The sequence below is a fragment of the Bufo gargarizans genome, chromosome 4 (genome assembly GCF_014858855.1).
Source record: "Bufo gargarizans isolate SCDJY-AF-19 chromosome 4, ASM1485885v1, whole genome shotgun sequence".
NCBI lineage: Eukaryota > Metazoa > Chordata > Amphibia > Anura > Bufonidae > Bufo > Bufo gargarizans.
The window spans coordinates 481,073,377-481,217,555 of NC_058083.1; the positions used below are offsets into that span (position 1 = coordinate 481,073,377).

Sequence of the window (144,179 nt, forward strand, 5' to 3'; positions counted from 1 at the left end):
CTCCAAAGCACTTAAGTGGGTGTATCGTCCCATACTGACAAGTCCTTTTTCAAGGGGAAACAGGATCGCGCCCTAATCGGTGGGCGGATCCTGTTCTAAACACATGGGACGCCGTGCGTTCCACCGGCCAGTTGTAATAGTGTCATTTGTTTAATATATGCAACTAAATGAATATTTCTTTTTTACAGACTGGGAATCGCAGATGAACTGGTCTTCTGAGTGGTATAGTCAATCTCTTCACTGTTCCAATTGTGTTTTCTATTATTTGTATCTATGTAGCCATTTGAATGACGTGTGTCTAAGCACCTGACGTCACTCCATGTGCTTAATTGATTTGTTATAAGTATGTGTAAGAATGTATGATATACTGAGCTGATGAAGGCTATATGAGCCGCAACGTGTTCTTATACTATATCCTTTAAATTGATGAATTAAAGTAAGCATATCGAAATAAGAAGAGAACGTCCGCTGAGATTTATTACACACGGTCTGGATATATCTCTTTCTCGAGCGGACCAGTTTGAGTCGACTAATTTCCATTTTGATCTATCCTTAGAATAGGTCATCAATATTAAAAGCCCAGAGAACCACTTTAACTGAAGGTTCATAGCCTGTATCGCCTACTAATATCGCCTTCATACTTACCTGCTCCCTCCCACTTTAGTCATGCGCGCTTGCTCCTTTTCCTCTATCTTCCAGTCCCCGTCTTGTTTTCTTCTCTTATGGGTATGAACATGGTCTTGTGCGCCACTGCAGCAAATAATTGGCTTTAGCTTTGACCTGTTTTGGGGACATGTTAAGTTTTTTTTAAAGTCAAAACCAGGAGTGAAATGAAAAAAGTAGAGAAGTCGTATCTCCCCTTAAGGCTCTTTCACACGAGCGGATGCTGTGCGGGTAATCCGCTGTGTGAAAGAGAGCCAAGCCCCGCTCCGGACAGTAGAGACACGGAGCATTAACCTCATTGATAACGCTCCGTGCCTCTCTGTGACCTTTTTACTACATAATCAACAACTTTATCTCACTGTGATTTTGTAGTTAAAAGATCCGAGAGGCACGGAGCGTTATCAATCAGGTTAATGCTCCATGTCTCTGCTGTCCGGAGTGGGGCTTGGCTCTCTATCACGCAGCAGATTACCCGCACAGCATCCGCTCGTGTGAAAGAGCCCTAATACTTTCTCCTGTTATGACCCACACCTATTTTCGCTTTAAAAACTGCATCAAAAAGCCTGAAGGTGTGGCAGTCATACAGGGGAAGGTTGTTAGTCACGGATAGGACCACCTCCTGGACTTCAAAACCTTGAATGAGCAGGAATTTAAATGCATGAAATAAACACTTATACTAAATCTCTTCCTTTAAAACTACGCTGTATATGTTAATCTGCTCTGCTCTTCCTGCTCTATAACATGCTGCCTGCAGATTACATTGCATTTTTATGGTGATAGGTTCCCTTTTATATATTTACACTATGGACAATAGTGTAATGGTGTCCTTCAACCAACCATAGCATAGGAAAAAGAACGACCATCAGTTTTATCTCAAAATAATGGGTAGATGTGAGAAATAAACCCAGACTGACTTATTAGAGGAGCAGGTTTAGTTCTTTTTATCACATCGGTTTTTTTTTACGCGGTCAGACAACTATGAAGACAAGTATGAAGTGTGCCTCCGGTAAAAAATAAGAACTACACAAAACTCTTACAACCACATGTTCCAAATCTTTTGTGTAGTTTTTCACTTCAAACCTCAGTGGTTTGTGCGACAGGCCATCCCTTCCCGATTCCCTAATTATCAATATCTCTCACGTTACAGATCAGGGCTGTCTTTACCAAGGGGCAAAAGGGGCAGCTGCCCCGGGCCCAGTTGCTCCTAAGGCAGCTGCCTCTTGAGCCCTGCTAGCCACTGCCCCGGGTGTCAGGCTGTCAGCTACACAGGGGGTGCTGCCATGCCATGCCTGCCAGCACTCCAGCCAGCATACTGTGTCTGTGAGAGCTGTGATCTAGGACCTTAATGACATCATCACCATGTGACCAGTAACCTAGCAAAATTAATGGTCACATGGCTATGAGGTCATCACAGGTCCTAGCAGGAGTGTTGCTGCAGGAGAAGTTTACCTTATCTGTGGAGCTTTTTTTGTGTGAAGATTACATCAGAAAAAGGTGACAGGGGCTGTTATGCTAATATACTGTAAACTACTGTATACTGTGGGGGGCTGTATACTGTGTGGGGGCCTGTATACTGTGTGGGGGCCTGTATAGTGTGGGGGTCTGTATACTGTATACTGTGGGTGCTCTATAGTGTGGAGTGCTATACTGCTGTACTGGTATAGTGTGGGGGGCTGTATCTTGTATAGTTTGGGGTGCTGTATACGGTGAGGTGCTATACTGCTCTACTGTATACTGTGAGGTGTTGTATACTGTGGGGTGCTGTATACTGTGGGGTGCTGTATACTGTGGGGTGCTGTATACTATGGGGTGCTGTATACTATGGGGTGCTATACTGCTCTACTATATACTGTGGGGGTACTGTATAGTGTGTGGTGCTGTATACTATAGGGTGCTATACTGCATACTGTGGGGTGCTGGGGTGCACTGTAACACTAGGGTGAGCCGAGCCCTGGTCTCCTTCCTGCAGAGCGGTGCCCACTTCCAGCCTGAGCCCAGAGCACTGATCCTGAGCCGCTGGAGTCTTCAGAACTGGAAGTATTTACAGTCATTCACTGTACTCTACCAGGTGTGTGGATTTTTTTGTGTGTGTGTTGTGGTGGAGGGCGTGATTGCCTGCTAAGGTGTGGAAAGGTGGGATTCAGGGGGCCCAAGTAAATTTTTGCGCAGGGTCCAATCAATATTAAAGACGGCCCTGTTACAGATACAGTGGAGTGAACTTACTAGTTAACACTACACATGTTAAGGCAGATTGACATGGCCTGATGGAGCAGGTGATTGTCCGGAAGAAAGCGTTTCTTCCTGACAATGGTCTGCTCGTCAGATCCTCTCCCCTGTATGGAAATAAGCAATGGCTACTGCCATTACTTGCCTCTATACAGATTCATTGTTTCTGGGTAGCAGAGTGCTGTTTAGATGGCACAACCTGCTGTCCAGAAACAAAGATTTAAGTGTCGGCACAAACAATCATTTCACCCAATAACCGAGTGTTTCGCTCGTTCATCAGGTGATCTGTGGCACCTTTGCACAGGCTAATTATCTGGAACGAGCGTTCATATGAACATTTGTTCCAGATAATCTGCCTCAACACAACGCCTTTACTCTTCTGTAATCCACTGATGCACACTGCTTTGAACAGTGCAGAGGCTGCTGTAATCACAGAACCTTATTCGTTTCATTCACTTGTAGGCTGCAGATAATGGGGGTCATGTGTAAAAAACTGGTGTTTTACACCAGTATTTGTTATCCTCTGCACCGCCAGAAAATGTGCCTGATTTCACGATCAGCCATCTTTCTAGATGGAGTGCTCCAAAAATATGCAACAAACGCCTTGTCTTTCGTAAGAGATACCACCCACTTCTTGCTTAAGCTAAAATAACTGAAAGTCCAGCCAAGGGATATGCTATTTTCATTTGATGTGGTTAGCCTTTATACCAGCATTGACCATGACAAAGGTTTTGAGGCAGTTAGGTATGCCTTAAATGACTCGGAATACACACCGGAAATTGTTAATTTTATTCTGGCGTTACTAGAGGTTATACTGACCTGCAACTATTTAAAGTTCAAGGACCAATTTTTTTTGCAAACCTGGGGGGCCGCGATGGGGTCTAACGCCGCACCGGTTTATGCTAACATCTATATGTCCTATATAGAGAGTCTATTTGTGTATCCATCCAGCTTCTTTAACAGTGTGAGGGGCTGGATGAGATACATAGATGACATCTTTTTTATATGGACAGGCCCAGAACCAGAACTACAGGCATTTAATGAGTATCTTAATAATATCCATCCAGCCCTAAAATTCAATAGAGTCAGTTCTATGACCCAATTACAGTTCCTGGATACACTGGTGTGTGTACAGGGCGAAATTTTGGGCACAGATATTCATGTAAAAAATACTGATAAAAACAACATTCTACAGTATGATAGCTCACACCCACGAGGTATGATAAAATCACTCCCCTACAATCAATTCTTACGGGTTCGTAGAATTGTGAGTGATGAAGAGAAGGTGGAGACTAGACTGCAGGAAATGAACAAAAAGTTTGTCAATAGGGGCTATCCCCCACAACTGACCAATAAGCATCAAGATAGGGCTCGTAAGATAGAAAGGGACACATTACTTAAGAAGAATACAAATAAGTAAAATGCACAAAACTGAATTCCCTTTATTTCTAGATACACAATGCTAAGTAGTGGCCACGGTAATTAGAAAGAACTAGACACTTCTTACACAGGCATTTCCAGACACCCCAGAATTTTAAAACCCTCCCCTGTTTTCATATAGAAGAGGCCCTAATGTTAGAGACAGGCTGGTACATGCCGACAAACCTCCAAACACACAACAACATAAACAAACAGGATGTTATCCCTGCCTTTAGGATGTTGCCATTGCAACAACATGGTGAAAAGTAAAACCTTTACACACCCTCATACAGGAAAAAGGTATGAAATTAGGCAGTTTTATACCTGTAATTCATCTCATTTTATTTATTTCCTCCAGTACCCGTGTGGGCTCCTCTATGTGGGGGAAACCACACAAGAGATAAAAAAGAGGATCACACAGCATAAGTCCAAGATTCGGAAAAAGGCCCTAGATCTGCCAGTACCAGAACATTTCCATAAAATGGGACATAATTTGTCTCAACTACTGTTTCAGATTATAGCTGGGGTACTGCCCCTACGGAGGGGGGGGGGGGGGGGGGAGAGACAGAGAAACTCTCCTTAAACAACTAGAGTTAAAGTGGATATATAGGCTTGATACACGTGAACCTAGGGGACTCAATAGGGACTTCAATTTGGGGGTCTTTCTATAAGGGGTCCAAATAATGTCTCTTCCTCTTCAGTATAGATGAGTTATTTATTATTTTGTGTAACTAAGTACTGTGCCCAACAAAGCTATTGTTGTGATGATTTTAAGTTCATGGGTGTTCACCAAACACTAATTTTTATTATATTGAATTGTCTCTTTGTAGGGATGACTTCACAGGGGTTCTCCATGATCCACAACCTCTTCTTTGATGCTTCCATGATCATATAGCCTAGCGTCTAGTATCCGTGGTGTCCAGGTATGGCTAGTGGGGGGTGAGTCCCATTTTCTGGTCCTTTACCTCTAAAAAGAAATGTTAGTGTGTGAATAGACGGACGTGGTGTGTCACAGGGGCAGTTGTCATTATTTAATGATCGATCCGTGTGACGCCCTCAACGACCGTGAACCCCAATTTAGGATATCTGTCCCATCTGATGGCACAGAGCCACCATTTGAAGGGGTAGCATGCTTGAGTATGCGGTATCCTCATAGGGGTATATGGCTGAAGAAAAACAGTGATCGCCCTGGAGGAACCATATACGATATTTAGGGCACATGGGGATTTGAACCCGCAACTTATGGGAGGGTACTGAAAACAACCCCATTTGAAGTATCGGAGGTGTGATGACCTAGTCGATTGGACCGCCACCTACTAGGACCTATCCTGGAGCCACTGTAGAGTTGATGAAGTAGGGAGCCGTACAGCGCGGACGATCCAGGACTTTGTTTTGTGGACGTCCGCGTCTCCATGGCAACCCTTGCGTCATCGATAAGTGACATGATCTGTATGCTGCAGTGCTGTGGAGCATAGTCTGCCTCCATGGCATCGGCAACAACTGACGTCACTTGAGGAATTTTCCCCATTGGCTGATGACGGATGGGGACGCATGCGCACTGCAGCTTCCGGGACGCCGAGTTCGGCGCACTTTAGAAACTTTGCGGACATGGTATAATACCCCGGGGACGCCATCACAACATAAGGAATAATATTAACCTATAAGATTGTACAATTCACTGGAAACTTTGATTATATATTGAGTTGGATCGGAAGTGATCCATATGTATGAATGTATGAGATGACGTACAGTACTGACCAAAAGTTTGGACACACCTTCTCATTCAAAGAGTTTTCTTTATTTTCATGACTATGAAAATTGTAGATTCACACTGAAGGCATCAAAACTATGAATTAACACATGTGGAATTATATACATAACAAAAAAGTGTGAAACAACTGAAAATATGTCATATTCTAGGTTCTTCAAAGTAGCCACCTTTTGCTTTGATTACTGCTTTGCACACTCTTGGCATTCTCTTGATGAGCTTCAAGAGGTATTCACCTGAAATGGTCTTCCAACAGTCTTGAAGGAGTTCCCAGAGATGCTTAGCACTTGTTGGCCCTTTTGCCTTCACTCTGCGGTCCAGCTCACCCCAAACCATCTCGATTGGGTTCAGGTCCGGTGACTGTGGAGGCCAGGTCATCTGACACAGCACCCAATCACTCTCCTTCATGGTCAAATAGCCCTTACACAGCCTGGAGGTGTGTTTGGGGTCATTGTCCTGTTGAAAAATAAATGATAGTCCAACTAAACGCAAACCGGATGGAATAGCATGCCGCTGCAAGATGCTGTGGTAGCCATGCTGTTTCAGTATGCCTTCAATTTTGACTAAATCCCCAACAGTGTCACCAACAAAGCACCATCACACCTCCTCCTCCATGCTTCACGGTGGGAACCAGGCATGTAGAGTCCATCTGTTCACCTTTTCTGCGTCGCACAAAGACACGGTGGTTGGAACCAAAGATCTCAAATTTGGACTCAGCAGACCAAAGCACAGATTTCCACTGGTCTAATGTCTATTCCTTGTGTTCTTTAGCCCAAACAAGTCTCTTCTGCTTGTTGCTGTCCTTAGCAGTGGTTTCCTAGCAGATATTCTACCATGAAGGCCTGATTCACACAGTCTCCTCTTAACAGTTGTTCTAAAGATGTGTCTGCTGCTAGAACTCTGTGTGGCATTGACCTGGTCTCTAATCTGAGCTGCTGTTAACCTGCGATTTCTGAGGCTGGTGACTCGGATGAACTTATCCTCCGCAGCAGAGGTGACTCTTGGTCTTCCTTTCCTGGGGCGGTCCGCATGTGAGCCAGTTTCTTTGTAGCGCTTGATGGGTTTTGTGACTGCACTTGGGGACACTTTCAAAGTTTTCCCAATTTTTCGGACTGACTGACCTTCATTTCTTAAAGTAATGATGGCCACTCGTTTTTCTTTGCTTAGCTGCTTTTTTCTTGCCATAATACAAATTCTAACAGTCTATTCAGTAGGACTATCAGCTGTGTATCCACCTGACTTCTCCACAACGCAAATGATGGTCCCAACCCCATTTATAAGGCAAGAAATCCCACTTATTAAACCTGACAGGACACACCTGTGAAGTGAAAACCATTTCAGGTGACTACCTCTTGAAGCTCATCAAGGGAATGCCAAGAGTGTGCAAAGCAGTAATCAAAGCAAAAGGTGGCTACTTTGAAGAACCTAGAATATGACATATTTTCAGTTGTTTTACACTTTTTTGTTATGTATATAATTCCACATGTGTTAATTCGTAGTTTTGATGCCTTCAGTGTAAATCTACAATTTTCATAGTCATGAAAATAAAGAAAACTCTTTGAGAAGGTGTGTCCAAACTTTTGGTCTGTACTGTGTGTATATATATATATATATATATATATATGTATATATATGAATAAGGATGTATCACCTCAACTGGGGGACGGTTAATCCCACCCACTGGACATTATATAAGGCACATGTTTGTTAATTTATTGTATTGCTTGAAAAAGACCAAGGAAGGTCAAAACGTTGCATCACCTTGCTGTTTTTTTTAATAAAACCACTATTGGATTTTCTATATTGGCGAGTGATGCGGATCTCTTACATTGATTTGACGTTGGGACCATTAGCCAAGATCCTCATCTGCTTGCACCACCACTACATGTAAGGTATTTTTTTATGGCTTTCCCTATTTCTGGGCTCAGTAGTGCTGCCAAACCTCTGCATATGATTTATGACAAGGTGCATGCATCCTCTACCAGTTTGTGCAGCTAGATTGAAATCTAGAGTAGATTTCAATCAATCATTTACCCCAATCTCCTGGTGTAAATGTTAGTGAATTTGCCTGGGCTAATGGCCCCACCTTTACAATTTCCCAGTGGGGAGGATGGAGTAAAAATGTCACGTGTACCTAAATTTAGGTGCACAGATGGTCAAAAATCGGCCAAACGTACCTGTGTGACTTTTTCCCCAGTTTCTAGCCTACAATACAAAGCCCGTAACTCTAGCTGGTAGCAAACCAGAGATATGTGCAGCTAAAGCAGCCCCCCCCCCTCCCGTGTCAGTGTGGAGGAGAATGAGGGTGCAGCTGACTGCACAGGCTGCAGGAGGAGAGAAAAAACTGAAGAAATATATAGAAATGTGACATTATCATCATTGTAGTGACCCAGATAATAAAATGATGTTATTTTTACTACACAGTGAACGCCGTACAAAAATTCCACAAAATAATTTAAAAATTGCTGTCTTTTAATCTTTCCGCCTAAATTTTTTTTAAAGCTATTTAATACAAAATATATACTCCCAAATGGTTCCTAAAAAAACAACTAATCCCGCAATAAAAAAAAAATGAAAGAAATTTTTTTAAAGTTATGACTGCTAGAACACAAAGAGGGAAAATATTATTAGTTCTTAAGGCTAAAATGAATGAAGTCACTAAGGGGTCAAAAATGCAATAGTGTCCCCTCAATTGTCCGCCAACAAGATTTGTCAAAAATGGTTCTTTAAACGTGTTGCACACGGAACATGAGCATAAAAGTAAAGCCAGACGCAAGGTTAGATTTGTCCCTTTATTTTTAACAATTCAGGACAGTATTGCACATTACCAGGGTATATCTCTTTTATTACATTACTAAATATTTTATTTATTGCTTCCAAATATTAGCTGGGCTTTTAAATAAAGACTACAGTGAACACAGACAGCTACAATACTGACAGAAGAGCGGAGACTGCAGAGTTCAGATCAGAGTTATTAATATGTTCTGTACATCATGTGTAAAAAGGGGCTCAGTGATCCAGGATCCGAAGGTTTCCAGACACTATTTTGTTTTCTAATACTGCTCCAGGGGGGATGTCAATCCGGTCACCGTGGTTTGCAATGATTATTACTGTGCCCTATGAGAAAAGGAAAGAAAAAGTGAATTACTGGCTCAGTTTTGCAATGTATGAGGTTCAGGCCAGTACAGCTTATAGCATCATATCTCTCAGTGAACGGCCATGACAAAACTTTATTCCTTTTCTGAGGTCTTGGCACGTGGCCATTATAACAGAATGCACCACTAGCGCCGGGCATAGTTGCTGTGTTCAGACATGGTTAGGACAAGCCAAGACCGAGGTGGTCAGCAATGCCTGCTCTCCATTATGAACCATCATCCAGTCAGGGCTGCAAGCTCGGACACTGCCATGTCCCCTGATCTAACTTGATAGAGACACATTGATGACCCCCAGGACCCCCGCAGATCAGCTGTTTCAGAACGTACCGGCCTTCTCGCAGCTCTCCAAGCACAGCGCTGTACATTGTATAGTGGCTGTGCTTGGTATAGCAGCTCTGTCCAATTCACTTTAATCGGGCTGAGCTGCTCTTAAGCCATGTGACCAATGAAAGTGACATCACATGTCCTAGACCTAGATTAAGCTGCAAGAAGGTCACGGCACTCCTGCAAGCGCCGATGCCTTCTTAAACAGCTGATCGGCGGGGATCCTAGGTGTCGGACTCCCACTGATTAGATACTGATGATCTAGCCAGAGGATGGGTTATCAGTAGAAAAGTCTCAGAAAACCCCTTTAAATGCAGGGCATGGAGCATGACATGGTGTTAGGTTTGGGAAACGCATCCCTTTCATGGCTGCATTTCCCGGACCGAACCCTGCTCCTCTGATCGAACGCACAGCATCATAATGACTTATGTATGACGAATTCCTGCTTGACTGCGGGTCCGCTGTACTGTACGTGTTTTGCAAAACTACAACTCCCAACATGCCCTGATAGCTATAGGCTGTCCAGGCATGCTGGGAGTTGTAGTTTTGCAACAGCTGGAGGGCATTACTGATGTAGAACACAGGAGCAATTTTAACTGGAGTGTTCTGAAAGTTCAACCCCCCTAAAATATGTCTCTTATGGTATAAAAAGAACAACATATTCTAGTGTCAGCGTAAAAAATGTCTTTTCATACTGGGTCAACTGGTATCTTTTCAGGTTAAGCAGCTTTTCATGTACCCGCACTGGACATGAAAAATTTATGAGTTACATTCCACATAAAGTGTTACCCATCACCTGTACTAATAACATAAGAGGAGAATGTAGACGCATGAGAGCAGAGTACATAATGGAACGAGAAACTGCACCTGCACAAGAAACCAGCCAGTTTGTGACTTTTTAAACACCACTGCACCTAACGTTGCACTATCATTTACTCCAGTTTACTGGTGCAAGTGGCAACTGAAATCAACGCCAGCTACATGTTTCATTTTGGTAGATTCAGAATTATTTCAGATTCGCCTGGGTAGGATCAGACGGAGATGTGCATTTGTTTTTCCCAGACTCCTCACACCAGGTGCTACTTCGCTCTCTATAAGGAGAAATAGTACCTGCCAGATCCTGACCAAGGCCTCTCAGCAAGCTAATCCAGTTCTCTAGCTTATTCATGAGCTCCCGCTAAACCTGCCAAATAAGTCAGACTCTTCTCTGGCAATACATGACACTTCTATGAAATTTGCTGCAAGGGTTAAATAAGTTTAGCAGGCAACTGAAATCAACATGTGTGTGACAACTTTCTGCTGCCCTCTGAGAGGACAAAGATGTTGAGAAGTTCCCTCTAAATATGTCAATTCCTGCAACACAAGACAGCCACTAGAGGTCGCAATCTGAAGACAGATATATACAGTTCAATATTAGCTGCATAAATCAGTTCTCAGGTTGGGTTTGCTCTGTGCACTCATGTTGGAAGGATTTCTCTATGTATACCTGAGATGGATACCTCCAGTTTACGCCAATGTATAGACATAGTGATTCAACCGTCGCATACAGCCGAGTGTGGTTTACAGTTATAATAGGATTGTTCGGTGGTCGGGCATTTTTCGCCTAAGCAACCAGATAAGCCGTGAATCCGTAAAGATGTCTCCACTTGGTGCACTGCTGTCCCATTATACGGACGCAAACCAACCCCCCCCCCCCCCTAGCTATCTCTTCAAACAGCTCTTAGTGCAGCACGCCTACTTGTTCCCAAACATTGGCTTCAGACCTCATTGCCAACAATTGAACAATGGAAGCTTAAGGTGGACCAGCTCTATCGTTTTGAAGAGCTTTCTGCTTGGGAATCTCGCACACATCCAGCCTTTCTGAAGCGTTGGTCACTCTGGTCTACTTTTAGGTTTTCCAGCAGCACATAGCCACACTCCCTCCCCTAGTTATTGATACCTCCTATCTCTGGTGCTCTGTTGCCATAAATCACATGAAGTCCAAGCTTTCTAGGTCCCGGCTTGCCCATGCTTATATGAATGCCTTCGACATCATAGCTCAAATTACATCCAAGCTTCCTAGGATTAGACATGCCCATTCATAGTTATAGGCCTTCGAACCTGACTGGATAGCACTCTCTGTACACAAATTGTTGTGAATATGGTCAGCCTCACCGTACACTATACCCGACTGTCTCCTGTTGGTCACTGACATGCTTGCTTCCTCTATATATACTTGAATTTTATGCTACTGAATATTATGTACCTTTTCCATGTTACATTATTCCCTGTAACCTACTGTCGTGTTTTGCGGTTATGAAAATAAAATAAATAAGTTAAGAAATAAAATTAAAAAATAAATAAATAATAGGATTGTTCAATTCTCATTACTGCACTGCCCTTTATAATACAGCGGATCTGTGCCTCCTCGGGCACCAGTGCCAGGGTTTGACTATAGCCTCTTGGTTGCACCACCTCCTGCTATGATGTTCAAGTTACCTACAGATGCCTACAGAATAGGAGGATACAGTATTTAGTGTCACACTGTAATGAATTAGTCATGTTCTGCATGTAAAGCTTTCCTGGTGTGAAAAATAGTCTGATGATGTGTCATAAGAGAGCAGCTGTGACACTGCCCCAATTACAACAATGCCGATCCCTAAACAATCACGTTTTGTTTGCTTTTCAGATTCTCATTATGACTCCATTGTCCTGGAAGGACAAAGTGACAAATTCTGAAAGGCGCATGACGCAACAATAGCACCTGACACAGCGATGAAAGCCTAAGCGCAGACAGGCACACACCTTCAGTACCACGTTCTTTCCAAAGGTCACGTCTCCTGAGACGGTGAGATGATCCAGCTCCAGCATATCTGGTATGTTCTCAAACCTCGTCAAGTAGTCATGTACCTAAAAATACACAAAGAAGTGAAGTCACTCCATACAAATGTCACAAGACTGGTGTAAAGAATATGTTCATTTCACGGTAAAAAGCATGGTTACAATGGAAGGGAAAGATTAGCCCTCATGGGATACAAGTGACAACCTGACCTATTTAATGAAGGAAGGGCGTTGGCTGATATAGAATGAGACTGAGGGCTGAAAGCTGCCCACAGACATTGTTGTCCTGCTGATCTAATGTTTATGAAGCCAAACCGGCTCGGCAGGAGCAACAGAACCGGACAAGTAGGATTTTACCTTATTGTTTCACCTGAAGATATGAGGTGGCAGAATTGTCAGCTGCTGACCTCTCTTAACCCCTTAAGGACATAGCCCTATTTCACCTTAAGGACCAGGCCATTTTTGCAAATCTGACCAATGTCACTTTAAGTGCTGATAACTTTAAAACGCTTTGACCTACCCAGGTCGTTCTGAGATTGTTTTTTCGTCACATATTGTACTTTATGACACTGCTAAAATTGGGTCAAAAAAGTACATTTTTTTGCATAAAAAAAATACCATATTTACCAAAAATTTGGAAAAATTAGCAAATTTCAAAGTTTCAGTTTCTCTACTTCTGTTACATAGTAATACCCCCAAAAATTGTGATGACTTTACATTCCCCATATGTCTACTTCATGTTTGTTGCATTTTGGGAATTATATTTTATTTTTTGGGGAGGTTACAAGGCTTAGAAGCAAATTTTGAAATTTTTCAGAAATCTTCAAAATCCCACTTTGGACCAGTTCGGGTTTGAAGTCACTTTGTGAGGCTTAGATAATAGAAACCTCCCAAAAATGACCCCATTCTAGAAACTATACCCCCAAGTTATTCAAAACTGTTTTTACAAACTTTGTTAACCCTTCATGGCAAATGGACATAAATTTTAAGAATGTTGATTTTTTTGGAAAATTTTCTAATATAATCAATTTTTTCCTGGAAAAAAAACAAGGGTTAACTGCCAAACAAAACTTAATATGGGTTGCCCTGATTCTGTAGTTTGCAGAAACACCCCATATGTGGTCGTAAACTGCTGTTTGGCCAAACGGGAGGACATAGAAGGAGGGGAACACCATATGGGTTTTGGAAGGCAGATTTTGCAGGACTGGTTTTGTTTATACCATGTCCCATTTGAAGCCCCCTGTTGCACCCCTAGAATAGAAATTCCAAAAAAGTGACTCCATCTAAGAAAGTACACCCCTCAAGGTATTCAAAACTGGGTTTACAAACTTTGTTAACCCTTTAGGTGTTCCACAAGAGTTAATGGCAGATGTATTTATTACCGGAAAAAAAGGATTCAAAAGGAAATTTTGCCCAAAAATGGGTGTTTTGGCATCGTTTTTATTTTATATTTTTAACGCTGTTCATCCGAGGGGTTTGGTCAAATGCTATTTTTATAGGGCAGGTTCTTACGAACGCGACGATACCTAATATGTCTACATTTTCGAATTTTAGATTTTACACTACATTATCATTTTAGGAACACCCAAAAATTATTTTAGTATCTCCATAGCCTGGGAGCTAAATTAAAAAATTTTTTGTTGGGCGACTATCTAATGTAGCGCTCATATTTTGCGGGATAAGATGGCGGTTTTATTGGCACTAATTGGGGGTGCATATGACATTTTGTTCGCTCGCTATTACACTTTTTGTGATGTTAGGTGTCCAAAAATGGCTTTTTTTTTTTTTTTTAACGCTGTTCATCCGGGGGGGGGGGGGGGGGGGTTGTTGGGTTACATGTTACTTTTATGGAGACGATTTTTTACGTACGCGACGATGCCCAATATGTATGGCTCTCAGACTTTGGAAACAATAAGCAGGCATCCTAAAACTGCGGCCCTCCAGATGTTGTAAAACTACAATTCCCACCATGCCCTGCTGATAGCTGTAGGTTGTCTGGGCATGCTGGGAGTTATAGTTTTACAACATCTGGAGGGCCGCAGTTTGAGGATGCCTGCACTAAAACTAATATTTTAGGGGGGAAAAAAATTGTTTCTGTGTCTCCAAAGTCTGAGAGACATAGTTTTTTATGTTCTCTAGGGGACTGTTGGGGATTATAAAAATGTAGTACTCCATGGAAGTGTGATCCTCCCTGAAGCAATCGATAACGCAGAGGCCCGGATGATCGGGGCAAGTGTCACATTGAGTGGTTGTGTCCTTCCGTATCCCCCTCCTGTGACACACTCTGCATCTTTTTTGGGTTCGCCCCTTCTTTCCAGTATGGGGGACCACACCTGGAAAATGTTGGCCAGGGACGATCCGGGCGCCTCCAGTTCCCGAGGTACTCCGGCCTGCTCTTTCTCGGTCCGAAAAGATCAGGTCCTTGAGGACTGCCTCATAGAACTGGAGGAATGTCCCTGTGCTGCCAGCGCTTCAGGATAGTACAAAAGCGTTGTACATGGCAACCTGTACCAAGTAGACCGCAACTTTTTTGTACCATGCCCGGGTTTTGCGCATGGCGTTATATGGCTTCAGGACTTGATCAGAGAGATCAACTCCTCCCATATACCGATTGTAGTCGACGATACAATCGGGCTTGAGGACTGTTGCCGTGGTACCTCGCACAGAGACAGGGGTTGTGCCATTACCATGGATTGTGGACAGCATAAGGACATCCCTCTTGTCCTTATACCTGACCAGCAACAGGTTTCCACTGGTAAGTGCACGGGTCTCACCCCTGGGGATAGGTACCTGGAGGGGGTGGGCAGGGAGGCCGCGTAGATTTTTCCGCACGGTCCCACAAGCGAACGTGGATCTGGCGGCATGGGACCTGAACAAAGGAATGCTGGTATAAAAGTTATCCACGTACAAGTGGTAACCATTATCCAGCAGTGGGTACATAAGGTCCCACACGAGTTTCCCACTAACACCCAGAGTGGGGGGACATTCTGAGGGTTGAATACGGGAATCTCGCCCCTCGTACACACAAAATTTGTAAGTGTACCCTGAGGTACTCTCACAAATTTTGTATAGCTTCACGCCATACCTCGCCCACTTTGTGGGAATGTATTGGCGGAAAGGGAGTCTCCCCTTGAACGCAACGAGAGACTCATCAACCGCAACCTCCCTTCCAGGTACGTAGGCCTGCTAGAATTTGGCCCCAAAGTGATCGATGGCCGGCCGTATCTTATAGAGACTGTCATAGGCAGGATCACCTCGGGGGGGGACATGCTGCATTATCGGAATAATGCTGACATTTCCGGATGGCCTCAAACCGGGAGCGTGTCATGGCCATACTGTACAGTGGGGTCTGGCAGAGGACGTCCCCACTCCAGTATTGCCTGACACTGTGTTTTTGCACTAGACCCATATGCAGCACGAGCCCCCAAAATGTCCTCATCTCGGCTGCACAGACCGGCGTCCAGCCATCGGGTCTAGCCAAAAATGAGCCCGGGTTTTGAGCGACGAACTTTGGGCGTACAGGTTCGTCTGATCCACCATCAGATTCACCAGTGGGTTACTGAAAAAAAACCTAAAAAAGTCAATTTCAGTAAACCCCACTGTGGAGGATGCGGGGGGGGGGGGGGGCGCGGCAAGTGGCAGGGGAGGTCTAGGGTCTAAAAGCTGTAACAAAAAAGTTTAGAATAAAAGTGCTTTTTTTTATTTATTTATTTTCTAACTTTTCCCTTCTATCCCTGCCTAACGGTGCCTCTCCCTCACTGACCCTAACCTACCTGGAGGGTGATGGGTGCAGGAGGGTGATGGATGGCGATTAGGGGGACAGGAAGAGGAGGGGAGAGAGGAGCGCAGGAAGTTTGAATCTCGCGCCTCTCTCCCCTGCACCAATCAGCACCCTGGACAGCAGCATTCAGCACCAGGGCCAGCACCGCCTCTCCAAATCTTCGGACTGTGATTGGTGGTGTGTAATCACGCCACCGATCGCAGTCTTTTTCCGGTTCATTGGGTCACCGGAGACCCGAATGGACCGGAAACGCAGCAAACCGCAGGTCTGAATTGACCTGCGGTTTTCTGCGATCGCCAATTCGGGGGGGTCAAATGACCCCCCCCCCTGGCGTTGTTACAGGATGCCGGCTGAATGATTTCAGCTGGCATCCTGTTCCGATTAACCCTTGCGGCGCCGGAATCGCAATTTAAAGCCATGACGTACCGGTACGTCACGTGTCCTTAAGGGGTTAAAGACTATGGACACCTTAGTTTTTTTTTAGTTTTTATTTTTTATGGTATTTTACTCACGGCAGGCTACAAATCATTTTTTCAGTTGGTCTTTATTTAAAATGTTCAGCCATTTTTGAGATACAAGGTTTAAAAACAAACAAACAATTTGTTAGCAGAGTAGCACTTCTCAATCCCCTCAGCTGGTGGCTCATGTGGAGCCTTATTTCTGATCTTCTGACCTCATAAATACTCATTATAGCTAAACTCTTATTAAACTGATAAAAATGAGAGTTTATGAATTGACCTGAAGGTGTCCACAGCTTTTAAGGCCCCATACACATTAGTGTATAGTCGGCCAACCCTGCTGAGATTGACAGGTTCAGCTGACACTCTAATGTGTATGGGGAGCTCCCTACTCTACCCCGATTGGCCCAACAGCTATTGAATGTGTATGTCCCGCTTTACTTATTGAAATAAGCCTAAGGGTTCATGCACACAAAACGTATTTTTTGTCCACATCTGATCCGCACTTTTTGCGGGTGGTATGCGGACCCATTCACTTCAATGGGGCCAAAAAAGATTTGAACGCAATACCGCGCTGTCCATATTTGTTTGTCTGTTCTGTGGCACCCACAACGGGACTGTTCCATTATGGGCCGGATGTTCCGTTCCACAAAATCCAGAACGCACACGGCAGGTATCCATCTTTTGCGGATCTGCAATTTGTGGACTGCAAAAATGGCTACGGCCGTGTGCATGAGCCCTTATGCTGTTCTTCCAAACATATCAATGCGCACTGGGACAGCCAAGTCCCATATGCGTCATAGACAGCCGAAAGCAGATCTAAAACAGAATAAGGCTGGCACTCACACCTAGTATTTTTGCAGTTTTCTGCAGCAGACGCTGTAAGTCTGTGGGGATTGATCTAATGCAGTAGAAACATGCAGGGCTTTTTTAGTGCCGGTTTTCTTAACTTGCGGTGCATTTTTAGGGTCAATGGGCACATTTTTTTAACCCCACCATGTTCTGGAGTTTTTGCACCATAGACATCCAATGTTTGTTTGTTTTTTTTGTTTTATAGATATCTAAATTTAAAGTGACATCAGAAGGGGTACATGGCTTCCTGTTTAAAAATACAAGGTTTGCAAAACATTACCCCAAAAAACCTGCATGTACTAAAACATTACCCCCCCCCCCAAAAAAAAAGAACAAAAACACCCCAAACACAACCATAAAAACACAACATAAAAGACTTTAGACAAAAAAAAAAACAATACAATAATCTGGAATAAGTCACCTTAATTTACAGGTTTTGAGTGCCGGTTCAAATGTGTGTCAATAACCTAGGCTTCATAGTCATTCCTATGTGTGAACCTCATTTAGCATTTGCCTCAAAGAAGTAAAATGTATAAAACAAACGTCCCCCGCCATATACACTGATAACATGTAAACATTACGTAAACCATGTATTTCTACAGCCCTTCATCAAGAATTTGAAGTTTGGTGGCGTGATCTGGCCAACCCCCATCTGCACTTAGGCCACATTCACACGACCGTAGTCTCGGTCCACATCTTTTGCGGGTCAGATGTGGACCCATATATTTCAATGGGCCTGCAAAAGACGCGGACAGCACTCCGCATCCATATGTTTGGTTCCATGGCCCTGCAGAAAAGATAGAACATGTCTTATTCTTGTCCGTTTTACGGACAAGAAAAAGCATTGTTACAATGAGTCTGCAAAAAAAAACAAAAAAACAGATGCAACACAAAAAGCACACAGATATCATCCATATTTTTTTGTGGACCGATTAATGCAGACGTGTGAATGCACCCTTAATGTAGCACTTAAACGCATCTATAAGATGTCTATGGACAGGTACGCCAGAGAACACTCGGCACTGCTGCTTGAAGGACAGACACTGTGTTATGCCTCATTCACATGTCAGTGTTCGGTCAGTGATTTCTATCAATGATTGTGAGCCAAAACCAGGACTGGAGCCTATAAAGACAAAAGGTATAAGGGAAAGATCTGCATCTGTTCTATGTTTAGAGCCGCACCTGGTTTTGGCTCAAAATCACTGATGGAAATCACTGACCGAACACTGATGTGTGAATGAGGCATGGCATGGCAGCTTATTTTTGCATGGAAACAACAAATTGTCCTCAAAACCGTTTACACGAGTGTGCAAACGTAACATACACGGTGGAAAATGGTGCATTTCTAATGCCATAAGGTTGAGTTTCTTGCTTACCTTGGTGAATGAGCTTCCCAGTTTGACGAGGGGCACGCTGGGGAATTCCCTCTTCTCGCTCATGGTCAGTGAACCAGCATTAAGGCTGTACAGGTTGGACATGACCAGAAGCAGATCAGATGTGGTTTTCACAGGCAGGAAACGGCTTCGAGGAACATTGATGCCCAACGAATTCTCAAAGCTCTTAATAGCAGCTCCCACAGCGGTCTCCAGCTGGATGACATTCAAACCTCCATCCAGGGTCTGTAAGGACAATGGCACCAGATGATTATTCCATACACACAACGCTCTCAGATCTGCACCAGATGATTTCAAATAAACCATTCAAAGTTTACCTTGGGATTAACTATGATCTCCATGTCAATGGAGTTGGCTTCTTGCAGTCTCTTGATTGCAGACAAGGATATCCATAAATTATTTGTGTTGAAGATCTTAAATTTTGACACAGATTTAAACTCGTCCACGTGCGGCTTGGGCACCTGAGCAATTTCCACCAGCCGCAGCTTCCCTTCATACTGAGTGAGCGTACCACCCTAAAGGTGGGTAAAAAAGGAGAACATAGAGAGATGATAATAACTCTACAAAAATACTAACTCCATTATTTAATGCAAAAAGGAAGGTAACATCACAGGCAGCACCAATTTACACTAGTGTTCCTATATAACTAATCGTATGCCAGCTTTCTGCTAATGAGGACCAAAACATCTGTCCACAGAAGGAGACCTCATCTGTGGTCGTGTTTCGATAAGATGACTTCATAAAATAGATTTAGCGGTTGTATGTTTTTGTTTTTTACATTTTGCAGTATCGTCCCATTCAATTTAATTACAGTTTTGGTACAGAACCTAACTAGGAGAGGTGCTGAAGGGACAATGGTTGATTTACTTGGGATGGATTGGGACCCAGTGGCGGAACCTCCACTGACCAGACTTCCTAGCACATATGCAACCAGTCATTATAGTTGGGTGTATAACAGTCTATACCTTGTTTGCTACAATTCCTTTGTCTTTTTCAGGGAAATATATTCTACATTAGGGTTCCTTGGAGTGTGCTGAAAGGGGTTATCCAACCTTTTAAAGGGACTCTATCACCAGCGACCACCCTATCAGTTTGCATAGGCACATAGCTGGGGTTCACCGGATTAAAATACAGTTTTTCTTTTGTTGATCTGAGGCTCCGTTCCAGAATTATACTTTTTCTTAATATGTTTATTAGGCTTTTGGTGCTCTTGGTGCACTCCTTTCTGTGACCAGCCCCTTCCTGGCTACTTTGATTGACAGGGCAAGGGAGAGCGTCAGAGGAGCTGGTCACAGAAATAAGTGGAGCTTGGGTGCAAATGATGTCCTCATTAAACAAAACACCGAATTTGCATAATAAGAAAAAGTATCATAACTCGGGAAAGGAGCCTCTGATCAACAAGAGAAAAGCAGCACTTTAATCAGGTGAACCAAAGCTACGTATCTATGCAAAGAGTTGGATAGGGAGGTCTATGGTGACAAATTCCATTTAAATTAATTTAAAAGAGTTTTCCGAGATTTTTCTTTCCTCTGGATAGGTCATCAATATCTGATCGGTGGGGGTCCGACACCCAGGACCCCAGCCGATCAGCTGTTTGAGAAGGCAGCGGTGCTCCTGTGACCTTCTCGCAGCGCCATACATTGTATAGTGGTGGTATTTGGAATTGCAGCTCAGCCCCATTCACTTAAATGGTGCCGAGCTGTGCCTAGGCCATGTGATCAAGGAATGTGTCGTCACTCGGCCTAGGAAAAGCAAAGAGAAGGCAGCGGCTCTCCTTCTCAAACAGCTGATCCGCAGGGGTGCCGGGTGTTGGATCCCCCACCGATCAGATCTCGAAAAACTCTTTTAAATATGTTAGCAGGGCCCAACTCTCAACACTGCTCTTTACGCGATAACTGCAGCCTTTTGGATCTGCAGAGTACTGTACTTTTACAGTCAGTCCCCCACTGACCTAATATTGCTGGTCTAGCCCAGGGTTTCTCAACCTGTGGTATGCATACACCAGGGGGTACACAAGACCGCCCTAGCATCCAGCAATATTTTGGATGGCGATACTGGGCGGAGCATGGGAGCTGTTGTCTCCTTGGCCTGAAACTAACCATCATAGAGTACCCCTGCGCCACTATAGGGGACATTTTTACTACTGGGTTACTATAGGGAGGTATAATAACTGTGGGGGGTTCAGTCCGCACAACCCTATGCAGGTGCACATTGCTATGGCGAAACACAGATACAAACAAAAAAACACAAATGCAATCCCACTCTGCAACCAGCACTCTGCCCTGCCTCTATGCTGGATGTTGAATGAGGCATTGGTGTACATTTTGGCCAAAGCGTAATAAGCCACTCACCACGTCAAGGTCGCCTCTATGAGTGGTCCCTAACACTAGTTTCTACCTGTTATGGGCCATGACAGCCACACATAGTCCAGGGAGCGCAGGTACAGCATGCCTTGATGTGGTGAGTGGCTTATTACGCTTTGGCCAAAATGTACACCAATGCCTCATTCAACATCCAGCATAGAGGCAGGGCAGAGTGCTGGTTTGCAGGTATAATAACTATTTGGGACATTGTGGTGAGTTTATTACTACTGGGGCACAATAGCGGGGTCATTTCTATTGCAGCATTATGGTGAACTTTACTACTACTGGCGATAATATAAGGGGAATTATTACTAATGTAGGCACTATTGTGGGTTTTATTACTACTGGAGTGGTATAGGGGGAATTATTACTGGGGGACTCTTGGGAACCTTATTATTATTATGGGCACTATGGCAGCATTATTACTACTGGGTGCCCTATGGGAGGAATAATTATTGGGCACACTAAGGGGAGCACTTATGAGTGGTGGCACACTAGGGGCACTATTACTGATGAGGGCACTTTGGGAGAGAATTATTAGTATTGGAGGGGGGGGGGAACACTGGCACAAATTTTTTGGGAGCACTATGTTTATGGGACTAATACTGTCAGGGGCACTTTTTGCTAGGCACAACTATGTGTTGAAGTGGGCACTATTTCTGCAGTACTAGTATGTTGTATTTCTGTTGTAAACTATTAGGCGGCATCAGGAAGCAGAGTGGGCACAGTATTGGGACGGCAGCAGGTTGATACTGTGGTGCATCAGGATGCGGAGTTTGTGTTAAGAAAGTTGGGAGGATAATGGAAAAGTGAGGAACCCAAGACATCTGCGTAACAAACTCTGCAGAGATGAGATGTGGCTGTAATTCATCATGGTGTACTGGGCCGGATGAAGAAAAGAAAAGGGAATGTCTACAATCAGAGAAGACATGACTGGATTTAAAAAGATATGTAGTGCTGAATATAATTTAAAAAACGAATAGCCATCTAACATGGGTCATTTTGACAGGAAGATTAGTGCTGCATGCTATCCTATTCTTTCTATCAAATCTGAAAAAACTGCTGACGGAGGCTCGGAACAGAGCTTATAACAGAGCTGTGAGAATAGCCTTCATTTGATAACATCTATCACTGATGGCTTCTATGTGGGTACTCTGTTGGAACTTCTTGCTACAGGGAGGTACTTGCCATGAAAGGGTTGAGAAGCCATGCTCTAGCCTAAGGACAAGCCAACAATTCTAAAAGTCTGGATAACCCCTTTAAGGGTTTCCCCAGAAGAACCAGCTATCGGTTTTGCAGTGTGCATAGAATAGTTATAGAGGTTCCGCGGGAAAGGACATACATTTGCGACGGTTCCCATATGATAAAGATTTAGCAAATTTCCGGTATGTTCGCTAGTTTTTTACGTTCCCATTTCCTACTCTCTAATCATTATCAAGCTCGATAGCACTTAGCACAAAGAGATAAGAAAGTGAAGAGGAACGGCTTGTAATTCAACCCCATGGAACTATAAATCTACCCACAGCTAATATCGCTGAAATGAGAGCACGCTGGAACTAATTAGACAGGTAGAAAACCAGCGTCTTAAGGCTGGATTAGTGAGCTACATACAGCTACAAAGCCAATTACATTTTATATGACTTATTTATAACTAACACTTGAGAAACCTTCTGCAGCTACATCTAAAGCAAACAGCCAAGTCGGTGATCTGACTGATAAAGTGCTCTGAAGTGCGTTCATTATAGCAATATTTATCCTTAAATGACCTGCACAGATATTTTTACAATACTAAACAATTTCCCCATAGAAAATCTTTTGGAGCATAGGATAATTCTGTAGAAATAAATGGATGCATAACTCCATGGGGGAACTTCTCAGAGCTGCTGTTATCTATGAACATTGAGATAACACAAAGCAAGAAAGATTATAAAGCATATATGATGAGGTTCTGATCTGGACAAAAAAAAGTAATGCCAAAATGTAAGGCAAGTATAGGGGGTGCTGACACTGCAGTCACACCTGTGCCCCAGAGCCTCAGAGAGCCCAAAAGACACCTTTGAGAATACCACAGGTTATGGGACTACCGTGCATTATCCATAGACTGCGACATCACTGTGTCTAATAGCTCTCAGCCTTACTGCTATGTGTATTACTGCAAAGTTGTGACATAATACAAACTGTAATGCTCTACTTATTATCTATGTGCTGACATTACTATGTGCTTTATTCTCATACTGTGATAACGCTGTGTGCAGTAGCCCTTTTCTATTATCACTGTACTGTGACATCACTGTGTTTATTCTCCTTGTACTGTGACATCACTGTGTTTATTATCCTTGTACTGTGACATCACTGTGTGTATTATACTAGTCCTGTGACATCACTGTATTCATTATCATTGTACTGTGACATCACTGTGTGTATAATCCCAGTTCTGTCACATCACTGTGTTTATTATTCTTGTACTGTGACATCACTGTGTGTATTATACTAGTCCTGTGACATCACTGTATTCATTATCACTGTACTGTGACATCACTGTATATGATCACAGTCCTGTCACATCACTGTATTCATTATCACTGTACTGTGACATCACTGTGTGTATGATCCCTGTCCTGTGACATCTCTGTGTGTATTATACCTGTCCTGTGACATCACTGTATTCGTTATCCTTGTACTGTGACATCCTTGTACTTACACATATTTTCTGGTAAACATGTATATGAGGTGCAGAGGTTGCACATGCCTAGGGTGTCAGGAACGAGAGAGAAAACTAATGATTTATGCTGATTCTTTAACCTAAAGGCCCCTTTAGACTGCCCTATCTTCGGGCAGATTATCGCTAACGAGCATTTATATAAACGTTTGTTAGCGATAATCTGGGGATCTTGTTCATCGGGTAATAGAATCATTAGTGCAGGCACCTAATCGTTGTTTGTCGGCAGCAGATTGTGGTACCTAAACAGTAGCCTAGTGCTGGCAAACATTGATTCTATATAGGGAGGAGCAATGGCATTAGTGATCGCTTCTCGAATACTGTGGAGGAGATTGCTGCATTTAAATGCAGCATCTCCTTCACTGACGAGCGGTAACTGTGATTTTGACCATGCGATTAAATACGATGGTGAAAGTGTACTTGGTTTTGCAGTGATTGCTGTGGGTTTGTGATGTGGTTATTGGCCAAAAAAAAGGGGGTCAGTCAGCACATCCCAATGTGCGATGCACGCTGCCATGGCTAGAAACACAAAGAAAAAAAGACAATGCAACAGCACTCTGCCAACACAAAGTACAATAATGCCATAATTATAGAAAACATTCTGGTGCTAATGCTTCGATCATTTTGCATATTTGAGATTCTTGGCAAATACATTTTGTACAAAATAATTTGGGCCCGTCTGCCAAACATCAAGGCGATCTCTGTAAGATGGGAACCTAGCACTAAATACTACCTGTTATGTGCCATAACGGCCACCATAAAATTCAGGGAGTGCAGGTTCCACATGCATGCTGGATCCACTGCTTTTTACAGTTTTTGGTGCCATGTGGAACCTGCATTCCCTGAATTTTAGGGTGGCCGTTATGGCACATAATAGGTAGAATTTAGTGTTAGGTTCCCGTCTTATAGAGATCGCCTTGACGTTTGGCAGACGGGCCCAAATTAGTTTGTACAAAATGTATTTGCCAAGAATCTCAAATTTGCTAAATAAGTGTAGCATTAGCACCAGACTGTTTTTTATAATTATGGCATACTCTTTATTTGTGTTGGCAGAGTGCTGTTGCATTGTCTTTTTTCTTTGTGTTTTTAGCCATGGCAGCGTGCACCTGCACATTGGGATGTGCTGAGTGATTTCCCTTTTTTTGGCCAATAACCACATCCCAAACCCACAGCAAAACCAAGAACACCTTCAACATCGTATTTAACAGCACTGTCAAAATCATTTTATGTGGCTACTGTATTCCCTCAAGTCAATAGGCAGCTTAAGCTGAACTAAAAGGGGGGTGAGCACTAAACATGCCTAGGGTAGCATAAACTCGTAATATAGTCCTGGAGGAGCCCACATACATGAGTATATACCATAATAACACTACTGTAATCCGAATGTAAAGTTGAGGGGGGAGTCTGGTCCAATACAGGGGAACAGAAACAGATTTTCACAGTGTTTTAAATTGTAGGTGGCACGAATGCACCCATTTCTCCCTCGATCAAGAATTTTCTTTGTGTGTGTTTGTAGTCATAGATGTATTAGTAGATGGTAGATTAAAATGCATTTTACACACAACGTACATCACAAAAAAATAAAGGTTAATTCTAGAACATTCACCTTGACATCTGCCCTGGTCTTGTCTGTAACCTCCATGACAAACTCACAGCGTTTTCCATTTGGTGGATTAGTAAGGTGGTTGAGGATGTAGAGGTCTACTGTAGCACCAAGATTATCAATATTAGAGACAAAAATGTATTCTTTTCCTTCATCTATGAGTGTGTTCAACAGTCCTGAATTGTAAAAGCTGGCATAGATATCACCGTGACCAGGAGGGTACCAGGCTTCAGCATTCTCCACTGAATAGGACAAGTCCTTGGCTATCGGTAATAAGGATTCCTTATTTACTCTTGGGTACCTATAGAAGAAAGTAGATGCTGGTTAGAAAACCACTACCTTCCCTGTTATGTAAAAATCCATAGACAAACACATAGTACAAAGCCATTTATTGAAAGACATGAGTACAGCATTGTCTAAGCAGACGTTTTGGAGGATAATCACTCGTGAGGGCAGTGAAGGCCCTGCAAATCATTCTTCTCACACACTACCGTGCCACTATGGATTCAGAAACCTTTGTGAATAGCGCACATTCAGTGGTAATTACAGAGCTTTTTATTCCATTTTGTTAGGAAACCACGGTCCTAAGAGAAACCCGAAACAGCTGAATAGCAGATGCAATAAATAGCCCTGCATACTGTACGTGCTATACATATAGCAGTTGTAATATCAGACATTTCCGTGATTAACAAGATCCTCATGACCCCCACCTATTTTGGATCACCTATGGAGAAAAAAAAAACCTTAAAGGGGATATGTCATTAAAAAATGACCTAATGTTTAAATCACGATTTTATATTAAACATTTATTTTATTTTTTTGTGATTTTTTTTACATTTTTCTATGTCACTATTTATAGTTTCCAAAAATTGTATATAATCCTGCAGTTTTCACACTGGCCACTAGGCCTAAAATATATTAAAGAGATTCTGCAGTTTTTTTATCCTCTGGATAGATCATCATCATCTGATCGGTGGGGGTCCAACACTCGGGACCCCTGCCGATCAGCTGTTTGAGAATTTCTGTTTGTTCTGACTTTTAGCTTGGCATACAGACTTGATTTTCTCAGTCAGACCATTCACTGACCAAAGAAGGAAGGAGAATGAGTGACTTAATGAGAGCATCACACATTACAAAGCTGTGCATTGCTCTTTTGAGGGCATAGGCCTATCAAGAGCGTCATACTGTTATCCCAACTCTACACTTAGTATTAATAATCAGGAGGAACTTGCAGATAACATCTTCCTCTCACAGCAGCAGTAAAGTGATGATAGGTTAGCTATCTATATAGGAGTTCTTCTCTGTATGCACTGACTGCTATGGAAGGACATTATTTTGTATTAAGTTTTCAATGGTAACACTGCCAAAATGAAATTTGAGGTTTTATTTTTTATAAATGAAAGCGCCCATTTAAACTCTCCATGAATTAAAAATTCTGAAGGCTGGTTTCTTAGAACTTGTTGTGCCATTACTCTGTTACTCCATGCACTGCTGAGAGAAATTAAGTTTTAATATATGCCAATGAGCCTCTGAGAGCAACGGGGGCGTTGCCATTACACCTAGAGACTCTTCCTTCTCACGCCCTCGGCACTTTGATTGACAGGTCCAGATGTGATGATGTTTCCACTGTCTGGCCCTATAAATGAAAGTGCAGAGGGCGCAGAGCCTCTAGGTGTAACAGTAACGCTCCCGTTGCTCCTAAAGGCTCATTTGCATTTATGAAAACATCATTTTTCTCAGCAATGAGGGCACATATGAACATGGGACCAACACAGATAGATGCCTTCAGCTGCCAAGTGCACATGTAGACAGCCTTTAAAGAGTTAAGTGATGAAGAAATATTTCGCTGCATTACACATTTTGACATATTTGCTTAATTTGCAGAAGGAAATCCCCTTGAAGTCATTCTCATCACCGAGGCACAAGAAATATGAAACATGAATATTTCATGGACTCTGAGGAAAAAATAAATCTTAGGAAATGGACAGAAAACCTGAGATCAGCTTCCTTGCAATATAAACACCACTATCTTTTCTAAAACACCATACTGGTTAGACTGGTGTAAGCCGATCTACACATCCTGGGATCTGATCTTAATTTTCTTTTTTAAGGTTTCTAGGAAAATATTGAGGACAATGATCTCTCCATAAATAATGAATACACTATGTCCCAAGGCCTCAAAGCTGGAAGCGGCACAACACGCAGGTCCTGAATCTCCAGATGGACAAGGGGAGGGAAGGTCATATGAAGGACGCATTTGCTGCAGCCATGTACATCCACATAAAAAAAAAAGGGGAATCTCAAATGGGACATTTTGATGCTATGATCCATGTTTTTACTATATGTACAATGCACTTCTCTTTCTACTTTATATCTGCAAATGAGACGACTGACCGTAACGTGTCACCATACATTGCTTCATCCCTCAGGACCTATTAATATGTATTGTCCTTCTGTCAGTCTTGCGATCATCCTCATTAGCCTCTACAACGTTTAGATGCAGCTCAGGAACTCAACAGGGTGAGAAACCTTAAGATGTTTCTTCTGTGATGCACTTAAAAACCTCTTAGGATATGGAGCTGCATGAGTGGACCCAAAGGGGAACTAGAATATCTTCCAAAAAAAAAAGTCTTAGGGGGACTTGTGCGGCCAATGTCGCCGTCTCTAAGAATTGCGTATGAAACTTCCCAGCATTTGCAGTAGCATCAAAGTGGATAAAACTGAAAAAAATGCACATGCTGGGGAAAGCATCCCCAATGAAATTCCCATATAACTTGAGGTGAGGATTTCAAATTTTCCGCATGCCAATTTACGTAGGCACTCCAAGTATCTACACCACCAAGGTTAGGTCATCAATATCTAGAACCCAGAAAACCTCTTCAAAGAGGATGTTCACCCCTTGCCGTTTCTGGTGTCTTTAGTTATGATGTGTATACTGTATATATTCCATGAATTTAAAAACAGGAAAAACACCTGGAAAGTATCATTAAAACCTTGTTAGTTCCTCATGTACAATATTTTTGTGAGGTATTTCCCTTCAAAGATCTGCTGTAATGTCTCGTCATAATTAAAAGGGTTTTTCATCCCTGGGCACCTTTTCTACAGCCACCCCCCTATGGCCAAACCTTTGGTGGTAAACATACTTATCTTATCTCCGCTGCTGGATTCAGGCTATCTCTTCCTCACCAGTTCTGCAGGTCCCAGGTCTTCCCGCATCAACATCCGGTGTAGTGCCGACTGTCTGCAGCGGTGATGTCACGTGACCCCGTGACATGAAGTCACCACTGCGACCAGTCACTGGCTGTAGAGTTCAAACCGGATGGTGATGAGGGGAGACCCAGGACCTGCTGAGCAGATGGGGACACGATGGAGTCGGAACCCAGATAAGTATGATTACCACTGAAGGTTTGAAGGGGTCTGTAGAAAAGGTGCCAGGGGTGAAAAAGCCCTTTAGTTGAGACTTTTCAGTAGATCTTTGAAGGGAGATATCCTATAAAAGTTATGTACATGAGGACCTTAAGAGCAAGGTTTTAATCAGGGGCATAGCTATAGGGGGTGCAGAGGTAGCAGTCGCTACCGGGCCCTGGAGCCTGAGGGGGCCCAAAGACCCTTGTGCCACATAAGAAGACACCAGTATTATAGAAAGTGCATGCTGTTCAAGTTACACTTCTGGCTGGAGGGAAAGGGGCAAGGTCAAGAATTTGGCATGGGGGGGTGCCGTTTCAATGTTTGCCTTAGGCAGCACGAAGGCAATGTGCTTCCCTGCCCCGGGCCAAAAAGCACTAAAGGAAGGGGGGGGGGGGTCCAAGCTAAACTCTTGCACTAGGGCCCAAGAGCCTTTAGCTACTCCCCTGGTTTTAATGACACTTTCCAGGTGTTTTTCCAGTTTTAAAATTCAGGGAACATATACGGTATACACATCATCCTAACTAAAGACACCAGAAATGTCTGGGCTATGAACGGCAGGCGCATAATTAGATTGCCTTTTATGTACCAGATCCCAAAGGTAGAAAAAGCAGCAGAATGAGGACGAAGCAAGATGTTTGCTGCACAATGGAAATAATCAGCACTGCTTTATAGACAGCAATTAAATGCCTTAAACCAAGGAATGCTGGAACGAAAATCTTTAACTATGTACATTCTTTTCTTACACCTTTGCATTTGCAAACTTACTGAATACATTTTCAAGTGGGTTATAAAGGTTAAAAAAATAAAAAAGAATGAACGCCTATCATCTGAATGACAGAGGCACATTACTCCACCTGCTCTGATTGAAAGTGTAGATCTTCACCCGACAGTGGCTGTACTTCTGCACGATTTTCTTGGTGTCCTCATCAGTATTGAAGGAATTCATCAACACAAGAGGGACATTGGTGTTGTAAGTTTTGTTCAAGTGCTGAAACGGCAATCAAAATCAACAAAATGTAAAAAGCAGCAACAAAGAACAAAATACATAATGAATGCACTGAGCTCGTCTCCGCTCCCCGGCACACAGCATTTACATTTAATGTATGCACTGGGAAAGCTCCCGACATATGTCAAACGTATCCATTAAGCCACCATTCAACTGGCAGCGGACACGGGTGTTCTTAGGCCTCCATCAGGTCGGGATACATCATTATACCTTTTTACGCTGTATAGAACAGCATAGTAGATGACGTTACTCTATACAGAAGCATCAAGTACAAAATAAAAGGTATAAGGCTGGTACTCTTTTGTTTCCTAACATGGGAGCCTGTGGTAGATGTATGGCACTGTATTTCTATAAGGGTTCATTCACACATCCGTATGTGTTTTGCGGTCTGCAAAATGCGTATCTACAAAAAATACAGATTATGTCCGTGTTGCATCTGATTTCTTTTGCGGACCCATTGTAACAATGCCTATTTTTGGAAAAGAATAGGACATGCTCTATCTTTTTGCGGGGTGCTGTCCACATTTCTTGAAGACACATTGAAATGAATAGGTTCGCATCCATTCCGCAAAAAGTGCGGATTGGAAGGGGAGCAAAGATACGGTCGTGTGAATGGGGCCTAACAGTCATGGGATCAATTGGAGGCATATGTTGGGAAAGCCTTCTGATGTATCTCTCTGAAAAGTACAAAGCAAATGCAGTGTGAATGCACCCTGACCCATACAAGAATATGCAGAGAAGAAGGTTTCTGATCAGGCGCAAGACACATAGGATCCAATCCGTCTCTTATGGGTGAAACTTCTTTTATTTCATAGGAAATATAAAACCGTTTTATATTTCCTATGAAATAAAAGAAGTTTCACCCATAAGAGACGGATTGGATCCTATGTGTCTTGCGCCTGATCAGAAACCTTCTTCTCTGCAAGCATCCTTTGGGGGATTGGGCATCCCATCCCAAAGACACCCTTTCTGCGGCTGCATCCACGGATCCGGAAAATCTCTCATTTACATATATACCTACAATAGAGTTGTGTCTATTATTGCACAACCTAAAAAGGTGAGCACCTTAAAACTTGTTTAATGATTAAGTTTTCATTGAACCTATTACCCTATTGTGCGCTCCCCATACCCCTTCTTTTGTCTTTTCGTCCCCCTCGTGACCGAGGGGTACTCTAGACTCGCCTGTGGTTATCAAGACCATACAAGAATATTACATTTCTACCACTGAAACCAGTTTGCATCTTCCATCATTTATTGAAAATGCTGCGGTCGGCACTCTGGTAGTAGTGGATGCTCCGTGGTCGGGTAGCATCCCTGGACATATAAGAAAAACCACAGGACTCCAAGAATGGCTTTAATTCAATGTAGATGTTTTTATTGAGAAATCCAGCACAATGCCAATAGGTATGATCACGTAATAGTGGCCATCGTATCGTCCCTACCAGGACCTTGGTCACGGCTCGAATGTAAGCAAGTGGAGACCAGCACTGGAGCAGCTGGATGCTGAATGAACATTGTGGCAGGAGATGGCTACTAGAGCTTCTAAGTCACAAATCCAACTCTACCCTCCTTTTAACTTACATGCCATGATGTATGCATTAAATGGATGCCATACAGTGTCACAGTTACCCACAGGGTTCCATTATACGATAAAAACAGAATGAAATGATTTGCAAATCTCATAGACCCTAGATCATAGAAAACATACCAGATCTTAAAAGTGAGACATTTTATAATTTCATGAAAAAAATGAACTAATTTTGAACTTGATGGCAGCAACGCATCTCGAAAAAGTTGGGACCGGGACAATAAAAGACTAGAAAAGTATATGGTACTTCTGGAGGAGCAATTTATAGCTAAGTCACATTAATAGCTATAAAAGGAGCATGTTAGAGAGGCAGAGTCTCTCAGAAGCAAAAAAATGGGCAGAGGTTCACCATAGTAACATAGTATAAAAGACCGTCCAGTTCGGCCTGTTATCCTGCAAGTTGATCCAGAGGAAGGCAAAAAACAAACAAACTGTGAGGTAGAAGCCAATCGGGAAAAAAAACTGCTTCTAAAAATTGTGCAACAATTTCCGAAAAATGTTCCTCAGTGTAAAATTGCAAAGACTCTGAATATCCCACCATCTTCAGTACATAATATTATGAAAAGATCCAAAGAATCTGGAGAAATCCAAGTGCGCAACGGACAAGGCCGACAGTCAATATTGGATGCAGAAGAAGAGTCCGGGTGCTGAACTGGCTGCCTGTAGTCCAGACCTTTCACCAATTACTGTAGTGAATCATGAAATAAAAAATCCAGCACAGAAGACCCAGAGCAGCTACAAACCTACAACAGACAAAGAACGGGACAACATTCCTCTCCAGCAATTGTTCTCCTCACTTCCTAGGTGTTTACAGAGTGTTGTTAAAAGAAGAGGGGATGCTACACAATGGTAGACATGGCCCTGTCCCAACTTTTTTTTTAATTTGTTGCTGCCATCAAAATCTAAATGAGTAAATTTTTTTAATGAAATGGTAAAATGTCTCAACATCTGATATGTGTTCTGTTATCTACTGTGAATAAAATATAGGTCTATGAGATTTGCAAATCATCTCATTCTGTTTTCGGTCACTGAGTCAGAGGTAGGGAAATGACATTTTCAGGTCTACCCTAGAAAGAGAGTGATGAGAATACATGACATACGCAGGTGCTCACCTCTATTTGTTTCACAGTAAGATCGAGGAAGGTGTTCTCATTCCGAACTCCTATCAGACTTTTCGGGCCCTTACAGCCCATGCTGGTTCCCAAACCTCCATTAAGCTTGACGACGACCAGCTTGTTGAGGACAGATGAGATGTTATCTGGTAGGCCTCTGGCCTTTATCTTCTCGTATGGCTGAATCTTTAAAAAAAATAAATGGAAAAGGACAATTTATAGAATAGCTACTTACAGTTCATACAAACATATGAATAGTAACACATATATAATTATCCAATGAGAGGTTGGGGTGAATGGACCATTTGTACCCACACCTCAAGTCTAATTGAAAAATTCTATCCCCTATTTACAGACCCAGCAACTGATGGGGCCAATCAGCCAAGGAAGGCAAAACATTTAATGGGAACCTGAAACAGCTGGTCAGTAAAGGTGCAGGATGTCGGACCCCCGCCAATCAGATATTGATGGCCTATCCTGACAAAAGGCCGTCAAAAGTAAAACCTTGGGATACCACTTTAAAGATGTTGTCTGGTTTAGGAAACCCATTTACAAACACCTTATTAGGAAATTCTAAGTTGACAGAAGGGGACCCCCTATTCATGACCCCCTCTCTATTAGCCAGAAATGGAGAGGAGGTGCATATATGGTTTCTCCAGCAGATCCATTGATCATAAGGACAATCCATTGATTCAAGTATAAACTGTTTAATGCTTCATTTTCCCCCGATCACAAATGACCATTATGCCACTCAGCGGTGAGACAACCTGGAAACTTAAAGGGCATCTCAGCAGATTTGTACCTATGAAACTAGATGACCTGTTACATCTGAGCTTGGCATCTGTGGCAAATGATGTTTGAGTATATGCAAATAAGCCTCTAGGAGCAATGGGGGCGTTGCCGTTACACCTAGATGTTCTGCTCTCTCTGCGACTGCTGCGCCCTCTGCACTTTGAGTGACAGGACCAGGCAATGAAAACGTCATCACTCCTGACCCCGTCAATTAAAGTGGAGAGGGCGCAGCAGTTGCAGAGAAAGTGGAGCCTGTTGGTGAAAAGGAAACGCCCCCCGCTGCTCCTAGAGGTCATTTGCATATATTAAAACAATTTTTCTCAGCAATACAGGCACACATGAACATGGGACCAACACAGATGTCTTCAGCTGCCAGTGTCATAGGTACAAATCTGCTGACAGATGCCCTTTAAAGCGTAGCAGGACCTGCGGAGGGAACCACACTTACCTGATCCCCACCGCTTGGTTCCAGCTCCTTTGCTCCCTCCGCCACTACTGTAGCACATCAACATCTGGTTTGATGAGGTTACCTAGCTGCCGTGGTGACATGTACCTTGTGTGTCACGTGACGCTTGGGGTACATGGGGGTGAACAACCGCTTTAAGGCCTTGGGACATTTCTCCTGAGGCCTCTTCCACACGACCGTATGGCTTTTTTCAGTATTTTCCAGTCCACAAATACGGATGACGTCTGTGTGCATTACGTTTTTTGCGGAACGGAACAGCTGGCCCCAGATAGAACAATACTATCCTTGTCCGTTATGCGGAACGGAAATACGGAAATGGAAGGCATACGAAGTACCTTCTGGGTTTTTTTTTTGCAGATCTGTATACGGAATGCAAAAAAAGGAACGTAAACAGAAAAGTTTGTGTGCAAGAGGCCTAAGTCTTACAGAAATTAGAGGTGTAGGCTGCTATGGGTCATTGTAATCAATAGAGAATTTCTTTCCCTGACGAATAAGATAGGGGCACAGCAAGGTTGAAAAAAATCATGTTTCCATTCACTTTTCCTACAGAGCAATTGCTCAGTCAGACGGAAATTCGAGCAGATGCACACAGCTTGATCAGTCTTCTGGTGCAGCCCATATCTGTGGGGCTCAGTGTTACTGGAGGTAAGTGAGTAGAGCTGTGCTATACAGAGTGATATCCTCTCCATGGGGTAACTGCCTATCGCACAAGATCAGTAAGTACGCACACTCTCCTCTCACTTCAAAGACCTATTGCTGTCACACCCTGCTAATATTTCCCAATTACACAAAGACGACAAATCTATGAGTCAGTAAAAAAAAATGTTTCCTGCAGACAGGGAGTAAGTGAAAAAACCTGATCCAACTGTTCCATTACTCAACAGATACCGTAACCCAAGCACCAACCCTATTAACCAAAACCTCAATCATTACCACCAGGTTTCTTCTAGATTTACTAGAAAACTAAAATTCTAAAGAGAACTATTGCACAATCCAACCAATTCCTGTGTATTTAAAGCAAGTGGCATTTATCATGTAGAGAAAGTTAAAGGGGTATCCCCATCCCAGACAATGGGGGCATATCGCTAGGATGGCTTGGCTCCAGGCGGGCAGACAATATCTCGCGGTATTTAAAGACAAAGCTGACCGAAAATTATTTTTCCTGACACCAACAGCTTTTGAATTAGGCAACTAATCAGCTAAGCTACTTGCTCAACTGATCAGACATGACTCTCCCTCCTCAGCGATTCTAGCAATTAGAGACCATATGAGGCAGGAATCCAATACTCAGGAGGCAATTGTTCGAATCTTCACACGTTTCTACCAAAATCTATACAGATCCAGCATAACAGTATCTGAATCAGAGATAGATTCATACTTAGACGGCATCCCATTCCCTAAACTTACTGCAACACAAAGGGACCAACTAGATCATCCTATTAGCTTAGAACAGGCATTCTCAACCTGCTGCCCTCCAGCTGTTGAAAAACTACAACTCCCACAATGCCCTACTGTAGGCTGTTCGGGCATGCTGGGAGTTGTAGTTTTACAACAGCTGGAGGGCCGCAGGTTGAGCATGCCTGGCTTAGAAGAAGTGTTACAAGCCATAACAGACCTTAACAATGGGAAATCTCCAGGCCCAGACGGGCTTCCTAAGGAGGTTTATGCCAGACATGCTCTGTTAAATGTAGCTCTGTTAAACGTAGATGATAAAATCCAGACCAGAATATTGGTGACTCGCCTTAACCAGGTAATCCTGTCATTAGTTCATCAAGACCAAACAGGTTTTATGCCGGGAAAATCCACCACTGAGAATAATAAGAAGGGTCCAGGTGGTCACACAGATGGGCTACTCCCTGAATGTGCACTGGCCCTTGGCATCACTTGATGCTGCTAAGGCATTTGACTCAATAGAGTGGCCATACGTAATTGGATGCTTACAGGGATTTGGCCCACAATTCCTTAGGTGGACTAGTATCCTTCATAGCAATCCGGTAAGCAGGCTACTAATAAACAGAGAATTGTCAGAAAGCTTCCCTCTGTATTGAGGGACAAGACAAGGATGTCCCCTGTCACCACTCTTATTTGCCCTGGCAAGTTGAGACTCTGGCCATTAGAGTGAGAAATAGTAACGCTATACATGGAGTGACCATGGGATAGAGGGAAGTCTGGATTTGACTATATGCAGATGACATGATCCTATACAGGTCATCACCTGATTCGTCTCTCAGTGGTGCGGTGGCCCTGATTGATGAGTTTGGGGACTATTCAGGTCAGAGAATCAACTGGGAAAAATCTGTTTACATGCCTCTGGGTAGGTCAGATTGGAAAGGTCCTTCCCATGCTGCCCAATTAAAAGTAGTGGACACATTTAAATACTTAGGAGTCAAGATCACTAAACAATACTCTCGAGCTATATCACTCCATATCTGCCCCTTAATTGATCACATACAGAATAAATTTAAAAGTTGGAAACCGCTACCCATATCAATGGCAGGACCCATCAACCAAATAAAAATAATACTCCGTAAAGTCCTGTATGCAGTTCAGCACTCAGAAACACACATACCCAAATCTATATTTAAAGAATTAGACTCTATGACTGGAACCTTCACTTGGGGCAGGTCATGGGCTAAACTCAGTTTGGATACACTGAAACGTCCCTAAACGGAAGGAGGTATGGCTTTACCAGACTTTTTTATATATTATTTAGCTGGTCAGTTAAAGCTTCTTAATACATGGTATACAACAGAAGACCTGCCTACCTCAGAGTACTTTTTATCACTATACCTAAACTGTAGCACTTTCTGGTCGGTTTTGGAGAGGTCCCCAAAATTCCAGAGACCATTGTTGCCTATACACAAACTGGGCCAGACGGTGTTGGAAGGAGGCTAAAACATTGGCCAACTTCACTGAAGTAGTTTTGGACATACCTTTATGGGATAACCTATCTTTACCACAGGTACAGGTGGTAATGGGAGCAAATAGATGGAAAACAGCGGGGGCAAATACCCTTGGGAGATGTATATGATAAAGGAGCAATAATGATATTTGAGACTTTGTCATAAAAGTATAACAATATCCCTCGCTCTCTTTTCTTTTCATATTTACAACTTAGGGCAGCCTTGCAGAGTAAGTACCCAGCCAACAGCACTAGAATCTCCAAATATCTACTTATAGGAGTTGCCAAAACCCAGGGTCCCAGGGGATTAGTATCGGCAATCTACTCACACCTAATAGGTTTAAAGATCAAGACAAATCCCCTTCCAGTGATAGATAAATGTAAAAGATTGATCCCCACACTCACAGAAGAGTCCATATCGACTATTAGAATCACACTGACATGTATTAACAACAAAATAACCCAACTTTATATCGTGCATCAGACATATTTAACACCAACTAGGATGTTTAGAATGGGCAGAGCCGCATCCACGGCATGCCCGCGATGTGGTGAACTGGAAGCAGATTTCTGGCATATGATGTGAAGCTGCAACCAGATAACTAAATTTTGGAAGGAAGTTACTGATTTTCTTCTTTGTTGCCGACACGGGTGGATTGTATCCCTGAGATCTGCCTGCCATATTAAACGAAGAAAATTGGGATCACTATATGACCATATTTTCAACGGAGGCACTGTTTATGGCAAGGAAATGTATTGCTTTGAGGTGGTATAGTCCTAATACACCAACTCTGACCATGTGGAAATCTCAAATTAACCAGATCTTACCATATTTAGTACTAGTGTTTAAACATCGTAATAAGCCACAAAAATTTTATAGTCTGGGGTCTTTGGTGCGAGTCACTATGTACGCAACCTCAAGAATGCGACAAGCCCTATTGTCGGCTCGGGGTACCTTGGGTCTGATGGATGAGAGGGGCTATACTACCTGATACAACGCTAGACAGAGAACTTAGGGAAAATGCATTGGCTGATTGGAAATAATTGTAAAATGTATGTTTTAAGTTTATTATCTACTAAGGAAAAAAAGAAACGGAGAAAATAGAAATGGTATGCAAGAATACACTGTATTTGATAATAAGAGGATGTGATATCATTGTTAATTTTACAAAACCTCAAGCCTAAGTGAATGCAGAAGGATTTCATATCCTGATTCAATACCAAACATTTCACGGAATTATCTCCAGTGACTTCTCACATAGTGGTTTAATAAAAAAAAGAAAAAAAAAAAGAAATATATTTGAGCTAGCATAGCGATACACATTGCCATATGAGCAGGCACCGACGGAGGAGCCTCAAAACTTCAAAGAGTCTATTTGTCTGTGCAGGAGATGCAAAATCACAGCAGAGGGACTTTCTGTATGTTCTGCCTTCTCAGAAAACAAATTAGAGACGGAGAAAACTAAATTAGGTTGGTTTAACATCTTTGCTGGTGGTATAATTACTTGCTCGAAGCAGACACAAGCCTAAAGATTGGGGAACCCAAAAGGTAAAACCCATAAGAAATAATCAACAAAGTGAACACCAGTCAGATTCTCCCCATTTCAGCGCTATTGGACTGCAGAGCACGAGATGGGTGACTGTCCATGGAATCAATGCTGGCCCATAGAGTAGTTGTCCATCAAGCCTCTATTGGAATATTTAAGCCTTCATGACCAAACATTTAGGACTACTGGGTCTTTCTTTTACCTCCGGAACTCTTATAGCATGGAAATTGTGATAGTTTTATACATGGAACCAACTGAAGCACAACGTGGACACTCAGAAGGCCAGAAGGTGGAGCAGATATATCGGATGACTGAGCAAGAAAACAAAGTGATGGCTACAAAATTGTATGACAGCATTTTATAGTGAGCTGATCTCCTGTAGACTCTTCTATATTCTTGTATGACTATATGATATTTGGTCAGCACAATCCTTGTCCATATTTTATGCCTTATGGAATGGATATGGATCTACTCTCAATCTAGTAGATTTGACCCTTCCATGCAATGCATTCATCTGAATGGCCACCTAATGCTACAAATTTCCAAAGTCGTCGCTGCATGGAAAACAGTAAGCAATGTTACCTGCAAAATCTCATATTAAAAGGCTTTGTGTGAGATGACACCAGATGAAAAGGAATTATACCAAGATATTACACAATGTATAAAGTGTAGGCAGGTTCACAGACCACTTCAGGTCGCTCATGTTCCAACGTTTTATCTCTCCTGGTGATCCAAAATAAATATTTTATCCATCACTTTTTATGTTGACCCTGAACAATTATTAACAGAGTAAACCTTGACTATCGCCCACATAGGAACATCGTGAAAACTTTATCGAATCTAGGACACAGCAAATGTTAACCCCTTAAGGACTCAGCCCTATTTCACCTTAAGGACTTGGCCATTTTTTGCAAATCTGACCAGTGTCACTTTATGTGGTGACAACTTTAAAACGTTTTTACTTATCAAGGCCATTCTGCGATTTTTTTTCCGCCACATATTGTACTTCATGACACTGGCAAAATGATGTTAAAAAAATTTCATTTTTATTTATAAAAAAATACCCAATTTACCAAAAATTTGTGAAAAATTGCAAATTTCTCTACTTCTATAATACATAGTAATACCTCCAAAAATAGCTATTAGTTTACATTCCCCATATGTCTACTTCATGTTTGGATCATTTTGGGAATGCCATTTTATTTTTTTAGGGACGTTACAAGGCTTAGAAATTTAGATGCAAATGTTGAACATTTTCAAAAACCCACTTTTTAGGGACCAGTTCAGGTCTGAAGTCACTTTGTGAGGCTTACATAATAGAAACCACCCAAAAGTGACCCCATTCTAGAAACTACACCCCTCAAGGTATTCAAAACTGATTACAAACATTATTAATCCTTTAGGTGTTCCCCAAGAGTTGATGGCAAATCGAGATGAAATTTCTGAATTTCAATTTTTTGCCAAATTTTCTATTTTAATCCATTTTTTTCCACTAACAAAGCAAGGGACCGCAGGGATCAGAAACTTGCATAAGTGCTAAAAAACGCAGGTCTGAACTGACCTGCGGTTTGTAGCGATCGGCAATGCGGGGGGGGGGGTCACACGGTGCCCCCCTAGGCATTGTCAAAGGGTGCCTGCTGAATGATTTCAACAGGCACCCTGTTCCGATCACTGCCGGCCATGCGGCAGTGATCAAAACTAAACAGGACGTACCGGTACGCCCTGGGTCCTTAAGGACTCGGGAAACAGGGCGTACTGGTACGCCCTAAGTCCCTAAGGGGTTAAGTAACAGTATGGAAATCTGACATTTTGTAATAATTACACCGAATACTTTCCGAAATCCAATTCACTAATAAGAAGGCACTGTGAAAATCTGCGATTGATCCCGTAACAACGAAATTTCGGCAAAGTCACATATTCCCAACTACTTCACACATACAATTACCATTTTACACGGCTTAGGCTACTTTCACACCAGTGTTTTTGCTGGATCCGTCATGGATCAGCAAAAACGCTTCCGTTCTGATAATACAACCGCCTGCATCTGTTATGAACGGATCCGGTTGTGTTATCTTTAAAATAGCCAAGACGGATCCATCATGAAAACCATTGAAAGTCAATGGGGGACGGATCCGTTCTCTATTGTGCTTGCAGCATTATTCTGTCCGCGATGGGGACGCAACCAAACAGAACGGAATCCATTCTGGTGCACTCCGTTTAGTTCAGTTCAGTTTGGTCCCCACTGACAATGAATGGGGACAAAAAGGAAGCGTTTTCCACCGCTATTGAGATCCTATGACGGATCTCAATAGCGGAAATGGAAAGGGCTAGTGTGAAAGTAGCATTATTTGTAATTTTTATTTTATTTTTTTGGGATTAGCCTTGCTCAGTTTTATTAATCATTATTTGTAATTTAAAGACATTCATTAATACAGGAAGTGAAGTCAGAGACTAATGTAAAGATGATGGAAATCGGAGACAAATAAGGCATATACTGCTCACTCTGATTAGTTATACCAGTGAGAGTGCTCACACTTATTAATTATACCAGTTAGAGTGTTCACTCTTACTAGTTATTATAACACTGTGCTCACACTTACTAGTTATTAAGTTATTATAACAGAGTGCTCACTCTTACTAGTTATTATACCAGTTAGAGTGCTCACTCTTACTAGTTATTATACCAGTTAGAGTGCTCACACTTACTAGTTATTATACCAGTTAGAGTGCTCACTCTTACTAGTTATTATACCAGTTAGAGTGTTCACACTTACTAGTTATAACAGAGTGCTCACTCTTACTAGTTATTATACCAGTTAGAGTGCTCACACTTACTAGTTATAACAGAGTGCTCACACTTACTAGTTATAACAGAGTGCTCACACTTACTAGTTATAACAGAGTGCTCACACTTACTAGTTATAACAGAGTGCTCACACTTACTAGTTATAACAGAGTGCTCACACTTACTAGTTATAACAGAGTGCTCACACTTACTAGTTATAACAGAGTGCTCACACTTACTAGTTATAACAGAGTGCTCACACTTACTAGTTATAACAGAGTGCTCACACTTACTAGTTATAACAGAGTGCTCACACTTACTAGTTATAACAGAGTGCTCACACTTACTAGTTATAACAGAGTGCTCACACTTACTAGTTATAACAGAGTGCTCACACTTACTAGTTATAACAGAGTGCTCACACTTACTAGTTATAACAGAGTGCTCACACTTACTAGTTATAACAGAGTGCTCACACTTACTAGTTATAACAGAGTGCTCACACTTACTAGTTATAACAGAGTGCTCACACTTACTAGTTATAACAGAGTGCTCACACTTACTAGTTATAACAGAGTGCTCACACTTACTAGTTATAACAGAGTGCTCACTCTTACTAGTTATAACAGAGTGATGACACTTACTAGTTATAACAGAGTGCTCACACTTACTAGTTATTATACCAGTTAGAGTGCTCACACTTACTAGTTATTATACCAGTTAGAGTGCTCACTCTTACTAGTTATTATACCAGTTAGAGTGCTCACTCTTACTAGTTATTATACCAGTTAGAGTGCTCACTCTTACTAGTTATTATACCAGTTAGAGTGCTCACTATTGTTAATCATACCAGCTAAAATCTGGTCCAATACAGCTGTAGATTATGAATACCTGCAATGTACACACAGGAGGCTCTGCAAACAATGTACAGTATATAGGCTACACTTACACAAGGCTTTGGTGTGTTCACAGAGAGCCCTGTATAAGTGGGTATCATGCAAACAAAACCTCTATTAGATATTTTCATCTAGATATAATAGACAAGTAAGACAGATAAGGAAGATATACAGACTAGATAGATAAAAGCATATCAGATAGAAATATATAGAGATAAGAGAACGAAACAAAAATAGATAGACAGACAAGAGGCATTTCCACTGGCCAAGAATCAAGTGTTCTTAGGAATGCTCCTTAGTAATTATCTAGTGGTATAAAAGTGCTGCCAAATTCCAGAAGAACGAGTGAAACGCTAGTTCGTCGGGTAATGGATCAAAAACTGTTGTTTGCCGGCAGCAGATCATGCTGTCTAAACACGTTCTGCTCCTGGCAAATAATGAGTCTCTATGGGGATTAGCGATGGCATGACAATCGCTCCTCCCCATACCGTGGAGAAGATCGCCTGCTCTATAGTCCTGTCTACAGGGACCTTAAGACAGATAGATAAGCAAGATATACAGATAGATAGGATATACAGACAGATAAGACACTCATAAGCAAAACGAACAGACAAACAGATGATATGAGACAGACAAATGAGGCAGATTCTACTACAGTCCAAATGCAACAAGTACCTCAACCACTGACTGCACGACTAACTAAACTAGATCCCATGATACTTCTAGGAAACAGTGGGGACATCCAAGACCAGTAGGTCTTCCTAGCCTTTTTTAAGTCATAAAGCATGTGACTACTGAGAAAGGTTCACTCTAAACTACTTGTTTGACTGCTTCGAAAGACACCCGTCATATAATCAGACAAGAAACATCAACATGTCCTTCCCCACTGATGAAGGAGATAACAGGGAAGACCCAGAGCAATTCAGAAGACACAGCCACCTTCTTTATCTCACTTTCATCATATTGAAGCCTTTAAATGGATCTATGAACCATTGTAAATCTCCTCCAGCTATACTCACACCAGTATAAGAAGCTTAGATACTGGCTGCTGGGTGCAGCCACTGCCCGAGTCTTACCACAATTACTGGAAATCCTTTAACTGATTAGATCTCATCTATCCACACCATATGGACAAAATTACTGGGAAACCTGCACATTATACCTACACAAGCTTTTAAAGGGGTGCCATTCTAAATCAATAGACATTAAAGGGATTGTCTCATCATGGACAATGGGGGCATATCGCTAGGATATGCCCCCACTGTCTTATAGGTGCGGGTCCCACACCTATATCGAGAACGGAGCCCCCCCATACACTTCTATGGGGAACTGGTGGAAAACGCTTCCTTTTTGTCCCCAGTCGTTGTCAGAGGGGACCAAACTGAACTACGCTCCCATTCACTTCTATGGGGAACCGGCTTGGTGGTGGCTGGACATTCTCCATTATCAATATGGGTGCGGGTCCCGCACCTATAAGACAATGGGGGCATATCGTAGCGATATGCCCCCATTGTCCATGATGAGACAATGGAACCTGTCACCTCTGTTATGCTGCCCTAGCTGAGGGCTGATTTCAGCAGGCTGTCACTTCTGGCATTCAGTACTTTTACAGTACTAACCGACCGATCCTCGCAGTGCTGCGGGGGAGAGGAGTCCAATGAGACTCATGGCTCCAGCTCCCCTGCCTATGCTGGTTTCTTTCATGTTGGACGGAAGGGCCTAATTTGCAGTCACTAGATAATTTCATTGGTGTTGGATGGGGTGATCAGGGCAACGTGCAAATCACTCAAGTTTTTGCACATCAAAGTCCCCCAACCATGTCTTTGTGAACCTCACTTTGCGCACTGGGTCACAGTCATGCAGGAACAGGAAAGGGCCTTCCCCAAACGGATTTGCAGAAAGTTGGAAGCATACAATTGGTCAAAACGTCTTGGTAGGCTTAAAGAGGTTGGCCAGCCTTGGAGACTCGGTCCCATTGCTGCTCTGTTCTCAACTGCTTCCGGTCCTCTACAGGACCAAGAAGCCGCCTGGTCCTGTGATCGCTGCAGCCAATCACAGGCCTCAGTGGTTGCATCAGATTGAATGATACACTTGCAAAGCATGTTTCCACCGTTCAAGAGTCCAGTAGTGACGTGCTTTACACCACTCCATCTGACACTTGGCATTGTGCTTGGTGATGCATGGCTCGAATGCAGATGATCAGCCATGGAAACCCATACCATGACGTTCCTGGTACAGCACAGTTAATTCCAGGGGAAAGCTGCAGTTGAGTTAGCAGAGTGTCAACCCTCACTCAGAGCTGTTATCTATAGTATCTATCTATGCTATCTATGCACAATATATGAGTGCATGCACTTACCTGCATGCCGAATCATGGAAATGACTGCTGCATACAGGATTAGCAGGCTTTTCTGGCCATAGGGTGCGCCACTAGAACACACGTTTACCTACAAAGACACCCACAGACATACCTCTAGATAAACCTACTTTTGCATATTTTTCTTTCCAGGAACCTACCAAGTCAGCAAAGAGAATGAGACGTAATCATTATTTGCACTATTTCCTACTAATTCATGCACATCATCCATGAGTCAATGGTCGAGGTGACCTCACAAAATCCTTGCAGCTGTGCTAACACATCCAGGAACTTATATTTCCGGGTAGCAGTCATGTTCTTATTACATCATTTGAATGTGTCAAATTAGACACATAGATAACGTTTTACTGCACTTGTATTAACATAGGTTTATCGAAGGTGGAGCAATGACGCATCAGCCCGTACACATAAGACGCTGAACCCTCTTCCGTCGAGTGCTCTAAAAATGTGCTGTACCCTGCCATTCCTAGGCCGCCAATACAGGCTTAGAACATGGAAGAGAAAACTGCTTAAATAGTCAGTCTTACTGGAGCAAGGGGCATACTACAAGTTAGACATTCTGGAAGACGATAAATGAAGCGAGCTATAATGGCGGCCGCATTAGTTGCCAGCTACCAAAAAACAGCTGAAAATTAGGTTCAATGCTTACATTTTTTTTTCCTTTCAGCTTAAATTGATCGTTATGGCCTGTGCATATCCATGCTGTGTGCTGACCCAAGAATGGCATAGTCAGCAGCAGTGTCACTGATGGTAGGACACTGGCCCACATATACCGATGTGAGTGCACTTAGACTTTGCCATTAATGGCCCCAAAATGTAGCTCAATTTGGGGCATTTAGGTTAAGAGAAATTATCTCTGCCTAGCCAGACAAGGATTAAAGGGGTTGTCCCACCATAAGAACGTATCGCTTCCCCTCATGATAGGGGATACATTTCTGATCGGTGAAGGTCCAACTGCTGGACCCAGAGTCAATGAAGCAGCGTCCATGCATGGCGTCGCTGTTCTATTCAATGCAATGGGACTGCCAGAGGCAGCTGAGCTCTACTCCGCTTCTCTACGGCAGGACCATAGAAATGAATGGAGCAACAGTGTGCATGGGTGCCGGCTGCTCCACTGACTCTGGCATCTCATTCTTGTGATCAGTGATGGTACCAGTGGCTGGACCTTCACTGATCAGATACTGAGCCCCTATCCTGTGGACAGAGGAAAAGGTCTTATGGTGGGACAACCCTTTTCACACTCTTAGAAGTCCGCTATATGGGACAGGAAGTATGTAAGGGTCAAAAAGGACTTTATGAGGGTCTATCAGGGTAGAAACTCATCGCGATTCTGCTCTGGAACCAAGAGGAATGTCAGACTGTGAATTGTATTGTACAGTAAGATGTCAGTGACAGAGAGTATTCTCGCTGATGTCAGCTTCCCAAGTCCTCTCAGGTGGAACAAGGCTTACGGTGGCCTCCAGAGGCAGGCTATTATTCTGCCCTCTGTCTTTATTTAGTCCTTGATTTGTGACAATTGCTGATTACTGCAGAAACAACGGAGCAGTGAGGCATGGATACGGGAAGCTATACACCACAAATTAATTTCAGCTCAGGAGATCGTAAACCAGCCCTCATTCCAGGCAGAACCAGCACGCAAGGAGCTTTAACCTACATATGTAAGCAATTTAAAAGTTACCGTAATAGACACTTGATTGTAGGAGCAGTACAGAGTGGAAAATACGTTATGACCAGGGAACGTTTCCTTCAGATCCACAAGATTTAGTTTTAGGCTACTTTCACACTTGCGTTTTAGTTTTCCGGTATTGAGACCCGTCATAGGGGCTCAATACCAGAAAAAAACGCTTCAGTTTTGTCCCCATTCATTGTCAATGGGGACAAAACTGAACTGAACAGGACAGAGTGCTCCAACATGCATTCCGTTCCGTTTATTTGCGTTCCCAGACCGGAGAGCAAACCGCAACATGTTGTATTTTGCTTTCCATCCTGGGATGCGGACCAAAATGGATTTGGCATGACCCACAATGCAAGTCAATGGGGACGGATCAGTTTTCTCTGCCACAATAGAAAACGGATCCGTCCCCCATCGACTTTCAATGGAGTTAAGAACGGATCCATCTTGGGCATGTTAAAGATAACACAACCGGATCAGTTCATAACGGATGCAGATGGTTGTAATATTAGTAACGGAAGCGTTTTTGCTGAACCCTGCCGGATCCAGTAAAAGCACTAGTGTGAAAGTAGCCTTATAACCAGGGTAAGGAAGATTCCGATCTTGCAATCTAAATATAATGGAGTATGAATTAGTGCAAAGCAAAAGTCATGTGCATGCATGACACTATACAGCTAAGGCCTCATGCACACGACCGTTGTTCTGGTCCGCATCCGAGCTGCAGTATTTGCGGCTTGGGTGCGGACCCATTCACTTCAATAGGGCCACAAAAGATGCAGACAGCACTCCGTGTGCTGTCCGCATCCGTTGCTACGTTCCGTGGCCCCGCAAAAAAAATAAAAATATAACATGTCCTATTCTTGTTCGTTTTGCAGACAAGAATAGGCATTTCTACAATGGGCCGCCTGTTCAGTTCCGCAAACTGCGGAAGGCACACGTCTGTGTTTAGCGGACTGCAAAAATGGAACGGTCGTGTGCATGAGGCCTAAATGTGAGTAAAGTAAAGTAAAAAATGAAATACAGCACCACAAAATTATAACAAAGTCACTAATAAAAAAGTTTTCCCTAATACTCTTCAGCGTCTGTTACTGCACAATACTGAATGACATCTCAATTACAAATTACAAAGCCGAACGGGCACAAATCAGTTAATCATTATTAACTGTCCATCAAAGTCTTAAAAATTCCCCAAAATATATAGATTTCTTCACTCTTAAGGTACGGCCACACGTTTGGGTTTTTGCATGCAGTTTTGGAAGCCAAAGAGAGAACATATACATGAGACAGATACGGCAGCTCAGGAAGTGAACGGATCCGGTTGTATTATGTCGTCTATAGCCATGACGGATCCGTCTTGGACACCATTGATAGTTAAGGATCCGTTTTCTCTTGTGCCAGATTGTGTGACAGAAAACGGATCTGTCCCTATTGACTTACATTGACGGATCCGTTTGGCTCTGCTTCGTCAGGCGGACAGCAAAAGGCAGGCAGCGTTTTGGTGTCCGCCCCCAGAGCGGAATGGTGACTGATCGGAGGCAAAGCTCATTCTGAGCGGATCCTTTTCCATTCAGAATGCATTAAGGGCAAAACTGATCCATTTTGGACCGCTTGCGAGAGCCCTGAACGGATCTCACAAACAGAAAGCCAAAACGCCAGTGTGAAAGTAGCCTAAGGTGATGTCCTCTTCTTGAATCCTCCCTGTTGTGGCATCCCTGTCCTCGGAGGTCTACTCATGACATATTCTCAGGCTTTGGATGCATGAACAGGACTTAATTTAAAGGGATCTGCATTGTGACCTAGTCCCCCTTCACTCCTATAGATTAATAAATAGCAAGTGGTTGTAAAAGAGTAAGAACCGGAGATAAACCTTGATCTCTACAAAGACTGCAATGTACTAGAAGTGTGGACTTTCTACATACCAAAAGTTTAACTTATGTTTTCAGAGTTGAAATATACGTCAATTTAAAGCAGCATTCCAGTCTTAGGCAGGGTATGAAATAAATACTTGGTATGTGTGGATCTACTCTCTGTGACCACCTATTAGGAGAAAGGCAGCCCTATGACCTCCACTAGCGTGACACTTAAGTATATAGGAGTGACAGAAAGAGACGCGCACTGCTCGAGGTGGGACCGGCACCCAGTGGACATTTATGTAATAGTGTCTGGTATATTTTAGAAACCGAATGATTTACAACCTAAGTGAAACCAAACATTACACCAGTACAGTTATCGCAGTAGGAACAATCTCCCCTGCATGCGCTGTAGACTCATCTCCTCTACCAGCCTCTCCTGAATGAGAAAACTAATTTTTACCATACGGTAATTCAGAGGTATTCAATGCATCTACATGCCGTCCATATAAAAGGTTAATAAAACGAGCAGCAGCAAAGAACAAACAAAAAACATACTAACCCCTAAAACAATAGACCTTCTCATGATCATGCTTACGCAATATGAGACCATCTGCAAGGGAGCAATGGTTAATAAGACGGGGGCTGCACTGACCACCTAAATGAACGAGGAAGGAATCCAAGAGCAGCGGCCGTTACGTTACAGAATAAAGCTGCACAAATGCCAAATTCACTTATGGTAACAGATAAAACAAAGGGAATTATAACCACCAAAAGCAGATCCTGATGAGCGTGCCATGGTTAGGTATAAACAACAGCATATCATGTTCCAGGCAGGTTTGGTCACCGGTGGGCTTCCAGTTCGATGTGCATAAATGGAAAGTGCAATCATTGTATGATAAAAAGCATCCACCTCCCTAATCTCCTGCTCTGTATGCCGCCATCGAAGACCTGAAAACCCATCTAGAACTATGACTTTTCACAGCTGAGGGAAGGAGTAGCCAGGGAATATGCTGGTGACCGGGAAATCTTTATTTCGTGGCATGATAAAGAAGCATTGCCCACTGAAAGATTTAGACCTCCATTCTTACTGATTTCTGCCACTTCAGGACTGTGCGCTGGCTCCCATTCCTCTATCTGCCAGTCCCTACCTTGTTTTCTTTCAGCTGGAACATGGACATGGTCACCCATGCCAACGATTGGCTTCAGCAGTGACATGTCCCTAAGCGTATCCATATATTACACAGATATAATGGCCACTGTGTACTGTAATTCCCCTGTAATTTCCCCTGAGGGGGCGCTGCAGGAGAACTGAACACTTGCTGGCCCTGTTCACTTACAGATTTAAGGTGGAGATACATATTAGATAAATGTCAATTTTGGAGAGACTAGATGACCTTCTAATGTGTATGAAGGCACCATGTTTTTAAAGGGGTTGTCTCATCTCGCTAGGATATGCCCCCAATGTCTGATAAGTACGGGTCCCACCTTTGGAACCTGGACCTATACTTAGAACTGAGCCCACAAAATAAAGGAGGGCACACCGCACATGCACGACCGCCCTCTATTCATTCCTATGGGAGCGCCAAAAATAGCCAAGCGCTGGCTTAGCTATATTTGCCAGCCCCATAGAAGTGAATGAAGTGGTGGACGAGCTCGCGGGGAGGGCTTCCCATTCATTTTAATGGGACTGCCAAAAACAACTGAGAGGGCCTTCACTTTGTGGGCTCCGTTCTAAAGATGGGTGCGGGTCCCAGTGGTAGGACCTGCACCCGTCAGACACTGGGGGCATTCCCAAGATGTCTGAGGTGAGACAACCCCTTTAAAGGGGTTGTCTCATCATGGACAATGGGGGCATATCACTAGGATATGCCCCCATTGTCTTATAGGTGGGGCCCCCGCTCCGATTCATTTCTATGGGGCCAACGGAAATAGCCGCTATTTTCGCCAGCCCCATAAAAAGTGAATGGAGGGCGGCTGCGCATGCGCAGTGCACCCTCCTTCACTTGCGGGGCTCCGTTCTTGATATAGGTGCGGGTCCCAGTGGTGGGACCCGCACCTATAAGACAATGGGGGAATAACCTAGCGATATGCCCCCATTGTCCATGGTAAGACAACCCCTTTAAAGGGGTTACCTCACCTTAGAGGTCTTGGGCATATCGCTAGGATGTGCCCCCAATGTCTGATAGGTGCAGGTCCTATCACTGGGACCCCCACCTATCTTTAGAATGGAGACCACAAAGTGAAGGCCCGCTCAGCTATTTTTGGCAGTCCCATTGAAATTAATGGGATATGCCCCATTGTCCATGATGAGACAACCCCTTTAAGGCTACTCCTACCCCTTTAAAGCATCCACCTCCCTAATCTCCTGCTCTGTATGCCGCCATCGAAGACCTGAAAACCCATCTAGAACTATGACTTTTCACAGCTGAGGGAAGGAGTAGCCAGGGAATATGCTGGTGACCGGGAAATCTTTGTTTCGTGGCATGATAAAGAAGCATTGCCCACTGAAAGATTCAGACCTCCATTCTTACTGATTTCCGCCACTTCAGGACTGTGCGCTGGCTCCCATTGCTCTATCTGCCAGTCCCTACCTTGTTTTCTTTCAGCTGGAACATGGACATGGTCACCCATGCCAATTATTGGCTTCAGCAGTGACATGTCCCTAAGCGTATCCATATATTACACAGATATAATGGCCACTGTGTACTGTAATTCCCCTGTAATTTCCCCTGAGGGGGCGCTGCAGGAGAACTGAACACTTGCTGGCCCTGTTCACTTACAGATTTAAGGTGGAGATACATATTAGATAAATGTCAATTTTGGAGAGACTAGATGACCTTCTAATGTGTATGAAGGCACCATGTTTTTAAAGGGGTTGTCTCATCTCGCTAGGATATGCCCCCCCCCCCCAATGTCTGATAAGTACGGGTCCCACCTTTGGAACCTGGACCTATACTTAGAACTGAGCCCAAAAAATAAAGGAGGGCACACCGCACATGCACAACCGCCCTCTATTCATTCCTATGGGAGCGCCAAAAATAGCCAAGCGCTGGCTTAGCTATATTTGCCAGCCCCATAGAAGTGAATGAAGTGGTGGACGAGCTCGCGGGGAGGGCCTCCCATTCATTTTAATGGGACTGCCAAAAACAACTGAGAGGGCCTTCACTTTGTGGGCTCCGTTGTAAAGATGGGTGCGGGTCCCAGTGGTAGGACCTGCACCCGTCAGACACTGGGGGCATTCCCAAGATGTCTGAGGTGAGATAACCCCTTTAAAGGGGTTGTCTCATCATGGACAATGGGGGCATATCACTAGGATATGCCCCCATTGTCTTATAGGTGGGGCCCCCGCTCCGATTCATTTCTATGGGGCCAACGGAAATAGCCGCTATTTTCGCCAGCCCCATAAAAAGTGAATGGAGGGCGGCTGCGCATGCGCAGTGCACCCTCCTTCACTTGCGGGGCTCCGTTCTTGATATAGGTGCGGGTCCCAGTGGTGGGACCCGCACCTATAAGACAATGCTGGAATAACCTAGCGATATGCCCCCATTGTCCATGGTAAGACAACCCCTTTAAAGGGGTTATCTCACCTTAGAGGTCTTGGGCATATCGCTAGGATGTGCCCCCAATGTCTGATAGGTGCAGGTCCTATCACTGGAACCCCCACCTATCTTTAGAATGGAGACCACAAAGTGAAGGCCCGATCAGCTATTTTTGGCAGTCCCATTGAAATGAATGGGATATGCCCCCATTGTCCATGATGAGACAACCCCTTTAAGGCTACTTTCACACTGTCGGCAGGAATTCACACCACCTGCCAGAGCTCTCTGGATCTGGCATTGACTGATGGTACCAGAATGCCCGTCGGCCTCACTGACTATAATGGGATCCAGCGAAAATCCAGTCACTAGCTGGCAAATACGCTGGGATTCAGCCAGACAAATACCGCTGCAAATACCGATTCCTGGCATTGCCTGCTGCACAGAACACCTGGCCGCAGGTCTGAAAGACACCAAACTTGATGTAAGGGGAGATTAGGATCAGACAGATAGATTTCAGCTGCCCAATCCTTCTCAGGGAGATAATTGTCTGCCAAAGGTGCCTGACCTTTTCCCAAATAAGACAAATGCATTTCTTGGTCAAGTGTGCATTTGTATGGAGAGTCAAGAGAGATAGCTGTTGGCCAAATGAACGGTCAGACGACGGCTATCTAATATATATGGTGAGCCACACACTGACCATCGAGGGACCCAGCAGAAAACATCTCTGACCAGCTATTAGTCTATAAAAGCCACTGTTTAAAGCAGACAAACCCTGTTAAGACTGGGTGGCCACAAACCTCCATCCCAGAGGACTACTGGCATCCAAGATGAGGAACACAATTTCCTTCTAATAAACCTGATTAGAGAATGAACACGCGGACACCTACAGACACTGTGCAGACGTTGGTACGGTACAATGAGCTACGCACTAGTTCACCTGGTAGTTCCCCTTGAGGATTTCTAATACCACCACCATAAGGCTGACTGAGTGCTAACGACACATGAATGGAAAGGTGGACATTAAGTTTCTCAGAAAAATTATTTTCCTATTTAACGTTCTAGGGAAATTACGCTTTAAGCCTCACAAGACGAAATACGACACCCAATACCTGGCCCGTTTAGTGAACTTTTATTTTCATGCTTTGCTTAGTAAATCTCCCATGCATGGCTTGTACACAGAAACGACCTCACAAACTGAGCAGCGTTAGGATAGTACACGATTTTTAAAAACAGGACAGATTTTTTAGGAAAAAAACTGTGCTACTCCTGTCCATTGCTTCTGACTGATATTACACCTGCAGACGGGGATGGTGACGATTTTTGAATGACAGAAGCCCTTCTTTCAAAATCCTGGACAACCCTATCATACACACTAGAGCAGTGTCAGCCGCAGGCAGGACCAATAGGCTATCGTGGGTGAATGCAGTAGGTGTCCGTGAGAAAGAGGGATTGAGCATGTTGGATTTCAGCATGTCTGATCCTGTGTTCATACAGCAAAAACCTGCCGCGTAAAAAAACTGTGCCAGATATGTCAGCTGTGAGAAACGCTGCCAAAAACGTGCAAAAGCCGTTGTCTATTTCAGCCCTTCCCTATTAACTTCAATGGGGAACGCAGCTAAAATCTGCTTCAAAGAAGTAACATGCCACATCGTGTGTACAGGGTGGCGTCTCTGCCATTGAAGTCAATGGAAACCTGTTGCTGGTGTTGTGATTGTGGATTATGCTGCAGAAAATGGAATCCAATGCAGACTTTTGTCATGTGAACATACCCTTAAACTGCCACCATAGGTGTCCTACACCAAGCAGAGAGAACTGGTGCATCTTAGGAATAATAGCAGCTGCTAGCTATTGAGTGTGAATGGGAGCACCATTAGTTTGAGGGGCTTTCACACTAGCGTTATTCTTTTCCGGTATTGAAATCCGGTAAAGGGTCTCAATACCGGAAAAAAACTATTCTGTTTTGTCCCAATGCATTCTGAATGGAAAGCAATCTGTTCAGTATGCTTTAGGACAGGGGTAGGCAACCTTCGGCACTCCAGCTGTTGTGAAACTACAACTCCCAGCATGCATACTTGCTCTGCTCTTCTCAGAACTCTCAAAGAAATGAATGGAGCATGCTGGGAATTGTAGTTTCACAACAGCTGGAGTGCCGAAGGTTGCTGATCCCTGCTTTAGGATGTCTTCCATTCCGTCCCTTGTACTGTATTTGACCAGACAAAATACCTCAGCTTGCTGCTGTATTTTTTCAGCCAAAATTCTGGACCACTACTGCACTTGCCATTGAAATGTATTAATGCCGGATCCGGTACCAAGTGTTCCGGAAATTGCTGCATTGCCAGATCCGGTTTTCCAGTCTGCGCATGCGCAGTTCTTTCTAGCTTAAAAAAAAAAAAAATGTAACACTGGATGAGTTATTCCAGAAAGATTTCAATGAATAAGTCTAACGGATCCGTATCCGGATCTGAAAAAATTAATAAAAAATATCCGTTTGCATATGGATTTCCGGATCCGGCAGGCAGTTCCACAACACAAGTGTGAAAGTACCCTTATTCACACAAGGGCATTCCGGACATCAGTATCACCCACGCCTCACAGGACGATCATGGGTTTACCTGACCATAACTGATCGTATTATAGATGCCCATGATGCTGTGGGTTCGGGTCACTTGCACCTGCAGTCAGGTCCATGACAGGCGCACAAAATACGGACAGATAATACGTCCCTCATATTCCCACGTGTTACTAAGATAGAAGCTTTTCTAAAGGTCATCTTTGAAAGTCTCTGCCTCAGGCACATGGTAGTCACATAACTGGAGCCTTACTTTCTGTAATTATCAGTAATTGGGATAGGAAATAATCGTGGATGACACGGGTGTGCCTGCATGTAATTGCGTGTGAATGAATGGCCGACATCACCATGTGTCATAGAAATATGAAGCAATGGGAGAGTCTGCTGTCAAAAGTGATTGCGTACCGCAGAAAAAGAACTTGGTGTAAAGTCAAATGATGACGTATAGTAACTGAAATAGTAAAACATATGACTAGAGAAAGTGCAGAGAATTGTACCATTCATACTAATTACTGCCCTCTGACTAAACGTTAGGCCTCATGCACGATTGTGTCCGTATTTTGGTCTGCAAACCACAGACACCTTCCGTGTGCAATACGCATTTTTCTCAATCCCATCACTGGAAATGCATTTTCTCGTTGCCAATAAAGAAAAGCACAGGACATTTTCTATCATTATTAGAACACACACACGGATGCGGGCGGTACACAGATGACATCCATGTGCTGTCCGATTTTTATTTATTTTTGTGGACCCATAGCATTGAATGATCAAACACATTTGTCAAGAAAAGGGCATTTTATTTTTATTTCTAATCACAAAATTCTTGGGAATTTTTTTGCCACTTTATAAATTAAATAGAATTATTACACTTCAATAGGAGTCAGCACAAAGTCTTAAAACTTCTAAATGGTAGAGTAAACTAATCTCAGTTTACAATCCTGCTGCACAGAGAAGCACTCCTGTGCAGGGTAGTCTCATGATAATGGTAGGTGGAGGACTGGAGTGATAAAATGACCATTCTATTACTTTCTTCATTGCGGTAAACTTACAGGGGATATATAGATATATATACACACACACAGTCAGGTCCATAAATATTGGGACATCGACACAATTCTAACATGTTTGGCTCTATACACCACCACAATGGATTTGAAATGAAACGAACAAGATGTGCTCTAACTGCAGACTGTCAGCTTTAATTTGGGGGTATTTACATCCAAATCAGGTGAACGGTGTAGGAATTACAACAGTTTGCATATGTGCCTCCCACTTGTTAAGGAACCAACAGTAATGGGACATAATAATAATCATAAATCAAGCTTTCACTTTTTAATACTCGGTTGAAAATCCTTCGCAGTCAATTACAGCCTGAAGTCTGGAACGCATAGACATCACCAGACGCTGGGTTTCATCCCTGGTGGTGCTCTGCCAGACCTCTACTGCAACTGTCTTCGGTTCCTGCTTGTTCTTGGGGCATTTTCCCTTCAGTTTTGGCTTCAGCAAGTGAAATGCATGCTCAATCGGATTCAGGTCAGGTGATTGACTTCGCCATTGCCTAACATTCCACTTCTTTCCCTTAAAAAGCTCTTTGGCTGCTTTTGCAGTACAGGGAGTGCAGAATTATTAGGCAAATGAGTATTTTGACCACATCATCCTCTTTATGCATGTTGTCTTACTCCAAGCTGTATAGGCTCGAAAGCCTACTACCAATTAAGCATATTAGGTGATGTGCATCTCTGTAATGAGAAGGGGTGTGGTCTAATGACATCAACACCCTATATCAGGTGTGCATAATTATTAGGCAACTTCCTTTCCTTTGGCAAAATGGGTCAAAAGAAGGACTTGACAGGCTCAGAAAAGTCAGAAATAGTGAGATATCTTGCAGAGGGATGCAGCACTCTTAAAATTGCAAAGCTTCTGAAGCGTGATCATCGAACAATCAAGCGTTTCATTCAAAATAGTCAACAGGGTCGCAAGAAGCATGTGGAAAAACCAAGGCGCAAAATAACTGCCCATGAACTGAGAAAAAGTCAAGCGTGCAGCTGCCAAGATGCCACTTGCCACCAGTTTGGCCATATTTCAGAGCTGCAACATCACTGGAGTGCCCAAAAGCACAAGGTGTGCAATACTCAGAGACATGGCCAAGGTAAGAAAGGCTGAAAGACGACCACCACTGAACAAGACACACAAGCTGAAACGTCAAGACTGGGCCAAGAAATATCTCAAGACTGATTTTTCTAAGGTTTTATGGACTGATGAAATGAGAGTGAGTCTTGATGGGCCAGATGGATGGGCCCGTGGCTGGATTGGTAAAAGGCAGAGAGCTCCAGTCCGACTCAGACGCCAGCAAGGTGGAGGTGGAGTACTGGTTTGGGCTGGTATCATCAAAGATGAGCTTGTGGGGCCTTTTCGGGTTGAGGATGGAGTCAAGCTCAACTCCCAGTCCTACTGCCAGTTTCTGGAAGACACCTTCTTCAAGCAGTGGTACAGGAAGAAGTCTGCATCCTTCAGGAAAAACATGATTTTCATGCAGGACAATGCTCCATCACACGCGTCCAAGTACTCCACAGCATGGCTGGCAAGAAAGGGTATAAAAGAAGAAAATCTAATGACATGGCCTCCTTGTTCACCTGATCTGAACCCCATTGAGAACCTGTGGTCCATCATCAAATGTGAGATTTACAAGGAGGGAAAACAGTACACCTCTCTGAACAGTGTCTGGGAGGCTGTGGTTGCTGCTGCACGCAATGTTGATGGTGAACAGATCAAAACACTGACAGAATCCATGGATGGCAGGCTTTTGAGTGTCCTTGCAAAGAAAGGTGGCTATATTGGTCACTGATTTGTTTTTGTTTTGTTTTTGAATGTCAGAAATGTATATTTGTGAATGTTGAAATGTTATATTGGTTTCACTGGTAAAAATAAATAATTGAAATGGGTATATATTTGTTTTTTGTTAAGTTGCCTAATAATTATGCACAGTAATAGTCACCTGCACACACAGATATCCCCCTAAAATAGCTAAAACTAAAAACAAACTAAAAACTACTTCCAAAAATATTCAGCTTTGATATTAATGAGTTTTTTGGGTTCATTGAGAACATGGTTGTTGTTCAATAATAAAATGAATCCTCAAAAATACAACTTGCCTAATAATTCTGCACTCCCTGTATGCTTTGGGTCATTGTCCATCTGCACTGTGAAGCGCCGTCCAATGAGTTCTGTAGCATTTGGCTGAATATGAGCAGATAATATTGCCCGAAACACTTCAGAATTCATCCTGCTGCTTTTCTCAGCAGTCACATCATCAATAAATACAAGAGAACCAGTTCCATTGGCAGCCATACATGCCCACGCCATGACACTACCACCACCATGATTCACTGATGAGGTGGTATGCTTAGGATCATGAGCAGTTCCTTTCCTTCTCCATACTCTTCTCTTCCATCACTCTGGTACAAGTTGATCTTGGTCTCATCTGTCCATGGGATGTTGTTGCAGAACTGTGAAGGCTTTTTTAGATGTCGTTTGGCAAACTTTAATCTGGCCTTCCTGTTTTTGAGGCTCCCCAATGGTTTACATCTTCTAGTGAACCCTCTGTATTCACTCTGGTGAAGTCTTCTCTTGATTGTTGACTTTGACACACATACACCTACCTCCTGGAGAGTGTTCTTGATCTGGCCAACTGTTGTGAAGGGTGTTTTCTTCAACAGGGAAATAATTCTTCGGTCATCCACCACAGTTGTTTTCCGTGGTCTTCCGGGTCTTTTGGTGTTGCTGAGCTCACCAGTGCATTCCTTCTTTTTAATAATGTTCCAAACAGTTGTTTTTGCCACGCCTAATGTTTTTGCTAGCTCTCTGATGGGTTTGGTTTGTTTTGTTTTTTAATCCTAATGATGGCTTGCTTCACTGATAGTGACAGCTCTTTGGAACTCATCCTGAGAGTTGACAGCAACAGATTCCAAATGCAAATAGCACACTTTAAATGAACTCTGGACCTTTTATCTGCTCACTGTAATTGTGATAATGAGGGAATAGCACACACCTGGCCATGGAACAGCTGAGAAGCCAATTGTCCCATTACTTTTGGTTCCTTAACAAGTGGGAGGCAGATATGCAAATCTCAAGAAGGAAAAGTTGTGTAATTATGGAAATCACAGGACTGAAATAAAGAAAAAGGAAACAAAATATTCAAAACATCAATTTATTCAGTATCAAGTATGAGAGCCATGCGCAGAAATACACACACTTACATGCCTTCGCATGCTATCAATGAGGTTAATAATGGATGTCTGAGGAATGTTCTGCCATGCTGAATGCACTTGGGCACGCAAATCATCAAGATTCGCTGCTGGTAGATCCCTTTGCAATTGCCGACCAATGAAGCCCCACATGTGCTTGATGAGAGACAAGTCTGGAGACGCTGCAGGCCAATGCAGCACGTTTAGGTCATGCAGACTGCTCACAGAAACACAAGCTACATGCGACATGGCATTGCGGTGTTGAAAAGCATCTCCTGGGAAACTTTGGAGAAATGGCCGAACCACTGGTTCCACGAATAAATCAATGTAATAGTGAACTGTTATCATACTAGAAATTAAGACTAGAGGGGTCAGGCTACTTCACATTATGTCACCGCACACCATAATCCCAGAGTGACGTTCTCTTATGAAGGACTCTCCATAGTGTTGCACATGTGGTCTTTAGACCAATCTTTGGCTATCATTGCATCCAAGACAAAAACAAGATTCATGGCTGTAGAGGATAGACCTCTATTCCAGCCTCCATTGCGGTCTTGCCTTGAACCATGATAGCCTTTGAGAGCAGCGGTGTGAGGTCAGTGGAACACCTGTAACTGGACTTCTGGCTCGTAGCCCAGTGACTGGCAAACACCTTCTAATGGTTTGTGCAGACCCTGTTTGCTGCCCTAGTCTTATAATGTGACATCCAATTTCACTTGCAGTACACTGAAATTGGAAGATCCTGCCATGCAGGTGTTCACCTCTTCGCACCTCTTGCTGCCATTTAAGTTCGTCATTATTCTCCCAACCACTGGGACATGCAGGGTTGACCAGTGCTGACATCTCGGCCTAGGTGTGTAGCGAAATGCCTGAGTAATAAACCAAGGTCTCTCAGTTCAATGATTCTGTCCCCTCTCAGTTTGCGACAAGTGGTGATAACTGGCTTGTTGATGAACAGAAGGCATCACACAATCATCCATAAGGACTTGTTCAGATTTTTGTAGCTTCATGAGGCTAAAAAACTTTGCTTTTCATCTGGCTTTTATGCCCCTCTCACATGCCACAGATTGGAGCTAGGTGCTTGAAATATTTGATCAACTGTAGATTTTAGCAACACCTGCTAGCGCCTCAATTTGCATAACCTTACGGCTTGTCCTTCTTGGCATTACAATTTAAACGTTGAGGAGTGTATCCATCTATACACACATTGTAAATACACTGGTTCAGCAATATATTTAAGACCAAGGGGGGATCAGAAATAAAATACTGTAGGTTCCTTCACGGCACTGAATCCAGCAATTACGTTTTGTCACACTGCTGTATCCATAACTTCTATCCCTGGGGCCTCCTTGAATACCTTCTCAATTTAACTGAAATAGGAATGTTAAGCTAAAGCAGATGTCAAACCAGATGCACAGAAATCTCTAGTGTTCCAAGTCATGAATTTAAAGGGGCATTCCAATCTTCTATGACAGACCAGCAGAGATAATAAAGAATATGTGGTTAGTGTTGTCACAGGATAGAAACGTGCACAGTGACGTGACAGCATAAGGGTGACAGACACAGTACCAACAAAGGAACAACAAAGTCAATGACGTTACAAGCACAGGAAACATGCACAGAATGATATCACACAGTGATGTCACAGTACATGGATAACAGACACAGTGATGTCACAGTACAGGGACAACAGACACAGTGATGTCACAGTACAGGGATAACAGACACATTGATGTCACAGTACAGGGACAACAGACACAGTGATGTCACAGTACAGGGATAACAGACACAGTGATGTCACAGTACAGGGATAACAGACACAGTGATGTCACAGTACAGGGACAACAGACACAGTGATGTCACAGTACAGGGACAACAGACACAGTGATGTCACAGTACAGGGACAACAGACACAGTGATGTCACAGTACAGGGACAACAGACACAGTGATGTCACAGTACAGGGATAACAGACACAGTGATGTCACAGTACAGGGACAACAGACACAGTGATGTCACAGTACAGGGATAACAGACACAGTGATGTCACAGTACAGGGACAACAGACACAGTGATGTCACAGTACAGGGACAACAGACACAGTGATGTAACAGTACAGGGATAACAGACACAGTGATGTAACAGTACAGAGATAACAGACACAGTGATGTAACAGTACAGGGATAACAGACACAGTGATGTAACAGTACAGGGATAACAGACACAGTGATGTCACAGTACAGGGACAACAGACACAGTGATGTCACAGTACAGGGACAACAGACACAGTGATGTCACAGTACAGGGACAACAGACACAGTGATGTCACAGTACAGGGACAACAGACACAGTGATGTCACAGTACAGGGACAACAGACACAGTGATGTCACAGTACAGGGATAACAGACACAGTGATGTCACAGTACAGGGATAATAGACACAGTGATGTCACAGTACAGGGATAATAGACACAGTGATGTCACAGTACAGGGATAATAGACACAGTGATGTCACAGTACAGGGATAACAGACACAGTGATGTCACAGTACAGGGATAACAGACACAGTGATGTCACCGTACATGGATAATATAAAGACCAGTTGCCCATAAGCAGAAAAACAAGAGGCGTGCTGCACTAGGATATTCCAAATTATTCTTTAATTTAAAACAATAAAAATAAGATAAAAGCAAGAACTAACATAGAAACAGGAGCGACGCGTTTCGGCGAGGGTCCATGACCTTCCTCAGGCTAATAAGTGATTGCAGGTCACGGTACTAGATATTCTGGTGGAAACCGCAAATTACAATCAAATTACAATCAAGCAGCAGCAATCCATGAACTTCCGACAGATCTCATCTCAGAGGCCTAATTTTAATATGACCTCAGATCAGACCAGCATGTTAATAAAACCCTTATTCAGACACTCAGATCAGACCCCCAATGTTAAGACCCCCAATAAGACCTCAGATCAGACTGGCATATTAATAAGACCCCTATTCAGACACTCAGAACTGACCCCCAGTTTTAAGACCCCCATTCAGACCACAGATCGGACAAAATAAATCAACTTCCCTATTCTGCTCCGGACGCCACCACTCAGGGGACCTAGCTCCTGCTCTTCTGGCTTTTCCTGCCGCATGCTGTGCTGGTAACCGATGACCTCACGCTGTGTGCAGTCACAGCACAGCGAGTGGCTGAGGAAGACTAGGAAGCGGTAAGTACAGAGCCTGAGCAGCACTGCATTCACCGCTTCCCGGCCCTCCTGTATTAATGAGTGCTTTCATAATGGAAGTGCTCATTAGTATTCGCCCCATAAGACGCACTGCGATTTTCTACTCACTTTGGGAGGGAAAAAAAGTGCATCTTATAGGTCAAAAACATACACCGTGATGTCACAGTACATGGATAATATGCACAGTGATGTCACAGTACACCTCTTGACCACACCGTATTACACTGCGATGCAGTATATAAAAAGCTGCCTGCATTTTTCCTGCGTGTGGGAGTAATCTGGAAATATTTGGTGACATTTAAAGACGGTTTTCTAAACTTGTTTTCCTTAAAACTTGCTAAAACTAGTAAATTATTACTGTGATGTTTTAACAGAAATGAAATTGCAACAAAGAAATATAGCCGTGACAGTCAATTATTTTAGGGAGTTTTACTTTGCAAACAAGTCCATCACTGATGGAGACCCCCATCCCATCATACTGAAATGCCATGCCCATGTTCACATCCTTTTTTTTTTTCATTATAGCAATGCATTCAAAAGAGGAAAATGAATCAACTCTGCAAAAGATCTTGATCAAAAACGCCCTAACATTTTTTGTTTACAGCTCAGACGGACTTATGTGGCTTCTTGGTAACAGAGAACATTAATATGAATGAAGGATCAGACTACACATGGTTTATTTGTAGTCTGTTACCGTGGAGACTCACAGATCTGAACAGGAGTCAAAGGCACAAAACACTAGGACATTTGTAATCAAGAATATTTGCAAAGTTGCTTAATTTTTCATTTTAGAGGTGTTTGAGCAAGTATGAAAAACTACCACCCTCATCTTCCACCCTGTGGCAGATCTGTTTTTATTTTTAAGTTGCCTCATTGGTAAGGGAACAAGGGGCGTGGTTAGTATCACGTGATCTGCTGATGTCAGGGCACATCTCACCGCCCTAATGCATAATAGGACAGCGGTCACATGACAAACCGGGAAGTTAGATGCAAACCTGGGGGATAAGAGACTGCAAATAAAGTATATAATGGATCTGGCTATAAGGAGGATGTTTATAGGCCCAAATAAACCGAAAGATCTCATTTTGCAGGGATTTGAGAGCAAACACAAACAGATTAGGAAAAAGTAACTGCATTCTAGAAGACTAGAGGTCCTGTTTTACAAAATCCTGCTGGCAAACAGCCTGAGCAACTTTGTTTCCTTCTTTATTGGTATCCTTACTTAAGTTTAAAGGGTTTAGTTTATTCCTTGTTTACAATATTCTATAAATCCCTTTAAAATGTTTAAATGACTAAAGTATTTTCCCATATCCAGAACGCTTTAGTGATTCTCATCCTAGACGAGCACACGACTATGCCAACCTCAGTACACGAATACCCATGTTCCGTGTTGTTTTATAGCACTGCTACTATTTACTTGAGCATGTTTACTTATGCAAGCTTACGAGTAACTGGCATGGCTGATGCCTGCCTGCCATCTATGCAGATTGTGGAGGAGTATATTTTATGGTATAATAAAGAATAAACAATCGCTAGATTAAAGGGGTTTTCCAGGATTTTAACATTAATGACCTATCCTCAAGATAGGTCATCAATATCAGATCGTCGGAGGTCCAACACCCGGAACCCCCACCGATCAGCAGGTTGACGAGAAGGCTGCGCTCCAGTCTTCTCTGCAATGTTTACCTGCTCGCCGTCGACATCGCAGCAGGGAGCAGTGTAATTACAAGATGCTGTCCCATTCACATCTATGGGACGGCTCTGTAGTATACACTAGAATAGGAAGGAGCTGTCCCATTGAAATGAATGGTACGGCTTGTAATTACAGTGCTCACCGCTGCGATGTCAATGGCGAGCAGGTAAACAATGAAGGGAAGGATGGGCTGGCACGGAGCATGGCCTTCCCTTCAACCAGCTGATCGGCACGAGTGCCAGGTGTCGGACCCCGCCGATCTGATATTGATCATCTTTAACATTGCCAAGATCGATCAGTCATGGACTCCATTGAAAGTCAATGGCGGGCGGATCCATTTTCTATTGTGGCAGAGAAAACAGATCCGTCCTCATTGACTTGCATTGGGGGTCATGCTGGATCCGTCTTGCTCCGTATCCCAGGATGGAAAGCAAACTACAAGATGTTGCGGTTTGCTCTCCGGTATGGGAACGCAAATAAATGGAACGGAATGCATTTCGGAGCACTCCGTTCTGTTCAGTTTTGTGCCCATTTTTCCAGTATTGAGGCCCTATGACGGATCTCAATACCGGAAAATTAAACGCTAGTGTGACAGTAGCCTTAAAGTAGCACTTCCACAAAAATCTTGCATTGTCTGACCTGTTAGAAAGGTGCATGATGTAAACTGTAGTGAATGTAATCTTCTCATCAGTGACCGTATTTGTGAGCTATCCCCTACCTACTGATCCTCAGCTGTGTCATGTGACCAACTCTCTGATCTCCATCTGAGACAGGACAGGAAGTCATTTAGGTCTCTACTCATTTCTATGAGATCGACATTGAGGCCCCCATAGAGAAACTGATTTCCTATCCACACATAAGATTCCGTGTTATTTGAAAAGTCTGATTGCTGGTCACATGACACAGCTGAGGATCAGAAGGGAGGGGATAGCTCCCAAATAAAGACCATGGTAAGTAGATTAAATTCACTACAGATTACATCACGTACCTTCCTAACAGGTCAGAGAATAACATTTTTGGAGGGCTTCTTTAATAACAATCGGTCACTGATATGGCTTGAGTATTTCAAGAACGAGAAGCAGGCTTAATTGATGGCTAAATGTTCAATTACAGCCTTTGAACAGAGTGTATTAAGAGATGTCTATTACAAGCAGCTTCCAGCAATAATTACTAATCGGGACACTACAGGATAAATCCATAACTACAAGGCGTACAACAAATGACAAGTAATTACGGTGCTATATAATAATCTTGTAATTACAGTTCTCCGATTCACACATCAACAAATGACATGCCGGCATCAAGCTATGGGGGTTTGCTGTGCTTTAGGCCGTGACCACGCATCTAGTCTCAGATGTTCCAAATCTTAATTTTACTTCTACAGGTCCTTCTAAAAAAATTTGCATATTGAAAAAGTTCATTATTTTCTGTAATGTACTGATAAACATTAGACTTTCATATATTTTAGATTCATTACACACCAACTGAAGTAGTTCAAGCCTTTTATTGTTTTAATATTGATGATTTTGGCATACAGCTCATGAAAACCCCAAATTCCTATCTAAAAAAATTTGCATATTTCATCCGACCAATAAAAGAAAAGTGTTTTTAATTAAAAAAAGTCAACCTTCAAATAATGATGTTCAGTTATGCACTCAATACTTGGTCGGGAATCCTTTTGCAGAAATGACTGCTTCAATGCGGCGTGGCATGGAGGCAATCAGCCTGTGGCACTGCTGAGGTGTTATGGAGGCCCAGGATGCTTCGATAGCGGCCTTAAGCTCATCCAGAGTGTTGGGTCTTGCGTCTCTCAACTTTCTCTTCCCAATGTCCCACAGATTCTCTATGGGGTTCAGGTCAGGAGAGTTGGCAGGCCAATTGAGCCCAGTAATACCATGGTCAGTAAACCATTTACCAGTGGTTTTGGCACTGTGAGCAGGTGCCAGGTCGTGCTGAAAAATGACATCTTCATCTCCATAAAGCTTTTCAGCAGATGGAAGCATGAAGTGCTCCAAAATCTCCTGATAGCTAGCTGCATTGACCCTGCCCTTGATAAAACACAGTGGACCAACACCAGCAGCTGACATGGCACCCCAGACCATCACTGACTGTGGGTACTTGACACTGGACTTCAGGCATTTTGGCATTTCCCTCTCCCCAGTCTTCCTCCAGACTCTGGCACCTTGATTTCCGAATGACATGCAAAATTTGCTTTCATCCGAAAAAAGCACTTTGGACCACTGAGCAACAGTCCAGTGCTGCTTCTCTGTAGCCCAGGTCAGGCGCTTCTGCCGCTGTTTCTGGGGAATGCGGCACCTGTAGCCCATTTCCTGCACACGCCTGTACACGGTGGCTCTGGATGTTTCTACTCCAGACTCAGTCCACTGCTTCCGCAGGTCCCCCAAGGTCTGGAATCGGTCCTTCTCCACAATCTTCCTCAGGGTCCGGTCACCTCTTCTCGTTGTGCAGCGTTTTCTGCCACACTTTTTCCTTCCCACAGACTTCCCACTGAGGTGCCTTGATACAGCACAGCTTAAGGCCGCTATTGAAGCATCCTGGGCCTCCATAACACCTCAGCAGTGCCACAGGCTGATTGCCTCCATGCCACGCCGCATTGAAGCAGTCATTTCTGCAAAAGGATTCCCGACCAAGTATTGAGTGCAGAACTGAACATAATTATTTGAAGGTTGACTTTTTTTGTATTAAAAACACTTTTCTTTTATTGGTCGGATGAAATATGCAAATTTTTTTAGATAGTAAATTTGGGTTTTCATGAGCTGTATGCCAAAATCATCAATATTAAAACAATAAAAGGCTTGAACTACTTCAGTTGGTGTGTAATGAATCTAAAATATATGAAAGTCTAATGTTTATCAGTACATTACAGAAAATAATGAACTTTATCACAATATGCTAATTTTTTTAGAAGGACCTGTATTTCTGAGAAAGAATCCTTCTATTTCTTAAAGGCCAATGGCAGGCGGGGAGGAGGCTCCCTAGCATCGTGGGTGACGTTAGAAGCAGCAGTGGCGGTGCGGGGACCAAGAGCGGCGCGGGGAGCGAGGTAAGTATATTCAACGCCACGGCATATGGGAAGGCATTACGCACAACTCCCATAGGCTTAAAGGGCATCTGTCAGCGGATATGTACCTATGACACTGGCTGACCTGTTACATGTGCACTTGGCAGCTGAAGGAGTCTTTGTTGGTCCCATGGTCATATGTGCCCGCATTGTGAAGGTGAATCCACTGGTGGGTCCTTAGTCCCCAATCACTGAAAAAATGCCACATGGCCCAGCAGACCAGACTGCACTACAAAGACAACATACAGCATCTCAACTGGCCTATGTGTCCATATAAAACCTGGCTAGATTATTTAAAGGGGTTTTCTGAGACATAGAGAGGAGAGGTCATCAATATCAGATTGGGGTCCTACACCCAGCACCCACACTGATCAGCTGTCAGCACCAGGAACTATACAGTGGACAGAGCTAGAAACAGAAGGCTCTGTTCATGTGTAGCGGCTATGCCAGAGATTGGGAGCTAACATGCAGTACACTGGTGCCAGAAACAACTGGTTGGTAGGGTGCTAGGTGTCAGACCCCCATAGATCTGATGACAAATCCTGAGGAAAGGTCATCAATATGTATGCCCTGGAAAACCCTTTAACAAACTACCCAGTGTGTTATCATAGATGCATCGGATGGCTTAGATGACGTCTAGGCACGACAACAGGCCAGCTAGTAATTCCCGGTGACCTGCCTTCTCAACATCGTTGCCGGAGGGCCATCATCAATCATCTTGCTGCTGCCTGCCGCTGTGCGAGCATGTGTTCCTGGCTAACAAGGCTAAGAGGACCTAAATCCAAGGCAAGAGCCAGCCTGTATGATACTGACAGAATAGCCTGAGACACACGCTTGGCAGCAAGTTACTAAGAAAAAAAAGTGTGTTTTAGGGACTTGTGACTGAGGGTCAGGTAATATTTTTACGCAGCTGTACAGTGGACTCCCAGTATGAATTTTACTGGTGGGTCCTAGGCACCCCACTCCGACACTGGCTTCTGCCCCCTAGATTTAGTGATTTAACCTAAATACTCAAAAAGTCCTACATGTCGTTATTACACATCAAAAGCTAGGCAAACTTTAAGAGATCCTACCTTCAAAAAACATCCTGCAGCACACACATTAGACGGCCCTGAATTTTAAAGAGCTATCAAGACACAAGACCGTTTTTACTCTCCATGAATCTCCATCCAAGATCAGCACTTCCTAAATATTCCGGATTACGCAGAAAGTTTTTGACAGATTCTGGACCAAAAAGGATTGATGTTCATCACATGTGCCCAAGTAAAAAAATTCACTTAATGCAAATTACACCCTATGCTAACAAAAAGAACATACGTGCATTATAAATGAGAGAGGTGAATAAAGGACGCAAGAACGAAATTAATATTCCATAAAGAAAAAAAAATTCACCCCAGATAAACCCGGCCCTATAAACATGGTTCAGAAGACAGCTCTGGGCATAGAGCTCACTTGTACCCTGTAGAAAGAGCCTCAGTGTTTTCCATCAGACGGACTCTGCCAGCGCTGGCCTTTTTCCACTTTAACAGAGAAACGTCCAAGTCAAAGTATAACGAGGGGACTCATAGCACGCTGCAAAGCCTCCTCGTTTTAGGCAAATCTCTGCTCCTTTCATCAGTACATGGTGGAAAGACTTGTCTAGCTTATACAGAGTTGGTCAGACGTGTATTCAGTATCTGTGTGCCGCACTGTATGTATGTAACAAACCAGCTCAGGCTCAGACCTGAGCAAACACCAACTTTCTTCGGAGATACCTGTAGTATCACTGAACAGCCTAGATAGCATCAAATGCTGCAGGAAAATCATGTGTGCTCCAAATTGTTGAAGTAATAAAAGTGCCGCAATTATTTTGTCCATCTGCTATGAAGGCCGTAGCCAAAAGTTATCCAAACCCACCAACTTCAGCTGGCTACCCTATACTGTATGTAAGGGGCCTCGCACCATTCCCCCAACATCATCTGAGTTTAAACACTTAGGGGGTCATTTATAAGTTTAAACACTTAGGGGGTCATTTATTTTTGTTTTTACACCACTTTTTGGTGTATTTTTGTTGCAGATTTTGTTGCATGGGTTAGGTCATTCAGTACTGCTGTGATGTACAGGAAATGTTAAGTCCATCGGTGATGCAGGATAAGTGGCAGTGCTTCTTGCTCAACTTCAAGAAGTGCGCGCCGCTCCGGCCGGTAGCTGGCGTGCGCGTGAAGGAGCCTGTTGGTATGGATTCCGGAGCATGGAGTGTGACGTCACAGCGATCCTACGGCAAGTTTTGGTCCTTGGAACTTACTGTAGGATCGTTGTGACATCACACTCCACGCTCCGGAATCCCATACCAACAGGCTACTTCGCGCGCACGCCAGCTACCGGCCGGAGCGGCGCGCACTTCTTGAAGTTGAGCAAGAAGCACTGCCACTTATCCTGCATCACCGATGGACTTAACATTTCCTGTACATCACAGCAGTATTGAATTACCTTTTCATCGGAACAGGTACTTTCTATTACCCTCCGCTCAACATTTTTCCTTTATCCCAGCGCAGGTACCGCAATCAATTTGATACATTTATGCATGTTTAATTGGATCGGGGCAGCCGAGATCCTTTTAGGTACTTAGCAGCGGCTCTGTATACTACTTGCTTACAGAGTTAGGAAAGTGACCCACTGACAGCGCAGGTACAACCATATTATACTTGTAGTTTAAACCATGTTGTATGGCCGGCAGCACTAAGCGCTAAATTTATGTAGAGGCCTGCACCTCTACAAAACGTTTGCGCATTCGCCGCCAGCGCAAGGGGATTAAGACCGGCGTCTAAATGGCCAGTCTTAATAAATGACCCCCGCCTAATTCTATTCTCCGGGAGGATAAGCCGGTAGAGATATCTGGCAGCCGCTATGAGAACACCGACATGTTCGTTCGCGCTCAGCATGCATGTGTACGAAGAGGTTTATTTATTTTACTCACTTACTGTATATATCAGTATGTCTTTGGAGTATACTTACGTCGCTCCCAGTCCCCGCACCGCCGCTTGTCGGAGGGGAGCAGCCAACGGCAGGCAGGGATGGAGACAAGCCTCCCTAACATCGGGGGAGACGCTAGGGAGGCTCGTCTCCGTCCCTGCCTGCTATTGGCTGCTCTCCCCCCGACACCAGATGTTTTCATCCGTGTACAGGGAGAAGCAGCAGGACCAGCAGTGGCGTAGGGAGCGAGGAGCGGGGTAAGTATATTCCCTGTGAGGGGCCCGGCACATGTGGGGGCTTTTTATAACCCCTTTAAGAGGAATAACTGCTGGACAAACGAACGTTCAGTACAACAGCTAGCGAAGGTGGACGGGCATTTTCAACCTAAAACTGTAGGTTCACAGTTTGTGAAGTTCCATAAACATTGAGAAATTGTTTGAAACTAAAGATCAACCATAAAGGGGTGGCGCAGTTTGATGATACTGATGAGCTATCCTTAGGATAGGACATCAATATCAGATTGGCAGGGGTCAGACTCCCAGGACCCCCCCCCCCCCCAATCAGCTGTTTGAAGGGGTTGCGGTGCTCATGCAGGTGTCGCTTGTAGTGGCGGTGCAGTGTCACTGCAGTGGCTCATCCCATTCAAGTAAATGGGACGAGCAGTTGCAGCTACAATCTAAACGGCGCGCAGCTAAACAGTGAAGAGGACGCAGCACTTGCACGAGCACCGCGACACCTTCAAACAGCTGACCGGCGGGGGTGTCGGGAGTTAGTTATCATTTTATTCCCGGATTACCTATCCTGTGGATAAATGTTGTTGAATGACCAACTCAAAATTCTTTATTTTAAGTAAAAATTCCAAAACAGATGTTTTAGCTACTCAGCACCTAAACGCTCTCATTACATTTCTGCCGCCCTCTGTACTATTCCGCAGAATGTGTGTCTGATACTTGAAAATATGTGTGACTGAACCTCCTGTGGTTTGTCAGAATTTACTTAGGCTAGGGCTGAACGGGAATTATTTTCTCATGTAATTTCAGAATTTCCCCATAGAGAAAAAAAGTCATGTTACCCGATAGAGAATAATAGTAAAAAGCAATAAATAATTGCTGCTTCCTTCTCGGTATACAATGAGCTTCCTCATCTACACTGAAGACTCATAAAGCTTGCGGCACAGGACTTGTGAATACAAGACATTCTTTAAAACTATCCTCCCAAGAAAGCTGCCAACATCTAAGGCTACTTTCACACTGGCATTCTTTGTGGATCCATCATGGCTCTGCAAAAACAGTTCCATTACAATAATACAACCGCATACATACATGAACGGATCTGGTTTTATTATGTCTTACATAGCCAAGATGGATCCGTCATGAACTCCATTGAAAGTCAATGGGGGACGGATCCGTTTTCTATTGTGTCAGATTGCGTCAGAGAAAACGGATCCATCCCCATTGACTTACATTGTGTGTCAGGATGGATCCGTCTCGCTCCGCATGCCAGGACGGACAGAAAAACGCTGCAGGAGGCGTTTTGGTGTCCGCCTCCAGAGCGGAGTGGAGACTGATCGGAGGCAAACTGATGCATTCTCAGCGGATCCTTTTCCATTCAGAATGCATTAGAATGCAAACTGATCCGTTTTGGACCGCTTGTGAGAGCCCTGAACGGATCTCAGAAATGGAAAGCCAAAACGTCTAGTGTGAAAGTAGCCTAAAACACTACAAGGTGGTGTACAAGAGGACAAAGGAATGCCTCAATGCAAATGTCCAACATCCGGCACCTCCATCCATATAGCACGGCGCTGTAATTAGTAACATAATACAGTAACTTACTGAATCCTCTGGGGGTCTCTGGATCTTTCCCCAATCAACAGAAGGGCCTTTCTCTTGCAAGAACCGATGAAACAACTCCTGGAAGCCTTCCAAGTCTTTCTTGGTATGCTGAAGGATAGAAAACATATGCTTATCATCTGAGCCATGTATACAACGGCTGAAGCATAACGTGAATAAAAGGTGACCCTATTACTATTTAGATCAAACTTCGCCAGCAGATGAAGTACAGAACTCTAACACAATCCCTCAAAACCCCCTAAATATACAGTAGGCCCTAAAGTGGTCATTGTCCTTCTGAGAGAACTGGGTGACAACCAACAGTCCTTTTCTTTAGTCCTAACCAGCAGATGGGTCTATTTATGCATTGAGGGGATACATAATAGCATGACTGGTCAAGGTTACCACTCAAATTGGGCGACAACCTATGGGTGAGCTAAAATAGAAGCCATATTGGTACATAGTGGTAGCCAACCAGCTTTTGAAGAAAGAGATACAATAAAACTGTGGGAAAAAAAATTCTTAAAGGGGTTGTCTAAATTTTCTATTATTTTTTCAGAAATTGCTTACAATGGTATAAAAGAAGTAATACAGACTTTATTAATCCTCTGCCTCTAGCCATTTACTATGTGGACATGTTATGTCCATGATTGACTGCCAATCACTGACTCACTGCTATTCTTTCCATCAAAATGTTGGACGCCACAGATGAACCAGAAGGAATCCATTATAAGTCAATAGGTCCTATCGGGCTATGCCAGGCTTGAGCGGAGTTGGCACATCACAGGAGCAGTGATGTGCTATGCAGAGCTCCTGCCTGCGCCTCCTCCACTTGCTACACATCAGTGCGGGAGACCATCTACTGATGTGCTATGCAGAGCTTTTAGCAAACTGAGCAGGCAGGTGCTCTGCACAGCACATCGCTGCTCCTGCCTGTGCCAACTCCGCTCAAGCCTGGCATAGCACATCCAACGTGTATGTCAGGCTTTAGCAGAGTGGATCTGGCACAGGTATGAGCAGCGATGTCAGCTCCTGCCTATACATCGCTCACTGCAGCCCCACAGGGGAATTCGTACACCACTGACATGTCAGTGTTGCCTTAGTGTACGGATTCCAAAGCACTATAGACGCCTGAACGTCAGGTGCCCATTGCATAAATAAAAAGATTCCAAAGCACTATAGACGCCTGAACGTCAGGTGCCCATTGCAAAAATAAAAAGATTCCAAAGCACTATAGACGCCTGAACGTCAGGTGCCCATTGCAAAAATAAAAAGACTCCAAAGCACTATAGATGCCTGAACGTCAGGTGCCCATTGCAAAAATAAAAAGATTCCAAAGCACTATAGATGCCTGAACGTCAGGTGCCCATTGCATAAATAAAAAGTGAAAAAATGAATACTACAAAAATAAATTTTACAGTATTTAGAATAGTTTTTAATAATGTTATACTTTAATGGGGTACGATGAGGTTCCAGCACTTTTGACGGCAGGAAAAACACAACGACAGAGCAATAGTGCACAGTTCTTGCCATCCAAAAAAAAATCAGAAGGAAACCAGACGGGCTCCTTTAAAGGGAACGTGTCATCAGGCAGCATGAAATTCCGACAAATTTCATGACAGAGAGCTATGCTTTATTCTGAAACGCTGCGGTCTTTCAGAGAAATCAGTTAAAAAAACGAGAAGAGGGGAAAGTCTGGACATGGGGAGAAGGGCTCAAAGTGCCCGGACGCTTACCCCTGCACCCGGCTCTTTTTTTTTTAAACGATAGTTTTCTCTGAAATGCTGCAGTGTTTGATCTAGCTGGCAGAAAGGTGAATGAAGCAATTCAGACAAGAAAGCTATGCGACGTAAAAGTCTACTAAAGTGTCTGAAGTTAAAGATTAACCAGGAAGCTGATGACCACGAGAACAGAGCTTTCACTACACTTGAACTCATGTTTATTGCCTCAATCACGTTTGCTCGGGTAAGTAAAACATATCTGCAATCCATTATGAATAATAAGAGATGACAGCTGGTTACATCATTACTATACAGTGTATAATAAAGCAATGGCGTGCCCAGGGGCGCTATAAGGGAAGTCACAAAATGCATCATTTCCTGTCCTCATATTTTTTTGCAACCTCTCTCACGCTGGGCAGATTTCAGTTTCCCTATGACTATGGATGTTATAGTTCTAATGTCCACTTACTGCTAGAAAACACAGTAAAAGCATGTGGAGCTGCCAAGAAGGGCACTGCTGCAGTGATAGGTTAGGGCTACATGGCATCGATATCTATTCGTAATCAAATTGTAGCATTACCATGACTCCCGTAATGTTTTTACATGGGGGAAAAGGCACAAGCAGTCCTTTGATTGGGATATACTAGTTGGAAGGGAATTGATAGATTTGCATAAAAACTTGTAACAATAGACTGTATTTCCTTAAAGGGAATCTGTCACCGCATACCTTGAAATTAAACTTTCCCCATATTCAGATGTTTGCTTGTCAGCATATTTCAGTGCTGTTGGTTCCATCTTCATATGTGCCCCCAATTCGGAGAAAAAAGCTTTTTAAGGCCACCTGTCGGCAGATTTGTACCTATAACACTGGCTGACCCGTTACATGTGCGCTTGGGAGCTGAAGACATCTGTGTTGGTCCCATGTTCATATGTGCCCGCATTTCTGAGAATATATGCAAATGAGCCTCTTGGAGCAACGGGGGCGTTGCTGTTACACCTAGAGGCTCTGTTGTCTCTGCAACTGCAGCGCCCTCTGCACTTTGACAGGGACAGGCAGTGAAAACATCATCACACTTGCCTCTGTCAATCAAAGTGGAGAGGGCACGTCAGTTGCAGAGAGAGCAGAGCCTCTAGGTGTAACGGCAACGCCCCCCGTTGCTCCTAGAGGCTCATTTCCATATAATAAAACATCATTTTTCTCTGCAATGCCGGCACATATGAACATGGGACCAACACAGATGCCTTCAGCTTCCAAGCGCACATCTAACCCAGCCAGTTTCAAAGATATAAATCTGCTGACAGATGCAATTTAAGTTTATTCTAATGAGCCCCTTGGTCAACGATGGCGTTGCACGAGACTCCATCATTCACGGCCAGGCCCCCACTGCTTTGACCGACGGGGCCAGGCAGCAAAAAGTACTCATGTCTGGCCCAGAAAACTCAAGGGAGTGAGTTCAGCGCGCACACAGTACATGACTGGAGATCGCCAGGTGTAATGTCAAGGTATGTGGTGACACATGGTATATTCACACATGACATATTTGATAGGGCTCATTTTGTCAGGAAGCGCAAGGATTTCTGAAAGTCCCATTCAGATGAACAAGACAGTTGCAGATTTCTGCAACAAATCTGATACACAATAATAAGGAACTTTGTGAAATCATTAAAAATGATGTGCAAATGGGTTACCTGCAGTAAGTCTAAACACTTACTAATATATTGTCTGTACTAGAGATGCCCCGGTAAGCCATGATCATATTCCTGTTGTGTAACCTCTCATACAGTGAACATGTGGTTATTTCTCATCTACAATCCCTGAGATACATGATCATCGCAGATCACATACCTCTTATCTCCACTGGTCCCTGACTTACCCCCAATCTCCCTGTCTTTTGAGATCACATTTCTCATACTGGGCAGCAGAACTGTTTCTCAGTAGCAGATCTGTGTTCAGTGTGGTGACAGATAGTAATTGCAGCACTATCTTATGCCGTGTAATAAATACATGCAGGCGGCTGTAATTATAGACAGGGCATTTAAGAGGAATCATGGGAACTGAAGTCGTTTACATGGTTATTCTGCCAACTGCAAGCCCTAGTAGCATCTAAACAAAGGTGCAACACAGAGCTGGGCAGGATAATGAAAATGAAAGAGACAAACTTCTGATCTATGGTGGCATTACCTGGTGAGCATCCTGGGTACATAAAGTTAATTTTCTATAGTTTTCATCAGCTCATATAACTCCATAACTATGCAAGTTTTCCATCTCGTAAAGCCCATTTTTGGCTAATAAACCTGCTCTATACCTAAAGAGGGAAAAACAAGTTTTTACTGGAGGATAAGTACCTCTAATTCCGACTCAGGTGCTGTAGACAGGATTTTCTCCAGGTCCACCTTCATGGCTTCCTCCAGCTCCAGTCTGATGGCTTCTTGGAACTGAGCCATCCCTCCACCAGACATTGCTTTGCTTATATCTGAAATAAAGAAAAAATATATATATCAGTTGTTGCAAAAGGAAAAGCCTCAGTGATAAAGTGTGTTTGTAGCACTTGACAATCTCTGAAACAATAGATGCCCAGGGGACAATAAACCTTTCCACTACCCACCGATTATCCGCTAGTCTCCGGTGAACATATACCAAGTGTGTTTACAAAGGCTAAAGTCCTGGTTTACTCTGTTCACTACAGTCTGTCCCTCCAAAACTGCTGACAGTGCTAGGTAAGGGCCAAGGACCGCAGGGCAAACATACCTTTTGCCACTTTGGCGTCAGCAACAAGCTTTGTCTGTGCCAGATCCATTGCCCAACTGACACCAGAGGCGCCAGATGCAACCCTCCGACTGATAACGGGGCCTGTTGGGTTCCGCTGAAATGTCTCTCTGTTTTGATGGGAAATTTTTTTGCTGAATGTAGCGCAGAATCTGTCTCCGACGCCAATGTGAACGTAGCCTCACCAGAAACGAGCGGACAACTAACAATATTAGAAGGCTGAAGTAATACTGCTCTATTTTAGGGTTTGCACTGAATTAAACGGGTTGTCCAGACTACAAGCCTGACTTGGAGAAGGAGCCAACAGACATTAAAACTGCAATTTTAACAAATATGAGGAGACAGAATGATTAGCAGCACACTGGGGGATACTTTAAGGTACTGTGGTTGGTTTAATATGTGTTTTCCAGGTGACCGGTTCCCTTTAAGCTGTAAGTTTCACCATTTTCTAGCTTTAACCTTAAATTTGTCAGACCAATGGACCATGTCCACGTCCACAACCATGAGCGCTTTTCAAAACTAGCGAGGGGTGAGAAAATTTATCCTGCGCAAATATGGAGGACCGTCATTTTTATTAAGCTACAAAACGGTCATAAAACGCTTCATGAATTCTTCCCAACGTGCACAGTAAGAGAAGAATCATCATATGTCTCAGAAGACGTTCATGTTGTCTTGCCCTTCTCACGGCTCTAAGATAAGACTGATCTCTGGCCAGGAAACAACGGAAAACTAAAGATGTCTCAAGAGATGCTTCCTATTGACAGCTACAGAAGGTGCTACACGAGCCTGCAACTTCACAGCCAAGAACAGCACAGGCTGCGGGTTACTAAAATGCACAGTGCACTACCATTGTGTGAACGGGAACTCACCAAGCCCCGGGCTGGTTATCTTAAAGACAAATCCACCCAAGACACTACGGCTCGCCTTTAGTAATGTGAGTGCACCTAGATTTTGGCGCAACTTGTGGCAAAGTGTGGTGTAATTTGGTGCATGTAGGTTTAGAGAAATTATCTGCACCCAGGGGCAGGGCTTAAATGGGTTGTCCCATGAAAAATATCCTGCAGTTTTCAAACCAGCACTTGGATCTGAATCATTTTGTAATGGCATCTAATTAAACATTTTGTATAGCCAGTGAGCGCCACCTGCAGTTTGTTCTCTTGCTTATTTCTCTGTCCATCTCGCTGAGGTCGACACACATGCTCAGTTCTATCCTTCAATTGCCTTCTGAGCTAAAACAGGGAGAGAGCTGGAGCAAAAAGGACACACCCCTTGTGCTTCCAGCTTAACCCCTTCACGACTGCTATCTGTGAACATACGTGCCTATGCCCTGTGCAGTTAGCACGTATATATACACATGCAATCTAGTAGGAGCAGGTTGGGTACCCGGCTGCCCTCTCCTGTGCTGGGTGCATAGATTCTGGAAGTGGCCGAGCCGGCCCGGCGGTGGTGTGACCGCCAGGTGTCTCAGGGTCAAAGCAGAGCAACAGGGTCTTGGCAGACCCTGATCAGCTCTAGTGTGCCATGCTCCCATGGGGGGCTGCTGTGGATGTCCCAGTTACAGTGAAATAGTGCAAAATAAAAAACATTAAGCGTCAGTGCCCCCCTAGAGGTGTTGTAATGACTTCTTGGAGGACCATATTATGTGCCAGAAATAAACAAAAATAATAAGTGGAAAAAAAAATATAATTAAAAATGCTAATACATAATTAATGTAAAAAAAAATAAAACTATATATTCCCTTTAAAGTAAGTCTGATGGCCATGCAAACCCACCTTCGTGGCCTCCCAATCACTGATAAGGTGGCAAATTTTAATATTTTTTCATATACAGGAACAGAACAATTAGTGCACAATGGGAATAGGAACCTATTCCGGCCAATGCATCATGTTTATAGTAAATGGTCATAAGACTGAGACAAGTCAGAGCTGGGTCACACACGAGCTGATGTGAAAAACAGGAAATCTACCCTATCCAGCCGTGTAGAATAATAGTGCTCTTCAGGTTGCACTTATAAACATGACATACCATTCTATACAGCCTGAGAAACAAATGCTCATCTTTCTTGCAAATGCGAAACGCGTACATGATGATCGGCATTGACCGAGCATTGACTGCAGGGGATTCTGCGTGTGTGAGGCGGGGGGAGGTCATCGTCTTTTCTTTATAAAGCAGTGTAAAAATGTGATACATATGCAAATTAACCTGAGATGAGACCAGTATGTGAGATGAGTCAGGGACAGGACTTATCTCAGGGTAATTTGCATATGTATCAAATCGGTTTTTTTTTACACAATAAAAGCACACAGAGCTATGGGGACTGGATATTGCGGACGTGCTAGCGGCCATCTAGCAGCCCATGTCCTCAGCTCTATACACAAAATCCCGGTGACAGGTTCCTTAAAGGCATTTCAGAAACAGCGCCACATCTTTCCAAGGGTTGTATCTGGTATTACAATTTATCTATCATCTTCAAGAGACTGGGGCAGAGTTACAATACCGGACACAGCCCATAGACCGGTTTGGCCCTATTTTTGATAGAAAGTAGCCATGTTTTACCAATCCTGTATAACGCTGCTCCTTTAAAAGAGTGCTCAAGCCCCTCACAGATTCCAAATCTGACAAAACTTCAGGCCATTGTCATTACTGACAGTATCTATGAAACATCACAAGATCACTTGAATGGCAACTCCGCTGTTTTGGCCAGCCGCCATTACTAAACTCCCGACCCCAGCATAGCCTTCTGCTTCCAGCTCTGTAAAATGAATAGCTTCCGGCACCAGATCGTGAGTCAATGGAGCTGCTCAGCCATTCATAGCGACATCAAGTATTAACCACTGTACGTGTAGCATATGCTTCCTGAATGATGGGCAGGGCTGGAACGCATGTGGATTGAGGTTGTTCGTTGCCTCAAGGGATTCTTCTTCAGATTTGGAAGGCATGCTTGACTCCTCTTCCTTTTTGTTGCAGACAGAGAACATTGGGAAATACCCAGGGACTCGCTTAGGACACAAGCATACATTCAGCATAAAAAAAAAAAAAAGTCCTTGGGGCAAAGAACAACCTCAATCCACACGCATTCCAGCCCCGTGCATCACTCAGGAGGCGAATGCTACATATGAAACTCCCCCCCCCCCCCCCCCCCCCCGTTCATTCTTCAGTAATCTTCAGAATTTACAGCCAGTCTGATGGTTGCATCTTGGCAGCAGCTCTTGCAACCCTTCAGGGACTAGAGAGTTTTATAGTAAGGGGTTTTATTAATTAATAAACTTGTTTAGTTATGACATAATAGAAGCCGCTTGGTAATAAGAACCCGATTTCTGCTGTGCATTGCTTTCCAGCAACATCATGATGTTTATATGCTGGAGGCCAGGAATACATCCAAGGACACGTGGATTCAATTATTACGCTCTCACATTCAACAAGTGTTTTACAAGGGACCAGATCCCTCACTTTAATTGCTTTCAGGGCCTCTTCACTTCTTGGTACCATCCTACGCACACTCCTCAAGCAGCACACAAATGTGAAGAGGAGAAGGAAGCGAGGAACCATAAGTGGTGCCAGCGGTGGACAGGTAACAGCCACCCTACACTATGGCCATTATGTGCCAGTTAAAGGGCTTGTCTGAGACTTAATTGTATAGGTCATCAATATCTGATCCCAACTCCCAGCACCTCCACTGATCAGCTACTGGAAGTGGTCGTGGCATTCAGGCAGGAGCTGTAGCCTTCTCCTCGGCTGTTGACATCACATCCATTGAACGGAACTGAGCTGCAATACCAAGCAAGGCTGTTATATAATGTACAGGACTGTGCTTGGTATAATATGAAGAGGTTGCACTACTTGCACGAGCCATGGCCCCTTCAAACATCTGACTGAGAGGGTTGCTGGGACCCCACCGAACAGATATTGATGACCTATCCTCATCAGTGTCTGTACAAACGTTTGTTTCCAGTAACTGGACCAACCATTGGCCAGTGTTAAAGGGCCTATAGATGCAGCTCAGGGGCATATACCCCGTTAGAGATCTACGTCTAAGGAAAGGATGCTCAACCTGCAGCCCTCCAGCTGTTGTAAAACTATGACCCCCATCATGCCCTTCTGTAGGCTGACAGCTGTAGGCTATCCGTGCATGCTGGGAGCTGTAGTTTTGCAACAGCTAGAAGGTTGGAGGTTGGGCATCCCTGGTCTAAGACGTCTCATCCAGCCAATCCCTACCTTGCGCTGTACCGATGAGGGGCAAGGACCCAAAAAGAGGGCTGTCTAGAGAGGCATGTATCTGATTTGAGAGGTGTAAGTCGACTTGCTGACATCTTGTCCCTTAGAAGCATTGTTTTTAGAGGATAATACAAAGCATGTACTGTATACAAAGTGCCTACTGGTCCATGATGACACCTTAGATCGAGATGATTGTTGAAAAGATCTTTTGTTTCGTTATGTATTTGCACAGTTCTGAAATATAGCATGTGATCTGTAAGTGGGCGCCATCATTCATTTCCATACAGAAGTCTTTTACTTCCACATAAACCAGATACAAGGAAGCGCGTGATTGCTATCTATTAGTGCTGTCATCAGTCTCAGCCCACAGATAAAATAGCGTCTGCATACTTACCACAAACCTACACCTTTAAGCTGATCGGGCCGGCAGACCTAGTCTAACCACTTTTCTTGGGAATTCCTGTGACATTCACCATTAGGGAATTACAGCATTTCTAGCCAATATCAGCACATGACAAACCGTCAATTCAAGATCTGCCTGCCGGAACACTATGTAAGTGTAATGCACATGTGTCTGGTTCAGGACGGTAAAGCCCCCGGAGTGGCGAGAGGCCCAGAATGTAACAAGAGATGGGCTATGTGCACTTCTACGCAGGCACACTTTATTTGACTTTGCAGCAGTTTAATGGAGAACAGATACATCATTCTGTGCTTGAGAGATGGCGGAGAGAGGAGAAACCAGACAGACAACCGCAAGATAATAAAAAGAACTGAAAACAATGGATAGGAGTTTCCGAGTTATAAACAGTATATAGTAGAATGAATTCACTGAAGCATAGCAAAGCCATAGCTCCCTGCATCCTACCGACGACTAAGATAACAGTGAAGTGATAGGGGCATAAAAGTAAAAATCATAACCTACTGGTCAATAACCCTCAACTGACAGGTACCTATACTTCTAATCTCTGGTTAAGGGGGTCATTCAGATGGCTGTATGCTGTCCGCAAAAATGCGGATCCGTTTTTTGCAGACAGTTCAGAATGTCTGTCAAAAAACGGATTGCATTCCGTTTTTTTGCTGATCCATAGACTTCAATAGGGCCATGTCCTGATTTTCACCGACAAGTATAGAACATGTTTCATTTTTTTGCTGAGCCGTGCAATGGAAGAAAAGGAACCCATAGAAGTGAATGGGACAGCATCTAATCTACATAAAAAAAAAAAACGGATCCGCATTTTTTCGGACAGCTTACAGCCGTCTGAATGAGCCCTTAGCAGCTATCATGTTCCAGATTTAAGGTGGTTATTTACTACTATAGGGGTACAAGGCTTTTCAAGCTTACCGTCTGTGCCCATACCTGTGTTTAGTTTGATTTTGTCCATAGCCTCAAGATAAGCCATCAATGTCTGATCGGCAGGGTTCGGACACCCCACGTCGCTACCAATCGGCTGTTCAGAGTTGTGTTGGTGCTGGAACCACGTGACTCCATCCATTTTGTAGTGCACGGACCTGGTGACTGCAGAGCGCTCCTATTCACTTCAAGTAACCGACTCTGACCACTACACAGTTCAGATGGTGGAGCTACTGCAGAACAGCTGATCGGGGGGGTGTCGGATCCCTGCCAATCAGACAGGACAGGCCATCACGTGTACAGTCCTGGACAACCCCTTTATGGACAAGAATTACAGCAATATAGGAAGAGGCTGTTCTTTTCCCGCGGTAAAGCTGGTCCACGGACCTGTCTGTCCAGCCAAACAAGCAATTATCTATGGAGGCTGGGCGATCACTACTTGTCTTGGAGAAACAAAGGGTTAGCCAGAGATTGCCATCGCATCCAACAGGGTGTTCTCAGCCAAGTCTAAATCTCCAACCTATTTCATGAACTGAGACTGGGAATCCCTTGCTCTAGGGGTCGGCGGGTCCAACCACCATTTATTGATAGGAAATCCTTTTAAATCATGATCGCCCTTTTGGAGCTTTTCAGCCACTTCTCTTACCATATGCTGCATGTTGTGGACTGCTAGCAACTGGAGAGTGCTGGCCTCATTATTCCATATTTTTAATCTATTTTTTTACATTAACAAAAGATAAAAAAAAAAAAACATTTCGGTACATTGTTTCTCTCTCGTCTGGATGCTGTTATCTAAGCTGCCAACAATTTAGGACTTTTTCTCAAACTATTTTCTTCCTATGAAAGAGACAGACATTCACGCAGCCAGAGACAGGCAGCTGTTATTGATGCAGCTCTGGTGTAAGCGGAGGAATAATGTCAGCGTCTGCTCTTACAAGCACTGCTGGCATCCTGCATTAAGTACGTGGTTTTTTTTTCTTATTATTCCAAATTATAAGATGCAAAAATAAGTCTAAGAGACAGGCCTACTGATCCTACTCTCCATAATCAGCTAGGTGATACAGTACCATGCTGCAGGCCACAAGCCCCCAACCACTTATAGGTTGTCAGCCACATTCAACCTGAAGCACAAATATGAAAACATTTGCTGATAAATATTTCAGTGTGACATTTAACACTAGAATCATACCATCAAAACTGGCAAATTTAGGATAAGGGCTCTTGCACACGAACGTATTTTCTTCCTGTGTCTTTTTTTTGCGGACCGTATACAGAACCATTTATTTCAATGGGTCTGCAAAAAAAAACGGAAGTTACTCCGTGTGCATTCCATTTCCGTATGTCCATATTTCCGTTTCGCTAAAAAAATAGAACATGTCCTATTATTGTCCGCGTTACGGACAAGGATAGTACTGTTCTTTTAGGGGCCAGCTGTTCCGTTCCGCAAAATACACAGACACATCCGTATTTTTTTGCGGACCGCAAAATACATACGGTCATGTGCATGAGCCCTAAGTCTACAACAATGTCAATTTCCAGTACATATGGTCATAGCTCAGGACTCCATGGTGAGTCACACAGCAAGGCACTGGTTGGGGACCACTGCTGTAGGGTAATGAGCCATTCATTCTTTCGATCAACTAGTATGGCCGCTCATGCTCAACCGGCAGTACACTGCCCAATGACTGACAGGTGTTCCCCTACAGCAGTGATGCTCAACCTGCAGGCCTCCAGCTGTTGCAAAACTACAACTCCCAGCATGGCTGGACAGCTTACAGCTATTAGGCCATGCTGGGAGTTGTAGTTTTGCAACAGCTGGAGGGCGGCAAGTTGAGCATCCCTGCCCTACAGAAACAGGTAAGACTTGAATGCTTGCACTGTGGGCCTGTGTCTTCTGCTGTCAATCAAGCCTCTTGGAGGAGAGACCTTAGGCTGGATTCCCAACATGTTTCTGACACATACGCACAGCATCATTAATGCCCATCATGCTGTGAGTTCAGGTCAGTAAACCCGCAGTTGGCCAAGACACAACATAAATCCGGCCTTAGCGTGAGCGTCAAAGGGGTTGTCTATTTTAGAAACAAAATGGCACTGTGTAATGCTTACTTTACCCTGTGGTGGCGCTGCTGAGAAATTGAAGACTAAATGGATGTCATCTGTGTGCTGTCCACATGCATGTGTCCATTCCACAGATTAAAGAACAAGAATAGCCATTTCTAGTAATTGGAGTATTTTGTGGATCCATGTTTTGTTGACTGCAATATGGAGAAGGTTGTGTGCATGAGGCCTAAAAGGTAACTAAACCTTGTTTAAAAAAAAAAAAAACATACAAAAAGGGTAGAAGAGCTGCCTCTACCCTTCATATTTTATCGGCTGTGCTGGGCTTTTTGAGCGTGTAGAGTGCAAATCGCATATACGGTACTTTCTATGGATCTGTACTTCACACCCACAAAAAAAGCAGAAGGGGCAGGGCACTCTGAGCAATTTACTAACCCCTTCCTGGTTTTATTTTTAGTTTTTATAAAGGCTTAGTTCCCCATGTATTCAGGCTTTGTTACTGCACCTAATCATTGTCTGAACCCAATTTATAGAATTATAAGATGCAAATCACAACCTCGCACAAGTAACAGGACAGTGAATCTCCACCACTTTCTAACTACTTGACTCTATTACATACACCTTTGATAGACAACAAACATACTTCTGAGGGACCTCAAAAACAATCCATAGTCCGAGCAAGCAGCCAGACAATTTGTCTGCAAGGAAGTTATATTGGAGAAATGTTTTGTAATCCAAACACATGGGTAATACATGAAGTAAGCATGAACAGAAATGCTAGGAAAGAAAGACCACTCAAAGAAGGACCCTTTGTGTCAGGAAAGACAGGAATTTCCATGGAATTATCTAGCTATTAAATAACACATCTTCATATGACTTTCTATTTTTAAACATATCCCTTGTCAAAGGAAAAATCTCACAATGGAATGAAGTCGGGTATGGATCGCCACAGGGAGAAGAGGGAAAACGTGAGCAATTTTTTTGCTTTAGCCTTTTGTTTTCTGCCAGGAACCATTCTGATTTTAATACTACAAAATACACACAAAACAGAGATTAAAAAGCTAAGCGTTCGCCTCCTTTCAAATAAGTGACCTTGCCACTGATAACAACACTACATTATGGCATATCGGTTTTTCAAAGAGATCCCATGGAATTCTGATGGATCACACTGACTTAAAAGTAGGGTCTATCATGGTTCAGAAATTGGGAAAAACATTTGGCTCTTCCTACTATTAGCGCTCTTCCCTTTTCGTTGGGAATGCCGATATGTTTACAGTGGTCACAGTGTACTCTGAAGTGCTCTTTTTGCTGTCAAAATTACAGAAACACCAATGGAAACCTGAGAGACAGCTCCTTCAAGGTTAATGGGATTCATTTGAAGATGGATCCTTCAGGGTGCTGCCACACTAGGTTTTTTACCAGCGTTTTTTTGACTTGTAAAAAATACCATGAAATCCACACTTTTTGGGAAGTATTTTTAGTTTTGACTTTTTTTTTAGTTATACATACCTGTCTACATCTATAAAACACCACACCGTGAGCATGTTGTGATTTCAAAAATGTCAAGGGAGCTTTTTGTAAAAAGATGTAGTGTGAAACCACCATTATAGCTGACATGTCTTCTCATGCAATGGAAGCCATTAGGGGTGCACCAAAATTCCGGCGGCCGAAAATGGGCCTAATCCATTTCGGCCGATATTGGTACATATCGGCAGAAAATAGCGGGGAGGGACTGGGAGGAGGAGTTGGGGGCCGGTGCGTTCACTGTTCTCCGGCCCCCAGCTCCAGTAGTTATAAAATGTGTACAATTAATAAGGATTCTATTCATGAGGCCCCCTCTGCAGTAGAACATTCAATATAGCCACATCCTACTCACAGGGCTGTTATCTTAATGCTGGCCGGCCGGGCAGACGAGCGGCAACGTCACGACTGACGTCATGTGCCCGGCCTACTTTCTGAATGAAGGAGGCGGCGCAGGCATGTGACGTCAGTAGTGACGCTGCCGCTCCTCTGCCCGGCCGGCCAGCATTAAGATGACAGCCCTGTGAGTAGGATGTGGCTATATTGAATGTTCTACTGCAGAGGGGGCCTCATAAATAGAATCCTTATTAATTGTACACATTTTATAACTAGTCTGTACTGGAGCGGCAATGGGGGGGGGGGGGTGTCTGTGGATGGCACTGTTATGGGGTGGGTGGGGGTCTGTGGATGGCACTGTTATGAGGTGGGGGGGTCTGTGGATGGCACTGTTATGGGGTGGGGGGTCTGTGGATGGCACTGTTATGGGGTGGGTGGAGGTCTGTGGATGGCACTGTTATGAGGTGGGGGGGGTCTGTGGATGGCACTGTTATGAGGTGGGGGGTCTGTGGATGGCACTGTTATGGGGTGGGGGGGGTCTGTGGATGGCACTGTTATGGGGTGGGTGGGGGTCTGTGGATGGCACTGTTAAGGGGTGGGGGGTCTGTGGATGGCACTGTTATGGGGTGGGTGGGGGTCTGTGGATGGCACTGTTATGGGGTGGGGGGTCTGTGGATGGCACTGTTATGGGGTGGGTGGAGGTCTGTGGATGGCACTGTTATGAGGTGGGGGGGTCTGTGGATGGCACTGTTATGAGGTGGGGGGTCTGTGGATGGCACTGTTATGGGGTGGGGGGGGTCTGTGGATGGCACTGTTATGGGGTGGGTGGGGGTCTGTGGATGGCACTGTTAAGGGGTGGGTGGGGGTCTGTGGATGGCACTGTTATGGGGTGGGTGGGGGTCTGTGGATGGCACTGTTATGGGGTGGGGGGTCTGTGGATGGCACTGTTATGGGGTGGGTGGGGGTCTGTGGATGGCACTGTTATGGGGTGGGGGGGTCTGTGGGTGGCACTGTTATGGGGTGGGTGGGGGGTCTGTGGAATGCACTGTTATGGGGTGGGTGGGGGTCTGTGGATGGCACTGTTATGGGGTGGGGGGTCTGTGGATGGCACTGTTATGGGGTGGGGGGTCTGTGGATGGCACTGTTATGGGGTGGGGGGTCTGTGGATGGCACTGTTATGGGGTGGGTGGGGGTCTGTGGATGGCACTGTTATGGGGTGGGTGGGGGTCTGTGGATGGCACTGTTATGAGGTGGGGGGGTCTGTGGATGGCACTGTTATGAGGTGGGGGGTCTGAGGATGGCACTGTTATGGGGTGGGGGGGTCTGTGGATGGCACTGTTATGGGGTGGGGGGTCTGTGGATGGCACTGTTATGGGGTGGGTGGGGGTCTGTGGATGGCACTGTTATGAGGTGGGGGGTCTGTGGATGGCACTGTTATAAATATCATTTAAAAAAAAAGTATTTTAAAAGTATTTGGGCAAAAAGGCAGTTTCGGTTTTCGGTCAAGGGCATCCTGAATTTTCGGTTTCGGACCAGAATTTTCATTTCGGTGCACCCCTAGAAGCCATGACATTAGTGTGAACAAAGCCTAAAGTTGTCCATACACATTATGCTTCTGTGGACCGAAACCGCCAAGAACAGGAGGTTTGACTAACACACTAATGTGTGTTTGGGTCAGCTACCAACTCTCCCCCAACAGATGATGTCAGGGGAGACAAGGATTGGGAGAAATTAATATTTTCACCTGATCCTTTTGTTCTCCAGTGAGATAAGCTTCCACCAGAAACGGTCTGGCAGAGGCTTTCTCCGCTCTCCTCGTAGCATACACAGACACATTTAGCCAGGAGGGAGACAGGAGAGATAGCTGGCAACCAATCGTCCATTCGGCCCACAGCTAGTGAATTTGTATGAGAAGCTTAAAGGGGTTGTGAAAGAATGGGGGTGGCCAATCTCCCCACTTGGCCAGACATGTAAAGGAAAGATGACTTACCTGCTTCTCGGCGCTGGCTCCCTGCTCCTTCTCCTCCAGGCCTGCAGTGCTTCACTGGGTTCCTCAAATGTTAACATCTGGTTTGACTAGACCAATATGTCCTGTAACCATATATCATAACATAAGTGGAGCCAGTCACCACCATGGCCAGTGATTGGCTGCGGCAATGTCAAACCAGATCTTGACATCCAGAGAGCCTCGGCAGAGTATCGGAGGCCTGAAGGAGAAGGAGCTGGCGCCGGGAACGGGCAAATCATCTTTCCTTTATAGGTCCGGCCAAGTGGGGGCGGGTTGCAATAAAAAAAAATCTTGCAAAAACCCTTTAAAGGCTTATTTACACCAGACATTATTAATGGCTAAAACAAAATAACTAAGTAAAAAAAACTAAGTAGGCTTTATTAACTCATGTGGCCATGATTGTTGGCCACATTTTTAGTTCATTCCCTCCCATGACACCATACTTTAGTGCTATTTTATATTACATTGGCTGCCGTCTGTAGAAGTAAACTATGTAAAATTACATAAACTGAAAAAATGAAGGTTGTGGAAATTTAACATCATCATTTCACATAAAAACATTCCATTTCCACATCGTAACTCCGAAATCTATAGCTTCATCTTGGTTACTGTAACTAATCAACAAGTTGTACTAATTAGTATATCCATAATGATACTGGATCATCATGACTATATGCTAGATTCTTCTGGACACAAAGCTGCAAGCTTATAAGTATAAATCTAGAGTAATATAGGAACCCAACAACGCTGAGCTGAGGGATGTCTTGAAAATCTTTGATAGAGAAGCTGGAAGTGTCAGTGTTCCAGAGCTTCTTTACAGGAATTAGGAAATTCTTCATATTAAAGACTTCTCCTACCACGACAAATATAAGCCAAAGAAGAGTCTGATCCCAACTTCAGATGGGCAAACACATTGGTTTCATCAACATTTTCTCAGTAGACTTCATCATTTTGAAACCAAAGCGGTTATGTCTGATCTTGGGAACTCCAGCCCTTGCAGAATTACAACTTCCAGCATTGTTAGGGTATTTCGGAGCTAGTAGTTTCACAACAGCTAAAGAACCACAGGATGGAGACCACTGGTCTAAAGAAATTTCCGGATACCAGTTGGCATGATTGCACGAAATGTAATAGTTGTGCCATGTTTTCAATGATATTGCTAGACTGTGCAATCTCAGGGTTCATTGATTTGATCGCTTTAGATGCCCAATACTCAAATTGTACAAAATGTGTAAATTAATTTGACCTTTCCCAGGTTCACACCGATTTCTTTTGGAGGAGGGTTTGAGGCAAATTTTACTGTGGGCTTTTCAGCCAAAGCCAGAAGTGTTTTAGAAGAGAAGAGGAAATATAAAAGAAGGAATTGCCATACACTTCTCTTTTCTGTAGGATCCATTTCTGGCTTTGGCAAAAAAATCTGCCTCAAATCCTTCTCTAAAAATCTTTGTGAGAACCTACCATTAGGATGTGCCATTTTGGCGTGCCCGACAGGCAGTTAGTTAATTGAGAAAATGGAAATAAAGCAACTGGTTTTAGAGGATTTCTGCAGCTTCCCTGCCTCACCGTGTATTCGAACACAATTGATGTGATGCATGTGAACTGCACTTTCAAGTGGGTTAGCAAGCTTTATACATGAGCCTCATTAATTCAGCTATGCAATGCATCTTCATGTTTTTGCTTTCAATGTGAGAGGTCTACAGTCTCAGGACAGCAGAAGAACAAAATGCTCCAAGGCAATAGGAGTCGTTGCCAGTGGCCTGTGTCCTCGGAGTCCAGTGGCTGGAGCATTTCGTTCTTCAACTGTGATTTTGTGTTCCCTGCACAGTCTGTGCCCTGGACTTTCCAGGTCGAAGCTGGCTTTTTTTTTTTAGTAAAGTCTTTGGACCAACAGTTGTACAAACGTCCTTGACTATTTAGCTCCTGGTGTGACTAGGACTCATTTTACTATGCTTTCGGCCTCTCCTGAAGGTAAACAAAGTCTGTATTTGCATGTAACCTATGCCTTCAGTTTTAATTGTAGACGTGCTAATTAGGGATTCCATTTGTAGGGACCCTTTTTCAGAATACTAATTAAAAACATTTACAGCAACGCGTGAGAAGTGATTCACACCCTCTTCGCAGGGTTTTATTGGTTGCAAAGTAATCAAATAATTTTTTCTTCATTTCGGCTTCGTTAATTACAACCCATTAGACGTGTATTCCCATAGTAACCAGGCAGTGATATTTTAAGCCACCACCTGATGTCAGTAAAACAAAGCATGATTCTAGGCCAAGTTAACAGTGTATTATTAAAGGAGAAGTGTGAATTCTAATCTTCATAAATCATCATTTCAGTATAAAAAAAAAAAATGGTTTAACTATATTCTACTAACCACAAATTACACCGAAGTGGAGAAAGGTCTAAACAACTAATGGAGATAAAGCAAGAGATGCACCGTTATCTCTGTAAATCTGATAGAGATGTGCTGAGGACCTGTCCGGTCCAAGGAACATCCATGACCACCACTCCATTCAGACAAGGAAGCGCGTGACCCCCATTTTGACGAGCAGTGGGTGACTGAGGAGTCAGATCCCCAGCAGGCCTACATTAATCAAAGTGGATGTTTGTGATCCAATCCCTTTTAAGCTGGCCATACACATCAGATAGAAGTTGGTTGATGGTTGAATAGCAGTTGAGCAATCATCTGGTGAACCACCGTTTGCAGACACGGCCATACACAGTCCATATTGGCCATTACAGTTGTTCAGACTGCCCATACATGTTCAAAGGCGAAAGATGAAAGATCTTTTTGGCAACAGTCTTTCAAAGAAAGAGCTTTCATTCACAATCCTTTTTTGAATGAAAGATCTTTCGTCCAACTACAGAACAAAAATTTCAAACATGGTCGACTTCAATTCAGATGATTTCCTTTCATCGGTCAGCTAAAATGAAGATCCAATATTTCATCCCCCCAATTTTTAAAAAAATGTAATTCAGGTTACAGATTGGGATGATTTCTGTTCCTATTTAACCCTAAATGGGGATGGTGCCCTGGACCTTATAAAAGCCAGCTGTGCCTAGGTTACCATACACAATCTAAGCATATTGTAGGGGCACAGCTGGAGCGAGGACCACTGTTCTACCCAGGAACTGTTGCCAACTATTGCCCCATTTACAATTTTGGGAGCATTTACAATCCCAGAGAATTAGCCCTTTGAATGGATGTCAATACCCTGATGAGCAAGACACGAAACACAAAATGTGCACGTTGGGATGGGCAGCCAGGGCTATATTGTGCAATTTTAAAATAGGGGCAGGTTCTAAACGGGGTCACCCTTGTCAGGGCTGATGCTCCCTGTATAGGCTTTAAAAAGGGTGAGTGTAGCACCCCTATTTAGCTTTTAATAGGGACAGAAATAATCCCAATCTCTAACCTGAATTACACTGATGTTACAACGATCCCTTCCAGTGTGAAGTAGATACTCCACCACTGCAATGGATAGGCTAGGACCAAAAGGTTGCCAAGTTGTGTGGGTACCACCGAGTACCCCAATAGTTTGTTGAATAAGTAAGATATCAGATTTTTTTGAAGGGGAAAGAAATATTGCATCTTCATTTTAGCAGATTTTTTTTAAATAAAGGTTAAAGGGGTTATCCAAGAGTAAAAATACACCCCCCCAATGCCCGAGCCCCTCCTATAGACGTATAGCAGCCTGCAAGTGGTAGATCCCCCCGTCGCCGCATGTTTTGATCCGTGCAAAGGGGAGATGCAACGGCGGGTTCAGGTGTCGGGGACCGGGTAAGTATCATCTATAGGAGGGGCCCGGTCATTGTGTGTACACCGGGTGTACTTGTGCTATTAGATAACCCCTCTAAGTTTTATGTTCACCCCCCTTGCATTTTGTTTTTTGTCATTTATCATGTTGGCAAAGTTAATACAAGACACTTACAAATGTATTGTGATTCTCCATATTGCCTCCCTTGCTGGCTGGAATAATTTTTCCATTACATTATCCACTGCTGGTACATAGGGGTTATGACCAGCCTTCAACCCAGCAGCGGTGGCCATGCTTGCACACTATAGGAAAAAGCACAGGCCTCTCTGGGGGGCAAAGACCGCCAAGGTTTGGCATAGATCCGTGCTTTCTGCTATAGTGTGCAAGCACGACCACCGCTGCTGGATTGAAGGCTGGTCATAACCCCTATGTACCAGCAGTGGATAATGTAATGGAAAAATGAATCAAGCTGGAAAAGGAGGCAATATGGATAATAACAATACATTAGTAAGTGCCTTGTGATACTTTCTCTACAAAATAAAGGTATTTTTCTTAAATGAGACAACCCCTTTAAGGCCTTGGCTGCAAAGACATTTTTGGTCAAAGAAATCCAAGTTACTCTAGGTGATAGGTTACACGGAAAGGGGTTGCTTGACAAAAAAGGATATATGGACATTTTAAGAGGGTTCTCCTTTTAGGGCACCTCCAAGAGTGGAGAGCCAGACACACAGTAGATTTTGTTCTTGCAGACTTGTGCTGTTCATGTTGTAGGTGGCTCTTCTGAAGGTTAACAATGGTCTAAGTTACCTTCTCCCTGCTTCTGGCACAGAAGTGCATAGCCTAAGCCCCAAAGAAACAAATCTCAGTCTTTCACTTGCATTTAGCCAGTTTTCTACTGAGCAGAGGGGTAGCTATAGGGGGTGCAGAGGTAACAGTCGCTACCGGGCCCAGGAGCCTGAGGGGGCCCAAAGACCCTTGTGCCATATAAGACACCGGTATTACAGAAAGTGCATGTTGGTCAAGTTATACCTCTGGCAGGAGGGAAGGGGTTAGGTCAAGAATTTGGCATGGGGGGAGGGGGGTGACGGTTACATTTTTACCTCAGGCAGCAGGAAAGCTATGTGTATCCCTGCTCCCGGCCACAAAGCACTGAGGGAAGGGGGGCCCAAGCTGAACTCTCGCACCAGGGCCCATGAGTCTGTAGCTACGTCCCTGCTACTGAGCATTATGGCCCTTGAGAGGTCAATCTTTTTTGAATAGTATTGAAAAAAGGCAAATCCCGGTATAGAGGTCGATACCAGACAAAAGTATCGATTAGGTATCGAAAATTCAATACCCGAAACAACCCTATCCTGGAGAAGTCAAATTTTGAGAATGCATGACAAATTTTTTATTTTTTTATATGCAATCAAGTATGGATGTCCCGATACCAGAATCGGTATCGATACTAGACATTTGCACAAGTACTTGAACTCGTGCAAATGTCGCCGATACCACTGCCGATACCTGATGGCCATGCAGCGGCGGGTCCCGTGTCCCAGATGACCATCCCATATGAATCTTGCCGTGATTCCGTCTCCCTCACTCACCGCCTTTGCAGACTGCGCATGTGCCGTTCAGTTCCATCGTGCTCGCGCCCGGCCGTCACTTCTTGTCTTTAGCGTGAGCATGATCACTGGCTTCAGGTGCTGAACAACGCAAGCCAGTGATCACGCTCACGCTAAAGACGAGAAGCGACGGCTGGGCGCGAGCGCGATGGACTGAACGGCGCATGCGCAGTCTGCAAAATGAAGGAGATGAGTGAGGGAGCCGGGATCGCGCTGTAACAGGCAGCGCGCGGGACATGCGCAAGAAGAGCGCAGTCCCGGCCTCACGGCAAGATGTCCATCACAATGTAGAGAGGAGGGGTAAGGGGCCGGCTTATCGTGCCTTGAAGCAAGGAGCCCGCTGCCCCCTTCACTTCAAGCCTGACTTGGAGAAGGAGCCAACACACATTAAAACTGCGATTTTAACAAATATGAGGAGACAGAATGAGGAAAGAAAATCATGATTAGCAACACACTGGGGGGTACTTTAAGGTACTGTGGTTGGTTTAATATGTGTTTTCCAGGTGACAGGTTCCCTTTAAAGCCACTTCCTCCCAGTACTCTGGTGCATCCTCATGGGAAGGATTACAGCAGGCCAGGTGGGTACGGTGCATGAAATGGAGGAGAAATTCTGTTAATTTCTCCCCATTTCATGTTCAAACAGTGAATATAAAATAAGGGGGGGGGGGCATATAATAGTGATTCCCAACCAGCGAGCCTCCAGCTGTTGCTAAACTACACCTCCCAGCATGCCCGGCAGCCTTTGGTGTCCTGGCATGCTGGGAGTTGTAGTTTTGCAGCAGCTGGAGGCACGCTGGTTGGGAAACACTGTTATATGCCCATTCACTCCCTTCATGTGCCCATTCCCCTCCTTATATGCCAGTGTTTCCCAACCAGTGTGCCTCCAGCTGTTGCAAAACTACAACTCCCAGCATGCTCGCACAGCCAAAGGCTGTTATATGCCCATTTATAAATGTATTAATCCTTGTACAAAGGAAAAGTAAAGCAGTTGTCCATAGCAACCAAATTCCAGCTTTTTTCATTGCTATCAGCAACTGCGCCGCTGTTATAATTGGTATCGGCGAGTACTTAAATAAAAGTATCGGTACTCGTACTCGGTATTAAAAAAAATGGTATCGGGACATCCCTACAATCAAGTCACTTGAACAGCATGAGGCCACCAAATGTGCTTATGTTATTTACAACCCCCCCCCCCCCAACTATTATAATATATATGTAAATGAGCACATACGTGTAAGATGCAAAGACCTCTACATGAAGTACGTGAGACGATACTGGGAAGATCAGCCATGCAATGAAGTTTAATTACCTAAAGAACAATGTGTAATCCTCACGGGGACATATTGTACATTTATACCGTAACACTACTCCTCTAGAAATACCAGAGGTCGCGGCACCATTTGTTACACATGCCGTCTTGCAGTTATTCAACAGTATTTTTAAACTGAGGGTATCTGTGGATTGAAGAAAAGGTCATGCTAAAAAATGTTAGCAAAAACTAATGGGAGAGGTTAGACATAGGTCATTACTAGAAGTGACGCCATCTTATGGATTAGTGTTGCATGCACGTGTATGACGGTGCTCATAGTTTGCTTTACCGTAAGCAACAAATGTCAGGATATACCATTACATGTCATACTATGGAGGCCATGTCCTATAAGCGGTTATTTAAAGGGGATTTCAATTGTCTCAGGATAAGTCTTCTCTAAGTGCCCTACCCTACCATGGCAAATGGACATCATAGAGAGCGGTCAACCACTTTGAAGGGGTTATCTGGAGATCAATGGCAATCAATGGCCGCAGCGCTGACCTGTCACCCATGCGGCATGTCACTGGGTCACGTGCCACGTGGGTGACAGGGGACAGCGCTGCAGCAATCAGCTGATTGGTGCGGGTGTCAGACTTTAAAGGGGTATTCTGGTTATTTCAAGCAATCCTCTCTCCTACCACTGAGACCTCCATCGATCACAAGAATGGGGGTCCTGTGCCCCACTGAGCACCCCAAAATGAACGCTATCTCTGGCAGTCCTGTAGAAATAAAAAGACTGTGGTGTTCATGCCCAACATAACGTTCCACTCATTACAAGGACCCTGTTCTCATGATCTATGGGGTACCCAGTGGTAGAGCCGTCACCAATCTAATAGTTATCACTCATCCTGCAGAAAAAGGATAACTTGAGATAATCAGAATACCCCTTTAATGCCACTTTTTTTGTTTAACAGTCCTAACTTCGAAAATTGCTGGGCTACAAAAAATGTTTGTGGCTTTTCTTCTTACATGGCACACAGGGCGTTTTACTACTTTTTTTTTATAGAATTTTTTTCTTTTTAGTTTTGTCTAAGAAAACAGAAAACTATAACTCCTTATTCTATAAATATGCAAATTGAGAACAAAATAAATTATTACAATTGGTTCCCTTTTTTGTGTTGTTTTGATATAGAATATGTACAGTTTCATGCGAAAAGCGAGACTATGGCATCAGTTTATGTTGACATGGGCTTTTTTTTTCTTTTTTCTCTTACTTCTCAAGAGGTCATTAAAAGACTTCTAGGGAACATTTACACTTTTTTTTATTCTGCAGTTTTCCACTGTAACTAGGGTTACGGGGGAAAAACAGCCCCCTAAGTGTGTGAGGGGGGGGGGGGGGGCTTTAAACATGCAGAGCTCATCTGGGTATGCTAAGACCCTGGGAACCGCTATCTGGTCCCAGGCTGTTACCATACCACGTGATCATGGCTACACACCTCACAATCTACTAACTACCAACAACATAGCATTTAACACTCTAAATTCAGTGCATATATCCAATGCCAATTTCTACTCAATAACTTTCCAACATTCATAAAATAATTTTGTCACAAAAAGGAAAGACAAAAATATATCGACTGACAACATTAAAAACATAGTATAAGGGTCCATTCACACGTTCGCAAATGGGTCCGCATCCCTTCCGCAATATCGGGAACGGGTGCGGACTCATTCATTCTCTATGGGGCCGGAAGAGACGCGGAGAGCACAAAAATAGAACATGTCCTATTCTTGTCCGCAATTGCGGACAAGAATAGGCAGTTCTATGGGGGGTGCGGGCCGGGTGTATTGCGGATCTACAATACACTACGGACGTGTGAATGGACCCTAAAAGTACAAAACCGTATCTTGAATACAATCATATATAAAGCAACTCCAGGAAAACCGCATTATATGAACAGCCTCCTGGACCCTGGTCTGAACAGAGACCAATTGATGCTGTTCTCCTGACAGGTGCTATAATATTAAATGACTACGTTTTTAATGCGTATATATGTAGATCTTATAAAACAGATGACCCTTGCTGACAATACACCTCCTCCTATTAATGTATGTAAAGCAGAGACAAGTGTACTCGGCATTTCATATATGTGAGAAACTATTGGTATAAGTACATCAATTCCCTTTACAGGTTGAGTCCTAAAGGAAAGCGGGTACCTAATCTAAATATCCAGAAAGCTTCCCGCGATAATATATTTTTTTTTTAAGTTGCCGCCCCTAGAAGGGAGTGACACTTTCTCTATCGCGTGTGCCCGAAAGCTATCCACATTTCTATTGTGTCTATTAATAAGTATGCAGACATGTAGAGAGGCGCCCCGGGATCTCACTGCACTTACTATTATCCCCGGGCGCCGCTCCGTTCTCCCGTTATGCCCTCCGGCATCTCCGCTCACTAAGTTATAGTAGGCGGTGTCTGCCCTTGTCCTGTGGGCGTCTCCTCCCAGGCTGTGAGCTGTGCGCTGCGATTGGCCAGCGCTGCAGCCTAGGAGAAGGAGACGCCCACAGGACAAGGGCAGACACCGCCTACTATAACTTACAGAGCAAAGATACTGGAGGACATACCGGGAGAACGGAGCGGCGCCCGGGGATAATAGTAAGTGCAGTGAGATCCCCGGGCGCCGCTCTACATGTCAGCATACTTAGTTCACATTGTTTTTCCAGGTGGAAGGTCCTCTTTAAAGCTTTCCGCATGTAGAGCATTATCAAAGGTCCTAGTACATTGTACAACATTGCAAGTTTGACACGGGTGTCCCCCACATTTTGTAAACCCCATGGTATTTCAACCAGGTATTATTAGTTTGCTTTATTTTGCTTTATTTTTGTAAATAGTGAAGGGGACAACATGTTGGCAAGTGTACGGGACCAGCGTGAAACAATCCCACATCCTTCTTTAAGAAGGCATCGGTGTACCACTTGTTTTATGAGAGGAAACAGTCGACTGTAGGTATGCCAGCTGCCATCACCGGGTCCTCCAAAATCACCATGAAGTTACAGCATGTTAAGGTGTGCCAACTACCTGCGTAGAAGAGGGTGTGGTGTACTGTGATGGCAGTAAATGATATGACACATAGCCATACGCATGTCCCAGGGGTTGGTTGCAACCAGGTGCTTTCAATTAAGTGGGCTCAGCAGTTTTGGACTGGGAAAAAAAACACATTGATAGTAACCATGAATACGCTTACTAAACTTTATAGGAAGAGAAGGATAAAACTCATAGGTCTTCCAGACAGCTATTAACTCCTTCCTGCTGCTCATGTACTTCTACTATGAAACCTCCCCCCCAAAACTGCTAAGATTATGTGCCATGGGGGCTGGCTAGCCAGGGAGGTGAGCGGCCGCTAGTCTGCTGAGCTCCTGTGCACTCTCGGCTGTTTATCCTTAAATTTCCAAATCCCCCCTGCTGCAAAAGTACTTACCTTGCTCCTGACCTCTTAAGGATCCGTCTGGTACCTGGCAGGAACAATACCTCCCCGCCATGACTAAGAAAAAGGAGACGAAAGGTGCTGATGAAGACGTCCAAGATGGCGCTGGAGCGTAAACTCCTGGGCCGCGCAGTGGAGGTGCAACGGGAGGCCGCGGTAAAGTTAGAAAAACATGCCCGCTCAACTTCAACACTAGCTGCAAAAGGAGCTCACAAGAAGCAGCTACCTCCACAAGATGAGTCAGGCCTGGACCCAGATAATGAGGCAGTCGGCGCCAGAGCAGAGGCCATATGCAACCCCAATAGATACAGTGTCTTGCAGACACGTGGCACAGGAATTGGACTCAGAGGAGCCAACCCTTAAAGGGATTCTGTGACCTCTTTTCACCCTATAGAGATGCGGACATGCACGGCTAGATTGCCGCTAGCATGTCAGCAATATGCCTGTCCCATATCTGAGTGGTTTTATTGAGTGTAAAAAATGATTTTATATATATGTAAATCCGCCTGGTAAGGAACCCAAGTGGCTGTACTAACCGTTCTGGAGCCCAGCCATGCCCCCTGTCAAGGAGCCCAGCACCGCCTTCATCCAGGAATCTCCTCCTTGCTCACGAAGTCAGATCGCCGTAATCTCGCAATGCGCGAGCTCGCGCAGTGTCGGCTTAGTGTTCCTTTTCTGTGCTGGCATCAGCCTCAGGGAAGGAACTGTGCATCGTGAGATTACGGCGATCTGACTTTGCGAGCAAGGAGGAGATTCGTGGATACAGGTGGTGCTGGGCTCCTTCACAGGGGGCATGGCTGGGCTCCAGAACGGTTAGTACAGCCCCTTGGGCTCGTTACCAGGCTGATTTACATATATATAAAATCATTTTTTACGCTCAATAAAACCACCTTTAAAGATGTAATGCTTGCTGTCGCCAAATGTGGCAAATCGTAGAACACTCTTACAGTACAGGAGGGAGCAATAAAAGAGGACATTGCCATTGTTAGACACAACTTAAAAGAAACGCGTTGAATGCACAACAGCCCTGGAAAATGTGGAGGACGCCATACAACCACTCAAAAGAGATGTAGTGGACATTGACCCCACTATTTGCTGTTGAAAGAGCCCACAGAGTCCCAACTCGCCCATTACCACCGGGAACAGCACCATGGCCTGTGCTAATGAAGATATTACACTATAGAGATCGAGACATTATTCTTAGGCTACTTTCACACTAACGTTTGAATCCGGCGTTCAATTCCACCTCGGAACTGCCCGCCAGATCCAGAAAAACATGTGAAAACGGATTACATTTGAATCCTGATCAGGATTTTGATCACAATAAAAAATGCATTGGAAAAACGGATCTGCCATTTATGGACTTTAACTTTTTTTTCACATTTTTCGGGTTTAACATGCAAAAGCTGGATCCGGTTTGACGGAACACACGGCGCCGGATCCGGCGTTAATGCAAGTCAATGGGAAAAAGGCCGGATCCGGCGTTCAGTCAAAGTGTTCCGGATTTTTGGCCAGAGGTAAAAATACAACATGCTACGGTTTTCTGAAAAGCCTGATCAGTCAAAAAGACTGAACTGAAGACATCCTGATGCATCCTGAACAGATTACTCTCCATTCAGAATGCATGGGGATAAAACTGATCAGTTATTTTCCGGATTTGAGCCCCTAGGACGGAACTCAGCACCAGAAAATAAAAACGCTAGTGTGAAAGTACCCTTAAAGCTAGAGACTTGCCTGAACTCTCTATCAATGGTCACAAGGTGTCGCTCTTTCCAGATTATTCCCTAGAGGTCCAGAAGAGAAGAGCGAGATTTCTGAACGGAAAGCATCGCTTGAGGGCGCTCAACATCCTATATTCCATGCTGTACCCAGCAAAACTTAGGGTGGTTGCCCTAGGTTCCACCAGCTTTTTTGAAGAATCGTATTAAATAAACAGACTCACATCCAAGTGCAAGTACCATGATCACACACAATGAGACAGAGTGTATGTGGGCATGATTGGAGGCTAGTTGTGTAGGGTTTACATGGTATGCTGACAGACTGCAGCGGGGAGTACATAGGAATGGATGGCCTTGTTCAAAGGCTTGCCGAGAGACATGCAGGGAGCTGAGGAGTAGACGGCGTCATTAATCGTGGTAATATATAAGCGTTGTTCTGTTTTTAATATTGTTTTGTTGACATCTGTATAAGGACCGCCACCCTCTTACTGGTGGGCTAGCTACCCAGTCTTAGCTAACTCTGCCAGCAGGTACTATTTGGTACCACAGACCTACAACTAGGTGCCTTAGTGGGGGCCTGCTGGGAAGATCAAAACTTTAAATTGCCTTTCTAGAGGCACGGTTTAGGGACATTATGGGTTTACAACCCGGGGGACTGCAACTATGAGATATGAGGTTTTGAGGGGTTCTTTTATGTTACTATGGGATGTATATGACTAGTTCACTGAGGCTGGAATGTCAGGGGGTTAAAGGAAGCCAATAAAAGGAGGGCTATTATGGATAGTATGAAACAATACCAACCTCTGATATGTTGTCTTCAAGAAACACACTTAATGGAGGACCAGACCCACTTACTCGCTCCCCAGTGGGCAGGGCACTGCTATCATGCCACCTACTCTGCCTATGCAAGAGGAGTGTTCTTATCCATAGGAACATAGCATTTGAATATATATCTAAAAAGATAGATGAGGAGGGGCGATATATATGTCTGCAAGGCAAAATATTTACGATCCTCTGTATTATAGTAGGTGTCTATATCCCAGCGCCATATTCACCACTGGAGATTAGGAGGGGTCTTTCTTTTCTGACTGAGTCACCAGACATCCCAGTAATATTACATGGGGACTTTAACAATGCAATTTACCCGGCTTTAGATAGATTCTGTCTTAATATCCAACCAACACCTGGGGAAATTACCCCATTTGGGAGATTATTGCAGGAGGCCCTCCTGCTCGATTATTGGAGGTTGAGGAACCCGCAGATAAAACAATACTCCTGCTACTCTAGTACTTGGCTCACTATCCAGGATAGACTTAAAGGGGTATTATCAACACGCCGTTTCATACTTATCTGCTCCCGGCGCGCTGTCCCCTTCCTGGTTTTTAGCACTCAGCAGGGGACGGACTCCATCCTGATTGAAGTCTTCTCCCGGCTGGGCTGCGCACTGGACTGAACGCGCATGCCGAGGCCGCGCATGCGCCCTGGTGACTTCTTCCTGGGAATTATACTATACTGGCCAGGAAGAAATTACCATAGCGCATGCGCGGCCTCTGCGTGCGCTTTCGGGATGCGCGCGGCCGGCCGGGAGAAGAGAAGTCGTCTGCACAAGCGCGGTCACCACAATTCCTGAGAAGAGCGGAGGCCGTAACCAGGGGAGACGGAAGACAACAGTCAGGTAAGTATATGTTTATTTTCTTTTAAGGGGTGGGAATTAGTTAATTAAATATATTTAGAAAAATTATCACTGTTAAATCATTAACAGATTTAACAGTGATCATTAAGATGAGAATACCCCTTTAATAATGGGCAACACAGCGATGGGACAACTAATTCAGGACATACAATATCTTCCCAGTAGAATATCAGACCATTCCCCTGTGCTTGTCACGGCCTGCTTCCTTCCTCCTGTATTGCGGGAATGCATCCTGTGGAAATTTAACCCACCCTGCCCTAATATGCTGGTGGATGTGGCGGGTATAGGAAACAAACTGAAGGAGCTCTTTATGCATAATCTCCCCTCGGCACCCCAGCTTGTAGTTTGGGACACTATGAAGGCTTTCCTAAGGGGGGTATTAATTGCAGTGGTAAACAAAAAAAAAAAAACAAGACTAGGGCCAAAGTAAAAGGCCTCCTACTAGATGTAGAGCGGGCTGAAGCCAGGTATATTGTAAACCATCTATTGAACAAGAGGAAGAATGGCGAGGAGCACAACAGAGGGTGAATGAACGCTGGCTACTGAACGCAAGAAATAAACGTTTCTTTCAGAAACTGACATATTATGAGGAAGGAGAAAGGCGGGTAGATTACTGGTTACGATTTCTAGGGTTCTGCAACAATCAGCCTATAGCTGCTCTCCACAACCCTGAAGGAGAACTCTGTACAGCTCCTGAAAAGGTGCTTGAGATTATGCACTTGTTTTATTCCTCCCTGTATGAATCTAAAACTTCTGCATCTGTTTCTCGACCCACTGAGACTTCATACCCTTACTACGGAACAGAGAAATATGCTAGATGTCCCAATTAATCTAAAAGAAATGGAGGAGGCGGTGGGTAGTATATGTCTAAAAATAAGGAGATGGATTGCCAACGGATATATATAAAACCTATTCCTCAATCCTTTTACCCCATTTACTAGAGGTTTATAATGAGGCCAAAAAGCAGGGTGGATTACAAACCTCCATGAATTAAGCCATAGTGGTGGTCCTAGCAGCGGAGTCCTATAGACCCATATCCCTACTCCAGGTAGCTGTTAAAATATTAGCAAAATTACTGGCAAATCGCTTAAACTAAGTAGTAACGTCACTTATCCACACTGATCAGGCTGGCTTTATGCCGAACATGTCCACAAAAGTAAATATCCGGCGATCATATTTAAATATTCAGGCTAGCCAGGTCCACGCCTTGAATGTGGAGGTTGCATCCCTTGATGTGGCCAAAGCATTCGACACCGTTGAATGGCGATACCTGTGGACAGTGATGGGAAAGATGGGTTTTGGACCTGAGTTTATTAAATGGATACAACTACTCTATGCCTGTCTCACGGCCCGAATACAGGTGACAGGGCTGTCCTCCGTCACCGCTACTATTGGCGGTGGCACCTCTAGCAGCAGTGCTTAGAACAGCAGCAGCAGTAAGAGGGTCCTTATCCGAAAAGGTTGCTTTAGATGCAGATGATCTACTACTGTTTTTGAATGAATAGGCTTCTCTTCCAGAGGCCATATCGATAATAAACCACTTTGGTAAGCTGTCTGGCTTGGTCATTAACTGGACAAAGTCGGCATTGATGCCATTGTCTAATAGTACAAACAGTGACGTTAACCCCACGGCAGGGCTACAAATAGTCACATCTTTTAAATACCTGGGAATTTAGGTGTCAGCCAGGACCCAGGACTTTGGGGAGTTGAATCTTGTCCCTTTGCTGGATAAATTCAGACGCAAGGCACAGGCCTGGACCCGATTGCCCCTCACTAGTCGGCAGCACAAATCTATTAAAAATGATTCTTATGCCCCAGCTTCTCTATGTATTGCATAATGCCCCGATTTGGATACCACTCCAATTTTTTTAAATAAAATAAATGGGATCTTCGGGTATCTCATCTGGAAGATGGGAATCCCGCATATAAAACTCACAGAGCTGCACAGGCCGAAAAAGAAGTGGGGACTCACGGTACCGGAACCATGGATATATTATTTGGGGCCCAAATACAACACCTCAGGGGATGGGGAGATGGGGATAAGGTCAACATGACTGGACGGATTGCACGACATCTCCTCTATGGCAAATGGAGGATGGAACTTTCTATACACGGGGTGGTCTATATCAGCTATTGTGCACCATACATGGAGTATTGTGGAAGGCTAGAGAACTGGCTGGAATTACAGGGTATACAGAACATACCCCAATATGGCCTAACCGTATGTATCGGGAACTAGATAAAGTGTCAAATGTTCAGGCATAGGAGGTATACGGGCTCAGACGTATCACCCAACTATTTGCTAATGGTAATCTCAAGGTATTTACTCTGCTACAACAGGAATGTAGCCTACCTAAGACATTCTTTCATTTATACCTGCAAGTAATACATGCCATACAGTCCCAAGAGAAACAGGCTGCTATAACACGTGCGGCGAAACACCATCATAGACCTCACTGCCACGGGTGGGGTAATCTCACTCCGTTATAGAAGCCTTATGGAAATGCAATATAAGAAACATCCCATGCAGCTATAGGAGAAATGGAAGCTAGACGTTGCAGACTTGACCGAGCAGATGTGGGAGGAAATGTTCCAGGATTTCCCTGAGGTGGCAGTAAGTGAGGCTCACAGGGTCTCTCAATTATATTTCCTCCGTAGAGAATATAGAACCCTGATAGTGATGAAGAAAATGGGATATTGAGAAGATGACTTGTGTCTGAGATGTGGGGTGCCAAATGCTGACTCAATACACCTCATGGGGAACTGTCCACGGCTAAAGACGCTACTGGACAGACGTTGAGGCAGTATTGACCACAGTGTTCTGCATAAAAATAGATCCGTCAGCACTGATATGTATTATGGGTTGTGTGAAGACGCTGCCCGTGACACCAGGGAGGAAAATAGCCGTTATACGTTTTCTATACCTGGCAAGGAAACTTATTGCATACTATTGGATTGCTTCAAGCCCCCCAAAGGTGCAGGGACTTGTAGATAAGGTCCTTAATTTGATACAATCGGAGAGATTCATATACCAGAAGAGAGGCACTATTAAAAGATTTGAGGAGCTAAGGAACTAATGGATGACACATTACAATATTACTTAACACTCTTTCGGTTTAATAGGGCAATCGGTAACAGGAGACATGTCTGCAGGGTGAGGGGGTTAAGGAGTGAGACTCTAACAGGGCTTGTAGTCTATAGATGATGTAGTGGAAATGTCGAGCGAAGGTGGCAGCTAGGCAGGATTGAATGAGAGATAGGGGATGGTCTGGTAGCCGAAAATAGTACACGATGAGTGCATGGGAATGTGATGAGAGTCTAATTGTGTGTGACACCGGTGAAACGCAGAAGACACGATCGAAGAACCACACAGAGGCAAGAAATAGGATATGAATCCGAACTTTAATGGAGAACCCTTAACAGAAACAATACTATGGACAATCTCTATGCTGCAGACCTGTAGTGGGGATGGGGGGGGGGGGGTAAGGGGGGAGGCTGGGAGCGGGGGCGGTTGGGATAGGGGTCTGATTGCTTTTATTCTGTAGTTTTTCAAGAAAAATTTTAATAAAAATTATCTGATTAAATTTAAAAAAAAAAACATTATATGACACACAGCCATACTCATGTGCCAGGGGCTGGTTGCAACCGGGTGATTTGTATTTAGTGGGTTCAGCAGTTTTGGAAGACTGGGAAAAAAAACTGATTGATCGTAACCATGAATACACTTACTAAACTTTATAGGAGGAGAATGGTAAAACTCATAGGACTTCCAGACGGTTATGAACTCTTTCCTGCTGCTCAAGTACTTCCAGGATCTATGAAACCTCCCCCCCAAAACTGCTATGATTATGTTCCACATGGTATGCATCTGTCCACTAAAATGCCCATGTCTCGCCCTTATTTTCATACAGCTTTGTCCCAAATAATCATCTGCCCAAATTGCTATTGAACCCAAACAGCAGGAGAATCACCCCCCTCAGATATCACTGTCAACAAACTACATTTTCCAGTATTTCTGGTTTTCAGACAGTAGATTATCAAGAAGAGGGCCGAGCAGGGTTTATTTGTAGTCTAAAGCCGTAGAAACCCTTAGGCCTCCTACACATGACCATTTTTTTTCCCCGTTTACGGACCGTTTTTTGCGTTCGGTATACGGAACCATTCATTTCAAAGGTTCCGCAAAAAAAAGGAATATACTCTATATGCATTCCATTTCCGTATTTTCATTTTTACGTTCAAAGATAGAACATGTCCTATTATTGCCCGCAAATCACGTTCCGTGGCTCCATTCAAGTCAATGGGTCCGCAAAAAGAAAAACGGAACACATATCCTATTATTATCCGCATTAGGGGACAGCTGTTCCGTTCCGCAAAATATGGGATCGGATGACATCTGTGTTTTTTGCGGACCACAAAATACATAGGGTTGTGTGCATGAGCCATTAGTGTGGCATAAGTTAGGATAGGTCATCAATATCTGATCAGTGGAGGACCCCCGCCAATCAGCTGTTTGAGAAGGCACTGGTGCAGTCTTTATTCAGCCCACCAAGCACAGCGCCATACATTATATAGTGGTTGTGCTTGGTGTTGCGCTCAGCCCCGTTCACTTCTACAGGGCTAAGCTGCGCCTGAGCCACGTGACCGACGAACGTGCCGTCACCGGCCCAAGAGAGGCTGTGCAAGGCGCAGCGCTACTGTGAGCGCCGCTGCCTTTTCAAACAGCTGATGAGCGGGTTTGAAAAGGTCATCAATATTAAAATCACGGAAAACCCCTTTAAGGTACGACAATACGGTGCGGTCATGGTTGTGAAGTGGCCATGCTGCGCTCAGGTACCAAGTGGCCGAAAGAGAAATGTCTACTATGCTGGTGAGTATGTGTGTATAATCGGACATGCAGGAAAGAAAAAAGAATCAACTCAAGTTACAAACTGACGAAGTACTGAAAGCAGACCTGTCACCATGAACATGCCATCTGCAGGCAGCATGTTATAGAGCAGAAGGAGCTGAGCAGATTGATATATAGCGTTTTGGAAAAAGATTCAGTAAAACGTATAATTTATCTAAATCCCTGCTCATTCTGGGCTTTGGAGTCCAGTGGGCGGTCCTCTTGTCCTTCGCTGAACCAGTATGCGTACAGAGATAGCTGTCAGTCACAGAGTAAGACCTCCCACCGGACTCCTAAGGGCAGAATGAGCAGGGATTTACATGAATCAATGTGACAGGTTTGCTTAAAATTTATGAAAAAGGAGTAGTACATTTAAAAAAAGGATGAAAAAAGAAAACAAGCACCTTAAAGGGAACCTGTCACCGGGATTTTGTGTATAGAGCTGAGGACAGGGGTTGCTAGATGGCCGCTAGCACATCCGCAATACCCAGTCCCCATAGCTCTGTGTGCTTTTATTGTGTAAAAAAAAAACGATTTGATACATATGCAAATTAACCTGAGATGAGTCCTGTCCCTAAGATGAGTCAGGGACAGGACTCATCTCGGGGTAATTTGCATATGTATCAAATCGTTTTTTTTTTACACAATAAAAGCACGCAGAGCTATGGGGACTGGATATTCCGGATGTGCTAGTGGCCATCTAGCAACCTATGTCCTCAGCTCTATACACAAAATCCCAGTGACAGGTTCCCTTTAAGGTCTATACCAGGGATCAGCCACCTCCGGCACTCCAGCTGTTGTCAAACTACGACTCCCAGCATGCTCCATTCACTTCTCTGGGAGTCCTGAGAACAGCCAAGGAGGTGTGCATGCTGGGAGTTGTAGTTTCACCACAGCTGGAGTGCCGAAGGTTGCTGATCCCTGGTCTATACCATAGGCATGATTCCAACAGCAGATCCTAGAGACGGCTCCGTACTGCAAAAATAGCACATAACTTGCCTGTTCCTACACACTTAGGCTACTTTCACACTAGCGTTCGGGTTTCCGTTCGTGAGCTCCGTTTGAAGGAGCTCACGAGCGGACCCGAACGCAGCCGTCCAGCCCTGATGCAGTCTGAATGGAGGCGGATCCGCTCAGACTGCATCAGTCTGGCGGCGTTCAGCCTCCGCTCCGCTCGCCTCCGCACGGACAGGCGGACAGCTGAACGCTGCTTGCAGCGTTCGGGTGTCCGCCTGGCCGTTCGGAGGCGTGCGGATCCGTGCGGATCCGTCCAGACTTTCAATGTAAGTCAATGGGGACGGATCCGTTTGAAGATGCCACAATGTGGCTCAATCTTCAAGCGGATCCGTCCCCCATTGACTTTACATTGAAAGTCTGGACGGATCCGTCCCAGGCTATTTTCACACTTAGCTTTTTTTTGCTAATATAATGCAGACGGATCCGTTCTGAACGGAGCCTCCGTCTGCATTATTATGAGCGGATCCGTTCAGAACGGATCCGCCCGAACGCTAGTGTGAAAGTAGCCTAACATGAAGAGTAATGTACTACAGATCTATAACCTGCAGCCCATAGCCTGTCACAGGCCTACACTGATAGTACACCGTGGCTTTTCTCCCCCTAAATCAATTGGGAAAACGTGGCACGCAGTACGACCCTAGAAGGGTTGTTTGTAGGTAATATGGTGTATAGTACCTCCCATAAGGCAACACAAAAAGTGCCCCTGGGTTTGAAGGACAGATCCACAGAGACTAGTTTGCCCCATAAAGGGTCCATGACACGTCTTTTTCCTGAGCTCATAGTCAACTGTAAAGCTTCGCCCATGCAAATAACAGAAATCATCCCATCCAAGCAAAATATGACAACGCCTTTTCCTCATGATGTAACCTTCCCCGTTTACATGATGATATCTGGGATAATGGCTGATGGATCAGGTTACCAGGCGATTCTCAATTTGACAGACCTAAATGGGTTCTCAACCCTTGTCCATCAGAGACGCCACAGGGGTTCCTGCTCAGGTTCTCGATTCATCAAGAAAGAGTGGCACCCACTCTAGCCGAATCATATGGACAGTTGTCAAATGGTTGTCCATTAATCTAGGTGGATGCTACCCTGTCAGTCAGCTACTCAATGCAAGTCCAAGGGGTTGTCTCTCATACCCGACCATTGCCACAATCATACAACTTTAAGGCTCATGCACATAAATGTGCGCGGCCAATGCTTTGGCCTGCAAACAGCGCGTCCGCAATATACGGCTGTGTGCGCTTCGTATCACAGATGTAGACCCCTTTTTGCGGATGCAAACCCACTCAAACCCATGTGCATGATCTAATCAGATTATACTAAAACTGCATAAATCTAATGGTATCACGTCTTCCACCAGAAGTTACGTTATCTACGTTGCTGCTCTGACAACTTCGGCCTCTCAGATACTATCATGTGTACACAGGCCACAAAGCCACATATAAAACCGTTAGCTTTATTACGCCCTGTAAATCTAGCTTTGTTAATTTCTTCTCCAGAAAGAATCTGGATATTCTGTCGTTTGCCTCCGGTTACTAAGAGGCTTATGTTAGGCAGTGAAACACCAGCAGATTTCGTCATAAAATTGCAGTATTAACAGGATTATTGCTTAATGGAAAAGTGTACTCCTAAAAGTAGAAATCTACACTGTACCGCATACGTGATCACCACCGTCATATATGTCATGTAGATAGGCTGGCCATACAGCCACCTCTCTCCTGAACAGAGAGAGCAGTAAGCCGCTGACACACTGCTCTGGGATCGGCACATCTTCCCTGAAATCAAAAGTATAGGGCATACTGACAGCCAACTGCCTGATCCCTCTCTTCACTGGTGGTGGAGTTAGGAGGCCACCATATGCATTAGATGGTTACCCGTTCCTGACAAAATGGGAAGGCTTGGCCAACATGCATCTAATGTGTATGGTCAGATTTAGAAGAGACCACAGACATAACCTTCCTATGCAAACCTTTCTTAAAGGGAATTCCGGCCTTTAAAGGGGTTTTCCAGTAATAGTTGTTGTATTTTAGCAAGTGGTCTCAACCTGCCCCCTCAAACAGAAGATTCCCAGATGCTCTACACCACTTGGGTCCTTGGTGCTTTCTCCATCTTCCGATCCCCCGCACTGTTCACAACCCGCAGTGCATGGTCACCTGTCCAGCCAGTGATTGGCTTCAGCGGTGACGTGCTGCTTGACGGCAGCTGTTCCTTCCATTTATTTCTATGGGAGTTCTGGAGACATCTCTGAACTCCTATTCATTCCGGGGGCTCCAAAAGGTACAGGGTTCTCATTCTAACGGTAAACCTCCAGCACTCTAACAGTTCTCACCTAACCTGTAGATAGGGGGTAACTTCATATAACTGGAATAGCCCTTCAAACTTAATTCACAAGAATGTACTATACATTTTAGGGTAAATCCAAATTAAATTAAGGCATGGAGAATTCCTATAAGAACAGTAGTGACGTTCTGTAGTCATACACAGCTACTTTTAGCCACAGGATGCTGAGGCGACCACGATACCGTACAGCAGGGGCGTGTGGTGCTCTATTCACATTTCTACTTCCAGCCTCAATGTCATGGGGTGACTACCGGGACTATGGATAGACATAGCACAAGGACACATTTCGATAATTGTACCCTGCGGCTCACGTGACATCACGGCTTAACACTTTATCTACAGTTGCAATATCACTACTACATCTATAACTACCTGCAAACATATACCGCATTGGTGTATATATATATATATATATATACACACACATATCTTTTTCCATAGGAATTACAAGGTTTCACTCTACATTCCCCTCCTGATCCTGCCCAGTATTAGCACAGAACATACGGTAGGTAAAGACGGCATCAGACACCTGAAGCGGGCATCCAGAAGATGCCCCCGGTGTCAGCCCGGCTGTGTGCCTGTATACTAACATGCATGATCACACATTACAGCAATGCAGCAGTCATCTATGCTCCAGCTGTGACCTCCACATCCTGAGGACTGGGTTCCTGCTTTTTTCGCAAGCCAGGAATCAGGCATCCAGACCACGTCCACGGCTCATTATCAGCTGCACCACGACAGGTTAATGGCTCCAACTAAATACATTATTAAACCCTATGTGACACATCCAGCCAACATGCCCAGCATTGCCGCCACCGTCAGATCTCCCTGCCTGACTCCTAAGCCAACAGCATCCAGGCTGCTGCCATCACACATACCGATAGCCGACCGGCTGATAGGCAGCCATCCAAAGGTTACCTGGCATGTTCTGTTAACCCTTCACCCACCTCAGGGCAGCTATGCCACTGCTCCTTTACGTAGAGAGAGTCCACTTACCATTTGCGAGAGAAGACATGGCTGCAAGGATCTCTGGCGACGGACGGTCACTGTTAGGGCTAATGTGGTGACACTTGAGTCAATTAGGAAGTGGCATCAATCAGCAGGCGAGGAGGAGGGAAGGCAAACAAATTCCTGTAGTGGGGAGAGGGGAGGTGTTCTCCTCCCCCTCAGATGGGGTGCCGGCAGGGAAAGTTGACTGGCACTGGTGCCCCCTCTGTGTGTACAGCAGCAGCTCCTGGGATGATGCACTGTGCAGGGCTGAGCGCTCGACATGCATATTTCATCAATGGGAGTGGGAGTGCCTGACATGGCATGTGACAGCCCAGAGGCCCATAGACTAATGGTGCACGTATTCTTCCTCCTCCTCCTCCTCCACCTCCTATGAGAAATGTATGTTCTGTGTACTGTGCAGCCCAGCAGAGGACACTCACATCCTGAGAACCGCTTTAGCCTACACCGATGGTATACGCACACTAGCCTCCATTACATCTGAATACCAGTGCATCCCAGTATGCAGAGGGGAGTGTACTGACTGCCACCCACCACAGACCAGCCAACCACAGACACACACATGCCAGAGGAGGCCACCAGGGCTCACTGCACTGGATCTGCTCGCAGCAACATTGCAGAGCACACATCAGCATAGAAGGCGGTGACCGTAAGTGTCCTTCAGCTGACCCAGAATATGGCTATCTGCTCCAGGAAAAGCTGGGTGACAACCAAAATGGCAACCCCTGCAGCCCCAGCACTGATTGTCCCCCAGCTTTCCTCGAGTCCTGAAATCTGTCTAGCGACTCAGAACAGGGCCATGCAAGGCAACTTTGACATTCAGAAACTTGGAAAAGCTGGGTGAAGAGCCCTGCGGGAGCTGTGACGGGGGATTTCTGGGGATCACCCAACTCTTCAAGAATCAAACACCAGTAAGCAGTGGCTAAAAGGACACAGAACTCAAGGACAGACTTCGTACCCTATATAGAAACGATGGCAGCATCACAAGCAATGGAGGGAAAAAAATACACTTTTGGAAAAAAAAAAGAGAGGAATTTCTGAAACTGAGGTACAAATATAAACATATGATTTAGCATAAGTTAGTCTTTTTTTTTTTTTTTTTTTTTTTCATATTCATAGAAGTCAATGAAAATTTGGAATCACCCCTGTAACCACACAACAGCCCTGCAGGCAGACCTTGTCCCCAACTCCAGCAAAAGGGGGCGCTCCCATCTCAGAACAGACCCGACACCCCCGGGGACTACAGGCACATACTGTGATATAACCTGGGGGTGCTGAGGGAGACAAGGGGCTCAAATCCAGGCAAGCGGACAAAATCAAGCTGAGTAAGCATCATTCACACGTGCATATGAAAATATGGATTAAATATACATTTGCAATATGGATTTTTTTTTTTCCATTTTTGTTTCTGTATTGTGTTCACAGTTATCCATTTTTCATCCATTTTTGCTCCCTTTTTAAATGTTTTTAATTAAGTTTAGTGATTTTTTTTTTGTTCTGATAATGTTGAGGACATAAAGATACAGAAATTGGAACAAATACGCACAGGTGAATTCTGCAAATACATGCATTTTAAATTTCAACTTCTATGGGCTTAAACTGGAACCAGTACAGCTCTACCGGAACATCTTGTGTAACAAAACAAAAATGACAAGTGCCAATCAACTCATTAGAACTGCACTGTTTAGTTGGTCTGCATTGATAAAGGGGTATTCCGGTTCTAACAAGTAATGCCCTATCCACAGGATAGCAGATATCAGATGGGTGGGGGTCCCAGCAGTAGGAGGGCTGTCCTTGGCTATTTCCGGCGCTCCCATAGAAATGAATGGAGCATTTCAAGGGAGCTCTGCATGGTACAGGCTCCTGTTCTCGTGATCGGCTGGGGGTGTCAGCGGTAGGACCCCCACCAATCGGATCTAACGTGTTATAACCGGAATACCCCTTTAACAATGCAGTAAACAGTGCGGTCCTAATAATGCTGCGGCTCGTACGGCTGCGGTGTGATCATAGCCTTACACATACAGAAGCCAACAGCGGACAGATGCTATTTTAAAGGGGTTGTCCGAGTGTTTAATACTAATGTCCTATCCTCAGAATAGGTTATCGTTATGTGATCGGTGGGGGTACAACGCCCAGCACTACTCATCGATCATCTGTCCATTGTACAGAAGTTCAGCCCCATTGACTTGAATGGGACTGAGCTGCGCCTAGGCCACATGACCAATGAAAACGACGTCCACGTGGTCTAGGAAGAGGCCACGGTGTGCCATGGTCTCTTCGAACTGCTGATCCGGGAGTCAGACCTCCCCACTGATCATATACAGCTGACCTATCCTGAGGATAGATAATCTGTGTTAAACATTCGGAAAACCCCTTTACAGCCCCCATAAACCTTCAATAGATGTCGGCCAAATCCTAGATCAGCTGACAGCGCTCTTTCCTGACTCCCCGCACACTCTTGTTATATGTTTAAGGGGAGAGAGGTGACAGCTGCTGCATCTCTGGTGGCCGCTTATGTCCTGGAAGAACAAAAGGATCAGGCATTAAAATTCCGAGTGCCTGATCCCCCATCGTCACCTGTCAGGGGAAAGTCGGGTACTTCCCATACCCATTAGATTATCATCTGGTCTCCCTAAAAATGGTGGGTTCAGCCAACAATTGTATAATGTGTAAAGAGGACCTGTCCCCAAGAAATGCAATGCAGTCTGCAGGCAGCATGTGATAGAGCAGGAGGAGCTGAGCAGATTGATATATAGTTTTATAGGGGAAACAATTTTAGTAAAACTTGTAATTTATACATTTAAACTTCTGTTATTTCTGACTTCAGTTGTACACGGGGAGGTGTTATCAGTGATTGATAGTATTCTCTGTGTAAGTGTGTATACAGAGATAGCTGTCAGTCACTGATATCTGTACACAGGGAGGTGTTATCAGTGATTGGTAGTATTCTCTGTGTAAGTGATTGTACAGATTGTAAAATAATGGTCGGCACCCTGGCAATAAGTAGGGAGGTGGTCAGCGGTAGGAATTCATCCGTAAGCACATACAGAAAGTAACCACGGCATGGATACTTTCTCTCAGTAAGCACACAGAGATAGCCGTCAGTCACTGATGACATCTCCCCGTGTACCACGAAATAAAATAAAAACTGAGATTCTAATGTATAAATTATAAGTGTTATTGAATCTTTTCCAACAAAACTATCTATCACTCTGCTCAGCTCCTCCTGCAGATTGTACTGCGTTTTGTGGTGACAGGCCCTGTATCCGCTATCCAGTGGACAGATGATAAAATGCTAACAGTCCCCTATAAGCTCTCATCCACAGACAGCACACAACCATTTATTTCAATGTGTCTGTTCACAGATCAGTACTGACGGTGGGTCAGCGGAAAAGAAGTCACGGAGACATGCGCTACCTTGGTCCGTGATGCTGACCAAACACGCTCATTGAAGTCTATGGGCCCGTGAAAATCACAGACAAAACATGGATGTTTTTCACTGACCACTGATAGGAGATGCTCCGGAAACCTTCAGCTGAGCAAAAACAGACACGCGGACATTTTCTGGGATGTAACATGGAGTGATTTTTTCATGGACACAGAAATGTGAAGGGGCCTGACAGTTGTGCATTCGCTGTACGTTACACCTAGCTCTAGGGATCAGCAACCTCCAGCTGTTCTGATACTACAACTCCCAGAATCCTCCTTTCGCTTCTATGGGAATTACAAGAACAGATGAGCAAATGTGCATGCTGAGAGTTGTAGTTTCACAGTAGCTGGCGTGCCAAAGGTTCCTGACCCATGAAAAGACACAGAGTAACCCTCGGCAAAAAAAATGACAAGGTGGCCGCTGATGTGACAGATAACACGTCCCTTTTTGGAGGAGGCATACGGGTTTAACGAGTCCTGCGGCTGAGGATCAAGCATCAAAGTGCAGGTTTATTTTAGGAAAGTCACGGAGCGATCTGTCAGTGCGATTACTGGCTCCTGGCAGAAGCAGCGTCCTACAATGACCTTCACCAGGAGGACACATGACAGACACAAGTGTGACGGCTGCATGAAGGGCATACCCCCCTAAATCATCCTCAAATAGAAATCCCTGGGGGGTCCTGTTGTGTGAGGTTGTTACACACCCTTTATATCTGTTTTGGGGAAAGTTGGGTGATGCTGTGGTCGCCATTACTACTACAACCACAGCGAGTCCAATTAGGTAGTAAAGCACGTGTTATGGTGTCCACATGTGCCCCAGGGTCCTGTTCACACAGTTTTGTGGGCACACCCGATGTATTCATGCCCCCTTTAGCCTCCACATGTTCCCAGGGTTTCGGAAGCACATGGACGCCCCAACGTGTGCCCCTGCCCTTACTACACGTCTACTCGGAGCTCCGGGGCCCCAAAAGTAAACTTTCTCCACTGACCCGTCTCCTCCCCTGGGGCAGAGAGGCTAGATGTGTCTGCACCCCTGCCATTCAGTACTCCAGAAAAGCTGGGTGACAACACCTGTACGCCGCTGGTTGAAATCGCAGACATGTGTGCTACCCAGCTTTCCCAGAAACAGAAGAATTAGAACTCGAAATGTTGATTTTTCAGGGGATTTAGGGGAAATTCTTAACCCTTTCTAGGTCATCCCTATAAGGAAAACATATGGGGCATATTTGACATTTCTGTTCATGGTGACCTGTATTCAGCAGCCTGGGACGTCATCCAAAAGCCAACTAAACACATCGGACCAGCTCCCATTCATGTGTGCGGCGACATATCATTGGGACGATGACCACCATGCTTTACCTGACCATAAACATAAAAGGGGATCTACAAGCACTAGAAGTACTACAAGTCCCAGCAGACACTGATCAAGAAAGTGAATGATTGCTTGACTACAATATTTCAGCCACTATGGTGCATGCATGTAGCATCCCTGCTTCCATGGTTACATGCAGACCCCGCACTGTGACATCTGCAGGTCACCAGCAGCTCTAGGCCTCACATGCAGCAGGGGAGCCTGAGCCGCTGATACGCACCTGATAAGAACAGCTATGGACGTGCCAGGGCGCCCTGCAATTGAGTGTCTTGCAACACTTCCGAGACCCCCCCTCTGACATCACTCAGCATTCCCTCCCCCCAGACTAGTGTATATTGCCGAATATGTCTCCAATACACCAGACATTTTCTGGGAGCTAATCGCCATACTGTGATGAATTAAACTACGACAAAATGGCGCCGCTGTGTACGTGCTAGGTATTTGTCGAAACACAGTTGGTTTAAAGTGTGTCAGGTGACCGAACACTAATGGGAGGAGCTTACGTGATACTGCCGCAGTGCCACCGCTGACCAATTGGAAAGAGAAATCCTAACGCACCCTCTTGTAACGACCAATAGCAATGAGTATGCAAAACAGCCTGTCTCTGGCGTTGGAGATGACGGCTGTGGACAAAGGGCTGACACTGGCATATGTAAATGAGAGTCCCTGTCGCCCGAGCGTCTAATCAGCCTGATGGTTGAGCTCTGCTGCATTCCATTACCATGTCTGTCAACCGATCCTCACCTGTTGCTTAGCAACAAAGCGCAAAACACTGTTACTAGGAGTCCCTTAACCCCTTCAGGACCTGCAATTTTCCGTTTTTGTGTTTTCGTTTTTTACTTTCAGCTTTCCCAGAGCAATAACTTTTTTATTTTTCCATTCACATATCCCTATGAGGGCTTGTTTTTTGCTGGACAAGTTGCACTTTCTAACTGCACCATTTAATATTGCATATGAGGTAGTGGGGAGCTGGAATTTTGTTTCCAAATGGGGTGGAGATGGAAAAAAAAAAAGGCAATTCCACCACAGTCTTATGGATTTAGTTTTATGGTGTTCCTCATGTGGTAGAGCCGAACTGTTACCTTCATTCACTTATGGCGATGCCACATTTGTATATGTTTTTGTGTGTTTTAATACTAAAAATAAAAACTTTGCACAAAATTTTTTTTTCTTTTTATTACCATATTCTATAACTTTTTTCTATATTTATGTCTACAGAGCTGTGTGAGTGCTCACTTTTATACGGGATGATCTGTACTTTTCAGTGATACCATTTTGGTGTGTGCGTGTGACTTTTTGATCACTTTTTATTCAATTTTTTTAGGGGAGATGAAGTGACAGCAAAGTGATAAAAATTAGAATTTTTTTCCATTACGCTACTAACCGTATAGGATAAATATAGTTATATTTTAATAGTATTGGCATTTTCAGACATGGCAATGCCTATGATGGTTTTTTTTATTGCGTTTTTTTGGGGGAGAAATGGAGTGATTTGAACTTTTAAATATTTTTTTATAATTTTTTATATTTTAAACTTTTTTCAACCCAGATGACTATAACCAGCAATAATTAGATTGCTCATTGGATTATGTGATGTATATTTATGCATTCACTATATCCCAGTATAGTGCTGCCACCTGCAGGCCTGTTTTGGAATATAAAAGTGAAACGTCTTGGAGCCTCAGGCCGAATGCATACGGCCGTGAGCGGTCCGTGGTATCGCGATCTGGCATCCTGCTGAGAGCAGGAGCACACGGCGTCATTGGTATTTAGCTTTTCATTTTTTTATTTTTTTTTTAAAATGTATTTCATGTGCCTACTTTGGGGGACATATGGGGGGTGGGGGGCAAACAGTAGGACATATTAAGAGACATCGAGTACATGGGGAGGGGGAGAATGTGGGGGCTGTGGGGCCAAATTATTATGGGAGGGAATACTATGTGGGGACAAATTACTGTGTGGGGACAAATTATTATGAGAGGGACTACTATGTGAGGGCAAATTACTATGTGGGGCAGTGTGGGGGCAAATTACTATGTGGGGGCAGTGTGGGGGAAACTATTGTGTGGGGACAGTGTGGGATAATTTCTATGTGGGGAAAGTGGGGAAATTGCTATGTGGGGACAGTGTGGGGCAAATTACTATGTAGGGGCAGTGTGGTGGAAATTACTATGTTGGGGCAGTGTGGGGGAAACTATTGTGTGGGGACAGTGTGGGGAAATTGCTATGTGGGGACAGTGTGGGGAAATTGCTATGTGGGGGCAAATTACTATGTGGGGCAGTGTGGGGCAAATTACTATGTGGGATCAGTGTGGGGCAAATTACTATGTAGGGGCAGTGTGGTGGAAATTACTATGTAGGGGCAGTGTGGGGCAAATTACTATGTAGGGGAAATTACTGTGTGGGGGCAAACTACTGTATGGGGGCAGTTTGTGGGAAATTACTGTGTGGGGGCAAATTACTATGGGGGATTACTATATGGGGCAGTGTGGTGGAAATTACTATATGGGGGACGTTGCTATTGGGGAGGCACTGTAGGGGCAATTCTATTATTTTTGGGGACACTATACAGGGATTATTGCCTGGAGCACAATAGAGGGTGGTATTATTACTGGGGGCACTCTAGGGGACATTATAGCTGCTGTGGACACTATAGGAACATTTGGGGTAATTTATCAAACTGGTGTAAAGCAGAACTGGCTTTGTTGCCCATAGCAGCCAATCAGATTCCACCTTTTTATATTTGACGGCTCTTTTGGAAATCCAGTTCTACTTTACACCAGTTTGATAAATGACTCCAATTATGTCTATTAGCGTCACCATTTTTTCAGCAGTATAGTACCTTGGACATTGGGGAGCAAAACCGGCACAGTATTGGGGGTGGCAGCAGGATGACACTGTGGGGACACCAGGATGAGGAGTTTGATGGAAAAATTGAGAAATCTAACGTGTCTGTGTTACAAACTGTAGAGACAAGATGCGGCTGAAAGAATTTGCCATGGTGGTCTGGGTCAAATGGAGGAGAAGAGGAAAGAGAAGGTCTACATGACAGGAGAGGTCACTGGATATAAGAGGTATGTGGTGCTGTATTCTCCTCCATGTCTTTTTTATTATAATTATATGTATTTTAAATTTGGCGACCAAATTTTTCAGTTTAGGACCCAATTTGGGGTATTTTTTTTAGTCTGAAGATGTCATATGGCCTAGAAAGAGACTGTGGCGCTCATGAAGCACCGCAGCCTCTTCATACAAAAAAAACTAAACTAAAATAGAGGGAGGGGCCTAAGTTGGGTAGACAGCCCCGGGCCTATCATGCACTCAATCCGCCCCTGGCGCAGAGGCACGCAGTTCCCGCATCTTCATCTCTCAGATGCTGTGGTCACATTTGACCACAGTGTCTGAGGGGGTTAAATGTCTGTGATTGGCCTTATGGGCGATCGCAGATGTTAGCTCCGCACCTTTCTGTTTGAAACAGCAGAAACCTGGCACTATCTTTAAGGCTACTTTCACACTAGTGTTTTTGCTGGATCTGTCATGGATCAGCAAAAAACGCTTTCGACATAATAATACAACCGTCTGCATCCGTCCTGAACGGATCCAGTTGTATTCTCTAAAATAGCCAAGAAGGATCCATGACGATTCATGACGGATCCATCTTGCTCCGAACCACATCGCAGACAGAAAAACACTGCTTGGGACGCAACCAAACGGAACAGAAAGCATTCTGGTGCACTCCGTTTCGTTCAGTTCAGTTTTGTCCCCATTGACAATGAATGAGGACAAAACGGAAGCGTTTTCTCTCGCTATTGAGATCCTATGACGGATCTCAATAGCTGAAAGGGAAAGCACAGATGTGAAAGTAGCCTAAAGTGACGATTTTGCGTACAAAACGAGTCTCACACAAAAATCTGCAACTTTTATACGCCAGGAGATTGGCACACATGGGTTAATAAATGCCCCCCCCCCCCCCATGGAATTTTTGTTTCGCAATCCTTTTATTCAATAAAATTGAAAATTAATATATTTAATTTTTAAAAATCTAACCATCACTCTTTTTACATTTCATTTTTACAAACCTTTGTTCATTTTCTTAGTTTTCATCCCATATAGGGTCTTCACTGACTTTTTTGTAATATACAGTATATATTTACATCATCTTGTGTATAGTAAGGGTAGCTTCACATTTGCATTTAACCCCTTAAGGACCGGGCTCATTTTCACCTTAAGGACCAAGCCATTTTTTGCAAATCTAACCAGTGTCACTTTATGTGGTGATAACTTTAAAACGCTTTGACTTATCCAGGCCATTCTGAGATTGTTTCGTCACATAATGTACTTCATGACACTGGTAAAATGGAGTAAAAAAAAATTCATTTTTATTTATAAAAAAATACCAAATTTACCAAAAATTTTGAAAAATTAGCAAATTTTTTAAGTTTCAATTTCTCTACTTCTATAATACATAGTAATACCTACAAAAATAGTTATTACTTTACATTCCCCATATGTCTACATGTTTGGATAATTTGGGGAATGATATTTTATTTTTTGCGGATTTTACAAGGCTTAGAAGTTTAGAAGTAAATCTTGAAATTTCTCAGAAATTTTCAAAAACCTTTTTAAGGACCAGTTCAGTTCTGGAGTCACTTTGTGAAGCTTACATTATAGAAACCACCCAAAAATCTGCAACTTTTATACGCCAGGAGATTGGCACACATGGGTTAATAAATGCCCCCCCCCATGGAATTTTTGTTTCGCAATCCTTTTATTCAATAAAATTGAAAATTAATATATTTAATTTTAAAAAATCTAACCATCACTCTTTTTACATTTCATTTTTACAAACCTTTGTTCATTTTTTTAGTTTTCATCCCATATAGGGTCTTCACTGACTTTTTTGTAATATACAGTATATATTTACATCATCTTGTGTATAGTAAGGGTAGCTGCACATTTGCATTTAACCCCTTAAGGACCGGGCTCATTTTCACCTTAAGGACCAAGCCATTTTTTGCAAATCTAACCAGTGTCACTTTATGTGGTGATAACTTTAAAACGCTTTGACTTATCCAGGCCATTCTGAGATTGTTTCGTCACATAATGTACTTCATGACACTGGTAAAATGGAGTAAAAAAAAATTCATTTTTATTTATAAAAAAATACCAAATTTACTAAAAATTTTGAAAAATTAGCAAATTTTTAAGTTTCAATTTCTCTACTTCTATAATACATAGTAATACCTACAAAAATAGTTATTACTTTACATTCCCCATATGTCTACATGTTTGGATAATTTTGGGAATGATATTTTATTTTTTGCGGATGTTACAAGGCTTAGAAGTTTAGAAGTAAATCTTGAAATTTCTCAGAAATTTTCAAAAACCTTTTTAAGGACCAGTTCAGTTCTGAAGTCACTTTGTGAAGCTTACATGATAGAAACCACCCAAAAATGACCCCATTCTAGAAACTACACCCCTCAAGGTATTCAAAACTGATTTTAAAAATGTCATTAACCCTTTAGGTGTTCCACAAGAATTAATGGAAAATAGAGATACAATTTCAAAATTTCACTTTTTGGGCAGATTTTCCATTTTAATATTTTTTTTACAGTTAAAAAGCAAGGGTTAACAGCTAAACAAAACTCATTATTTATGGCCCTGATTCTGTAGTTTACAGAAACACCCCATATGTGGTCGTAAACTGCTGTACGGGCACACGGCAGGGTGCAGAAGGAAAAGAATGCCATACGGTTTTTGGAAGGCAGATTTTGCTAGACTGTTTTTTTTGACACCATGTCCCATTTGAAGCCCCTCTGATGCACCCCTAGAGTAGAAACTCCATAAAAGTCACCCCATCTAAGAAACTACACCCCTCAAGGTATTCAAAACTGATTTTAAAAACGTTGTTAACCCTTTAGGTGTTCCACAAGAATTAATGGAAAATAGAGATACAATTTCAAAATTTCACTTTTTTGGCAGATTTTCCATTTTAATATTTTTTTTCCAGTTAAAAAGCAAGGGTTAACAGCCAAACAAAACTCATTATTTATGGCTCTGATTCTGTGGTTTACAGAAACACCCCATATGTGATCGTAAACTGCTGTACTGGCACACGGCAGGGCGCAGAAGGAAAGGAATGCCATACGGTTTTTGGAAGGCAGATTTTGCTAGACTGTTTTTTTGGACACCATGTTCCATTTGAAGGCCCCCTGATGCAACCCTAGAGTTGAAACTCCATAAAAGTCATCCCATCTAAGAAACTACACCCCTCAAGGTATTCAAAACTGATTTTAAAAACGTTGTTAACCCTTTAGGTGTTCCACAAGAAGTAATGGAAAACAGAGATACAATTTCAAAATTTCACTTTTTTGGCAGATTTTCCATTTTAATATTTTTTTCCAGTTAAAAAGCAAGGGTTAACAGCCAAACAAAACTCAATATTTATGGCCCTGATTCTGTAGTTTACAGAAACACCCCATATGTGGTCGTAAATCGCTGTACGGGCACACGGCAGGGTGCAGAAGGAAAGGAATGCCATACGGTTTTTGGCAGGCAGATTTTGCTAGACTGTTTTTTTTTACATCATGTCCCATTTGAAGCCCCCCTGATGCACCCCTAGAGTAGAAACTCCAAAAAAGTGACCCCATTTTAGAAACTACAGGATAGGGTGGAAGTTTTGTTGGTACTAGTTTATGGTACATATGATTTTTGGTTGCTCTATATTACACTTTTTGTGAGGCAAGGTAACAAGAAATAGCTTTTATGGCACAGTTTTTTTTTGTTATTTACAACATTCATCTGACAGGTTAGATAATGTGGTATTTCTATAGAGCAGGTTGTCACGGACGTGGTGATACCTAATATGTATATAATTTTATTTATTTATGTAAGTTTTACACAATGATTTCATTTTTGAAACAAAAAAAATAATGTTTTAGTGTCTCCATAGTCTGAGAGACATAGTTTTTTCAGTTTTTGGGTGATTATCTTAGGTAGGGTCTCATTTTTTGCGGGATGAGATGATGGTTTGATTGGCACTATTTTGGGGTGCATATGACTTTTTGATCGCTTGCTATTACACTTTTTGTGATGTAAGATGACAAAAAAATTGCTTTTTTTTACTTTTTTTTTGCGGTGTTCATCTGAGGGGTTAGGTCATGTGATATTTTTATAGAGCCAGTCGATACGGACACGGCGATACCTAATATGTATATTTTTTTATTTATTTATGTAAGTTTTACCCAATAATATCATTTTTGAAACAAAAGAAATCATGTTTTAGTGTCTCCATATTCTGAGAGACATAGGGCCAGATTTATCACGACTCTGACAGCTCACTCCACTTTAACATATGGCTAAAGTCAGTTTTAGTCAAGTGAGATTTATGATCGGCCCTTTAAGACTGTAATAAATGTGGTTTGACGGTAGCAGTTTATCCGTCAGTAAGCAGCTTTACAAAAGTCGCACATCTTTACGAAAAAGTCGCACGTTTTTATGAAAAAGTCGCATGTTCTATTAAAAAGTCTCATAAGATAAGCATGGTCCTCACTGGAGTGAAATTGTGACTTTTTTGCAACTTTTTTGCGACTTTTTAAATAGTTCCAATAGTAAATCTGTCTAGAGATTCATTTACATAAGAAAACACGCCCACTTTCAGAAAACTGGCAAGCATAGTGCAGAGCAGAAAAAAGTCGCAGATTTTTGCGCAGTTTAAGCGATTGCGCAAAAATTTGCGACTTTTTCACTCCATTATTCTGACTTGAGCTAATGATAAATCTGGCCCATAGTTTTTTCAGTTTTTGGGCGATTATCTTAGGTAGGGTCTAATTTTTGGAGTGGATGCGGATCCGCTCAGAATGCATCAGTCTGGCAGCGTTTGGGCTCCGCTCCCCTCAGCAGGCGGACACCGGAACGCTGCTTGCAGCGTTCGGGTGTCCGCCTGGGAGTGCGGAGGCAAACGGATCCGTCCAGACTTACAATGTAAGTCAATGGGGATGGATCCGTTTGAATTTGACACTATATGGCTCAATTTTCAAACGGATCCATCCCCCATTGACTTTCAATGTAAAGTCTGGACGGATCCGTCTGAGGCTACTTTGACACTTAGAATTTTTTTTACAATATAATGCAGACGGATCTGTTCTGAACGGATCCATCGTCTGCATTATATGAGCGGATCCGTCTCAGACGGATCCGCTCTGAATGCAAATGTGAAAGTAGCCTTACACTGTAAGACACTAACAGTTGCCTAGGAGACCCAGCCTGGGGGCTGGGCCTCTTAGGCTTCCGTAGTTAACAGGCCCCCAGCCTCGGAATGGCTTGGGGCAGCCATGACAACGATCGAGTCCCCGCCACAGCACAGCGGGGACCCGATCCCTCAGGTGAGGGAGCGCAAACCTCCCATATGCTGCGGTCAGCGCTGACCGCGGCATATGAGGGGTTAATCCACCGGCATCGGCGTTATCGCCGATGCTGGTGGATGCAGCAGGGATCCGGCGATCAGTAACCGCCGTAACTCTGCTGCTGACCGGGGAGGCCGCACGCGGGGGGAGGAACGACTCCAGGACGAGATAGCTCGTCCTCGAGCGCTAAGTGCCGGCGTTTGAGGACGAGCTATCTCGTCCTGGGTCCTTAAGGTGTTAATAAATCCGACAGAAAACAGCTTGCCGAAGTTCACTGGATACTGCTGTTCACCGCCGGACCCTCATTGACTAGTCATTGGCATTTAAAGAAGCACTAAATAAATGTATATCAAAATATATCAAAAAAAGGCTGGGCACTCTCTATATCTGGAGTAAGTGGTACTTTATTCCATAAAATCTTAAAATGTGTTATCTTAAAATTTATATTAATATTTAATATGTGACAAGTCTGGCCAGTATAAAAAGTGATAAACAATAACTTAAACAATAATAAACAATACAGTCTTGAATTAAGAACAAAGGTGCTCCTATAGAACTTATTTGATGGTTTTAGATCCAATGTCCAGAATTTCACATAAATAATCGTAAAAATAATCACATTGTTTGCAGCGACATTAAATATTCGTAATTGCTCCGAATTTGTCTACACAGTTTATAGTCTATCGATGGACAAATCGAGATAATGCTTTACAATTTGTTCGAATTGGACTGATGTGTCGATTATGCCCCCATCGCAAATACTTATTTCATCTCTAAATATTGTGTCTACTCACGAAACAGATCGACGTGGGCGGATCCAGTGGAGAGTCCGCGGCGTCCCGCGTGGTGGTTTAAGCCAGATCTCCCACTACTGCTTACTCACGTGAGAGTCGATTTCACCAGAGGATAATAGAATGCGATTTTACTGAAATATCGAGGGCGTCTCGACTAAAAATGTCCTTTATCGTTCGCTTTAGCAGATTGGATTGTCACTTACTGGCGCCAGTAGCTCCTTTACGTGTTTCCGGTTCTCTGAATAACACAGGCTTGTGTGATCTATTCACAATGTTTTCCTTTCAGAGTATTTAAGGCTGTGAATGCTGGTGGTGTTTATGTTGAATAGGAGGGTCCAATACCAAACACATTTCGGGGCTCTAGGCATTCGGGGCTTAAGGTAAGCTACTGCGGCAATTGCTTTGACGGATGCGTCAGAGAATACGGAAAGTCTTTGTGTTTTTACTTCTGTGGATGGCACAGGAGTGTAAGAACATGGAACATGGAGGCTAGATAAAGTCTTTAGGGAGTTTCTCCACTCTATCCATAGGTTTCTTTTTTCAGGGGAAAGTGGGAGATCCCAATCCAATGTCTCCTGAGTTAAGTCTCTAAGTAGTGTTTTACCCTGGATTGTAACGGGGGCTGTGAATCCTAAGGGATCATGAAGACTGTTTATGGTAGACAGTACCCCTCTACAGGTAAAGGGCTTCTCTTCCTGGCTGACTTGGAAGGTAAACGTATCTGATTTTAGATCCCAGAGGAGACCAAGGCTACGTTGTATAGGAAGGGAGTCAGTTCTGTAGGTCATTTGATTGGACTTGAGAGGGAAATGCTTCTATCAGCTGCTTACTATTGGAGGCTATTTTGTGGAGTCTCAGGTTCGAGCATGCAAGCATTTCTTGAGCTCTCTTAAGGAGACTTATTGCACCCTCAACAGTGGGTAGTGATTTTAGACCCATCTACATAAAAGTCTCTTTCTACCAATTGTCTGACGTCTGACCCATATTCTTTCGTCTTCCTGAGCAGAGTGTCTGAGACCAAAAGTTGCAACTGCAGGGGAGGGACTGTTACCAAAGATATGTACCCGCATGTGGTACTCCGCGATATCTTTTGTGGGGTCATTGTCAAATAAACCAAAGAAATCTTAAAAGTTTCTGTTTTCCTCTTTAACGAGAAAGCAATGAAACATCTGCTGAATGGCCGCCATTAGCCAGCAGTACTCCTAGGAGCTTGTTGTTAAGATCTGGACCTGAGAGCAGGACGTAATTTAAGGAGAATCCTTCATATTTTGCACTAAAGTCAAACACTACTCTAATTTGACCTGGTTTCTTTGGGTGGTAAACCCTGAATATGGGTAAATACCAACATTCTTCTGAGTTTTTAAGGGTGGGAGCTACCTCAGCATGACCATTCTCAAATATTTTCCTCATGAAAGTAAAGAAGTGATCTTTCATTTCTGTCTTCTTGTGGAAGCTACGTCTTAGAGAGACAAAACGTCTGTAGACTTGCTCTCTGTTGTTAGGCAAACGTTGCCTTTGAGGCCTAAAGGGAAGGGGTGCGACCCAACTATTTGTTTCATCCTTAGTTATTTCCTTTTGCATGGTCACTAAAAACAATATGTCTTCATGGGACATTGCTATCTGATTGTCCTCCTTGGTCCTTTGGAACACTGAGCAACCAAGGTGGTCCTTGTCACTGTCAATGGCTACCTCTGGTGTAGGGATCTCGTATCTATTATCAGGGATTTGGTTACATTCAGTAATAGTTGGTAAGGAAAGACACGTTTTACCATCTATGGACTCAATTAGGTAACCACTAGCTCTCCTCCCCGCTGTTTCTACAGTACCCACACAAGTCTTTAGAGAATAAGGAGTGTTAGGCCCTTTGATATTGAAAATATCAAAGAAAGTAGATTTGGCTAGGAACGCATTACTTTGGTCCTCTAGGATAGCGTAAACATTGATGGCTTTGTCTCTGCAGCCCTTTGGGTATATTTTTGTTAGGCAGATTTTTTAGCAGGACCTGCCGCCTATGAGTCCTTTGCAGACTTCAGTGCATTGTGAAGTAACTGCTGGTGGGTTAGCTTCAGAGGTACTTTCCTCCCCGCCATGCTCTCTGGCACTGTTACTTTGTGATGAGGTCCATGGGAAAGGCCCAGGATGTAGGGCCGTGTTGTGATCTGAATTGTTGCATTCTGTGCATTTTACACTAACCTGACAGTCTTTGGCAATATGTGATGTTGATGAGCAGCACTTGTAGCAAATGCGGTCCTCCTTGAGGAAGGCTTTGCGATCTCCTATGGACATTTCTCTAAGGGCTCTGCACTTCAGAAGAGGGTGTGGGTAGAGGGCACTGCTTACCAGGATCTTTGACTGTTTCGCGGCTGGCAGAGCTGTAATGCCTGTAAGAATCTGCAGGTGAAATGTTAGTTTTGTGCACTGCCACTGATCCTTTGTGTGGTCTGTGGTCATAGGGAGTGGCACTAGACTCTGATAGATCAAAGCTAGGGTCATTACGAATATTAGCCTCTAGCCTTACAAAGTCAACAAACACACTGAAAGGAGGGAATGGCACATTGTAGGTATGTTTGTACCTTGACCCGTGGGAGGCCCATTTCTCCTGTAGGTTGTGGGGAAGCTTTAATACAATAGGCTTGACACCTCTTGCAGTGTCGAGGAAAGCAAGCCCTGGTAAATCCCCTTCGGCTTTGGCAACCTGTAATTCCATCAGTAGATCACTTAAATCCCTAAGTTTCTGGTTTCTGGAACCCTTTGCTAGATATTTTAGGGAATTCATCAATTCTTTTAAACTATGCATCCTCTATGATCTCTGCAGAACCATAACATTCATCAAGTCTATCCCAGATCATTTTTAGGCCAATCTCTGGGTAGTTTATATTAATATCCCTGATTCTCTTGGCATGTTCCACAGAGTCCTTTCCAAGCCGATCTACAAGGAAGTCTATCTCCTCACTGTATGACAGACCCAAGTCTTTTGTAGTGTTATAAAAGGAGGCCCACCATGCTCTATAGTTTTCAGGGCGATCACTGAACTTCGCCAGTCCCTTTGTAACTAGCTCTCGTTTAGTAAAGAACCTGGCAAAGTCTATTGTGCTATGGTTACTACTAAGGTTAGTTGGAGGTGAAAATTCACGGTGACAGTGCGGTGGGTGATCATACCTGTATGGAGTCTCTGACTTAGGCCAGCCCATGTCATACCGTCTTGTAGGATACAGTGGCTCTGCAGGCTGGACTGGAAGCTGGCTTCCTTGGTGGGCAGGGAAGTAAGGTGGAGTTTTGTCACGTGGCTCTGTGCCCTCTTGTTTGTAGGACTGGGTTCCGAGTGTGACTCTTTCTCCTGGATGGTATGATTCCTCTGTGCCATAGGTGACATCTTCGGTTCCAGGGAATGGATCAGCATTAGAGATGAGCGAACCCGAACTGTATAGTTCGGGTTCGTACCGAATTTTGGGGTGTTCGTGACACGGACCCGAACCCGAACATTTACGTAAAAGTTCGGGTTCAGAGTTCGGCGCTTGGTGCTTTTTGAAAGGCTTCAAAGCAGCCAGTCAACAAGCTTCATACTACTTGCCCCAAGAAGCCATCACAGCCATGCCTACTATTGGCATGGCTGTGATTGGCCAGTGCAGCATGTGACCCAGCCTCTATTTAAGCTGGAGTCACGTAGCGCCGCACGTCACTCTGCTCTGATCAGTGTAGGGAAGGATGAAGCTGCTGTTAGGGCGAGATTAGGCAGGGATTTACTCAGCAAAAACACTTAATGAAGTGATCGATCTACAGCTGTGAATCATTCAACTTCTGCTATTTAATTGCTCACTGTTTTTAGGTTGCCCAGAGCGTTTTTCTGTCACTTTTATCTGGGGTGATCGGCGGCCATTTTGCGTCTTGTGGTGCGCCAGCACAAGCTGCCACCAAGTCCATTTAACCATCAATAGTGTGTTGTTGTTTTTTTGCTATATCCTACATCAGGGGCTTGGCTGTGCTTGCTATTTTATTGAGGGGTGAAATTCAACTGTCAAAATAGCAATACCCTAAATCTGGTGTTCCAGCTGTGGCTGGACAAGTTTTTTTGTGTCCGTCAAAGCATAGTTTTTGTTCTGGGTTGAAATTCAATTCCCAAAATAGCAATACCCTAAATCAGTGGTTTCTGTTGTTGCAGGGCAAGTTTAAATCTGTCCGTAAAAAAGGGTATATTACATTGAAGATGCAAATTCAAGTGCTGATAGGGTCATCCTCAATAACTTCACACGCTACTGTGCATCTCCAAGTCTAATTCTGTCCGTAAAAGGAAACCTGTCATCCAGGGCCTAAATACTAGGCCTACAATTTATATTCAGCTAAATAATCTGTGGTTACTGCTGTGCCTGTATTAGTGTAATATGGTACTTAAATAGATAGCCAGATAGTGTTAGGTGCCTGTAAAAAAAGGCCTGAATTTGAATTCAATACATTGGGCCAAATAATTTTTTTCTTATTGTGGTGAACGGTAACAATGAGGAAAACATCTAGTAAGGGACACGGACATGGTCGTGGTGGTGTTAGTGGACCCTCTGGTGCTGGGAGAGGACGTGGCCGTTCTGCCACAGCCACACGTCCTAGTGAACCAACTACTACTAAGAGGACATGAAGCCTGATTCTCTGCTATGGGACCTCTCTCCTCTGTCTGGGTGCCGGGGCCTAAAAATATCTGACAGTGGCCTGTTCCAGTGGTGGGTGACATGAAGCCTGATTCTCTGCTATGACATAAAGCCAGATTCTCTACTATGGGCCTTCTCTCCTCTGTCTGGGTGCCGGGGCCTAAAGATATCTGACAGTGGCCTGTTCCAGTGCTGGGTGACATGAAGCCTGATTCTCTGCTATGGGACCTCTCTCCCCTGTCTGAGTGCCGAGGCCTAAAAATATCTGACAGTGGCCTGTTCCAGTGCTGGGTGACATGAAGCCTGATTCTCTGCTATGGGACCTCTCTCCTCTGTCTGGGTGCCGGGGCCTAAAAATATCTGACAGTAGCCTGTTCCAGTGGTGGGTGACATGCAGCCTGATTCTCTGCTATGGGACCTCTCTCCTCTCTCTGGGTGCCGGGGCCTAAAAATATCTGACAGTGGCATGTTCCAGTGGTGGGTGACATGAAGCCTGATTCTCTGCTATGACATGAAGCCTGATTCTCTGCTATGGGACCTCTCTCCTCTTGTCTGGGTGCCAGGGCCTAAAAATATCTGACAGTGGCCTGTTCCAGTGGTGGGTGACATGAAGCCTGATTCTCTGCTATGGGACCTCTCTCCCCTGTCTGAGTGCCGAGGCCTAAAAATATCTGACAGTGGCCTGTTCCAGTGGTGGGTGACATGAAGCCTGATTCTCTGCTATGGGACCTCTCTCCTCTGTCTGGGTGCCGGGGCCTAAAAATATCTGACAATGGCCTGTTCCAGTGGTGGGTGACATGCAGCCTGATTCTCTGCTATGGGACCTCTCTCCTCTGTCTGGGTGCCGGGGCCTAAAAATATCTGACAGTGGCATGTTCCAGTGGTGGGTGACATGAAGCCTGATTCTCTGCTATGACATGAAGCCTGATTCTCTGCTATGGGACCTCTCTCCTCTTGTCTGGGTGCCAGGGCCTAAAAATATCTGACAGTGGCCTGTTCCAGTGGTGGGTGACATGAAGCCTGATTCTCTGCTATGGGACCTCTCTCCTCTGTCTGGGTGCCGGGGCCTAAAAATATCTGACAGTGGCCTGTTCAAGTGGTGGGTGACATGAAGCCTGATTCTCTGCTATGGGACCTCTCTCCAATTGATATTGGTTCATTTTTATTTATTTTATTTATTTTTAAATTAATTTCCCTATCCACATTTGTTTGCAGGGGATTTACCTACATTCTGCTGCCTTTTGCAGCCCTCTAGCCCTTTCCTGGGCTATTTTACAGCCTTTTTAGTGCTGAAAAGTTCGGGTCCCCATTGACTTCAATGGGGTTCGGGGCGAGTTCGGATCCCGAACTCGAACATTTTCGGAAAGTTCGGCCGAACTTCTCGAACCCGAACATCCAGGTGTTCGCTCAACTCTAATCAGCATTGCTGTTTGGTCTGGAGTGTTGACGGACATACTCTGAAGTGCTTCGTACAGGATCTTGCTGGCCGAGTTCTGAACTAAGCACACTGCAGTGACTTCCGGTATGCAACTTTGCTTTCTCAGCCTCTAGCTGTGCCTTTTCTTCTTTCATCTTCATTTCTTGTTCGGCAAAGGCTGCTTTGACCTTCGCGGCCTCTGCCTTTGCGCAGGAAATGGCAGCCGCATTGCTAACGGAAGACGACTTGGAGGAACAATCCCTCTCTGATCTCGTCTTGTAGCTTGATACTGTGCTTCGCGACATGGTGTTGGTGAAGACACTTAACTGCGTGGAAACTACTGTGCTGTGGAATGTCGTTCGCTGTGCTTAAAGAGCGGTCACGGTATGCAATCAAATGTGTCTACGTTGCTTGAAGCAGCTATCCCCTTGCAGCACTGGACTGTATAGAAGTCGCTGTGGTGTCCGTTTGCAGATATTGCGTGGACCGTAACAGACTTCTGTGTAGTCAGGTGTGCTTCTCTCGCTAGAAGTCGTCGTTAACTGTCCTGTTCTCACAACATGTACCCCGGGGTCTATATGCAGTTCAACAGGCAGATATCACCATTCTACTAGTTAATAAGATGAGACTTGTTTCTGTTGTCTGTGGTTTTTATTATCCAGCAGTAGATAAGGTAAACTATAAGAAAATGAACATACAAGAACTGAATATACAGCACAATGTACACAAGACCTATACAAAAACATTAATCTCTTACCGACGATGCTTTAGTAAGAGACACACAATGTGCAGCTGCTCCTTCCATGAGGTGAAGGGAAAAAGGAAGAAGGTGCCTGTCTCTTTCCTAGAAAGCACTGTAAGCAGGAAGTCAGGTGACCTAAAGAATATGCATAGTTTAACAAGGCAGAAGATGCACTTACAGCTAAAGGTCACTAAATGGTGCTGAAGGCACACATATGAACACACACAATAACAAACTATGCAATAGTTGGTGAAGAGAAGACAATACACTAGCCAAGTCCCGTTCCTTGTCCTCACTGACGTCATTGAAGGTCTCTTCCTCCACCCAGCCACGTACAACACCAAGGGTCCCTGAAAGGTGACAACAAGCCCCCTCTTCTTCAGACTCCTCTCTCTGCGTTGCCGCAGGTCCAGCAATCGACGACGACAAGGCTGCTTCTGGTGGTGATGGTGACCACAACTCTTCCTCTTCATGCTCATCTATGGCCTGATCCAGCACTCTTCGCAGGGCACGCTCCAGAAAAACGCATATGGGATGAGGTCGATGATGTTGCCTTGGGTTTGACTGACCAGGTTTGTCACCTCCGCAAAAGGACGCATGAGCCTACAGCCATTGTGCAGATGCTTGGTTGGTCCTGCTACTTCCAATTTGGGGCACTCGCGTGCGCCTTGCAATGTACTGTGCCACCAGATATGAGGGGTGTGTTAAGTAGTACTATTCCTATCAGTTTAATCCCTGTTATGTCCCCTATCAGGGGCTGGTCTATGGAATAGATTTTAGGAACCGGGAGATGGAAAAAGATGCTTGGTTGGTCCTCCTACTTCCAATTTGGGGCACAGCGCGTGCGCCGTGCAATGTACTGTGCCACCAGATATGAGTGGTGTGTTAAGTAGTACTATTCCTATCAGTTTAATCCCTGTTACGTCCCCTATCAGGGGACATGTATGGAATAGATTTTAGACAACCGCAAAGAGTTGTCAATAGTTGACACACTCATGACATAAATTTTATTCCTCTATGCATCAATTTTGGTGTAGTGATGACTGTGCTCGTGCGCACTTTTGGGAGATTTCAGGCGATGGTTTTTTTTCAAAGCCTATGGTCGTGCTGAGGTAGTTCAGTGACGGTTAAGTGACCCAGAAAACAATGATTCTGCAGTGTGGACCCATTGTTGGCCTAGTAAACTTTAATGATCACCTTAGATGATCACAAAGAAAATGAATGTTTTTTCTATGCAAAATTATCCAGCCGATCGCTTTTGGTCTGTTCACAATGAAGCAACGACCTTATCATCTGGGGTGTGCCAACATTGCCATTGCCAACACACTCATAGAGGTAGTCGCTTCATTGTGATACACAAGCCCCTTCACCACAACAAGGTAACGATCACAAAGGGGAATTGACATATGTATGTGCCTTTTTTTTTGTTTTGTTTTTGCAGCCACAGTGCAGCACCAGAGGCCAGAAAAATTAGGCATGTACACATGCCTGAAAAATTAGGTATTGTTGCAGCCAGAAAAATCTATGTTTTCCAAGCAGAAAGTGCACTAAAACATTGCGGCTTGAACCCTAGTTGGTGGCGGAAAAGTCACGCAAGTCATCTGGCATGCAGAGATAAAATACAGCAGTGTGTGGACCATTTTTAGACCAAGGCAGCTCATCTCATCACGCATTTTTTAGTTGAATGTATCGCCCACTGTCAGTCCCTTCGGGATCCATGCCTCATTCATCTTAATAAAGGTGAGGTAATCTAGACTTTTGTGACCTAGGCAACTTCTCTTCTCAGTGATAATACCTCCTGCTGACACTTGAAGCGAGGCAGGCCAGAAGTTCTATCGCAAATTGGGATAGCTCAGACCAAAGGTCAAGCCTGCACACCCAGTAGTCAAGGGGTTCATCGCCCCTTAGAGTGTCGATATCTGCAGTTAAGGCGAGGTAGTCTGCTACCTGTCGGTCTAGTCGTTCTCTGAGGGTGGACCCCAAAGAGCTGTGGCGATGCGTAGGACTTAAAAAGCTCTGCATGTCCTCCATCAACAACACGTCTGTAAAGCGTCCTGTCCTTGCCGGCGTGGTCGTGGTAGGAGGAGGATTACTTTAACCTCTTCCTCTGTTAGATTCCCGTTGTTCTGTGACACCACCCTAACACGCTGTGTAAAGCATAGTTTTTAATTTATTTTGGAACTGCTGCATCCTTTCCGACTTCCGGTAATTCGGTAACATTTCAGGCACTTTCTGCTTATACCGGGGGTCTAGTAGCGTGGCCGCCCAGTACAGGTCGTTCTTCTTCAGCCTTTTTATATGAGGGTCCCTCAACAGGCACGACAGCATGAAAGACCCCATTTGCACAAGGTTGGATGCCGAGCTACTCATGTCCTGTTCCTCGTCCTCACTGATCTCACTGAAGGTCTGTTCTTCTTCCCAGCCACGTACAACACCACGGGTACCAGATATGTGACAACGAGCACCCTGGGATGCCTGCTGTGGTTGGTCTTCCTCCTCCTCAAAGCCACATTCCTCCTTTGACTCCTCTTCCTCAGACTCCTATTCCAGCGTTGACGCAGGTCCAGCAAGCGATGCTGATAAGGCTGTTTCTGGTGGTGATGGTGACCACAACTCTTCCTCTTTACGCTCATCTACGGCCTGATCCAGCACTCTTCGCAGGGCACGCTCCAGGAAGAAAACAAATGGGATGATGTTGCTGATGGTGCCTTCAGTGCAACTGACTAGGTTTGTCACCTCCTCAAAAGGACGGCTGAGCCTACAGGCATTGCGCTTGAGCGTCCAGTAACGTGGCAAAAAAATTCCCAGCTCCGCAGAGGCTGTCCTAGCACCCCGGTCATACAAATACTCGTTGACGGCTTTTTCTTGTTGGAGCAGGCGGTCGAACATTAGGAGTGTTCCAACGTGTCGGGCTGTCGCAAATCAAGCGCCTCACTGGCATGTTGTTTCGCCGCTGAATATCTGAAAAGTGCGCCATGGCCGTGTAGGAACGCCTGAAATGGCCACACACCTTCCTGGCCTGCTTGAGGACGTCCTGTAAGCCTGGGTACTTATGCACAAAGCGTTGCACGATCAGATTACAAACATGTGCCATGCATGCCCAAATTCAATGCTGCCAACAAATTGCTTCCGTTGTCACACACCACTTTGCCGATCTCCAGTTGGTGCGGAGTCAGCCACTGATCCACCTGTGCGTTCAGGGCGGACAGGAGTGCTGGTCCGGTGTGACTCTCTGCTTTGAGGCAAGTCAACCCCAAGACAGCGTGACACTGTCGTATCCGGGATGTGGAATAGCCCCTGGGGAGCTGGGGGTGTGCAGTTGATGTGGAGCAAGACGCAGCAGCAGAAGAGGAGTCAGCCGAGGAGGTTAGCGAAGAGGATAGAGTAGGAGGAGTAGAGGAGGTGGCAGCAGGCCTGCCTGCAAGTTGTGGCGGTGTCACCAACTCCTCTGCAGAGCCAGGCATTCCATGATTGGCAGCCGTCAGCAGGTTTACCCAATGCGCAGTGTAGGTGATATACCTGCCCTGACCGTGCTTTGCAGACCAGGTATCAGTGGTCAGATGGACCCTTGCTCCAACACTGTGTGCCAGACATGCCATGACTTCCTTTTGCACAATAGAGTACAGGTTGGGGATTGCCTTTTGTGAAAAGAAATTTCGGCCGGGCACATTCCACTGCGGTGTCCCAATAGCTAAAATTTTTTTGAAGGCCTCAGACTCCACCAGCTTGTATGGTAAAAGCTGGCGGACTAAGAGTTCCGACAAGCCAGCAGTCAGACGCCGGGCAAGGGGGTGACTCTGTGACATTGGCTTCTTACACTCAAACATGTCCTTGACAGACATCTCACTGTGGGTGGATGAGCAGGAACTGCTCAGGGCGAGAGGTGGAGTGGCGGCAGGTTGAGAGGGGGCAAGGAGGACAGCAGTGGTTGACGTGGCTGAAGATGCTGGACCAGGAGGAGGATGGTGGCTTTGAATTTGTGTGCTGCTTGTACTCATGTGTTTATCCCATAGGCGTTTGTGATGTGAGATCATGTGCCTTCGCAAAGCAGTTGTACTTAGGGGGGTGTTGGACTTCCCACAACTCTTTTGGCACAGGTTGCAAATGGCTTCGCTGTTATCAGAGGCAGACACACAAAAAAAATGCCACACTGCTGAGCTTTGCAATGACGGCATTCTGGTGGTGGCAACAGCATGCGTTGATTGGCGTGCTGTTTGGCTGACCCCGGGTGCCGATACATGCTGTCTGACTGTGCCACTAGCTCCTTGCGATGACCTCCCCCTGCTTTCAAATCGTCTCCTCCTCCTCTCTGTCTCCCAATCTGAACTTTCCCAGTCAAACTTGTTGTTGTTTTTTTTAAATGCAAGCTACTGTGACACCAGATATGAGTGGCACTGGCAGAAGTTGGCAGAGTAGACACTGTAGGCCTAACACACACGCTTGCAGAAAACTAACTGCTATTATATTACAGTCAAAATTGTTGTTGTTTTTTTTAAATGCAAGCTACTGTGACACCAGATATGGGTGGCACTGGCAGGTGGCAGAGTAGACGCTGTAGGCCTAACACACACGCTTGCAGACAACTAACTGCTATTATATTACAGTCAAAAATTGTTGTTTTTTTTAAATGCAAGCTACTGTGACACCAGATAAGAGTGGCACTGGTGGCACTGGCAGAAGTTGGCAGAGTAGACGCTGTAGACCTAACACACACGCTTACAGACAACTAACTGCTATTATATTACAGTCAAAATTGTTGTTGTTTTTTATAAATGCAAGCTACTGTGACACCAGATATGAGTGGCACTGGCAGAAGTTGGCAGAGTAGACGCTGTAGGCCTAACACACACGCTTGCAGACAACTAACTGCTATTATATTACAGTCCAAATTTTTTTTTTTTTATGCAAGCTACTGTGACACCAGATATGAGTGGCACTGGTGGCACTGGCAGAAGTTGGCAGAGTAGACGCTGTAGGCCTAACACACACGCTTGCAGAAAACTAACTGCTATTATATTACAGTCAAAATTGTTGTTGTTTTTTTTTTAATGCAAGCTACTGTGACACCAGATATGAGTGGCACTGGCAGAAGGTGGCAGAGTAGACGCTGTAGGCCTAACACACACGCTTGCAGACAACTAACTGCTATTATATTACAGTCAAAATTGTTTTTGTTTTTTTAAATGCAAGCTACTGTGACACCAGATATGAGTGGCACTGGTGGCACCGGCAGAAGTTGGCAGAGTAGACGCTGTAGGCCTAACACACACGCTTGCAAAAAACTAACTGCTATTATATTACAGTCAAAAAATATATATTTTTTTAAATGCAAGCTACTGTGACAGCAGATATGAGTGGCACTGGCAGAAGTTGGCAGAGTAGACGCTGTACGCCTAACACACACGCTTGCAGGAAAAGGACCTCAGTTAGGAAGGAAGACTAATGAATCTTTTGATGCATGTGTCTTTACAGAGGAAGAAGTTCTAAGTCAGCTGTATAAAATTAATGCAAATAAGTCACAGGGGCCTGATGGGATACACCCAAAGCTATTAAAAGAGCTTAGCGGTGAACTAGGTAACAGGAGTTGTCCCAGAAGATTAGAAATTAGCAAATGTGCCCATTCACAAGAAAGGTAGTAGGGAGGAATCGGGCAACTAAAGGCCCGTAAGCCTGACATCAATAGTGGGGAAATTAATGGAAACCATACTCAAGGCGAGGATTGTGGAACATCTAAAATCCCATGGATTGAAAGATGAAAAACAGCATGGGTTTACTTCAGGGAGATCATTTCAAACTAATGTTATTGATTTTTTTGATTGGGTGACTAAAATAATAGATGGCGGAGGTGCAGTAGACATCGCTTATCTAGACTTTAGTAAGGCTTTTGATACTGTCCCACATAGAAGGCTTATCAATACATTGCAGTCTTTGTGCTTGGACTCCCATATTGTTGAATGGATTAGGCAGTGGCTGAGGGACAGACAAAAGAGGGTTGTAGTCACATGCATTATAGGGCCAAGTAGCCACACCCACAGTCAGACACACCCAGTGCACACACACACTAGGAAGGAAGTTAACCCTTCCAACACCAGGGAAGGGAAGACATCAACTTAAAGGGGAAGTGCACACAACACATATAACACCCCGTGCACACCGATAAAAGGCACACCTATAAAGAGAGGTTGCCAGGTGCAACCGCATGCCTATTGCAGCAAGCTGCCTAGCACCGCTCAGGCTGCTCTGCTGCCACATACACAATGTCGCCAGCGGCAACCACAGGTGAGGCAACATACTATAGCCCTCAACTGTGATTGACAACAACACCAAGACCGCAGGCAACTGCATGCGGTTACAGGAGTCACGACCATGACCAAGGGTCGTGACAGATACAGTCCTAACCTCAGTATCCAAGGAAAGGGATTTAGGGGTCATTATTTCAGAAGACTTAAGGCAGGCAGACAATGTCATAGAACAGCAGGAAATGCTAGCAGAATGCTTTGGTGTATAGGGAGAGGCATTACCAGTAGAAGAGGGAGGTGCTCATGCCGCTCTACAGAGCATTAGTGAGACCTCATTTGGAGTATTGTGCTCAGTACTGGAAACCATATCTCCAGTAGGATATTGATACTTTGGAGGGAGTTCAGAGAAGAGCTACTAAACTAGTACATGGATTGCAGGATAAAACTTACCAGGAAAGATTAAAGGACCTTAAAGGATAACTGTCACATTTAAACCCTAATTTCATTTTTCATATATAGTTACTAATAACATAATATTCCAGAATCAGTTACTATTAGACTGACTTACCCCATATTTAATAAGATTCAGACCTTAGCAACCAGTCTGCATAAAACTGCAATTTCACTATTCAGTTAAGATGGCCACCAGTGCCCTCACCCTGAGGCTAATCCCGCCTGCCCTCACTAGCCAGTAACAAAAGCCCCCCAAAAGTGTCAGTAACCAGAGCCCTCCCCCCCTAAAGGGTTAATCTCCTGCAGCACAAAGAGGTCCTCTTACCACATGTTGCTTTCATTTATACACTGAGCAGACGGCAGATCTCCCTTCCCTGCTCTGCGCTGCTTCGACCCTGCATTGTCCCAGTCTGCTGAGTGAGGGAGCGTCTGCCAAGCGCAGGGACAGGGAGAAGTGCACACAGCCCAGGCACTGTTATCAGCTGCTGGGGAGGACCTGGCTTTAATCAATTACTTACAGTCCCTGGCTGTCAGTAATGTGACCTGCACGCAGCGTGCTTCTGCGTCCTCCGTCCTTCAACAGATAGACGGACCCTGCCTAGCAACCTTATTTTAAGCGCAGGTAATAGTAGCCAGTACAGGGAACAAAAATGTGGAATTAAGGGGTAATTGAATACACAGTGAAAAGTTGAAATAGGGCCACCAAGGTGATATGAATCACCACAATCCAATACTCCAAAAAATATATATGACAGTTATCCTTTAACATGTATAGCTTGGAAGAAAGACGAGACAGAGGGGATATGATACAAACTTTTAAATACATAAAGGGAATCAACAAGGTAAGGCTACTTTCACACTTGCGGCAGAGAGATCCGGCAAGCAGTTCCGTCGCCGGAACTGCCTGCCGGATCAGGCAAAATGTATGCTAACTGATGGCATTAGTAACACTGATCAGGATCAGTCGAAAAAATGCATTGAAATACCGGATCCGTCTTTCCAGTGTCATCCGGCAAAACGGATCCGGCATTTATTTTTTTCACCTTTTTTTTAGTCTGCGCATGCGCAGAACGGAACGACGGATCCGGCATTCCGGTATTCTTAATGCCGGATCCGGCACTAATACATCCCTATGGGAAAAAATGCCGGATCCGGCGTTCAGGCAATTCTTCAGTTTTTTTCGCCGGAGATAAAACCGTAGCATGCTGCGGTTTTCTCTTTTGCCTGATCAGTCAAAACGACTGAACTGAAGACATCCTGATGCAAACTGAACGGATTACTCTCCATTCAGAATGCATAGGGATAAAACTGATCAGTTCTTTTCCGGTATAGAGCCCCTGTGACGGAACTCAGCGCCGGAAAAGAAAAACGCAAGTGTGAAAGTACCCTAAAAGAGGAGAGAATATTTAACAGAAGAAAAACTGCTACAAGAGGACATCGTTTTAAAGGGGCAAAGGTTTAAAAGTAATATCAGGAAGTATTACTTTACTGAGAGAGTAGTGGATGCATGGAATAGCCTTCCTGCAGAAGTGGTAGCTGCAAATACAGTGAGGGAGTTTAAGCATGCATGGGATAGGCATAAGGCCATCCTTCATATAAGATAGGGCCAGGGGCTATCCATAGTATTCAGTATATTGGGCAGACTAGATGGGCCAAATGGTTCTTATCTGCCGACACTTTCTATGTTTCTATGTTTCTGCTTGGTCCCAGGGTGCTGTAGACCACAGGCCTCTGATCTGCTCTGTTATTAGTAAGCCTGTTGTTTATACTGGGCTCCAGTCATGGGTTTAATGGTATATACTGTGCTCTGATACTGGTATTTCAGTTGTATATTCCTTTTGTCCTTGGTAATGCAGGTGATATTCTATTCCTCTTTACTGGCAGTGATATAGACTGTGTCCTGTCACTGGTAATCTAGTGCTATTTATCCTATTCTTTGTATTACCAGTGGTGTATGCCTTTCTATCATTAGTAGCCTTATGGTTAATATATTCCCTGACACTTGTATTCCTGTACACACTACCCCCCTTCATTAACAGTCCAGTTGTATATTTACTATTTCCTGTTACTTCTTCTCGATTGCTGTATACTATGCCATCATTAGAAGTCCAGTCCTATATACTACCACAGCTAGTACAGTGGTATGTAATAACAGTAGTCCAGAAGGTGAGCAAATATTGGACCCTCCTTTCAAGGGATGTGGGTCTGTAGTAGTGGCATGCACCAGCAATAGAAGAAAGCTCTGTTTTGACTTGAGATCTGGGGCCCCCTCTCTATAAGGTACACCCTGTTTTCAGAGGTTTTATAAATATGACTTTTAACAATAATTTTACCCATTTTCTTCCAAATTGCTTAAAGGAGTAATCCAATTAGAATATGTTATCCCTTATCCCCTGGAAAGGAAATAACTGGTAGATTGGTGGCAGTCTGCCTACTTAGACCGCAACCAGTCACAATGATGAGGGACCCACACCCGCAATTTGAAAAGAGCACTGGTTGAGTCTGGGCATCACCACTGTGCATTCTGTAGCAGAATACATCACTATCTCTAACAATCACATAGATTTGGGGTGGAGTTGTAGTGCATATACTCGACCAACACTCCATTCAAACAAGGCGACACAAGTCCTAGTGATAGCTGGATAAGAGATAAATTATCCCAAGCAGAATGCCCTTTTAATGAATCACTTTTATTATACCTATAACATTTTAAAAACTCTAGACATATATTGCTTTAGGAAAGTCTAACCCTGCCATTACCACCTTCATCGTTTTCCTTCCAGAGCTTGGTCTGATCACCCCTATGAAGTTCCCCGGTCTTTATTAGGTAACATTAGTTACAATACATTCCCTACAATAAAGAGGCTCGGACGCATTGTTAGCTACCTCATGTATTGACTTATTTATTAACAGGCCAGTGGTTTTGAAATGGCCCTGATGATGGTGAACCCCCAACTCATCCTTCAACACTCAGGAGAGGAAAAACCCCCTAGTGGAGGAAACCTCCAGGGAACCATGGCTGAAGGACTGCCCTTCCCCTGGGCAAGGGGGTAAAAACCATCATTTGAGATAAGGTAGCTATGGAAAGTCCGGGTAATTGTCACATCCAGTATTTGGAAATTCTGCTAGATGTTGAATCCAGAAAATCCGGTAAATGTCAAATCCGGTATTAGGAAAGTCCGGTAAAATGTCACATCCAGTATTGAGGACAGAGACCAAGCCTGGAATCTGCCTCTTGATCTAGAAGATTCATGTCCAGCAATGTCATGATGGTTTCAGTTGTCTTGGCGCTCCACCCCTTGGATCTTATTGGGGGTTTTCAGGGTCCTGGGTCTTTTCTCTCAGGCCAATGGAGACACCTTCTCGGGACACTGTTAAAGACAAACGCTGAGAAAAAAAAGAAAGACAATTAATTTTAAAACAGCTCTATATAATATATGACTTCTCTTAAATGTTTCTGGAGCACATTAGACCGTTACACAGCATCTACTCACCTGGAAATCTGTATAGTTCATTATTTGGTAAATTATCAGGCCAACAAATCCAATCCACTCGGCCACCATGCCTGTCCTGGTGTAGATCTGCAGAAGACAGAATAGAGGATTAGTGCCTGGCGGTACTCACCAGGGACTCTATATGGAGTGAGATGGGAAGATGAAGGAGCTATTATATTACTGTTACACAGGATAGATGTAGATTATACAAGGCGGTGAAAAGTTGCATGAACTCACCTCTTCACATCGGCCAGTACATAGCTGGAATAAGCTGATGGTCATACACACAGAAACTGGAAGGACATGTTAAGGACAAGTAACAGAATTAATTCTATTATTATAGTGTTTCCTATACTGTGATATCTGATCTGTGCTACAATGGGGTCAGAGGAAGCGAATAATCTTAGTTGCCAACAGTCCCAAATTTGCCAAAATGTTTCAAAATTTTCAGACGATCTCTGTAAATTTGGGTTGTCCTGGGCCAAAAATGGGAGGGGCTTAGTTAACTCCACCAATGAGTGAGCGTGACCTGACAATTTTAAGGGGGTGGGTAGCTGGGCTTAATTGACCCAAATTTACAAACAGCAGCAATGATGCTAAGTACGTATGTAAAGTGTATCCAGCAAACAACATGGCACTGTACCAATCAGCTATAGGAGGATACAGGTCAGCAGTGCCACAATGGGCACCAAGGTTGATGCCAATCTAATGTGGCATAGGCGGCGACTGCTGAAGGATTTCTTGTACAGGCATACAGCTTGACCTAGGTTGTAAACGGCACAAAAGACAAATGCCGGTCCTGCGCCGATCCTGTGGACTGTAGGACTGATCCTCATCTAGAAAAAAAGCAGAGGAAAAAAGGTCATCAATATGGACGTCATGAAGATCTGAGAATACAGAACAGCAGAGGACGCAGGTGGTGTAATTATACAGGGGCAGTAATACATAAGAATAGTCACCAGGGCGCGTCATTGTATTTATACACATCTCTTGACTTCAAGCGATGTCCCCTCTGTATATAAACTTACCGAAACTATGGCGGTCACAATGGTCCCAATGCAGCCCATCCATGCAACAACATAGAGGATTCTCTGGCAGATGATATGTCGCCTCTCTGATTGTTCAGACCGGATGATCATGAACCGGTACATGATGGAAGCGTTGCCAGCTCCTGAAATAGACAATACATGGGATCAGCCGGGAACGTCCATAGACACTTGTAATAACCTCCAGGACTCAGTGATGATTATAATCTCCAGTGATGGCCGCCGCTCAGCAGTGAATAGTGATTAGGGAGATAACATTATCAATGAGTGCTGGAGCCGCTGATCTCCTCATGATGTTATCTCTCTAAATCCACTTACCTAGAAAGGCAGATATTAAGAAGACCACTGTAAAGACCACCGATTCGGGGAATATTCGTCCCGTGTCACTGAGAAAGAAAGCAAAATATTGGGTGTTATTAGGACACAAACGGGAGCAGGATTGTGTCATGTCTTCTAATGAGGAGACTTTATTTCCTTCCATTGTAATCATCCTCCATAATATGATCTAATGTCCAGACACAAATAGAAGACAAACAACAATGGGGAAGATATTATGGAGCCGATGCCCATAGTAACCAGTGAGATTGCAACTCTAAAAAATTATTAAGAAAGAGACATTTTCTACAAAAAGTAACTTTTTGCACTTTTAAGCCATTTCCAGAAAGTGGGTGTGGTTTAGGTGGGTTTAGCAGGAGGGGACGGGCCTCAGCAAACTGGCAAATTTCCACCTGAAATAGTTGGTGCAATTTTTAATTTTTAATTTTTTTTGTGCATGGGGGTCAGAGATGCTCCTAATTTATTATGAGGCTTGTGCATCTCACTCCTAGTTTAGATTAGATGAGGGCCGGGGCATGAAACCTCAGTCTTCACAGACCCCCCCCCCCGCACGATGGGATGTTTTCTATGCTAACAATTATTAGATAGCGCTTATTAATAATCCACTAATAATAATGTAATAACATTCCAGGAATAAACTGATAATAAAACGTTAATAACAGTAATGATACTACAGAGGAATCCCGCCCCGTCCCCTCTTACCTGATGTAAGGATATTTTACATGGCCTGGGATGACAGTCAAGGCAATCAGGGCACAGAGGCCCGATAGCGTCCATATGACCCAGAGGAAAGGCAAGAATGCCAAACCCCGGATCTCCATGGAGCAAAGTAAATGACTCGCTAAGCGAAAACAAGGATTTGCTGAGCAAAAGCACAAGCCTATCTGTCTCTCTCTATATCCAGAGATATTCTGTCCGAGATAATGTCAGGCAGTGGTTTTCTAAGGCTCAGAACTCGGTGATGTCACTAGCTTCTGTGACATCATCACACCTTCCGCAATATTATTGGTCCTCGCTAGTTTCTTTCATTTCATTGGTTCTCCCTTCATTGCAACATCATCTTATATACTTGAATCTGATTGGTCCTCAGTAGCTTCTGTTATGTGATTGGTGCTTCAACCTCCATACATGCCTGGATCTGATTGGTCCTCCGTATTTTCAAAATGTATGCATATGTTGCTGAGATGTTACTGGCTTTTCAAGTCTACTGAATAGAGAAGAAATTCTACTTTTATACATGTGTACCATATCACAACAGAATGAGTAAAGCTGGGTTATGGACCCTCACCCATGTGAGCCCCTCTGCCTACAATGTGTAGGGAATGAAGGGGCCATGAAAGGTGTCTCTATTCTGCTTGGTGACAGTTTCAGGAGGGAAGATATCACCTCTCACTGCTCTGCGCTCCTATCCAAATTATTCCTGCTTGAAAATTTAGTTTTATAGAATTTTTGGGTCAATTATTGATAATGCAATTCCAAAATGATATGGAGTATCCATGTAAGGTAGTTGTCTCACACTAGTTGCCCAGTAATACTTTTGCAGCAGTGGACGCAGCAGAGTATATGGTTTCAAAGTCATATACTTTGCAGTAATGTTAATGTAATCCATTGACAAGACAGGTCAGTCTGAGTTACAGGGACGCTCTGATTTGTCTAGTAGAAGGGGTCTTGAGCAGAAGTCCCCCTCTATGATGTTCAGATATGGCATATGGGTAGTGCTGTCCCAATGAGCCCACACTGGAGATACACCCTTGATCTTCGGCTCCTGTCTCGTCATTGCTACAGAATGATTTTGACGTTATTTGGTAATAAAATAGCAAATGTGAAATTTTCCTTTTTTTGATGGATTACAAAGGGAATTGAGGACAAATTGGAGAACCGTGGATTGTTGTGCAAAACAATGAAGACCTCCTTGGGGCTCATCTCCATACAGGGGGTCCAGCCATAGCCTAGCTCTATATACACATACAGACACAGATTGCTGAAGGA

General features: G+C 44.1%; 1 protein-coding gene across 3 annotated transcripts; it reads right to left on the reverse strand.

Annotated features, from left to right (window-relative positions):
- Window positions 1-8,854: 8,854 nt before the first annotated feature.
- On the reverse strand, window positions 8,855-114,961 carry UGP2 (UDP-glucose pyrophosphorylase 2). Of its 3 annotated transcripts, none has more exons than XM_044289298.1 (10): window positions 114,851-114,961; window positions 75,162-75,289; window positions 71,098-71,205; window positions 32,660-32,845; window positions 29,808-29,941; window positions 25,549-25,846; window positions 19,178-19,375; window positions 18,843-19,085; window positions 12,340-12,444; window positions 8,855-9,193 (listed from the first exon to the last, which is right to left on the reverse strand). In XM_044289298.1, exons 2-10 carry the CDS (start codon window positions 75,273-75,275, stop codon window positions 9,086-9,088), a joined length of 1,494 nt encoding a protein of 497 aa, XP_044145233.1. In that variant the 5' UTR covers window positions 75,276-75,289; window positions 114,851-114,961; the 3' UTR covers window positions 8,855-9,085. The 3 variants fall into 3 exon arrangements, with proteins under 3 accessions (XP_044145233.1, XP_044145232.1, XP_044145231.1); XM_044289297.1 differs by lacking the exon at window positions 114,851-114,961 and adding an exon at window positions 109,818-110,048; XM_044289296.1 differs by lacking the exon at window positions 114,851-114,961 and adding an exon at window positions 81,155-81,305.
- Between the last annotated feature and the right edge of the window lie 29,218 nt (window positions 114,962-144,179).

Bases quoted from the DNA above. Each gene is read 5' to 3' on its own strand.
- UGP2 (XM_044289296.1), bottom strand. From the start codon at position 81,290: ATGGATGGAGTCACGTGGTTCCAGCACCAACACAACTCTGAACAGCCG. The intron at 25,847-29,807 runs GTGGAGTAATGT...TTTCTTCTATAG, and splicing joins TACACTTTCAATCAGAGCAG to GTACCCAAGAGTAAATAAGG. The intron at 12,445-18,842 runs GTAAGCAAGAAA...GTGTATTTTTAG, and splicing joins TGGGAAGCTCATTCACCAAG to GTACATGACTACTTGACGAG.